Below are 101,600 nucleotides of genomic sequence, written 5' to 3' on the forward strand. Positions count from 1 at the left end.
ACTGTGAGCCTGAGCTTAAGCTTGTAATAAAGGCCCTTTGCTTTTGCAGGCGTGACTCGGTCTCCCTAGCAGTCTCTGGTGTTTGTTTTGGGGCGATTTTACAAACTTGGGTACAACACATGATTTCAATTAGATTCATCCAAATGTTTAATACACTGTAGTTCTAATATTACATATAATATTAATTATATTAATAATATAAAATTTTATTTCAGAAGTAGACACATAGAAAATATAGAATAGTGGAAAAATAAAATTAATTCACCAGTAATCCTACTGGTTAAGAGAGAATTTGGTTTCATTTCTCTGATAGGGTCTTCCATTCATTTAAGTTTTGAAAACACTTGCATGCAAAATCTTTTGTGCAGGACAATTTTTTGAAGAATAGTTTTGATAATTTGTTTTTTCAAAAGAGGCCGTCTATTTTAGCCAATTTTATATTTTTTGGCATTAAAAAAATTTAAATATGAACTTATGTGTTTATCACACTTTCCTTGTTAGTGTTGAATGTTTGTGTTTTTTTTTTTTTTTTTTGCTTGATTCTTTCACTCAGATGGGAATTTTTTTATTAGTTGACTTTTTTAAAGAACAATTCTTAGATTTATATTTGAGATTTTAAAATGCAAAGTAAAGATATATTCCTACAGAAGGAATTACCGGGTCGATGGTTTTGATTGTTTTTACTGCTCTTGAAATAAATGTACTGCCAAATTGCTTTCTAGAAAGTTCATAAGACTCATATGCAGTGTTTATCTTTAGTTCTGTTTCATGATCTGGGTCGTAATTGTCAATCATACCTCAATAAAATTGGAACAAATTTTTTAAAATGTAGAGGCTGATTTTAGGTGACCAACTTCAGCAATGGAAACCTGAGTGAGGTAGAAGAAACCACAGTGACCCCCGCTGCTGACTGAATACAAACAGGCCCATTAGGACCCACCTCAAAATGCTCATAAGCCCTAGCTGACTAATGTGTTACTTACACCCAAACATAGATGCCAAGAAAGGGAAAATTCTATTCCTTCCCCTTCACTCTAGCCCCCCAACACTGCCTTGTGACAGTCTCTCCTTTGCAGTCCTGCCAGCTACTCCCTTGTGGTATATTCAAATAAATTTCTGTCTCCTTTGTTCCGTCTTAGGTATTACCGCCCATGCTATCCACCTCTCCCTGATCAAGCTGCCTCACAAAAACCACAAAGTGTCACATTATGTATTGTTTCTAAAACTATGCCATCTCTTACTTTCTAGTGGCTGTCTAGTGTTTCCTTCAATGGATGTATACTATTTTACTTAACCAATGCCTTATTATTCTGGTTAGCAGTGCTGCATAAAAACCCCTCTACAACCTACTCAGATGAAATACCATGTTGTTGTGCTCACTCTGTGGATTAGGAGTTCAGACAGAGTACAGTGGAGATGACTTATCTCTGATACATGATGTCCATGGCCTCAACTGGGGTCACACAACAGCCAGACAGACTCAACAACTGAGGAATGCGATCACTGGTAGGTATTTTCACTCACATGCCTGGTGGTTGCTGCTGGCTCTTGTCCAGAGCACTTCCCTCTCCATGTGGTCTGAGCTTCCTCACAGTATGGCAGCTTGAGTGCAGTCAGACTGTTTTCATGGTGGCTGAGAGTCCTAAAGGTGAATGCCTGCAGAGACCCAGGCAGAAGCTGCATGGCCTTTTTTGGCCTAGTGCCACTTTTGTTGCACTCATTGGTCATGGTAGTCACATGCCTACCCAGATTTCAGGAGAGGAGACAAGGATAGAATCTCTTGATGGATAAAACCACCACACCTTTTATGAACAGTTAGGCTGCTTATGATTTTGTTCATTGCCATATAGCAATGAACATTCACATACATATGTCTGCATGCACACAGTAAAGATTCCTACAGGGCATAATTCCCATGAATAGAATTGCTGCTCCATGGGGGTGCATATTTAGAATTTTGATAAACCTACCTAATATCTTTCCAATAAGGCTTTGCTAAATTCATGCACCCTCTAGCATATGAAAGAAATTATTTCCTTACTACTTTACTAACCCTAACCTTTTTTAAAAAAATTTAACCCCTTTATTGAGAGTGATTGGCATGCAAAAAGCTGTAGATATTCAATCTATACAACTTGATGTTAAAACTTAGGTAGACATTCTATATTGCTTTCCCAAACCATTGTTCTAATTAGACTTCTACCAACAATATAGGAGCATCTATATTCTAATGTTCTAATAAGCATCATCAGTTCTGCAGATCATTCCCTTGCTAATCTGATGAAAAAATTTTACTTGTTTTTTAGGGAAGCTGAGTATCTATTCCTAAGTTTTGTTCCTTTTTCCACATTTATTGTGGTTTTTTTTGTTGTTGATTTTCAGTTATTTATATATTATGTATTAATCCATTTTCTATTTTATTTTATTTAAATTTATTTATTTTTTAATTTACATCCAAGTTAGTTAATGTATAATGCAACAATGATTTCAGGAGGAGATTCCTCAATGCCCTATAACCATTTAGCCCATTCTTCCTCCCATAATCCCTCCAGCAACACCCCTCTGTTTGTTTTCTATATTTAAGTCTTTTATGTTTTGTTCCCTTCCCTGTTTTTGTATTATTTTTGCTTCCCTCCTCTTATGTTCATCTGTTTTGTATCTAAAATTCCTCATATGAATGAAGTCATATGATATTTGTTTTTCTCTGATTTTGCTTAGCAGAATACCCTCTAGTTCCATCCACTAGTTGCAAATAGCAAGATTTCATTTTTTTGATTGCTGAGTAATACTCCATTGTGTATATATATCACATCTTCTTTATCCATTGATCTGTTGATGGACATTTGAACTCTTTCCATAATTTGGCTATTATTGATAGTGCTACTATAAACATTGGGGTGCATGTCCCCCTTTGAAACATCATACCTGTATCCCTTGGATAAATGCCTAGTAGTGCAATTGCTGGGTCATAGGGTAGTTCTATTTTTAATTTCTTGAGGAGCCTCCATACACTTTTTCAGAGTGGCTGCACAGTTTGCATTCCCAGCAGCAGTGCAAAAGAGATCCTCTTTTTCAACATCCTCACCAACATCTGTTGTTGCCTGAGTTGTTAATGTTAGCCACTCTGACAGGTGTGAGGTATCTCATTGTGGTTTTGATTTCTATTTCCCTGATGATGAGTGATGTTGAGCATTTTTTCATGTGTGGGTTGGCCATCTGGATGTCTTTTTTGGAGTAGTGTCTATTCACGTCTTTTGCCCATTTCTTCACTGGATTATTGGTTTCTTGGGTGTTGAATTTTTGATAACTTCTTTACAGATTTTGGATCCTAATCCTTTATCTGATATGTCATTTGTAAGTATCTTCTCCCACTCTGTTGGTTGCCTTTTCGTTTTGGTGATTGTTTCCTTTGCTGTACAGAAGATTTTAATTTTGATGAAGTCCCAGTAGTTCACTTTTGCTTTGGTTTCCCTTGCCTCCAGAGACATGTTGAGTAAGAAGTTGCTTCAGCAGAGGTCCCCTAGGATTTTGATGGCTTCCTGTCTTACGTTTAGGTCTTTCATCGATTTTGAGTTTATTTTTGTGTATGGTGTAAGGAAGTGGTCCAGGTTCGTTTTTCTGCATGTCCCTGTCCAGTTTTCCCAGCACCATTTGCTGAAGAGGCTGTCTTTATTCCACTGGATACTCTTTCCTGCTTTGTCAAAGATTAGATGGCCATATGTTGTAGGTTCATTTCTGGGTTCTTTATTCTGTTCCATTGATCTGAGTGTCTGTTTTGTGCCAGCACCAGACTGTCTTGATGATTACAGCTTTGTAGTACAGATTGCTTTGGCTATTCAGAGTTTTTCCTGGTTCCATACAAATTTTAGGATTATTTGTTCTAGCTCTGTGAAGAATGCTGGTGTTATTTTGATAGGGATTGCAACACTAACCTGTATTTGAATATATTTCCAGGATAACAATTTTTCTGTCAAGGAATTTTTAATGGATAGATAATTTTCACTCTTGTATTGTTTGGATGTTTAGATTTTTCCTAGTTTTTCACTGCTATAAGGAATTTGATGATGGATATATCCTTATAAGTAAACCTTTGCCCCCTTTCTTAATTACATCCTAAGGATACAGTCCTAGAATAGAATTGTGAAGTCAAAATTTATCTTCTTTTTTAAGACTCCTGATACATATTGCCAAAATACCGGAACATTTGTGACATTTTACATCCTATCAACATGTCTTTTCATTAAACAGGTTTCTTCAACAGTGGGGCACTTTACATTTTGTGATATACAACATGAAGCACAGAATACTACAAATTCCCAGTGATAACTCAGAAATCACATAGAATAACTCTCTCATTGTAATTCTTTAGGGATAGGATGTTTTGATAAATGTTTTGTTTCTTTTTCATGTGCACCATGTGCTAAAGAAAATAGAAAATTCAATCTCTGTGCTGCACCACCTGTCTGTATTTCCCTGCCCCCATTGTAGCTACAGAACCATGCTTTGGCATTATTTTCTTATATAGATGGCTGAAATGAAAACTTGTAACATTTGGAAGACCTCCATATAATATTTTTAAAGCAGCTCTATGCCCTCTTACAAAATCTCCCATGAGTATTTCTCTTAGCACTCAGGGTTTAAATAAAAGTATATTTTTTCGAGTAAACTAGTGTACTTCTGGGTATTGGTGAGGGCTGTGTACTGTCCTTCCTTCTTTGTCCTAGTTTTTAGGATGATCAGAACAAAAATCTATGCAATTACTATAGCATTATTCACTTTAAGGAAGATTTTTAAAAAATATAAATGTTCTTTTCTCCTTTTTTTTTCTCATTTCTCTTTTTTTGTGGAAAATCAGCTCTTACTACAATTAATGTACCTTCAATACTTTTCAGAAGATGGAGAGAGAAGGTCTCTTATAAATCAGTTGATAAAAATTATATCTTGGGGTGACTGGGTGGCTCAGTGAGTTGAGCTCTGAGTCTTGAGTTCGGCTCAGGTTATGATCCCACGGTTGAGGGAAAGAGTCCTGTGTGGGGCTTTACACTGGGCATGGAGACTGCTTACGATTCTCTCTCTCTCTCTCTCTCTCTCTCTCTCTCTCTCTCTCTCTCTCTCTCTCTCTGCTCCTTCCCCCTGTCTCTTAAAAATATTATATCTTTATATAGTAATACAGATGATTTTGGGGTTGGGCTAAATATGTATTAATTTTTATGTATGACTTAGAAGCAGTTTAAAAATTAGGGCTTGAGTTATTTTGCTGTTCACCTTTCTGTGCCTGGCAAAAGAAATAGGACTTTGGGAGTAATCAAAGGCCTTATTTTAAGTTTAATCTGATTTTGTTTTTATAAACTATATTTAATAAAACACCTAATGGATTCCTTTATAACACAGAACTAGCTATAGAAGAGAGGTTTGCATGTTTTAACATTTTATATTTATACAGATAACAGATCTAGCAACTGTAGGTTGACATCCCAAAATAATTTATGTTTCTGGTTCTGTATTTTTTTAAACATTATCATGTTTGGTATGTTAGTTTTCTGTTATTATATGTTAGCTTGCAAATATGATGTGGGAGCCTGGTTAGGTTTCCAAATATCATGGGAAAATAGGAATTACATCTCACAGTTATGCATACATTTTTTTTGTCTCCTGAGTTAATTCTGTGTCCCTTCCACAAATGTTCTATGAACCATGTAAAATCAATTCTGATTGTAGCTAAACAGCAATTTCCTCCTAAAAATGCTATTTCAGGAGATGAGACAACTGGAATAAAAGTTACCCATGACTTTAGTAATGAGTCATTTCAAAGAATTCAAGGTTGATTCATTTACTTATGGATTCATCAGTGTATACTTATTTACCCTTTATGTATCAGGTACTATTACTGGGATAAAATGGTGAACTAGGCAGTCAAGGTTCTTGATCTTATAAAACTTACATTCTAGGGGGTCCTGGGTGGCTCAGTCAGTTAAGTGTCTGGCTCTTGATTTAGGCTCAGGTCATGATCTCATGGTTCGTGAGTTCAAGCCCTATATTGGGCTCTGTGCTGAGAGTGTGGAGGCTGCTTGGGATTTTCTCTTTTCCCCTCTCTCTCTGCCCATCCCCCAATCTCTCTCTATCTCTCAAAATAAATAAATAACTTAAAAAATAAATAAAACTTATATTCCAGAAGGAGGATCCAGAAAATAAAATAAAAATAAGTAAATAAACAGAAAATTTTAGTTAGTTGCAAGTACTATTCAGAGAATTAAGTAGGGATATAGTAGTAAGCCTCTACTTTAGAAACATTGGTCATAAAAGGACTTCTGAGGAGACTAAATTTTAGCTGAGATCAGAATGAGAATAGTTTCCTTCTGTAAAGATCAGTGGAAGACCATTCTAAGTAGAGAGTATAGGTGATGCAAAGGCCCTGAGGTGGGACTTGGTGTTCTTCCATAAAGGAAAGAAGCCTACCAGGCAGATACTAAAGATCCTCCACTTTTTTTTTTAACTCTTAACAGAGACCCTCTGTCTTTTGGTACCTGAAGATCAAAATGAGAGGTGCCTGGGTAGCTCAGTTGGTTAAGTGTCTGACTCTTGATCTCAACTCAGGTCATGATCTCATGGTTTTGAGATCAAGCTCCACATTGGACTCCACACTGGGCATGAAGCTTACATTTAAAAAAAAGATCAAAATGAAAGGCAGCTTTTGCCATTTCTAACAGTTCTGCGTTTTTCTGATTCTGAGGTAGGAGGGCACAGTGCTATTACTAATAATACTAGACGCTTACATGGTGCTTCCTATAGACAGGTACTGTTATAAGTTCTTTACATGTATTAACCTATGAGGTTATGAGATAGATATGTTTATGTTTATGTTTTTGTAGATTAAAAAACTGAAACAGATAAGTTACTTAACATGGAAACAAAGAGCTAGTAAGTGGCAGAACTGAGATTTGTTTCCCTTAGTCAGAATCCAGAATTTGTGTGTTTAACCATTATTCCATACTGCTTCTTGGTAATAATAATGAGGAAGATAGTGGTATACACCTTGGTTTTTGCAATCAAAGCGTTGTAGATTGAACAAATCAATGTTATCCTTGAGTTACATCTTATGAAAAGAATAAGGAATTGGTATATAAAATATAAGATACTTGGTACAAGGACATGGGTTTATTTTGCATCACTGGGCAAAGTAAACTCATTTGTCATATCTTCTGGATCTGTACCTTCTGGATCTCCACTTACACCATCATCCATTCATCCATTCTCTTACCCACCAATAATTACTGTTTGCTTATCATATACCAGGTACTTTTTTAGGTATATAATACAATACAGAAATGGCCAAATTACTCTCTGCTTTTATGGAGTTGACTTTTTCTAAAAGTGTGACAAAAATTCTATATTAGTACAGCAAATATTTAAAATTAACTCAGTTAACAGAATCAAATATCTTCAGATACAGTTAATTTGGTCTTTACAGATTATAGACTGACTCACAAGGGAATAAATGACTTGAGTCAAGGGATTTGCACAGCTGGAAATCCAGTTTAAGGATAGACTGCCATGAACCCAAGTGATTTGGCTCCAGCCCAAACACTGAATGAATCCAATTCCTTGGAGCAGACCAAGGTTTGCAAGAGCGAAACATCTGTCCCATAGAATAGAACCTGATGTGTTTGTAAATGACCAGTGCCTTCAGCTCTGTGAGGCTCAGATGAACTTGAGAAGACATAGCCAGTATCTCCTGATTCTTAGTAAATTCTGGTCTTTTCCAGTCTACCTGCTGCTAAATTAAACCATAGAAACTGGAAGTCAGCAATGTTATATAAACACTCTAGAGACATTATGTTGGGAGTAGGAGACAGCGGTAATGAGCCATATCTAAAACTGTTTTTATTGGAATCTATAAAGGAAGGAGAGAGCAGAGATTTTAAAAAGTATGAGTAAGATGAGTTAGTGGAAAATGAGGCTAAGGTGAGAATAAATGTGTGAATATTAGAGATTTTTATAGAATGGAACTTGACTTGAAATGGAAGAATGGAAAAATGCTGAGACCATTTTAGACTTATTAGAAATGGTAAGGAAAATAGTGATAAATTTTATTATCATATTTGAGTTGCCTGGTACTATAAAAGACCATTCTTGTAAAACTGCCAGATTTCTGGAATTTTCATGAACTAATTATATAAAACCATAGGCTAGGTTGTTTCAGGAATACACTTGGGTGAAGTCAGAGCTCACATAAGAATTTATATCTTACTTTAATTTTATCATCACTTGGCAAACTTGTTTAATAAATGGATTTTCTTTATAAATCTGGTGCCACATTTCTCAAAGTGACATTGAGAAACTCCCACTTCCTTAGGAAATTATTTAGATTCATATTTCTATGATTAAATGTGGAAGTGGTAGGTTAAGCAAAGGACTTCACTGATTCTTCAAAGTGCTAGGGAACATTATAAATCTCCCCTTGGGAGATATAGTACTATTTTTGTCTTGGAGCATTCTGATAGATTTGGGTCATCTGAAACACAATTTGGGCAATACCCGTCTAGTTTACTGGTGGTCATGTTCCCATTGGATCAGACTCCATAATAATCTTTTTCTAAGTCCTTAACTGTTTACATTCCAATGACTTGATGTCTCTTTGTTCTTAGTATTATAATATCACCAATTTCTCAAACAAGAAACTCCAAGCAATTATATATTTGATTGCTTTTTCTTCTACTTTCCCAGGCAATTGTCTACTCCTACTTCATTTCTCTTCCCAGGATTTCACAAATATTTTATTTTTCTGGAATTACCTCCTCATGAGGGAGCTTTCTTTCTTTTTTTTTCTTAAGATTATTTATTTATTTTGAGAGAGAGTAGGAGAGGACACATGCATGCACAAGCAGGGGAGGGGCAGAGAGGAGGGAGAGAGAATCTCAAGCAGTCTCCATGCTGTCAGGGTGGAGCTGGGGGTGGGGCTTGATGTAGGGTTCTACTCACGAACTGTGAGATCATGACCTGGGCGGAAACCAAGAGTCCAACACTTTCTTTTTTTAAATGGTTTATTTAGTTTTTAATTTACATCCAAGTTAGTTAGCATATAGTGCAACAATGATTTCAGGAGTAGATTCCTTAATGCCCCTTCCCCATTTAGCCCATCCTCCATCCCTCAATCCCTCTTTCTGTTTGTTCTCTATATTTAAGAATCTCTTATGTTTTGTCCCCCTCCCTGTTTTTGTATTATTTTTGCTTCCCTTCCCTTATGTTCATCTGTTTTGTATCTTAAAGTCCTCATAGGAGAAGTCATATGATATTTGACTTTCTGTGACTAATTTAGCTTAGCATAATACCATCTAGTTCCATCGATGTGGTTGAAATGGTAAGATTTCATTCTTTTTGATTGCTCATTAATACTCCATTGTGTGTGTGTGTGTGTGTGTGTGTGTGTGTGTGTGTGTGTGTGTGTACGTACCACATCTTCTTTATCCACTCATCCATCGATGGACCTATGGGCTCTTTCTATACTTTGGCTATTGTTGATAGTGCTGCTATAAACATTGGGGTGCACGTGCCTCTTTGAAACAGCACACTTGTATCCCAGGAATCCAACACTTAACTGACCAACTGAGCCACCCCAGCAGAGGCTTTGATCAACATGTGCCTCAGTTGTTTCAGCCCCTTCAACAGGCTTGATTTCTCTCCGAGGGAATTTTCTACTACTGATAAAGATGTCACTCCTCCATTTTCTTTTGACCATGTTGCCTTTTTGGTTCCCTCAGAGGAAACACTTGTTACCTGGTAGTCTTGCTAAATATAATTTTTAAAAAGTCATGTGCATGATTCTCATACAAAGTACACATGAATCAAAGGCTTTACTCAATTTATTAATTAAGGGAGAAGGTAGTAAGATGTAAAATTGCTTCAGAGTTTTATAGTCAGAGATTTATATTCTCTACCAGATAAAATTAATCTGCATTACTACAAATTAGTAATTTGCATTGCTACTAACTGGAATCATTTGCATTGCTACACACTTTCTGTTACATCACCTCTACTCCGGAAGGGTTGTCCAATAGCCTCCTCAATAGAAAGTCAATCATGGATACACACTCCCTTAGAATCAGTAATGCCCAGGGTGTCCATTAGACAATGCCCAATCTCCACCCAGGGCACTCCGAGTAATCTTTTTGCCTATTTTAAAGTATTGGGTAATTTTTATCAGCAGTCAATAATTCTTCACTGACAGTATTTATTTAATCAGTGTTTGTGGTACTTTGTTTCTACAGTGGTGCCACGGGCCTGGGCTTAGTAACTTCTAGAGAAGGATTTGTGTGGGTTTAGCTTGCTGGGTGAAGGCCTTGCTTAGTTCCAGTGGAGACAGGCATTTTAAGGCTTTCCATGAGACCATGTGAGAAAAACTTCTCCTAATTAAATAAAACTAAAAATAAGTTTCCACATAGATGTAACTAGTCAATGATTTTAACCTCCTAAATGTGCTCCACTTCATATTCCCCAGACCTCCAAATGCTGAGCTAAGTATACAGTTCCCTCAGAATTACTGCACACACTGCAGATATGAGAAGGCTTTGGAAGTGTGCGTTCTTGAGCAAGGCTGTGGTCTTGAACGATTCTCTGTAAGGATAGCTGGTCCTTGCAGAGATGAAACCCGCATTTTTGGGCTCTTCCATTACCAAAGCGGTTTTAAGTGGCAGCATAGTTCAGTTATGGTGGGAATACATGTGCGACTAAGTACATAATCCAAAACCAAACCAACATCCTACCAATCCACTGGATGCTTTATTCTCCTAGTGAAAGAGATCGGGTCCTTCCAGTAAGCAAATACCCCTGGGAGGCTATAGTCAGAGATTTATATTTCCTACTAGATAAAATCAATCTGCATTACTATAAATGAGTAATTTGCATTGCTGCTAACTGGAGTCATTTGCATTCCTACAGCTTTCTGTTACTTAACCTGAATTATTTATGTACAAATAATTCCTTTAACTGGGGGCTTCTAAACTGTCTGTGGTGAATAACTGCACATATAATACCCAATGCCATGGACCAAGATAATAAAAATTAATTTCTAGAAAAACAAAAAAAAACCCAAAAGGCAAAAACACAAATAAGTCCCAATTTTTAATTTGTAGATTTAACAGATAAAAAGTGCATTTCGATAAATATAATTAGCATAACATAGGAAGTAAAAATGTAATTACAAAAAATGTTTATTGAAGATGTTCATGGGAATAGATGATAATCACTAATCACTTTTTAAGTTCCACATTCATAGGTAAACTAAAAGTTGAATCAAATAGTCATTCCCACATATAAAATGCCTATATGCATACCGTGAATGAGCATAGTGCATATCAATATTAAAAGTTTCAACATAAGGGGCCCCTCGGTGCCTTGGTTGGTGAAGCATCTGACTCTTGATTTTGGCTCAGGTCATGATCTCATGGTTTGTGAGATTGAGCCCTGTGCCAGGCTCTGCAGACCGTGTGGAGCCTGCTTGGGATTCTCTCTCACCCCCTTTCTGTTCCTACCCCACTTGCTCCCACTTTCTAAATAAATAAATAAATAAACTTAAAAGTTTCTGTCTTATTTTTCTTTCCCTTTCTCTATGTTCATCTGTTGAGTTTTTCAGATTCTACATATGAGTGAAATCATATGATATCTGTATTTCTCTGACTGACTTCACTTAGCATAATACCTTCCAGTTCCATCCACGTTGTGGCAAATGGCAAGATTTCATTCATCGCCGAGTAGTATTTCATTATATATAAACCACATCTTCTTTATCCTTTCATCAGTTGGTGGACATTCGGGCTCTTTTCATCATTTGGCTGTTGTTGATAGTGTGCTATAAACATTGGGGTACCTGTGCCCCTTCTAATCAGCACTCCTGTATCCTTTGGATAAATCCCTAGTAGCGAAATTGCTGGATCATAGGGTAGCTCTCTTTTTTAACTTTTTGAAGAACCTCCACACTGTTTTCCAGAGTGGTTGCCCCAGTTTGCATTCCCACCAACAGTGCAAGAGGCTTCCCCTTTATCCACATCCTCACCAACATCTGTTGTTTCCTGACTTGTTAATTTTAGCCACTCTGACAGGTGTGAGGTGATATCTCAATGTAGTTTTGATTTGTGTTTCCCTGATGATGAGTGATGTTGAGCATTTTTATGTGTCTATTGGGTATCTGGATGTCTTTTTTGGAAAAGTGTCTATTCATGTCTTTTGCCCATATCTTCATTGGATTATTTGTTTTTGGTGTTTAGTTCGGTAAGTTCTTTATAGATTTTGGATACTAACCCTTTATCCAATATGCCATTTGCAAATATCTTCTCCCATTCTGTTGGTTGCCTTTTAGATGTTTTGATTGTTTCCTTTGCTGAACAGAAGCTTTTTGTCTTGATGAGGACCCAAGAGCACTGGGTGTCATATGTATGAGATAAATCACTGGGTTCCACTCCTGAAGTCAAGACTACACTGTATATGTTAACTAACTTGAAAATAAATAAATAAAAGAAAATACATAAAGCACATGAAAAAAAGTTTTAATTTGACAAATGAGATTGCCTTTTCTGTGTTACTTTATCTAAAGTAGGGTGAATTGATAACTATGTTGTCCGTAGAGGACAATGGACATCTAACTGTTTTTATGTTTTGTTTTAATACCACCAGAGTGGAGAAACCAGTCTCATGGAGGTATATTACAAGAGTGGTAAAAAAATTTTTAGATGAATTTCAGCATGCTTGGGATATGCATTTTTGGGTAACATTTTATCAAGATATAATTTATAGGTTACAAAATAATTGCAAAAATAACATATGGAATTCTTGTACATCCTTTACCACTTTTGCTCTATCAAAGACACTTTAAATTTTGAAATAATCTAGTGCCTTTACTGAAATCAGGAAATTAACATTGTGTAACACTATTACCTAATCCGCAGTTCATATCTGAATTTTGTCAGGTTTCCCTTTGACGATTCAAAGTGTGTGTGTGTGTGTGTGTGTGTGCGTGCACGTGTGTGCGTGCATGGGTGTGCATGTACACACACGTGCATCTGTGTGTGCGTATTTTACCCCTCACAGTCCAGAGTCATGCATTCAGATGACATATCTCTCTAGTCTCCATTAATTAGAACAGTTCCTCCAGGTTTTTTTGGTCTTTTTTGAAGAATACGGGCCAGTTAATTTTAGAATATTCTCTTTCTTATCAAGTTTTTATGTGCTTGTTTTAGCACTCATTAATGCTTTTCTAATTCTCTTGTTTCTTCTGTTTTTATTAGCAGGCATTCTAATCTGAGGAAGATCTTTTCCTTCTCTGTTTGTTTATTCATTCACTTATTTATATCAAAATGTACTCATGCATTTCTTATCTTTCAATGGACTATGTAGTCCATTCCTAAGATGGTTTATTTTGATGCTTGAATTGTCTCAGATTTTGCCAGGAGCTCTCATATCTTTTTGACATGTTTCCATCATTTTTTGAGCAATTTCTTACTTTCTGGATGGCACTGTAGGCTTATCACTGCCTCAGAGCCAGCTTTTCTCCAAGGAGGTCTGTTTTTATAAATTAAGATCTAGGAGCTAAGTGCGCTAATTGCTTCTGACATGTAATTGCTTCTGGGCCCTTTCAAGAGGCCAGACTAGAATGGGCACACCTATTCCTGGAGGTATACATTCCTGTATTTATTTTCAACGTGTTCACTATGATATCCCCAATTCCTATCCAATGCCAAGGCCTAGTCTTCCTTGGTTTCCATACTTGTAGTTCTCCTTTCCATCTTCTAGCTGTCTGTTGTCATTGATTGCTAATTTAATTTCCTTGCTGTCAGAGAACATACTGTGAAAGATTTCAAACTTTTGAAATGTATTGAGACATTCCCGTGACCCAGTGTAATGTCTGTTGTAGTGAATGTTCCATGTGCACTTGGGTATAATATCTATGATGTGGTGTTGAGTATACTGTTTATAAATATTGTTGAGGTCCAGTTGGTCAATAATGTTGTTCAGATATTCTGTATCTTTACTATTTTTTGTGTAGGTAGTTTTAAAGGTGTTCCATTAATTTTTCACAGGATGGTATTTAAATGTACAACCATGATTATAGATTTGTCTTTTCTCCTTAATTCTGTCAGTTTTCCTTCATGTATTTTGAAGTCTGGTAAACAGTTTTTACTGTTATACTTTCCTTATAAATTGACCCTTTTTCATTTTGAAATGTCTTTGTCTTTTTAAAATTAAAAAAATTTATTTTGTGTGTGTGTGTGTGTGTGTGTGTGTGTGTGTGTGTGTGAGAGAGAGAGAGAGAGAGAGAGAGAGAGAGAGAGAGAGTGAGAGAGAGAGAGAGAGAGTGAGTGAGCAGGGGAGGGGCAGAGAGAGAGGGAGACACAGAATCTGAAGCAGGCTCCAGGCTCTTAGCTGTCAGCACAAGCCAAGTGCCAAGTGCAGGGCTTGAACCCACAAATCATGAGGACATGACCTGAGCTAAAGTTGGACGCCCAACCAACTGGGCCACCCAGGCACCCCTGAAGTATCTTTGTCTTTTAATTGGAATGTTCAGTTTATTTACATTTAATGTAAATTTTTATTGGACTTAGATCTATACGTTAGCTATTCATTTTCAATTTGTCCCCTCTGGTTTTTATTTTTCTGATCTTTTTTCCTAGCTTTCTTTTGGGTTCATTGAATATTTGTCCGTATTCCATTTTCAGTATTCAGTATTCTTCTATTGCCTTTTAATCTAACCTCTATATATTTTTTAAAGTTTATTTATTTTGAAAGAGAGAGAGCGCAAGCAAGTGGGGGAAGAGCAGAGGGAGGGAAGGAGAGAGAGAATCCCAAGCAGCTGTCAGCACAGTGCTGCCAACTTATAACCCGAGTTGAAATCAGCACCTGAGCTGAAACCAAGAAACCATACGCTTAACTGACTGAGACGCCCAGACACCCCAACCTCTGTATTTTTAAGTTGATTTCTTTAAAAATTATAGTATACATTCTTATTTCATCATTGTCTACCTTAATTTAATGTACGCCCCTTTATGAAATGAGAGTTTTGTAACAGTGTGGTTCCTTTTAGCCCTTGTAATCATTAATACAACAACTACATATATTATAAACCACATGATATAACTGCAAATATGTTTTACATATTTGGATGTTATACATCAAGACTATTCATGGCAGTATTGTTTATAATAGTAAACCAAGGAAAACAACCCAGGTCTCCATCGGCAAGAGGCTGGTTAAATAAATGGTGCACATCACAAAATGAGATTCTATGTGGCCTTACACGAGAAGAGGAGGTTCTTTGTATACAAATGGGCATGATCTCTAGTTCATGGAAAAAGAAAGGTGTAGATTAATGCATGTCGTATGGTACCTTTTATATATAAAAGTAGAAAAATATAAATAAGTGTTTGTATTTGTTTTAAGAAATACTGGGAGGATACACAAATCTAATAAAGTATGTAAGTGCTATCCATAAGTAAATTTTTGGGCTGCCCATAAGGAAACAGGAAGCCATGAGATTCCTAATTATTTTGGTTTGATTTTTTGGAAACATTTGAATCTGTTAATTATAAAATTAACTTTAAAGCAAAATGAAAATATGTATATTCTATCGTTAGCTGCAAAATAAATACATCATTTTATTTAGAAGTTCTTCTCATTCAGAGTTGAATTAAAAGATGATGACTCCAAGGGAGGATGGCCCTGTGCTGTGGACGGTATGTGCCACACAGCTTTCCCCTTTCTTTTCACTTAATCACGCCCACCACCTTTTATATTTTCTATTAATAACTAACATGTATACCCTGGCCTTTTATTCTCTCAGAAGAGTATTTATTCAGGAAATGAATGCTACCAACTATTGATGAAGGATGTATATTACGTTGGACAATAAATTGTTAATTGCTAGGCCTTTTATTCCCTTAACTTTTTTTAAAAGTTTATTTATTTTGAGAAGGGAGTGTGTGTGAGAAAGGGAGGGGAGAGAGAGACAGGGAGAGAGAGAATCCCAAGCAGGCTCTGTGCTGTCAGTGTGGAGCCCAGTGTGGGGCTTAATCCCAAGAACCATGAGATAATGACCTGATCCAAAATCAAGAGTCAAGTGCTCAACTGACTGAGCCACTCAGGTGTCCCTGTTTCCTAATTCTTAAATGTGATTTGAATAAATTGTTCTTCCAAATGTTAGCAAAGGAGTATATAAGTAATGAGAAACAAGTCATATGAATATATTTTTTTAAATTTTTAATGTTTTATTTATTTTTGGTACAGAGAGAGACAGAGCATGAGAGGGGGAGGGGCAGAGAGAGAAGGAGACGCAGAACCAGAAGCAGGCTCCAGCTCTGAGCCAGCTGTCAGCACAGAGCCTGACGCAGGGCTCGAACCCACGAATGTGAGATCTGACCTGAGCTGAAGTCGGAGGCCCAACCAACTGAGCCACCCAGGCGCCCCAATATTTTTTGAATGGGTTGTTGAGAAGACTGCTGGTTTGTGTATATAGACTACCCCATCTCGGCCCTGCCCCTGGCACTGTGAGTCCAGGAGATAATGGGTTCTTGGTCACAGAAACATACAAGATGAGCAAAGAATGGCTAAGTGTGGCCATGAAAAAAGAGATCTGGGCCACTAGTTAGAAACATAACGATAAAATACCAAAGAATAAACGTGATATAAGTTTGTGAAATCTATGCAAGGAGAAAACACAAAATATAACACATTACTATGGCAGTCTGGGTGTCTCAGTTGGTTGAGTGCCTGACACTTGATTTTGGATCAGGTCATGATCTCACAGTTCATGGGATCATCTCCCCTTCCCCCTTTCTCCCCAACCTATGAGGCTGTGTATGCTGACAACATGGAGTCTGCTTGGGATTCTCTTTCTCCTTCTCTCCAGACCCTGCCCCCTCAAGCATACCCTCTGTCTCTAAAAATAAATAAATCAACTTAAAAAAACATTACTGAAACTATTTTCCTAAGAAGAAAAATAGACAATTAAAATTGTAAATTCCTTCCAAATTGATGGACATGTTTTGTGTAATGTCCCTTGAAATTCCAAAGGTATTCTTGTGGAACTTGGCAAATGACGTGATTCACCTGGAAGAATAAGAATTAAAAAATTTAAAAAACTCCTCAGACTTTTAAAAAGTCCTAGAACCTGAGATGGATTAATAGCTAGCTGGGTACAGGGATGATTAGATAAGAATAAAGTGAACATAGCAGCAGGTGAACTGTGGAACCCACATTACGCATATGGGATCTTTATGTACAATTTTTTCAACTGCTTTTGTTTGAACATTTTCCACATAAAATGGGAAAATCTATGCTGCAGCTCCCTACTTTTATCACACTGAGTCTAAATGCCTCCGCCTGGCTTTTCAAATTCAGAATTAAAAAGCTGTGCTATACCTGTCCAAATTTATTTCCACTGTTTCCTATCAAACCCTGTGCTGTAACCACGGTCATTTCCTCCCTGTCCCTCACTTGTGCTGTGCTCATTTTCTCTTTCACACTTTTCTGCCTGCTGTTTCTCCTGCCTAAGATACCCTGATATCCCCTTTCTCCTCATCCTAATCTTGCCAGTCCTCCATTTAGGTCCTGCTGAATGCAGCCCTCACTCTGGTCCATCTGTGCATCTTCTGCCATCCTTATGATTTAGTGCAAACTCTATAGTGCCTTACCTGTTGACTTGTAAGTTCTGGTCCATCAGTCTAGTCATCCATCATTGTGAATCTTAATGCTTCTTTCTGTCACTCAGCATCTGGATAGTACTGAGTAGTAGATGATCAACCAGGATTTGCTAGATGGTTGATGGATGATCAATAACCATAGTCACAAATTCTGTCACTGAATGAATTAGCATCCTTTGTATTTTTGGGGGCACAGTGCCTCACATGGTTATGGCATCTGTCTCATTGGAGATTTTCAGTAACTTTTGGATAAGTAATTTTTTTAGGTTTCTGCCCTTTCTCTATTTGAATGTCTGTTTTTCTATACATTGTGTCTACTGAATAGGCTAGAGTTACAGTTGCTGTATATTATACAAGCATAAACAAACAAATACATAAACAAATAAAATAAACAAGCAATCCACAAATTCACTGGAAAGTTAGGGACATTTCAGAGTTGGAAGTACTCTTACTACTTGTGTCTAGAAGGGATGCTTGCCTGGGGCTACTATAAAAGAAGGGCAGATTGTATATTAGCTTCCTATTACTTATGTAACAAATTATCACAAATTTAATGGCTTAAACACCACAAACTTATTATCTTCTCCTTTCTGGAGATCAGACATCCACAATGAGTCTTCCGGGCCTAAAATCAGTGTTGGTGGAGCTGTGTTCATTCCGGAGACCCCATGTGGACCTAGGTCTGGCACATTTGAGAATAGCAGGGATGCCACTGCAGCTGGACAGAGCTAGGAGAGTTACAGAGATGAGCTCAGAGAGATAAGAACTGGGGCAGATTGTATAGAACTTTCTGGGCTCCAAAAGGACTAGGCCTTTGATTCTGTGTGAGGTGGGGAGCCACTGGAAGCTTCTGAGCAGAACACTGTTTTCAGAAGGATCCTTCTCACTGTTGTGTTATGAATATATTTTTAGGGTAGGGTAAGAATGGAATCTGAGAGACAAGGAAGGAGGCTACTGTGGTCATTCAGGTGAGGAATGATTTGAGGCACTGTCATTTGGTAAAGTATGGGGTGATGGATATGTTTTGAAGACTGAGTCAATAGGGTTTCCTGATGGAGAAGACATTAAATGTACAGAAAGAGAGAATCTAAAAAGAAAATCAATTGAATTCTCTTTGAACGACTCTTGGAGCGAAGGAATGGGTGTGCAGCATGAATGACTCACCCCGAACTATTGTCAGTGCATGAAGTAGGAGAGCCTAAGTGGCAGTGAAAGGAACCTTCCCATTTTGCTGTGTGCTGCTGTATATTTGAATCTTTTACAACAACAAGATAATCTTATGTTAATTGCATGATACTAAAAAAAATTATAATTTAAACTGACAACTTTTTCAAGGACACGTCTCCCTTCATTTGGGCAACATGTATACAATTTTAACATGAGCTTTATCAGAGATGTAGGTTAACCGAGACAAATATTTAGCATGTATGATTGGCAAGGACACTGCACAGTGCCAATGAACCATCTGATAAACAGAGTTATAAAGAAAAATGCAATTGAGAATGAACAATTAAATTTGTTATTGACTCAGGAGACTGAGATATAAATACAGTTGAGGTTAACAGACGTATAATTGTGGATCATGGTGCATTTTTTAGAAGGGAGAAAAGTTTATTGATTGAAAGTAATAGTGATCAAACTGTATGGTTAGAATGCTTAATGATAGAGGTACAGCCTGCCTTCCCCTTCCCCCCCCGCCACAGAAGTCCCATAATCCTGTACTATTTGATGAATTCAGTATGGATTTCAACATTTTCCACACTGATATGCAAGTACACTAGTTAGACTTCATGTGGCTCTATAGATTCTTTTCCCTGGATTAGTAAGCCTTTCCCTGTACACAGAGGTGTTTCTGATATTCAATGTATGTTTTGAAACATCACATATGCAAACATAAACTGAATACTTCTTTTTGAATTTGAAGTTTAGCTAAGTCTATGAGTACATTCACACAAAAATCCCTTGGGGTGGTTCAGAGGGCAAAGTGGCATAGTTATAGGACAGCACTTCGTACATTCTAAAGCACACAGCAATATAAGGAATTATTGTTTTGATTTCATTTATCTGGGTTTAAAGAGATTTGAGATATTCTAGACACATGGATTTCTAGATTGGTTAATGTACCCATTTAAACACCATTCTGAAAATGAATAATTTGTTTTTGTTTTTTATTTTAGAGAGAGAGTATGCAAGTAGGGGAGATGGGCAGAGGGAGAGAGAGAGAGAGAGAGAGAGAGAGAGAGAGAGAGAGAGAGAGAGAGAATCTCAAGTAGACTCCATGCTCTCCATGCTTGGCTTGGTCTTAGGACTCTGGAATCATGACCTGAGCCAAAATCAAGAGTCAAACATCCAACAGACTGAGCCACCCAGGTGCCCCAAAAGTGAATAATTTGAATTGATGGGTTCTTGAGCTTCTATCAAGTGTTCCTTAATCTTTGGGTTCCTTCTTCCTCATTCCGGATGGTGAGAGTCTTTATTGTCCAAGAGATTTCTTTCTTTCCATCATGTGCATGTCCAAGTCTTGATCTCCTTTTCTTTCTGATGCTGTGGCTGCTTTAAGTCAGGGAAGGCTCTTGGCTCTAGTTTCATCGGGCCACAGCCCTTTATCCAAAACTCTTGGGGCTAAATAGATGTGTTTGCGAAATCAGATTATTCTGTTTTTAGACAGGAAGTCTGGAACTTGAACCACACGTTCTGTAATATCACCAGCAGGAGCTAGAACAGCCACTAGGAATCATATCCTTTAATATTTCTTCAGCAAAACATATAAATAGTCACATCAGAGTGGGATGACTAAACATTATGCATCGTATCATATCAGCTCAGGGCTGGCTTTGTCATGAATGACTAGGTCAGGTCAGGTTTTGCTACCACATCAGTTATTCAGAATTACTTTTCAGTTTTCAGAGCTTTTTGGCTTTGGAATTGAGGATAATTAATTTGGGACTTACAGTTAAAAGACTCTGTGCCTGTTGCATAATCGTTCCAGGAGGGCTTGATGCTATAGGCCTCCCATCTCTAATTTATTCTTTATATTAGCCCATGTCAACACTTCTCCACCCTTGCTACTATTGCTTTAGATAAAGCTTGGGCCTATACAGTTGAAGCCATTGGCTCCCTTACCTTCAATACCTTCACCAGTGTGGGCTGCCTGTTGGCACCCCAAAGAATAAAGGTACAAATCTGACTACGTGTTATTTTTACACTAATTCTGTCAGTGGCTCTCTTCTGCCTACAGGAGAGTGTCCTAACATGACAAGTTTGCAATTAGGGTTGGCTTTGACCTGCCCCCTACCTGCACAGTTTTACTTCCTCTGCTGTTCCTCTCTCCCTCCTTGACTCTTAAGGTTAGACTTAACAGTTCACTCACTGTCCTCACTTTTCCAGCCTCTGAGCTCATCTATTATTTAAATGCCCTTCCCTTAGGTCATCTTGGTGAATTCATTCATACTCGTTCATAATACAATTCAAACACCTGATCAGGGATAGCTTCTCAACTCTGCTGAGGGAGAGTTAATTGTTCTCTTTGTGTCACCAGTGTGTCTGGTGTATGAATAAATATATACCAGCATAGTGTTGATGGCATTACTACAGATTTTATCTACCTGTCTGTCTTTCCACCTAGGCTGTGGGCATTTTGTGAGCAGAGGCCATGACTCTGTATTCCTAGCATCCAGCTCAGGACCTGGTACATTTTTAATAAACATTATTTGAAGGAATGAATAACTGGGGTGCAGTCATACCTTCAGTTCAGTGTTTCTAAAAAGTGGTTCAAGGACTTACTGTTACAAAAATACCCAGGGTCTTATAAAAAACTTCAGGTTCCTGGGCCCAACCCTAGATGACCCCAAAGAGAATTCCAGAGGGAGATTCTGAAATCTGCACTTTAAACCAACTCACTGGGTATTTTGAAAGCTAAAAGCTGCTATTTTGGGGGTCTTTGAGACACATGGGAATTGTAAAAGAAAGAAACTGCTAGTCTTAAGGTGATTTTCTTCTACTACCCACTTTATAGTTTTTTGCCTACCCCTCAGCCATGGCTATTCTTTAGATCTTATTTTCTCCCTATTTCCCAGTCTTCAGTTCCTAGTCTGTTTTGTAACAAGAACCCAGACAATAGCAATCAAGAACACCTCATCTTCTGATCCTCACAATAATCCTGAGGTCCATTACACCTCAAGTTGATGAAGGTGTGAGGGACATAATATTACTTATTGCCAAGACAGACTGCCTCTGCCTCGGGGTTTGAGGGCATTTTCCATGGAATAAAGAACAGACTTGTGTTGATGGCCTTGATGGAGGTTACTTTGGCTACTCAGAAGCCCTTTTCACTCATTTTTCTCTAACTCTGTTCTGGGGATCTGAGGTTGCTGGACAGCTAATGCCAAGAAAATGTCAGCCAGTGATACGAGAATTCCTCTATTGGAACAGGATTATTCTGGCCAGAGATGGCTTCACGAGAATGGAATGAGGCCTTCTCATGGGCAGTCAGGATTGATAGTCTTCACAGACTCACCATCCAAGGACAAACAGACTTATCATCAGAGGGCAGAGCTGAAAAGGGAAATGAGACTTTCCTTCATTCTTCCTTCTCATTGGTACTCTATATATGATCCTCAAGAACAACAAAATTAAAGAACAAAAAATTACTTATTTTTCTAAATAAAAATAAGTCTGGGCCTGAGTTCCCCTCCTTGCCCTCCTGCTCCATCCCCCACCCCTGCCCAAGTTTGGAGACAGTCCAATTTAGTCATTGTTGCCAGCGAGTCCATTATTTTACTTTGTTATAATCCAAAGGTCATAGTTCAGAAACTTGGAGATACTCATGGCTATGACTGTGCTGAGGAGGGAGGGTGAGAAGCTTACACCCTCTATGCCATCATCAGGCCTGGAGTGCTTTTGCAAAGACATCTGCTTTTCTGTTCTCTGCCATTCACTGGAAGCCAGACAGAAGGCTTCCTAAGTCCCAGGGTCCTGGATGGCAAATCTTTCTCACTTGTAGAAATGCTCAACCTGCACTTTTCTGAAACTCAGGGAAACTGTGGTGCAGACTATCACTTCTACCTGCAATTTAAAGCGTTAGTTCTGTCTTGTGTGTTTCTGATAGAACCCAGCCTTGGTAGGTCTTAAGCAGGCCTGTTCACCAGCCTGCTTGTGGAAAGCAACTCCCAGAGTTTTATGTTTTTAATTTTTAAAGATATTTTTCATATAGTTTATTGTCAAGTTGGTTTCCATATAACACCCAGTGCTCTTCCTCACAAGTGCCCTCCTACATGACCATCACCCCCCCTTCCTTTTTCCCCCTTCCCCTTCAGCCCTCAGTTCATTTTCAGTACCCAAGAGTCTCTCATGATTTGCCTCCCTCCCTTTCCCTAATTCTTTTTCCTCCTTCCCCTTCCCATGGTCCTCCATTAGGTTTCTCCTGTTAGACCTATGAGTGCAAACATATGGAATCTCTCCTTCTCTGCCTGACTTATTTTGCTTAGCATGACACCCTCGAGGTCCATCCACTTTGTTACAAATGGCCAGATTTCATTCTTTCTCATGGCCATGTAATATTCCATTGTGTATATATAAACCATATCTTCTTGATCCATTCATCAGTTGATGGAATTTAGGCTCTTTCCATGATTTAGCTATTGTTGACATTGCTGCTATGAACATTGGGGTACATGTGCCCCTATGCATCAGCACTTCTGTATCCCATGGGTAAATCCCCAGCATTGCTATTACTGGGTCATAGGGGAGTTCAATTTTTTTGAGGAACCTCCACACTGTTTTCCAGAGGGGCTGCACCAGTTTACATTCCCACCAACAGTGTAGGAAGGTGCCCATTTTTCCACATCCTCACCAGCCTCTATAGTCTCTTGATTTGTTCATTTTAGCTACTCTGACTGGCGTGAGGTGGTATCTCAGTGTGGTTTTGATTTGTATTTCCCTAATGATGAGTGATGCTGAGCATCATTTCGTGTGTCTGTTGGCCAACCTGATGTCCTCCCTGGAGAAGTGTCTATTCATGTCTTCTGCCCATTTCTTCAGTGGATTATTCATTTTTCAGGTGTGGAGTTTGGCGAGTTCCTTGTAGATTTTGGATACTAGCCCTTTATCCGATATGTCATTTGCCACTATCTTTTCCCATTCCTTCGGTTGCCTATTAATTTTTTTGATTGTTTCATTTGCAGGTGCAGAAGCCTTTTATCTTGATGAGGTCCTAATAGTTTATATTGGTTCTTGATTCCCTTGCCTTTGGGGATGTGTCGAGTAGGAATTTGCTGCGATTGAGGTCAAGGAGGCTGCTTCCTGCTTTCTCCTCTAGGCTTTTGATGGTTTCCTATCTCCCATTCAGGTCTTTCAACCATTTTGAGTTTATTTTTGTATATGGTGTAAGAGAATGGTCTAGTTTCATTCTTCTGTGTGTTGCTGTCCAGTTCTTCCAGCACCACCTATTAAAGAGGCTGTCTTCTTTCCATTGGATACTCTTTCCTGTTTTGTCAAAGATTAATTGGCCATACATTTGTGGGTCCATTTCTGGGTTGTCTATTCTATTCCAATGGTCTATGTGTCTGTTTCTGTGCCAATACCGTACTGTCTTGATGATGACAACTTTGTAGCAGAGGCTAAAGTCTGGGATTGTGATGCCTCCCGTTTTGGTTTTCTTCTTCAATATTACTTTCAGTATTTGGGTTTTTGTGTGTGTGTTTGTGTGGTTCCATATGAATTTTAGGGTAGTTTGTTCTAGCTTTGAGAAGAATGCTGGTGCAATTTTGGTTGAGATGGCATTGAATGTGTAGATTGCTTTGGGTAATAATGACATTTTAATGATGCTTATTCTTGTGATCCTTCAGCATGGAATGTTTTTCCATTTCTTTGTGTCTTCTTCAATTTCTTTAATAAGTTTTCTATGTTCATCGTACAGGTCTTTTCCAACTTTGTTAGGTTTATTCCTAGGTATATTATGGTTTATCCTGTAATTGTGAATGGGATCAGTTTCTTGATTTCTCTTTCTGTTGCTTCATTATTGGTGTATAAAAATGCAACTGATTTCTGTACGTTGATTTTGCACCCTGTGACTTTGCTGAATTCATGGATCAGTTCTAGTAGGCTTCTGGGGGCGTTGGTCGGGTTTTCCATGTAGAGTAACATGTCTTCTGTGAAAAGTGACAGTTTGACTTCATCTATGCCAATTCTGATGCGTTTTATTTCCTTTTGTTTGTCTGATTGCTGATGCTAGGACTTTCAGCAGTAGGTTAAACAACAGTGGTGAGAGTGGACATCCTTGTTGTGTTCCTGATCTCAGGGGGAAAGCTCTCAGTTTTACCCCACTGAGGATGATATTAGCTGTGATCTTTTCTGACCCGGCCCACAGGTCAGTCAGTGCAGGTCCTGAGGGAGGGAGTGAGAATTGGGGGGCAGAGAGCACAGAAAATGGAGGCAAGACAAGTCTCTGATCAAGCCTCGTTTATTGAGAGAAGACACAGTCTTTTAAAGGCAGAACACGGGCAGCTTGACGTAAGTCAGTTGCTAAGAAACAAGGGCAAGGATAAGGGAGAAACTAAAACTGCAGATTCAGCATAGCACAGTGCCTGGGAAACTGATAGGAAGGCCCAGCCTACAGGCCCTGAGCCTGGGAAACCGATAATGCAGCTCCGCTGAGCTGGGAGTGATGATGCAGTTCTGCTGAGCTGGGAGTGATAACACAGCTTTGCAGGGCTGGGAGTAACAATGCAGCTCTGCTCTGTGCATTGTTACTCCCAGCCCTGTGGGCTGCTGATCTTGCAAGGTCGAGGCACATCTCTTTTCTTCTCCAGTAGCTCCCGACACTTTTCATAAATGGCTTTTATAATGTTTAAGTAAGTTCCTTCTATTCCGACTTTTTTTTTTATTAAGAAAGGATGCTTCTTTTTTTTTTTTTATTAAGAAAAATGCTTTTTCTGCATCTATCAACAGGCTCATATGATTTTTATCTTTTCTTTTGTTAATGTGATGTATCACATTGGTAGATTTGCGAATACTGAATCAGCCCTATAACCCAGAAATGAATCCCACTTGATCATGGTGGATAATTCTTTTTATGTGCTGTTGAATTCGATTTGCTAGTATCTTGTTGAGTGTTTTTGCATCTGTATTCACTAAGGATACTGGCCTGTAGTTCTCTTTTTTTTATTGGATCTCTGTCTGGTTTGGGAATCAAAGTGATGCTGGCTTTGTAGAATGAATTTGGAAGTTTTCCTTCTATTTCTATTTTTTGGAGTAGCTTAAGAAGAATGGGTATTAACTTCGTTTTAAATGTCTGGTAGAATTCCCCTGGGAAGCCATCTGGCCCTGGGCTCTTATTCATTGGGAGATTCTTGATAACTGATTTGATTTCTTCACTGGTTATGGGTCTGTTCATATTTTCTATCTCTTCCCATTTGAATTTTGGCAGTGCATATGTGTTTAGGAATTTGTCCATTTCTTTTAGATTATCCAGTTTGTTGGCTTACGATTTTTCATAGTAATCTTTGATTATTGCTTGTATTTCTGAGGGATTGGTTGTAATAGATCCATTTTCATTCATGATTTTGTCTATTTGGGTGTTCTCTCTTTTTTTACTGAGGAGCCTGGCTAGAGGTTTATCAATTTTGTTTATTTTTTCAAAAAACCAACTCTTGGTTTCATTAATCTGTTCAACTGTCATTTTAGATTCTATATTGTTTATTTCTGCACTGATCTTTGTTATTTCTCTTCTTCTTCTGGGTTTGGGGTGCTCTTTCTGCTCCCTTTCTAGTTCGTTCCTTAGGTGCTTTATTAGATTTTGAATTTGTGCTTTTACTATTTTGTTGAAATAGGCCTGGATTGAAATATACTTTCCTCTTAGAACTGCCTTTCCTGCATCCCAGAGAATTTGGATTGTTGTATTTTTGTATTCATTTGTTTCCATATATTTTTTTAAGTTCTTCTCTAATTGCTTGATTGGCCCAATCATTCTGTAGTAGGGTCATTTTTAACCTCTACATTTTGGGAGGTTTTCTAGACTTTCCTAGGAGTGATTTCAAGTTTCATAGCATTGTGATCTGAAAGTGTGCATGGTATGACCTCAATTCTTTTAATATTTATGGAGGGCTGCTTTATGCCCCAGTATGTGATCTGTCTTGGGGAATGTGCCATGTACACTTAAGAAGAAGGTGAATTTCCTAGCTTCACGATGCAGAGTTCTAAATATATCTATCAACTCCATCTGTTCCAATGTGTTATTCAGGCCTATTGTTTCTTTAGTGATTTTCTGTTTGGTTGATCTATCCGTTGCTATAAGTGGAGTATTAAAGTCACCTACAATTAGCACATTCTTATCGATAAGATTGTTTCTATTTGTTATTGTTTCATGCATTTGGGTGCTTCCAAATTCGGTGCATAGATGTTTATAATTGTTAGCTCTTCCTGATGGAGAGACTCTGTAATTATTATATAATGTCCTTCTTCATCTTCTATTACTGCCTTTACTTTGAAGTCCAGTTTGATATAAGTATGGCTACTCTGGCTTTCTTTTGACTACCAGTCACATGATAGATATTTCTCCATCCCCTACTTTAAATCTGAAGGTGTCCTCAGGTCTAAAATGAGTCTCTTATAGACAGAAAATAGATGGGTTTTGTTTTTTTATCCATTCTGCTACCCTGTGTCATTTGATTGGAGCATTTAGTCCATTTACATTCAGTGTTATTTTTGAAAAATGTGGGTTTGGATTCATTGTGTTCTCTGTACAGATAATGTTTGTAGTGGTGTCTCTGGTACCTTGTATTCCTTGCAACATTTACCTCGTAGAGTCCCTCTTAGGATTTCTTGTAGGGCTGGTTTGGTGGTGATGAATTCTCTCAATTTTTGTTTGGGAACACCTTTATCTGTCCTTCTGTTCTGAATGACAGACTTGCTGGATAAAGGATTCTTGTCTGCATATTTTTTCTGTTCATCACATTGAAGATTTCCTGTCATTCCTTTATGGCCTGCCAAGTTTCGTTAGGTAGGTCTGTAACCACTTTGATAGGTTTCCCTTTGTATGTTAGGGCCCTTTTATCTGTAGCTGCTTTCAGAATTCTTTCTTTATCTTTATCTTTTGCCAGTTTCACTATGATATGTTGTGCTGAAGGTCAATTCAAGTTATGTCTTAAGGGGGTTCTTTGTGCCTCTTGGATTTCAATGTCTATTTCTTTCCCCAAATTCAGGAAGTTCTTGGCTATAATTTGATCAAGCACCCCTTAAGGACTTTTTTCTTTTTCTTCTTAAGGAATTCCTATGATATGGATATTGTTGCATTTTATAGTATCACTCAGGTCTCGAATTCTCCTTTCATGCTCCTGTATCAATTTCTTTCTCTTTTCTTGGCTTCCTTTTTTTTTCTAGACCTGTGTCTTTTAATTCACCTATTCTCTCTGCCTCTTCAATCCGTGCAGTGGCACCCTCCATTTTATTATGCACCTAATTTATAGTCTTTTTTAACTCATCATATGTATTTTGAAGGTCCATAGTCTTTGTATCAATAGCTTCTCTATTTTTTTCAAGCCCAGCGATTAATTTTATGACAATTGTTCTAAATTCTTGTTCAGTTATGTTGCTTATATCTGTTTTGAGCAGTTCTGTGGCTGTGACTTCTACCTGGAATTTCTTTAAAGGGGAGTTCTTTTGTTTCATCATTTTGGCTAGCTTTCTGTCTATCAGTTTTAAAGCTTGTTATGCACTCTGCATCTGTGAGTATTGGTATATTAAAGGAGGCTCATTGACTGTCCAGGGCCTGTCCATTCAGAAAGTGTTCTTTTAATGGTGTCTCTCAGTTCCTCAGATTCTTATTGTGCCTTTGATTATTTTATTTCCCTACTCAGTGATATTTGGGACTCTCCACCATGTGTACTTTGTCTTGTTTCTTGAGATAGCCCTGAAAAGGAAAACAGACAGACAAACACACAGGGAGCAAGAGCATGCAACTGCACAGACAAATCAAACAAACAAGGAAACTAAAAGGGGAAAGAAAGAAAAGAATAGAAAAAGAAAAGAAAAGGAAAAGGAAAAGAAACAGAAAAAAGCGGGGTGGGGTTGGGGGCCAGAAACAAAAGACAATTGGCAGTCTAAGAGCATATAACCAGCTCAGGGGAGAGAGAAGAATGAGATAAGGGAAAATATATCTGGATGGACAAAAAAAAAAAAAAAAAGAGAGAGAGAGAGAGAGCAAAAGAAAGGAAGAAAGGAAGAAAGAAAGAAAAAGGCACTCTCCTGTACTGATGGCCCTGCCTTGGTGATTGTGGGGAGAATAATAGTGGTGCCCCAAGCTCTCCTTGAACCAAGAGTTGCAACTACTCTTTTTGAGTCCAATCTCCCTGTGTGGCTGGCGGGCCAAGTTGTACTTTCTAAGTTCCCCCTCGCTTCCAAATCTTAGTCCATGCACTTTAATGCTACCACTGGAGATGAGATGTACTCGCACTGGCGGCTGGCCTCCCAGCCGTGATCACGTGGGGGAAGGGGGCTGTTTCTCCTGGTGCCACTGCTGCTCGAGATGAGATGCACTCCCTCTGGTGCCAGCTGGGATCCTGTAGGGGGAAGGGGCCATACCTCCTGGTGCCACCTGGAACGGGCGCTGCTGCTGCCAAGCCCAAGGAAGAAGTCGCCAGTTAGATGGGATTGATTTCTCTCCCAGCGCCCAGGGGTTATATATGGGGTGACAATATCTCCATCCCTGGGACGAGTCTTTTATCTCTTCTCTAGAGACAGTTCTATGAGTGTTTTCAGTCTCTCTGTCTCTCCGGGGCACCACGCACCCTCCCTGTGTTGGGCTGCGGCTTCCACCCCTCCGGACCCCCGGGGCTTGGTCCCTTTTTAACTTTCCCCGTTGGTACTCACTCACTCAGGCATTTTTGAGGTTGTCTTCTTTTTGGAGTCTGTGAGTTTTCCTCCCACTCTTGCAGATCAGAGTATTGTTGCTTCAGTCCTTCTCAGTTTCATAGATCTGGAAGGGCGAAGACTACAGAGCTCCGTACTTCTCTGCCATCTTGCCCTCCTTGCCCCCGGAGTTTTAGAGACAGCTGGAGGTAGGGAAAGGAAATTATTCTTTTAAATCCCTACAGTAAAAGAGCCCCAAACAATAGTTGTTGTTGTTGTTGATGATGATGTTTTACCTTGCTAACTCACCTTATTATATAAACCCCAAAGGAAAAACAAGGTGGGCATAGATTGGTTTAAGAGACTTGCCAGACCTCAGATATAATTTTTGCCTCTGACTTGGTAGCTCTAGGGGTCCCTTTGCCTTCATTTTAGTCTTCCTTTGGGTGAGAGATAGACAGGCAGGTCCTTTTAATGAGCAGAGTTGTGTCTTTGCTCTCTAGCTGATCATGTTAATAGTCATCATCTAGAATAGGACAAATCTACCTTTAATTCTTACAACTCCACAGGATATTATCATCCCCATTTTAACAGATTAGTCTCACAGAGGTTGAATAATTTTCTTATACAGGCATTAAATAGTTGAGACAGGATCTGAACTAATGTCTATGTTCTTTCTAACATTTTCCTAAGTCTTTTACCATTATATTTAAAACACAACTTCCCATACTGGCCTTACCATGAACTTTGAATTGGTGCAATATTCACTAAAACAAAACCCCTAAACTCTGTTGTTATGAATCCAAGGAATATAGAATAACTTGAACAATTCTTGCTGCATTACAGTGGAAAATATATTATTAGTTTATTTTTATTAATATCCGTAGTTAATTCCCTGATTTCTTCTTACATTTCTGGTTTGTAGATAATTAAACACATCCTCTTCTCTACTCATGAGTATAAGCTGGGCATCCTACTGAGGTCTGCAGGCCACGTGTGTCATTCTGTGTCTTTCTTCTCCTACGTATGTCTTCATAACATTGGGGTCAGGTGATTGGAGGACTTTGTTAGTCCAGTCAATAATATAAGTGTTTTCAACTCAGCTACTAAATGATTTCCTCCTCTATTGAGGCTTGGCAGATTTTTCCTTCTGCATCGTCTGATTTTCTTTAGATTGTAACATGGCTATTTTAATCACAGTACACTGTGTTACTGGTTGAGGTAATCAAATCACAGTTCCTAGGGTGAGTGCTGGAAAAGCGTCATTGGATTTGGTTCATCTCCTGTCCATTGTATTTCTTGGTTTTCATATTTAAGCTTCTGTATTTTTTTTTTTTAGCAATGATTGTTTTGCAGATTGCCCCACAAAAGCAAATTGGCTGGCTCGCTTTTTGGTAACATTCTTTAAAATGTGACTATTCTGTTTTATAGACTAGGTAACAGATAGGAAATTGGAAGTTGTATTACAAGGGGGAAATGGAGTGCTATTTGAAAGAGATGGCTTTCCTTACCCAAATAGTAAGTCAATAGATACTTTACTTTTTCATATAAGGTGCTGATTATACACAATGCTGAAAACTTCATAACCCTTTATGTGAAAATTATTCTTCTATCCAGGGATCCAGTTGAAATTGGAGGGTACATTCTGCACAGTCCACACAGCTGATTGGATTGGGAAGGGCATCTGGCCTTACTACAGTAGTGGACCATAAGAGGGGCTCAGAACAAAATATCTGCCTAAATAGGGAGAATATGGACTAACTACCAACTTGATCACCATCTTTTAGAAATCTGAACAGGGTAGTACAGCAAAGATCAAGCAGGTGTAGAAAACCATGAAGTAGAGACAGGTCGTGGTGGAACATGAATGAGGGTATTACAAGCATGGAGAAGCTGGAAGGAATAGAGCTGCAGGAGGAGTGAAAGGCACAGAGAGGAACAGGCTGGGAGGGAGTAGCTGGGGCCCCTGGATGAGCAAACCCTCTGATCACAGTGGAAGAATCAGTGCCTGGGTAACCTCAGGTCTTGGTTTTGGTGTGAAACTGGGCTTTTCTTTCTGGGCTTCTGGGAAGTCTGTTGACATTTGTGATTCCTGCCTACTCATTTTGTGTGCCTCCTGACAATAAACTCCATGTTCTCTGAAGGAGTTTTACATTTTTCAACTAACTAGCATGTCCAGTACTCATTTTGAATACTATTTTTATCATCAGTTCAAATTCATTCTTTTATTCATTAGTGCAGGATGTAGAAAGGAAATAGCAGAAATTTATTTTTAAGCATAATTCTACTGGTATGAAAGACATAGGGTTTGTTCATTTTAGCCTTCTTTACGAGGAACTTAACGTGAGATACATTTTCTGGGCATGAAAGCAAGCCAAGAGAAGAGACAGCAATCAATACATGGTGATTATATCTTATAAGATCCAGAATGATCCTTTAGGTAAGAATTAATCAGTTAGATGATGAACTATACTCACAGGTTTAAGTTTTGTTTATTCAGCAATGTCTCATCTACTCTGCATTATAGGTTAGGGAAGTTAGGAGGAATTGTCCCTTCACAAGGTTAGAGTTCTGTTGAGCTTCCCTTTTTGGATATAACTTAGAAAGAGCAATCTTGGACATAATGCAGGCATGATGGAGATTTGCTTTTACATTTCTGGGGTAGGGAAGAAATAGAGCAAGTGGCTGAGAATATGGACTGTTGATTAAAAAATCCAGCTCCACCATGTACTATGTGTGAGCTCAGTCAAGTCCCTTAATCTTTAATTTCCTTATATGCAGAATGGAGATAATTGTGTCAAGCATTTAGTGTTGATGCTGCAAAAATTAAATGAAATGATATATTAAAGGACCAAGCACAATACTTAGCATTGAATAAGGGCTTAAATGAATAGTTGTGATGGTAGTAGAATATGTTGCAGTTATTGTGTTTGTTGTAATTATTACTGTTGCTGGATGGTGTAGTCCAGAGAGTGGCTAGCTACTGCCCAAAGGCCAAATTGGGCCTGCCACCTGTTTTTGTAAATACAGTTTTAATGGGAGACAGCCATGCCTTCTCATTTGCTTATTGTTTCTCTTTGCTTTCACACTACAGCAGAAGAACTGAATGGTTGTGACAGATCGTATGGTCCACAAAACCTAAGATATGTACTATTTGGCTCTTTGCAGATGCTGTTTTCTGATCTTTGGCATAGTAGATTGAGGAAACAGTAAAAGCTTAGCAATCATACAGCTCTGAACTTGAATTCTGAATCTAGTTGTGAGCTTAGAAAAACTGGGCCTGAGATCCAGTTTCCTCACTGGATACAATGTACAATGAGATACATAGACATACATATCACTGTGATTACGTATGTGAATGCCCTTAGTACAAAATAGTTGCTCAATAAAGAGTGATGTTAGTGTCTTCCTTTTACATTCCTCCTTCTGCTTTCCTTCCTACTATATGGAAGGCAGTTGGATTGCTCTGGGTTTAATTTCACGATTTCAAAAAGATAGCAAACCACTGTAGTTTATGTTCATATACACGTTATCATCCACCTACAAGTAGCTGGCTTTACTTTGCCTGAATTCTTAGAACCAAGTAGGACCACTCAGAGCCCTTAGCAACACAAGTTGTTACCGAATTCAAGTAAAAAAAATATTCTTCTCCAAGGGGAACGTGGTTTGTCTTTCCAAGTCATTGGCAAGTTCAAATTCATTAAGCAAATTTCTTAAACCACAAGATTATATAAATGCACCTATAGGTTCAGTGTTTTATTTATTATGCTTAACATGAATTGAGATAACATGATATTTGCATCATGATTACCATTATAACTCCAAGGATGACAAGTTGTTCTTCTCAAGTGGTGCAAGGTGGATAAGTCTATCTGGTGGACAGATGGAGGATCAAATGTGAGTCAGAACTTCCACATCCTACTCTAGACAAGTATGGGGATGGATTTATCAAGGACAATTTCTCTGGTGAACCAAAGGCTGAGAATAGCATGACATTTTCATGCAAATCACTCTCGCTCTGCAGTCTTGGAAATGTTTAGTTGAATTAAATTTGTCATACTCATAATCACTCATGAATAACTAACATTTCCTATTTCCTGCTAACTCAGAACAAAAATGCACTGTCTCATTTTTAGAAATTAGATACTTACAGATATTTCTCATTTTCAGAGTAACAGAGAGACAAGTTATTAAATGTGTAATGTACATGCTGAGCAAATTCGTTTTGAGCTTTATCATCATTTTATTTCTTTTTAATTTTTTCTTATTAAAACAAAATTCTTCTTGGTTTGCTTGTCTGTGTTGACTCGGTTCTCAGCTTTTGGATTTTCTTCTTTATATATCATATTGTGAACCGGTGCTGTAGAAAGCAGAACATTGATAGTGGAGCCTGGAGATAGTGATGTTGAACATTATATCTGGTTTTAATGTTTTCCCCCTTTAAACTAACTTCCAACTTCAATATTTTTAATACTTTTGCCAGTGGCCCACATGAATCTGCTTTTCACTAGGGTCTATAGTCCCTAAACATCAGCATAAAAGAAGGGACATCATGCCTTGGGGACATCTATCAGATGCAGTCTTTCAAGAAGTATCATTGGGTAAGTACGTTACGTTATCCGCATATTAATTAGGTCAATTTGTGACAAAGCCAGAGGGCTCAGCAAAATAAACATAAGTTTTGTTAAAAAGAGGATAAACTGCCACCAAATCTATTATTTTTAATATTTTTAAGGAATAATTTCATTTAAAAACATTTTTTAATGTTTATTTATTTTTGAAAGCAAGAGAGAACGTGAGTGGGGAAGGGGCAGGGAAAGAGGAAGACCGAGATTCCCAAGCAGGCTCTGGCGCTGAAGCTGGGCTTGGGGCTCAAACCCATGAATTGTGAGATCATGACCTGAGCTGAAGTCTGATGCTCAACTGACTGAGCCACCCAGGTGCCCCAGGAGTAATTTCACCTTGAGGCTTTCCACAGTGGACGATGGCTGAGTATAACATAAACAGGTTGAGAGAGTGTTGGAGTACTCGTTTCTCAGCCTGATTTAAATACATCTTCGGTTATACGAACAAATAAGCCATATAAACCATAGACCAATGGATCTTTCTTAGATCCTTTTCTCATATAAAAGGAGAAAGGGAAAAATTAGCTGTGAGGCCCTGATCCCATTGCTCGCTCTGATGCTGCTTGGCCAGGTCGCCTTGCATAATTTCTCTTCTTTCCCTGGCTCTTTATCACCATTTATGCTAAATGAGAAGAAGCCTCGATCAGATGATGTCTTCGCTTCTCTAGCTTTTTAATTTATTGAGTATGTTTCTTTTTGTTTCTATATTTAAGTAGTTTAGAACCATAGGCTAACTAAGTAGAGCTCATACAGAGAATTAGTCATTTGTGTGTTAGGATGTTAGAGATGGTCCTGGAGTCTCAGTAATAACCTTGGACGTGATTGTACAATATGAATGTATGTTCATTTAAATATTGTTATTACCTTAAGACAGAATTTTTAAATTCAGGATGCATATTGATTTTTGAGACCATGGCTAAGGGTAAAGCCTTCACGCAAGCTCATCCAGTTGCTTTCGGCTCATCTTTGGATTTAGTTCCAGCTGCAGTGAGGAGTTCCAAGTCATCTGCTGCTGCTGGGGGCATCAATCCCTAACTGTCGGTGGCGTCCTTGATACCAGACCCATAAATAGACTTGACTTATTCCCGAAGTCTGTCTGCTTCTTGGGATCATGCTCCGCATAAACAACCTGCACTCCAGTTCTTGTCTTGGCTCCGTACTCGCGGTCACCTCAAATAGACAAGATCATCAGAATAATGCGTAGTATTTATTAGCTTTCAATATCTGAAATCAGTGTAGGACAGGAAGTACAGATTGTGCTGTGCTCCAGAAGCCAGAATAAACACCTTTGATGAAGTTATAATCTTAATTATAAATAAACACTTAAATGACCTTGGCTCACTTTCAATAAAAATCTAGCAGTTAAAAAAGAGATCTTTTCTGCACTGTGATATATAAATCTTTTTGAGCTTTTAAAATTTAACCCTCTAAAGAAATTGAACTTAAATAGTGAGAGCACTTGTTCTTCAGAAAGCCCGAGGGCTGTTAATAAAGAGCAATCTGGCATCTGGTAACTGCTAGAAACTGCAGAAGGGAGGCCGATGGTAAGAAAAATGCCATAGTCGTGAACATTTGTGTCGATATTGGACTCTTGGTCTCATATCTTAGAAACTCCTTGGATCATTAATAATTTGATTTTTCTCATAGATTCCCATATAAAACTTAAAGCTGCCATTTATTTGCAATTCATCTAAAAGAATGTAAGAGAATGTGAGAATTCTTCCAGAATATTCTTTGGTCATGAAGCTGTGTCTTGGCTCTTCAGAGCCTTGACTGGACTCCCAGCATGGAGATAAGCATTGACCTAGAGGAGACCTTTCGAAAGATCACTGACCCCAGTCCCGTAGTACACACTGGAGGGAAGAGGGGTTTCGCTTGTGCAGGTTCAGCCACAGCAGACGGGGCCCAGGTTCCCTGCCTCAGTCTTCTGTGACAATAGGGTTGCATCAAATCCTGAGGCTCCAGTTGGGTGTGAAAACTCCCCATCACATGTTAGCTGAGGTGAATATACTGTTGTTAAATATAAAAAATGAAGAACAGCTAAGATTGGGGTATATGCCACTAAGGGAAAATAAAGAAACCATTTGTTTTGGCAAGACCCCCCCTGCAAAAAGTAATAAAAATTTAACAAAATTTTGTCTTGCTGCATACTGACTGGGACAAATGTTCACTGGGTGTTAAACTTGAGATAACTTTAGTAGTATTGTTGGTGTTCTCAGTTTAGAATGAAATCTTAGAAATCAGATGTTTTCTTTCAAATCACTTATTATTATGGATTAAAATTTAATATTGTTATAAAACTTTATATAAATTATGGAGTTTCTGAAGGTGCTTTGTGTTTCCGTGGGTCATTTGGGTGACACCAGAAGAATATTTCTTGTCCCTAAATTTCTTTCTCACCTGTCTTCCTGGTGTTAACATTTTTACTTTTCGGGTTATCATCATGGTGGACAGCTAGAGGGACCTCAATGATAGACAATAGTTTATCAGCTTGAATCACTTGTTGGTGCTCTAGCAAAGAGGAGAAGCCTGATGGAATGGGTCATAGGATGGGTAAGTTTTGATGTGAGCAGGAAAAAAGAGTACCAGCGAAGGGGATTCTGCATCAGGATAAGGACAAAGCAGAAGTAAAAAAATTTTTTAAAATGAGAATGTTCACAGAATGTAGAAGTTGTTGAATAATAATATTGACGATCCCACAATTTTGTGTGATAATTGCTAATGATATATACTTTGTTATATCATTTGTATATATATATATACTTTGTTTTTTTCCTTTTTAATAACAACATAGTTATTACATTTACTTAGTGCTTTACAGGCCATCGAGCACAGCGGTGTCACATCGAGCACTTAGGTGATGCTGTCAGTCAGGACAGGAGCTAGTAGCTCCATTTTGTAGAGAAATTGAGGCACAGGGTTATTACGTGATTTGTCCAAGCCAAGATGGGATCTTGCATCTTTTGGTTCTGAACTCAGTTCTCTTTCTTCCATGCCAGATTGGGTAGAGACAAGAATTTATTTTTCAGAGTCAGAAGAGCCAGGCTTGAACTTGTCACTTTTTTAAAAATTTGGCAGCTGTGTGACCTTGGGCATGTTACTAATTGTTATGAATCTCAGTTTCTTTCGCTATGAAAAATAAAGAATAATAATACCTTTTTATAGGACTGTTGTGAAGATTCCATTAGGTAAAGAGCAAAGTGAACAGCTTAGTGCCTGGCACATGGTAAGTACTCACTACGTGGAGGTATAAACACCTGGGAGAGATGCCTACTGTTTCTATTTCAAACTTTTTCCTTCATTTTAGAGGTGAAATGACGAATCAGGTCAGCTTTCCAGTTTATTCAATGATGCTGTGTCTTCTTGGTTTCCTTTAATTCCTGAAATTATCTCCTGTGAAAATGTGTGACTGTTTGTGTGATTGTACCCATGCATGTCTTGGCATCCACCTGTACAACGTACCCATCAGTACCTGTGTGCACGTATTGGGGTTACAGCAGCAGGTCTCTATGTTTCTAGACTGTGTGGAACGAGACAGAGTGACCAAACGTGGAGCGTCTGTCTGCTGCAATAACTGGAAGCGGAATTGTAGTCAGGTAAGTCCTAGTTGAGTCACCGAACTTGAGAAGAACAGGCTTTGTACTCTCAAAATATCTAAATGCTACAGAGTTCCTGGTGTGATGATCTGAAAGGTTTGGGTCAGTCCCTTTAGCAGACAAAACTACAGACTCACATAATTGTATTGATTTCCGAGTAGACTTTATTTATAATTATTCATTCTTTCTTGAAATCTTTTAGAATTATCTTGATGAAAATCATTACACAAAATAATCTTCACTGTATTTGTTATATATGGCACAGAATAATTTAACACTTTATGGATATGTTTCATTGACGCACAAATGGGAAAAGCACCCTTTGCCAAAAGCAGTACAGTAACTTAGTTCAATTTGGCTACGGTAGCACTTTAAAAAATGACCATGAGGTGGCGCTGTGGCCAAGTAGATCAAGTATGTCTAAACTGAGTGTGTCCTCTAATTATGTATGACATTTAATTCCTTTCTTTAAATATAGAAGAACTACCATTCAACTTAAAGTAGAGTAAGGTTGGTCACTGTATTTTAATAGTATTGATTAGGAGTGAGTCTTTTAATCACAGATCCATAAATCATTCAAGCACTGTGTTTCGCTGGGGCCGAGGGTGTATTTTTAAAAGCCTTAGTAGTCAGAATGTCTCCAGACTAAACAAAGGACCCGAAGGTACCATTTTATTCAAGATCACTCAAAATATACAAGGACCATTGTTTTCACCACCCCTACAGAATTGTGTTAAAGTCTTCCTATAAAATCAGGTGAACTTCTAGTTTATTTAAAGAGCTGATCCTTCTGTTACATTTTAATCTGCTTTGACCACCATGGAAGGTCATAGAAACATTAGAACATAAATTCACATTTTAAGAGACAGGATACAAACATGCACACATGTGTATATATTGAGGGTTTTCGTTAATGACTCTTGCTTTTTTTCCATATAAATATATAAATATCGAATAAAGTGCATGAGAACATGTCTGTACACATACACAGATACATGTTTGTCTATATACACTTGAATAGATACTTATGGAAAGAAAAACACACATTTGTAATATATATGTAGTCAAAAGATATCTGTCAGGCAGTATTTATGTTCATTCTGATCAAGATTGAGTATATGGGGATAGAATCTGGAATTTTTTCTCTAATATTTAATGAGATGTGCAGAGTTATAAACTAAGGCAAAATACATTAGAGCAGAGATTTTTTTAACATTTGTAGTTTTATCAGTTAGTATGGTGTAATCATTAAAGTAGTTCAGTTCAAATGCAGCCTTGATACAAGTGGCTTACTATAAATTCTAGCTTTGAAATACATATCTTTCAATGTCTCTATAAGGATATAATTGGATAGCCTTACTGCATTTCCAAATGACACAATGACATCTCCCACATTCTTTAGTTTTCAAATCTATAATATTTTTCAAATGGCTTAGAGCAAAAAACTATGTTTCATTCAATAGAAATGCTTCAGTATTCTAATCACATATCATATAATTTCTATTTTAGTAAGAATATGTAATTTTATGTAGAATAATATCAAGGAAAATTACCTGCTGTTAATCTCTTTCTCTTTTTAGCAAACTTTTCTACATAGCATTATATTATTGCTTTTTTATTTTTTAAGGAGTCCAGTGTTAGTGAGTAATAAAGAGGTTAGTTTTTATGGAAGTGAACCAAAATTTTGCTCCAAACTTTGGTAGTCATAGGTTGGGCCCCGGTTGAGATGTATATTTCTAAACTAATTACAAATCTTGAGTTCATGTAATATTTCCCCTCTCGCTCATTTGGTTGGTATTCATCGACAATCAGGAAACTTATTGAGAAAATTACCCTCAGGGTCAAAACAAACCTTTTTCTGAACCAGGTCAGAAGGAAATAGTTAGAGCCCATTCTCAAAATATCTGTTAATATTTTTGACAATGACCATTCCAATTAGTTCATTTTCTTTAAAAGCAGGGATCTGTTTTTATTATTTTTACATCCTCAGTACCCAGGAAATTTCTTCACAGACAGTGTACACTCGGTAGATGATTGTGAGACCAAAGTGGAACAGTTTTAGGAAATAATAGATTAATTGATCAGAAAGCATCAATTTACCTGATGGGCACCAATAGGAAAGTCACCTGCTTTTTTACAGAGATGTCCTAAGACTCTACTGCTGTCAGTAGCCAAAAACCTGAGTTTATTCCTCAATCTTGACACAGTTACATACATCAATACTGCTTACTGCCCAAAGGAGCGCATGCATGGTGCAGTCATTAAGGAGCGAGTTACCAAACACCTGTATGGTGCTTTTTAGGAGAAGCAATTTCTAGACATGTATTTGGTAATGTTAAATTATCCTTTTGATAGTTTACCTAGGAGACCAAACACTAAACAAGACCACATTGGAAATTCAGAATAAAGCACAAATAGCAGAAGAGAAAGAAGCAGTAGTTATTAAATAACATTTTAAAACTTTTTCACTTCTTAGAAGAATTAACTTGAAATGCAGCAAATACCAGCAACTTTGTGAATATTTCAAAATGACATCTATGAAAAAGCAGGAATGAAAGAAGTCAAGTATTTCATTTAATGATCTTAACAATACAGATTTCATAACACCGTCCTTAGTGTCTTTTTTTGTTGTTCAAAATATGTAGCATGGTAAGTTTTAAAGAGGATTTTTCTTTACGAGGTCATTATATTATCTTCAACCAACTTCTCATTATTTTTAGCTATTGTTATTTACAGCAATAGGTAACCGACTCATGCCATCAATTAACGTAGGAGCAAGGTTTCCACTTGAAATAGAAGTTAATTTAGACTTACTTATGGCCTCATAATTACACAATAAAAGCTAATTATTTTAAAGATGTATCATTTACAATGTTAAAAATAAGTACAGTAAAGCTCACAGCTGAAATGCTGTCAGAACATTTTTGAAGTGCACATTTTGTGTCCTTTTAACCCTGCTTTTTTTTTTCATAGACAGAATAAAATGAGGCATATAAATATTATTGTTGGTTCTTCTAGACCGATCTAATGTTTTCCCCCAGTCTCCCCTTTGTCTTTTTTTTTTTTCCTCCAGGTAGGTGAAAATTTGCCCAGTGTGCCCTCCACGGTTGCTATGGCAACCAGTCTATCACACGCAGCTAACCTTTTCATTCACTGTGTTAATATTGTCTGTCGGAGCATCTTCTGAATGTTGTTTTCCCAGAGCAACCATACTGTAGTTGTTATCTGTGGTCTTGGCATCTTTCTTTGAATTCTTTTCGTGTCCCATTTGGAGTTGACTAGATTTGTAGGCCAAAGCCGGTATAGTGTTCACTAAAATTAACTGCAATGGTTTTTTGTTTTCCTTGTACTGACACTGAATATACCGTGAAAAGGCTGACCTGTAGGTCTTGTTGAACAGGGTGTACACCAGCGGGTTGACCGCTGAGGAGAGGTAACCGATCCAAACAAACACGTTGAGCAGGGCTCCGATGACATCCTCGTTGCAAGACTCTTTGCAGATGACGGCCATTATGTTCGTGATGAAGAAAGGGCACCACATCACCACAAACAGAAAGAAGACGATGCCCAGCACCTTGCAGGCTTTCTGCTCATTGCTGATGGACTGCATAGTCCTCCTGCCATAGGACCCTGGTTCCCTGTGGATTGACCTCTGGAAGAGCTTTTCTGAAGACAGGGAGCTCTGAGGGAGGAAGCTGAAAGAAGCTAGTTTGGCCCGTGTGCCCGCATCACTCACACACAAGGTAGCTTCTTTCTGGAGTGACTTGATAGTTAGAAAGTAGGTGATCACCATGATGGTTAAGGGAATGAAGAATGCTACGAAAGAGCCGATCAGGACGAAGTTATCGTCAGCAAGTAAGCAGCTCCCTTCCTTAAAGACTTTGGAATCATCCCGGAGTCCAAAGACTGGTATTGGCATAGATATCCCTGGAGTTGGACAGAAAAGGAAACATGATCGTGAAGGAGCTGTCTGTGAGTACTGTGCATATGCACAGCTTCTAGTCCTCACTTGTGGTTTGCCCTAGAGAGGTAGCTCTTTACTTATAAAGGAGCACAATAATCTACCTTTACTTTTTCATGTAGTTTTCTGATTATAACATTATACTTGTTAATTGGCGAAAATACAGAGTCAAAACTAAAAATGACCAATGATGCTAGCCCACAGAGATAATCACCACTAACAATATGATGCCATTTATTTCAGATAAACACACACACCCCGTCCACACACATTTTATAATTGAATTCACATATAATTCTGTAACTCGTTTTCTCCCAACATGAGCATAGTTTCTAAAAATAACTTTATAAAATTGTGAACATATTTTCTTTTCAGAACATTTGAAAAACAGAAACAAGTAACAATGAATAAAGAAGAATCATGTATAATCTTGCCCACCAGGTAGAATACTGATAGACATTTTCTGTAGTTTTCATTCCATTTACATGCGTATGTAAATAATTATGTATATGCAGTATTTTATATGCAGTTTTAGATCTTCCTGTTCCATTTAACATTCAATCATGAAAATTGCCCATGTTTTAAAGTATTTTTGAAAAATATAATTTTCTAATGTGAATTAAAGTAAGTCACCAATTATATTTTATTTTTTTAACTCTAGCTAATTTTGGTTCTTTAAAAAAATCTTTTTACTATCAAAAAGTTCTAACACATACAGAAAAAATACCAACGAAAAACCAAAACAAACCAAGCATAATGAACCCATTACCCAGCTCCAGCAATAATTAATTCAAGGGCAATCTTGTTTCACTCATACCCCTACCTGCTACAGCCCCTCCCATGTTATTTGGAAACAAATCACAGACATCATATCATCCGGTCTGTAAATATTTTCACATGTAGATATTAAAACTATGCATTCTTTTTTATTTTAACATTTATTTATTTATTTTGAGAAAGAGCAAGGGAGGGGGAGAAAGAGAGGGGGAGAACGAGAGGATCCCAAGTGGCTCCACACTGTCAGCACAGAGCCTAAAACAGGGCTCAAACTCACAAACCGCGAGATCATGACCTGAGCTGGAATGCTTAACTGACTGAGTCACCCAAGCGCCCCAAAAGCTATGCATTTTTTTAAAAACCAAATATCACAGTATTATTCCCACCCTTAGATGGAATTTTAATATTTCCTTAATGTTGTTAGGTATAGAATCAGTGTTCAAATTTCCAATTGCTCCCTAAAACTCGTTATATGTTTTTAGTAGTAGAACAGTCGTAAAGGTGGAATACAAAACAATAAGCAGCCACAAACTTTTCTTTTACTGACAAATGCAAGAGTTAGGTACAAGATGAGAGAACACATGGGAACACTAACCCATGGTCAGCTGTCTGTCATTGAAATTCAGAGAACCCATGCAGCTCCCTTAGGCACAAGGGTTAGGCAGAGAAGAGAACAAAGTGAGTTAAAGCAACACTTGGCCTCTAATGATGCTAACTTCTCCCCCATGATGTAGGACCTTATTTAAGGGAGATTCAGCTGGCCACTAGCACCACTGAGCAGTTATGGGGGAGTAGGAGTGTCTTCCTCTACTGGCCTGGGACAGGCCAAGACAATCATGTGATTGCCATAAAGGGAGAATCAGGGAGATGAGGAAGGAGAGAAAACATAAACCAGTAACTACTTTGTATAGCTTAGGTTAAGGGTGGCTGCTTTTATGAAAGGGTTGATGCCATGGGGGCAACATCAGAACAAAGGTTCTTTCTACCCTCTACCTCAGAGCTGTGTAACAGGAAGTGTCCTGTTCACTGCTTCCGACCCCCCGCTGGAGCCTAATAAATGGTCACAGTCCAGCCAAGCACACAGGTTCGTTCCAGAGTTGGGAGCTGTTGCTTGCTGGACTCTTCTATCCATTTGGAAAAACTCCCTTTGAGGCTCTCTAATCTAATTTGTGCATACTCAGATACAGAGTTCGGCTCCATGCATCCATGAACCTGACTATCCCAATCTCACATTGGCCATCCTTGCAGGGAGGGGACATTTGCTTGAGTTAGTATAATGTCTAACACAAGTCTTTCTCAGTGACTTCTGCCATTATCTTCACAAACTTCATTGACAGTATTTGTCTCTTGTCTGTGCCGGGCCATCCAGTATTCTTGGAAGGTGGAAATAAATGACATCAGAGCTTGGTCTTAAGGACACTGAGTGTGGTTAAGGACTCTTCCTTTCCTTCATTCCTCTCTGTCCCTGGCCTGTTGTTGGGAACATTCTGTGGCCCAGGGACACACTCTGAGACTCTGGATACCAGTTTTGTTTAGCCTTCAGAAAACTCTGGATCACAAAAGTTAAGAAATGGTTTCTAAGAAGAATGTTTTGTTTTCCAGGTGTTTGAACATATGCCTAAGAGGTGTTTCCTTTGCTCTCCTAGAGGGTCTTTGTTCCACAGTATAGTTGCTGAGTGACTAGAACGGAGGCTTTGGAGTGACAGGCCTGAATTTGAGTCTTGGTCCTGGCTCTGTGCTCCTGGGCTGGTTCATCCTCATCGTTCCTCATCTATCATGTGAGCTGGGCACCAACATGCCCCCGTGGACGTGGGGGGCGAGAAAATGAATCAAACGTGCAAACACCCAGGACAGTCCTTAGTCCAGAGTTGATGTCCTGCCAATGGTAGATAAACCTGGGAGTAGGCTTCTCCACAGAATCATTTAAATTGAATACATTAACTTGATTTTGTTCTATTTTGTCTTAAACCAAAAGAAGTTAAAAAGCTTTGGCTATTGGCTATTTTGTTAATAATGATGTAATTATTAGCCTCTGCCATGGTAGACAAAGGGTCTCAATCAATTTTAATTTCCTACAGCTAGAACTGTTGATTGCTTTCCTGATATGATGAATTACAGCCATTACTATTCGTCATGATACCCATAAACAAAATACCATCTGTGTAAAAAAGGTGTGTGGTATTGTTATTAAACTTTGGGTGTGCAGCTTCCTAATGCAAAGTAAGTTGCTACCGTGGGAGTCTTTTGCCCTATTTGTTTGCAGCCTGGTGATTTATGTAAGTGGCAATTCTCAACTAATCAGAATAAAATATTACTTAAAACAGAAAACTCTTCAATCATTTGGAAGTCAGAGGAGTGTGTTTGGCAAGAACACACACACACACACACACACACACACGCACGCACGCACACACCCTCCACACTGGCTCAACTTCTGCGGCCACGGAGAGAAAGGGAGGTGGGAGCTATCTTACTGGAGATTCCCTCTTTTAGCCGCTTGGGATAAAAGCCACTTGAAAATGCATATGGCAAAGAGCGCCTGGGTGGCTCAGTCAGTTGAGCATAGGACTTCAGCTCAGGTCATGATCTCATAGTTTGTGAGTTGGAGCCCTGCATCGGGCTCTGTGCTGATAGCTCAGAGCCTGGAGCCTGCTTCGGATTCTGTGTCTCCCTCTCTGCCCCTTTCCTGCTTGTGGGCGTGCTCTCTCTCTCTCAAAAATAAATAAACATTAAAAAAACACCTCTTTATAAGTTGGTTATGGCAAGAAGCCCCAGGCAAGCTGTCTGGAGGGGAACCTTGATTTGGAGGAGGAGAATCAAATTGATTCGTTCTTTAAATGGCCCATTCCTCTTTACATATAACAGAAATGTCCTGACTACATCATTTACCATTCTTTTTCAGTGCCTCCCTCATAGTAAGGGGTCAGCAAGTGTTTATGGAAAGAAAAACTAGACAGTTAAAGCAATACTCTGTAAAAGAGGGGAAGGGATTTTATGTCAAAGACCTAGAACATTTAGGGAGGCTGTGTGGGTAGAAGAGAGTTCAAAAACACTCTCCTAGCAAGAAAGCTGAAGACTCTGGCTCATGTCCAAGGTTGCGGTCAGTGCCATCTGCAGTGCATTAATTTTCTGGCTGCTTTGTTTGATAATAGCTGCTTCTGGAGACCTGACATCACCTCTCACTTGAAATTTCTGCATATAAAGCATTTTCCTTTATGAACAAATAGACAGTAGCTTAAACTACGTGACTCTGCATTTTGCTTAATGTATTTTTCTGAGGAGTGGTAAATAGCCGTAAGATTCAATATCAGTATTGGATCTTCCATGAACAGTTTTATTTTTTTCTTCATTAAAACTCAGACAATGAGGGGCGCCTGGGTGGCTCAGTCGGTTGAGAGTCCGGCTTCAGCTCAGGTCATGATCTCGCAGTTCATGGGTTTGAGCCCCGCATCAGGCTCTGTGCTGACAGCTCAGAGCCTGGAGCCTGTCTTCAGAGTCTATGTCTCCCTCTCTCTCTGACCCTCCCCTGCTCATGCTGTCTGTCTGTCTGTCTGTCTCTCTCTCTCAAAAATAAAGAAAACATTAAAAAAAAAAACTCAGACAATGAAATGAATGGGGGATATTGACACCCAGGAGCAGGAATGTTTGGGCTGGTGTTAGTTTTTCGGGTAGCTCTACTTACTCTGCACATTAAGTTTGCACCTGTGGTTAACATCTAAACATGGTCTGGTGAGTGGTCTTAACTCCGGAGCACTGGCTATAAAAGATAAGCTTTATTCTTAATCCTAGATTTTTATGCTTTAATATATTGGGACGGAATGTGCTTCTGAGGGAGCGTTTCCTTGGGAAATAAGAAGGTTGCCTTACTAGGTAGTGACTCTCTGATAGGAGACATGACAATGGAGTCCCTCAGGGCCTCAGGTCTTGGGGGGGCGTGCAGGAAAAAGAAACAAATACTTCTGGGCTCTTGTGAAAAAGACTGAATTTTGGTTCATAGGTTTCATTTCCTCTGGAACTATGTCCTTTCCTTTGTATTTTAACTCACACTGAATTTTTTCAAGTTATAAGAATGGATTTACTATCAGTTTGACAGAAAGCACCATTAGTGAACGCTGCAGGAGAGTCGTAATACTGCAGGGAGAGGGAGATATTGAGTATGTAGAGCAACTGGGGGCGGGACTCCTCCTTCTGACAGGAAATGTAAAGTTTAAGAGTTGCTCAGTTCCTTATGATCTGTGGTCTGCTGACCAGGCAGACGTCCATAAAAGTGAGAGCTAGATAAACATGTCAGTTACCCAAGAAATTATGTTTCTTTTTAGATTAATTCTTAATATCTCTAATAATAAATCATAACTTCTCAAAACACTTTCACATATATTCATTTACTCCTGATTTTATTTATTTTAATTTATTTTTAAATTTTTAAATGTTTTTTAATTTATTTTTGAGAGACAGAGAAAGACAGCGCAAACAGGGGAGGGTCAGAGAGAGGAGACACAGAATCTGAAGCAGGCTCCAGGCTCTGAGCTAGCTGTCAGTACAGAGCTTGATGCGGAGCTCGAACCCACGAACAGTGAGGTCATGACCTGAGCTGAAGCTGGACGCCTAACCGAGTGAGCCACCCAGGCGCCTCTTGATTTTATTTTTGTACAAAGTTGTAAAAACATTACCACATTGTCCTACAGGTAGATAAAAATTTCACATCATGGAAAAGCTGGGAGCTAGCAAGATTAGGTGATTTATTTAGACTCATAGCAATTTATGGGCAAAATCCAGACTCCTACCTAAGTTTCCATTTTTTATGGATAATTTTTTTTACCTGCTTATTTACAAAAGTAGCTACAAAAGTCTATGATTATACCAGAGGCCCTTAAGATTGGGTTCAGGAAGACTGTGATGTTTCTTTAATCTGCACAATTTTCATATATGTACTTATTTTTTGAGACAGAGCTTTCATCAGATTATCAGAAAAACTTCCAAGGCCGCAGGCAGTTAATAAACACTAAATTATATCACTGCCCTGTGTCAGGAACACACACATACTCTAATGATTCTCTGTATTTTTAAACTTTCTTTTTTCATTCTTTAATCTCAAAGTCAAAATTTCCTCTGGCAAAATTTATTCTTTAAAGCCAGACAGCTATTTTAATTTTGTTTTAAAGTTTTATTTATTTTTTGAGAGAGAGAGAGAGAGAGACAGCGTGAGCAGGGGAGGGTCAGAGAGAGAGGGAGGTACAGAATCTGAAGACATGCTCCAGGCTCTGAGCTAGCTGTCAGCACAGAGCCTGACGCAGGGCTTGAACCCACAAATGCGAGATCATGACCTGAGCCGAAGCCAGACGATTAACCGACTGAGCCACCTGGGCACCCCCCAGACAGCTATTTTAAAACTAAAATCTTATCATTGACACCTAGTTTCTTTTTATATGGTAGTTATTCTTAACTTTGGCTGCATGTTAGAATTACCTAGGGAGCTTTTAAAAATTACATTGCATAGGCTCCATTCCGAGAGGTTCTGATATTAGTACTTTAAAAAATGCTAATGTCCAGGTCCCTCATGAACACTGTTATTCAAACAAAAGAACACCCGGGTGATCCTGATATAGGGTTAAAAGCATAGTAAAAATGTCTTTATTTTGAAAGAAAAGTAAATCAAGGAAAGTTTTATAGCTGCTCCCTTTGCCTTTATCAAACAACTCTATTAATTTCCAGAAGGCTCGGGCTGACTTCAAGGGGGGAAGTGATGGAGAGAGGGAAAGAAACCTGCCCCCACCCCTCCCCCAGCTTGGGAATGAGTTATCTGGGGGGAAAATTGTATTGCGTGAGGTTATGGTATAAAACCATCTATCCTCGTTTTAATAGTTTGGCTGTTACAGCTAAATCTCCAAAAAGGCTGAAAGCTTGTGTTCCGTCCCAAGCAACACAATTTACTTGGAAGAAAGCCTCAGCCTCCCTGAAGGAGGACCCGTCATGAACTGCCAAAGCCAGGGGCCCAACTGCCCTGCCTGAGGTTCCTGGAAAGATGGTCTCGTGCTCTTCAGGCCCTCATTCCTTTACCTTTCATACCCCAGAAATTGTGATTTTATATGATAATCTTGGATTGAAAGTTAAAGGGACTGAATTCTGACTTGTGGGACGTGGATTGTCAGCTGTTGCTCCAACACCTGGCAATCCATCCGTGTCTTTCATCCCAAGGCAGAGTGACTTCCATGCACCATCTCTTCCCCTGCCAATGTGTTATGCAGCCCAAAGAGAATCTGAATGGTATGTTGGCATATGGATAAATGATCAGAGCCTCATTTTGCTGTTGGGGTTACAATTCGTAGAGAAACCTCTCAGATTCTTCCATTGAACTTGTCATCCACTGACCCTGTGTTAAATAAGTGGTTATTGCACTATTCACCAACAATGGAGAACTTTCTTTTAGCAATATGCTCGTGAACAGAGGTTTATTTAGGAAAAAAATTCATCTCTGCTCCATATTACTAAACCTCATCTTAAAGTATCACATCCTTTCCTCCGTTTGTTTTAAAAGATTTTGTAGTGTTTCTTCTGAAAGCATGGGGAATGGGTCATATGTGACGTCTCATTTCAGAGACTCTGGTCTAGAACGTGTGTGTAGGAACAGTGATGTAGCTTGAAAGTTGGCTTGCGGCAGGTGCCCACATAATCCAGGCCTGTAGGATGTCAATTCTCCTTCCCTTAGCCTCTCTCACACTTTCCCAAAGCAGCATTTATCAGATTACATAATGAAGGACTACCGTTTCCCTAATGCTGAAGCCATTACCAACTACTGAGCGCATCCTACAAGGTCGTTGTGATCTGTTCTGAATGTGATCATTCAACATTATCCATTTTTGACCTAGTCATGTGGTGGTCTCTCTCTTCTTTATACTATCTCTTGAACTATTCAGAATGGAATTACATAGAGCTTGATTTCTCAGCTAATCACATAATATGATCTGAAGAGCTCTCAAAATCCACAGGCTCCCCCATCTGTCTTTTCCCAGCGGCTTGCTGGGCACACGGCAATGTTCCACTGGTGGAATGAGAGAGGTCCCATTGTTGTGTACCTGTGATACCCTAGACGATTAGCTAGTTACCCAAGCCCAAGTTGTAGTGGTGAAGAGGGGCACAGCGGGGGGGACCCCTGGGGGCTTGGCCCTTGGAAAGGAAAGCAGTCATAGAAGAGAAGGCACAGAGACTAGCTCAGGGATCAGGTCAGAGAGGATGTGGTATCTGTGTCATGTCGGGTTTCCTCTGGGGGAAGGTGTACTGTAAACAGTAATTGAAGGTACAGACTCACTTCTCCGTTCTGCCCTGGATCAGTTCTGATCCTATCCTCTTCCCTGAAATACTCTACCAACCAGTGAAGGTTCCAGAATGCCGCAGTCGCAGGGCCCTACAGGTGGCAGCTGGCTGGGCATCAGAGACTGAAGCAAACTCATTTTGTGGCTACATTTGCATAGGAAGCATGCTGTTTTTGCTCTGACTATGTGATTACTTGGGTTTTGGGGTCTGCAGATGGAGGTTATGTTCCCAAACCACATCCTACATGTACGATGTATCTCCTGACATTTTTCTTTAAGGATATCCCCTGAATGAAGCATTCCTAAAATTCTCTCTGTAATAAGAGCTCTTTTAGTCTATATTCCTTCATCACCTTCATAAATAATTTATACTGTGCTAAGTCACACTTCTAATGCCTTAGAATTTTTCTTTAGAAGTGTCATTTCACCTATGAGATGATAATCTCATTAATGGCAGGGATCGCTCTTACTTCTTGCAAACCACTCCAGCATCTTGTGTGATTGATGAGTAAGTCAATGAGAGGGAGAAACAAGACAAGGAATTATAATCAATGTGAATTATAATAAACTTTATAGATACAACTTGAATTTACTGCATTATTTTATAATGTTTTCCTTCATTTGTGCTGGGAAAACACAGTAAGTGTGGCTGCCAATTAGCCACAGAGGGCAGAAAGAAGGAAAATGGATATTAGAGTGATACTTAATTTGTGTACTTTTCTGAGAGAACTACATAGAAGATGAACTAGCTCATGCAGTGACTACTTTGACAGCTAAAATCCCAAGGAAAAAGATGCTGTAAAATACAGTGTAAAACCTGGGTTTATTCTTGTATGTTTTGACTCATAATCTGGATTTAGGGCTGTTATTTTTCTCAAAGCTCTCTTCCAGATAAACTAAAACAAGTATGTGTTGGGAAATAAGAGCACGGTGCCGTGAGGAGAGCACAGACTGAGTCACCCCGAGATGCTCGTGTGCACACTGGCTGTCGGTCATGGCCATGGCGCACAACCTCAGGTTGCTTAAAGCCTCCCTCTGTGAGGCGGAGATAATAAACAGAGGACTTTCCTAATTGACATACAGGGCTTTGGGGAGAAAATAATGGGGTCATGTGTCTGAATTATTTTGTAAACTTTTGAGGTGAAAGTGATTATAATTTACTTAGTGTTATACGAGACCCTGGGTACCTCAAAAAGCCTTTGAGAACCTTCATGGAGCCTAAGATCTTGTAGGGAAAATAAAACACACACACTTAATCTAGAAATACAGTGGTGCAGAATAGAATGAGATCAAGAGACAAAATCGGTGTTGTGGACAAAGACGCAAGGATGTGCCTGGTCAGCATGTGATGCTCATTGTGGGTTACTGTCTCCGGGAAAAAGTTGGGTAGGAGACGGGGTTGCTGATTCGGGTCTTGTGAGTGAATAGAACCCAGATGGCACTGTGATCTGGACGGGGGAGACAGGTGTACAACCACTGTGCATCCAGGGACCCGTGCACCTGGCCTTGCTGAGGTGAGTTCCGCTGTTTGGCAAGCACCTGTGAACTCAGGAGCAAGCACATGTTATTTATCAGAGGCATCAAGCAGGCCTCTCTGTGTTACCAATCAGTTTCAGTCATCTGTTCATTAATCAAATATTAATTGAATATACAGTGAACTAGGTACTTTAGGAATTTGAGAGAAAGAAGGTGCTTGAGTCCATGATCACCACTTTACATTCCAAGATTTTTTGTTGTCATGCGTGAACCCATCAGTCCAAAACAAGACTTGGGAGAAACATGGCAGAGAGATATCAGCAGGAAAACTGGGTTTAGAAGGGGTATCAGTTGGTTAAAAATAACACAATCAAGGTTAATCTGTATTTAGCCTGGATTTTTTTCTTTTAGATTTTATTGTCAAGTTGGTTCCATATAACACCCAGTGCTCATCCTAAGTGCCCTCCTTCATGCCCATCACCCCTTTTCCTCTCTCTCCCACCCCCATCAACCCTCAGTTTGTTCTCAGTATTTATGAGTCTCTTATGGTTTGCCTCCCTCCCTCTCCTTAACTATTTTTCCCCTTCCCCTCCCCCGTGGTCCTCTGTTAAGTTTCTCCTGTTCCACCTATGAGTGAAAAACATGGTATCTCTCCTCTGCCTGACTTATTTCACTTAGCATGACACCCTTGAGCTCCATCCATTTTGCTACAAATGGCCAGATTTCATTCTTTCTCATTGCCATGTAGTATTCCATTGTATATATAATAACCTGGATTTTTTTAAAGCTTGTTTGTTTGTTAGAACATGCATGAGCATGAACAGTGGAGGGGCAGAGAGGGAGAGGGAGAGAGAGAATCCCAAGCAGGCTCCGTGTTGTCAATGCAGGGCCCCACATGGGGCTCCAGCTCATGAACCATGATATCATGGCCTGAGCCAAGATCAGGAGTCAGATGCTTAATCGACTGAGCTACCCAGGTGCCCCTGGATTCTTGTTTTTTAAAGGAGCTATAATGCGAGATAGCAGTTCTCCAATGTTTTGGTCTCAAGACTCCTTTACACATATAAAAACGATTGAAGAGTCCAAAGAATCTTTGTTTCTGTGGATTATACCTATAAATATTTGTGGTATTAGAAGTGAAAACTGAGGGCCCTTAATAATGTATCGATTCATTAAAAAAGAAAACTAATAAACCCATCCCATATTAATTAACATAAATAACATTTTTGTGGAAAATAATTATATTTTCCAGAACAAATCAAATAGGAGAATGGCACTGTTTTGCAGTTTTGAAAGTCTCTGTTACGTCTGGTTTAATAGAACAGAGCTGGATTCTCATGGACGCTTCTGTTTTAGTCTGTTATATCACATACAACATATCCTCCAGAAAACTCCACTGGACCCTAGGATGCAAGGGAAAAGGGAAGATAACACCCGATTTCTTCCCAGCTTTATGGAGCTGTAGTTGACAAATAACACTGTGTAAGTGTAAGCTGTCCTGTGTGATGATCTGGCACACCTGTACACTGAGACGCGTTTGCCACAGTGAGGTGAACTAACACATCCTTCACCTCACACGAGTCCCATTTCGTTGTTGTTGTGATGGTGAGAACATTAGAGCTCTACTCTTGCAGCAACTTTCAAATACACAATACAGTTTTGTTAACTATCATCACCGTGCTGTACCTCGGATCCCCAGAATTTATTTATCTTATAACTGAAAGTTTGTACCCTATGTCCAAGGTCTACCCATTTTCCCCACTTTTCAGTCCCTGGTAACTACCATTCTTCTCTGTTCCTATGAGTTTGATGTTTTTAGATCCCACATGTAAGAGAGGCCATAGGGTATTTGTCTTTCTCTGACTTATTTTGCTTAGTATAATGGTCTCAATGTTGTCTTGGCCATTGAGTACATCTGTGTTGTCACAAATTATAGGAATTTCTTTTTTGTGGCTGAATAATGTCACATTGGTATACCTGTAAATATCTCATTCATCACTTAGGTTGTTTCCACGTTTGACTATTGTGATGCTGCCGCTATAAACATGAAAGTGCAGACATCTCTTTGAGATAGTGATTTCTTTTCCTTTGGATATTATTATTGCTGTTGTTCTTCTTGTTTCTGTTGTTATGAAAACAGTATTAACTTCTTGGACATCTTGAAAACATCTCAGGTATCCCCAGAAATCCCAAGAACACACTTTGAAAGCCACTGATGCAAGAGAAAAAGCTATCAGCTTGGAACTGGAAAACCCAGGCTTTTAAGATTCCCTATGGCTTTTAAGCCAGCCACCTAATCCCTGTAAGATTTTTCATTTTTAAAATGAGGATTATTCTATTATTTAATAGTATCCCCTTTAAAAAACTTGTCATGAGGGACAATGAGAATTGCTATTCTATTGGTAGTAAATACAGTATTGTCTAGTAGATGGAAATCATAGAGAAGAATGTTCCACAGGCTACCTTAATGTGCTGGGTTCTTCATTCTGTCTAAAAATCCCTTCTCTAGTTGAAACCTCCAATGCCCCTTGTTTGGATGTCATAGAAATCCAAGTCAGCTTGATGTCATCCTTACAGTTTAGCTTAAGTCTGTGCCTTGCTCGTGTAGAGGTCTGTTAATAAGGAACCTGTTTATCGCTTACCTAGAGGCCTCGCAGAGCAAGACCATCTCCCAGAATGGTTGAGAATGGACTCCTCAAAGCTGACATTTTCCATAACTGACTAGCAAATGATGAAAATTTAATGACCTCTTCTGTGGATGGTAACAATTAAGTCAACTGCCAAGAGTACTGAGTATTAGGTGTGTAATATGACATTGCTTTACAAAGTACGCACTAGGATTCACAGAGCAAGGATAAAGAGAGATTTCTACTGTGTACTTCCTCCATGGGAACAAGGATGGCCTTATAAAATCCGAGGTTTCTTGCACAGTGGGTAGGGTTCATAGAAATAGTGTGAATGCCTTCCTCCCAAGGCACCCCCAGTGCAAGACGGGTCTGCCATTGCTTGTTTTATGAGTCAGGGTACTTTGGTTTTAAGCAACAGGGGCTGATTTCGGATGATGTAGCAGAAAATGAGTCTGATAAAATGACACTGAGTAGTTCAAAGAATTCGTGACAGGGCTGGGCTTCAGGCTAAAATTCCAGGACTAAAATTGCATTACAAATTTGGTTTGATGAAGTATGTTCTGTTTTCCTTGTCTACTGGACACCCGGGGCAACAACATCAGGAGGTCCTGCCTCACCAATGCCACTTCTACATCAGGGACTCACTCGCACAGCTGCTGGAAGCCGGACACCTCAGCCATCTCCATGCTGGCAAAAATGGATGTGGTTTGCTCACCCTATTTGTTCACTTTGGTCTTTTCCACATCACAGTTTTGCTGGGGTACTGCTATTTGGGTGAATCTAGGCTATGAGCCAAAGTCCTCGCTATAGGGAAGGCTTGGAATTTGAGTTCTGCTTCTTGGGAATTTCCCCAAATATAGAAACGTTGGTTGAAAGAGACAGGCAGCCACAAATATGGCAGGCACCCATTTAACTTGACCTTTGTATGGCATGATTTGTAGCTGTTGTAATTGAGCTGGGCCTGGGAGAAACCTCATCCAAAGATAGTGATGCTAGAATTTCTGACCTTTTCCTATTTTCATCTTTTCCTATGATTGTCCTCTTTCTCTGCCATCTCTCTGGTCAGCATATGTTCAAGTACTTAATATTTAAAAATGAGTCAATCTGGAAATTGCCTACCAGAATCTGTGAAATGCTTGTGGGACTAGCATGGTCATAGAACTGAGCTATGTCAAGGGATATAGGGTGATAGACAGAATGCTATGTGGTAAAGTGGGCAGTGTCGAAGGACAATCAGGTTGTTAAAAAACACACATTATACAAACCAGAGAACACCTGTCTCTGGGCTAGAGAAATTTTTCATTATTCAGTTAAGCTTGGCACAGGTTTGGAACATTTTTTTTAATGTTTTATTTAATTTTGAGAGACAGAGAGAGACAGAGCACGAGAGGGGAAGGGGCAGAGAGACATGGAGACATCGAATCCAAAGCAGGCTCCAGGCTCCAAGCTGTCAGCACAGAGCCTGACATGGGGCTCAAACCCACGAACGTGAGATCATGACCTGAGCTGAAGTCAGACGCTTAACCGACTGAGCCACCCAGGTGCCCCAGGTTGGGAACTTTAAAGTTTATTTGGGGTTCTTCTTTATTCTTATCTCTTATGGGCTTCTTATCTTGGCTTCGCTCCTGGGCTCACTGGTCCTGTATTGATGGATTGACACTGTTTCTACCACAAGGCTCAATTACCTTTTTGTTTTAGTTCCCCTAAGCCCAACAATCAAGCCGGGTCTTTCTCAGCATGGGTGCCAGATGCAATCCCCCTGGACAGATCAATGCTGTTGTCACACAGGTGGATAAGCTCTTGTTCTGACAGTGTCTGTGAAGGAGGGGACACAGAGTCCCCAACGAGCAATTCATTTTTCTAGCCTGAGCTAAACTTCAGAATCTCCCTCCTGTCTTAGCCACCATCTCTTTGAGCTGCTAGAATTCTAGAAACTTCTCTACAGTTCCAGCTTTCCCATCTGGTCTGGCCCAGACCTCCAAACTTCCCATCCAGTTTAGGGAAGGCTGAGATGAAGAGCTTTGGGTTTTGATTCCTCTCATACTGTGTTTGTGGCAAGATTTCATTTACTCCATCACCTGCGTAGTTGTTTGTACCCTGACATTTTAGTGGTTTGGGGGAGGAACACTTTGGTGACATCGGAGAGACAGTTCTGTGGGTAATTTCTGCTTTTGAATGCCCTGTCTTCTTTGGTCTAAGTAGTTTTGCAGGAAGATGCTGTGATATCAGATTAAAAAGCAGCTTTCACCAAGCAGTTTATCTGGTTGTTAGCAAAACGATCATTTGTTGTTGTTTTCAAAGACCTAAAATGGAGCCTAATGATCATCTGGTGAAGCGTCTTCCTTTCATAGCTGAAGAACCAAGGTAGAGAGATATTAAGTGCTTGTGCAAGTTCACACTGATAAAAGAGTAGTGCACTGGCAAAGAGAGTGAAAAACCCTATGTACAGGTGTCCACCACATGTCGGACACTGGGTAAGCCTTCAACAAATTTCACCCCCACAAGGCAAGAATTATTATCTCCATTTTCAGGTGGAGAAATCTGTGTTTCCAAGTTAGTGAATTAATGGACCAGGATTCAAACGTGGGACTCATTGGTTTTCTTCTGTCCCTCACTTTGTGTTAGGACCTCTAGCCTAGAGGGCCTTGAACTACATCAGTGTTTAGTCAGCTTTTTCATTTGCTTTCATTTTATAACAAATACTTCATTAGGCTTTAGGGATTACGAGTGTTTATTTGCAACACTTGAGATGTTGAAATGCACTTGAACATTATGTGAGATCTTATACATGGGAGGTAGGAATAGAAGCAGGAGATAAGGAATGGAAAACAAATAAAACCTCCACCTCAGGGCTCCTGAGATCTTCAATGAAAGTCTTCTATTCAAGGTCACAAACAACTCTTTAATAAGGAATATACAAATACCTAGCTACCTACGTTGCTTCTCTGCTTGGAGGTCTCGAATAGGCACCCCTAACCTTATGCGGTCACAGTAGAACTCCAGAACGCACGCTGCCCCGCCCCTTGCCCACTTCCCACCTGTGCCTTATCGTAGCTAATGCTCCACCATCCATCCAGGTGCCCAGCTCAAAACCTCGGAGTTGTTCTTTCCATTAGTCTCCCCTTGCAAAAACCTCACACATCCTATTAATTCTACCTCCAAAATACATTTTCTGTCCAAATCTGTCTACCTCTCTCCATCTCCACTGCTGTCTCGGTACTCCAAGCCATTAAGACTCACAACTGGATTATTGCAAGAGCTTGCGTACTGCTCTCACTGCCCCCACCCCTGCCGGAAAGTCTCAGAGCCCCCCCCTCCCCCCCTCAGAACAACGTCTGAGCTCCTTACTTGGTTATAAGGACCTGCTTATCTCTCCTTCCTTGTCTCCTCTCACCTATCCCTTCTCCAAGAGTTGTTTGAGCTGCATTAGCTTCTTTCTGATCCTTCAACCTCATAAGCTGGTTTCCACGTTAGGGCCTTAGACCTTCCTGATCCCACGACCAGGAACATGCCCTCCACTGATAATCCCAGGACTGGCTTCGTATTCTTCACCTTCAGTGAGGCCCTTCCTGAGACGTTAACATATATTAACCCCTCCTCACCCTACCTGAGTCGCTCTATAGCACATTTCCCATAGCATTTGTGACGACATGAAATGTTTTGTTAGTCTATTTATTTGCTCGTTTATCTTTTGTCTCTTTTCGTGAATGTGAACTCCATAAAATCAAGGCATTTTCCTAAGACAGTGCCTGCCTGGCACATAGTATTTAAATGTTAAATGCTAAATAAGGACCTGTGGAATAAATAAATGAACAGGCAAATTCAGAGGCCTTTGGGAAATAAAAAGAGAAATTATGACTAAATAATAGACATCTTCATTATCTTGGTTATAGGGGAATAGGCAAGAGTTTGCCCAAATAGAGGTCATTTGGGCCACTAAAAATTCTGATAAATTAGTGTTTTTTAGATGAAAGGGAAAGCTATTAAATATGAAGGTTTTCTACAGATATTACACTTTCTCTAATATCCTGGAGGTAATAATGATACTTAATCTTTACAATTTAACTACTTCAGGGACACTGTGCAGTGGTGGTAGTGATAAGAATAATAAAAATAGTAACAGCAAATCTTTGTATGATGTTTCCCATGTTCCAAGTACTGTCCCAAGTACTTCATACAAATCAGCTCATTTGATCCTTAGCAGCAACCCTGTAAAGTATGTAACTACAGTCTCTTCATTTGCTAATGAAAAACTTGAGGCACAGAGAGGTTAAGTGACTTGCCTAAAGTCACACAGTAACTTTCCTACGGTCACACAATCCTAAAGTGGAACTAGGACTTCTAGAGGCAGTCCACCTGGCTCTGCAATCTGTGAGTTGCTTTGTTCTGTGGCCTCCGCCCAGCTTAGCCCTCAGGCCTGCAGGGGTGGGTGGGTGGGGGAAGGCTAGGTGGGGGGAAGGGGGTTCAAACTACCCTGCTGCTGAGAATCTGCTGCTTAACAAGTTTCATCAGCCAGGTTTGGTTCCTGCAGCCTCAGGTCTGGATCCTGACGTTCCTGCCGTGCCCTCCTGATAAAGTGAGTGCAACTAGTGTGAGTCTCTTTCTTCCTGTGTTGGGCACACATTTCACATTTACAGCCACATGGGTGCTCTCTATGGGAAGGGCAGTCATGGCCCTGAGTCATGAACGAGACACGATATGGGACGCGCTGTGGCGGGGCTCACAGTTGCCAAGTCATTATGTACTACGAGCCTTTATATACACCCCTCGGTGTTTCTTTTCCCTTATTTAGCATTTTCATATTCACGTTAAAAAATTATAATTTCTTACACTTAAAGCAATTTTTTTACATGTATTTATTTTTGAGAGAGAGAGACAGAGACAGAGAGTGAGAAGGGGAAGGGGAGAGAGGAAGACAGAATCCGAAGCAGGCTTCAGGCTCTCAGCTGTCAGCACAGAGCCCGATGCGAGCTGGAACTCACAAAGCATGAGATCATGACCTGAGCAGAAGTCAGACTCTAAACTGACTGAGCCACCCAGGTGCCCCTCCCTCACTTTTTAATTATTTATTTAATTTTTTAAAATATTTTTTTAAACTTTTATTTACTTTTGAGAGTGAGAGACAAAGAGCGTGAGCAGGGAACGGTCAGAGAGAGAGAGGGAGACACAGAATCCGAAGCAGGCTCCAGGCTCTGAGCTAGGTGTCAGTACAGAGCCTGACACGGGGCTCGAACCCACAAACTGTGAGATCATGACCTGAGCAGAAGTCGGCCCCTTAACCAACTGAGCCACCCAGGCGCCCCTCTCCCCCACTTTTTTATAGTGGACATTTAAAACTTATTGAAGTATAACATCCACAAAAAAAGTGTATAGGTCAGAGGGTCCAACTGAGTTATTGAAGGCGAGTGTATCCATGTACTTGCCACACACAGCATAACCAGCACCTCAGAGGCGCCCTGGAGACCCCTCCCTGGAGGCCACCCATCCCCTCCCCTCCCCGAAGGTCCCTGCTCTTCTCCCTCTGCAATAGATTAGCATCCTGTGCTTTTTAAACTCTATATAACGGAGTCATCAATATGCATTTTTTGTGCTTGGCTTTTCACTAACAGTATATTTGGTATATATGTTTTTAAACATCTGCAAAGTGTTTACTCTTATTATGGTTTCATGTATTTTAAAAAATAATGAGAGTTTACAGGCACTAAATGTTGGAAGAAATGGAAATGTATACCTCAAAGGCACATCTGCATTCTCTTTTTTGTTGTGGTAAAATATACATAATATAAAATTTACATTTTAACCATTATAGTCTTTCTTTTTTTTACAGAATTTTATGCTGTATCTTTGAGGCATATTGAATAAAACTCATTAGCATGATTTCCTACTATGCTTATTTTCTTTCCATGGGTTCCAGGAGATTAGCGTCCTACACCTGTTTTGATGTTGAATGTTTTCTGCCAACTTAACCTTTATATGATTTCAGGGGCTGGGGTGGGACAGAAACCCCTCGGAAATGAATGGAAAATGTATGTTGTTGTGACTGCAAATTTTTCAGAAGAGAGGTAATCCCTCAATACTCTGTAAAACAAAATGCATTCTGCGCCACTGAGCCTGGGTGTACAAAGGCGATGTTGTGTGTATCCTAATAAAAATACAGTTTCACATCTCCAGAGTTCTACTTCTCCTGGTTAGCTCATTGCTGAAAATATGGAAGCAATTTGGAGTTTTGCAAGACACGAAGAAGCAAAGTCATAGTCAAAATCTAAAGAGCCAGATAGTCTTACAGAAATGCAGGAATGTGATGAAGAGTGTGCTCCTTAATGAATTGCGTATTCAGGTTAAAACACACAAACACACACTCCACGAAACACATTAATGAATTAACTTCAGTATCCTGTGGAGAAGTTAATTCACCAGGCTAGACACATGCTAAAATTGAAGCACTTAGAATAAGTCAACCGAAAAGATGCTTTCACACAGCATATCTATCTAATGGGAACAGGAAGATCCGAAAAATTGCGTCAGCTCTCCACCTCACCTTATGAAGTTAGGACGGTTTTAGACTAACTGGGAGAGAAGTCATCCTTTTAACAGTATTTAGGCACCTGGGATGGTTGCAGATCCAGTTAAATAAGCTGTGAACTTACTCATGATGCACTCGTCACTTCTCAAATTTTGTGACAGTAACAGGGACACTGTTTAGCCAACTTCAGCCCACTTAAACATTTGACCACAATGCATTTTGTGGTAGAAATGATCCCTCCCCCGCCCCCCGGCCAAGGTTTCATCTGTCTCCTGGAAACTGAATATGATGTGTTCCACACAAAGGGGAAATAAGGCTGCTAACTAGCTGACCTTCAAAGAGGGCGAGGTTCGTGGGTTATCCAGGTGGGGCTGGTTTAATCACCAGCATTCTTTAAAGTGGAGGAGGAGCCCCGAGTCATATGTCCGTTGCTTCTGCCTTTGCAGAAAGTGGAAGGCGTCCTCTGGAAGCTGGAAGTCGCAAGTGGACCCTTTTTCCCTTAAAGCCTTCAGAAGGGATAGAGCCTTGCTGACATCTTGAATGTGTCCCAGTGAGGCCAGTTTTGGACCTTGAGCTGAGACTGTAAGTTTTGAATTCATTTTTTTTTTTTTGGTTATTTTAGCTAACAAAAGTGCTAGTGTTTTACAGCAGCAAAAGGAAATGAATGTATGTTGGCTGGCCCCATTTCTGCTCCAATACTGGGATGCTGTTTGTAGGTGGGCACACTCCTCGAGAGGGTGGGGGGTGGGGCAAGGGCCTGCGGAGTCCTGTTTGCTTGTATGGATGGCTCCCCAGCCCGCATTGTTTTTCACGGCATTGCTTTTGCATTTGGAGTGGTCCTCACCTTGAGAATCCTTCAGGCGAACCAACTTGATGAGGTGTTATGATATTCAGACTCCTGTATTTACTTTGAAATCTTGTGTGAGCAAGTTGTGAGCAACCAATGCTTTTCACACTTATGCTACTAAAATGCAACTCAGACCTGTAGACAGGTAGGGTGGGGTGAGGGCCCTGGCTTCCCCCTTGTTTCTTTCCTCTGCCTCAAGCATGCTGTGGCTGTGATGAATGGTTATTCTCTCAGAACCATTTTTACAGGAACTTCATCAAGGTCAAGTCCTTCCGACTTTTGAATTGACACTGTCAAAACTGTGGGCCAATGTGGGGGAGAACAAATATTTTAGTCCTGTAACGTACAGCACTACACTATTTAAATACAAACATGTTGTATTTAAAAGACTGTCCTTTATGTCTTATAATTTTAAGGCTTCATTGTTTTTTCTGCCAAAAAGTCGTGCAAGTTTTTATTATGTTAATTTATCTTTACAACCAGTATTGCCATGTTGTTCTTCTTGCTCATTTGGTTCCCTTTTGTGGTGCGGTGCTTCTGAATTGTGGGGTAAAGGTTGCTCTACTTGTTATATTTCTTAGAGATTTGATTTTTTTTTCCTATGGTGAAATCTGTTTTTTTCTTCTCGTGGTAATGCTGCCCTGAGGACATAAGCTCCCACAACTGATTCTATATCCCTGGAGAAGGGGTTGCAGCTGAAGCCCTAGTCTGTCCCCTTCCTGCTGATTCTGGCTGGAGTGGAAGGAGGAAATTGGGGCAGAGAATCTCCAGGATTAAATCGTGGGCTCCGAGCTCCCTCCACACTTCCCCCACTATCCCCCATTTACCTACATCCTGCCTGGATCCTTCTGTGGACACCTGTCTGGGCTGCTCTTCCGGACCCCCAATCCCAATCTCCTGGGCTGGGAGGAGCTAAGACCACACAGGAGCTGCTCCATTCCCTCTCCAATTGCCTTAATTCTGTGGTTCTCGACCCTGGAGCATGTTGGGACCACCTGGGAGCTTTAAAAATACTGACCCTGAGAATGAACCCAGGGTCTTTGATGAGCTGCAGGTGAGACCTCGGACACAAAAAGGTCTTAAAACTCCACAGGTGATTCTAATGTTCAACGAAGACTCGACTCTACCTAGGTGGCTCTATACCTATCCTGTAGTTACTCAACCAGCTGGAGGAGCTGGGCCACCACTGTTGTTTCTCTTCTTCGCTTGGTCGGCAGGCAGGCGGGCCCCTGCCGAGGACCTTGTAGAGGTCCTGACAGGGAGCCACCCACCCTGTCTGTGGCTCTCTGGCTTTCTCATCTGGGATATGTGTCTGCCATGTATGGATCTGATCACCTTCCCTAAGCTGTCAAAGCTTTAATGTTCTCAGATTCACCAACTTCCCTCTTATGTTTAGAAATGGTCGTCGGCAGTCCTGGTCAACTTGGTGACATGACAGCACCTGGAGAACTAAAGGGAAACCAGCCAGAAGAGTCCTGGTTGTCAGCGTCCTGTATATTTTGCTTCAGAACATTATCCATTGAGGCGGGTATTGGATAAGGGAGTGCCAAGTCTGGGATTAGATACTTAACTAACAAAACAAACTTACCCCTAAGTTCATGTGAGGATTAAATGGGATAAAATAGAAAAGTATGCACCAGCAATGGGCTCTTAGGAGGTAATCCTAGATATTAGCTTGAGTTTAATTCTTGTGGGGTGAATAGGATGGAAATATTAACTGGTGTGTGACCAGGGATCAGCTCTCTGAGAATAAAAGAACCATCTAGTAGGTGGTAAAACAGCACAGGCTCAGGAGTTCCTCGGTGGCTGAGAGCCACACTTCCGTGCTTCCTTCGGTTAGGATTGCTTACTAGAATTGGTTAGAGTTTAGTTGATTGGATTCCTCTGTTATGCTACAAGAGGGGCATATAATAAAGCTCATGTAATTTAACTTCAGGCTTGGACTGGCTGGAGGTAGAAGCTGCTAGAACTGACTTTGTGTCCGGACTGAAAATAATGGTTTTGAGTCTGTATTAGGGCCAGACTTTATTTCAATATATTCTATCTGACCTCAACTCTTGCCAGGCTGGAATCTACCCTGAGATGATTAGTCTACCTGAGAACCAGAACTTGGCAGACTGGTAGGTGGGGGATGTGATAACATTTTAGGCTGAAACGGATCCATGTCAGTAGACCACAGATTCCCTCCTACCCTCCTATTAGGGGTTGTATAGATGTTGAGATCCTAATCCCTAGCACCTGTGACCATGACTTCATTTGGAACTAGGATCTCTGTAGATGAATAAGTGAAAATAAGGACATTAGGGTGAGCCCTAACTCAATATGACTGGTGACTTTACAGAAGATGAAATGAAGGCAGAGACCAGCACACAGGGATGACAATATCAAAATGAAGGTGGAAATCAGATGATGTCCACCAACTGAAGGAATGCAGAAGATAGTAAACCAGCAGGAGCCGGGGGGTGGGGGGGAAAGCCTGCCATGGATTCTCCCAGCCCTCAAAAGGAACTGACCTTGCCAACATACTTTGTACTTCTTGTCTCCAGAATTGCTGTTGGTTGAGTTGCCTAGTCTGTGGTAGTTTGTTATGGCAACCCTAGGAATCCAACACTCCATTTCTCTCAGCCTTTCAGGAAAAGAGATGCCGTGGATTGGTTGAATTCAAAGACCCTCATTGAATTATTAGGGTGAAAGTGCAAAGGCTGGTATGTATTTTGACCTTCAGAAAGGTCAAAGGGATCATATCCCATGATCCACCTTAACACTTTTCTAGTCGAGGGAGCCTTTTGTGAGACCTGTAAATCTCCAGGTGGGTGGGGGCTCTCTGGATTTTCATTTCCTGTGGAGTGAAGGAAGTGCTCTGAACTGGGGGACATCCTGGCCACCTACTTTTTTTTTTTTTTTTTTTTTTTTTTTTTTTTTTTAAAGCATTCTCGTATCCCATCTAGTCAGGTAAAATCAAGTGGGTTAAGAGAGGAGGAACAGAACTCCAAAGCTTTCCCACCCTGGAAAGGCCTGAGGGGGGTGGGTGGATGGGGACCTTTTGGTGTTCTAAAGGGCCTATGAAAATCTTAAGGCATGGAAAAACTATCCAAAAGATATGTAACCTCAAACACTTGAATATTGAAAATCTAACCCTGTGAACCAGCCAGATCAGTTCAGATAATTAGAGATCAATATACCACATTGAATCCTTCTTAAGCTATGATGTGGGTAAAGTCCCTAAAAGTAACAGTTAATAAAAATCTTCAAGAGCCCTAGGCACTGGGACAAATGGTCTTTCCTCCTCTAGCGTTGTCCTATACGTTATCCTATACCTTCCCCCCCCCCCCCCCCCCCCCCCCCCCCCCCCCCCCCCCCCCCCGGTACTCGGCTTGACCTCTGAGATGAGCAACTTCCGGGATGGAGTACAGAAGGCATGGAATAAAGCAATCCTTGGCACTACTTCATCTCTGACACACTTCTCTGGGAAAACCCCCTGTTCTGACCATGGGTTATGAACAAGATTCAGGTGGGCTCTCCCTGCCTGTGCTTTCTTAATTGTTTTGTAGGTGTCCCCAATTTGAATAGCTTTTCTCTAAAAAGTTATCAGTAAACAAAAAATCCAGGGATACCCTGTGGCTTTATCCTCAAATACGCAACTTAGAAAAGATTTGAAATGAAAGCACATAGGTAGGTACAACTTCCCAAGGTGACAGTGAAGCCTCAGTAAGCAGAAGTAACCTCTATTTTTTTCCTAAGCAGACAAGTCATAAATAAAAATGGAAGGTATTAATTGACTGTGATCCAAGCTTATGAAAATCAAGAGGTTAAAAAAAATGCACACTTTTTAATGGAAGTCCCCTAAATGGATGCGGAGCTTGGTTATCCTTCTTGTTTATAGGATTGAAATCTTTTAAGTGGATAGGAGTCTTGGACCCTACAGTTTGTAACCAGGAAGATCAGCTTGTTCTTAATCGGCTGGCTTCAACTTCTAGTAACAAACTGCACGGATGAATGGACCCCTAGAATAGTATGGTGATTGTTGGTGTGTGTTTTTTTTTTTATGTTCATTTTTTGAGAGCGCGCATGTGTGCATGAGTGGCTAGGGGCACAAAGAGAGGGAGACACACAATCCTAAATGGGCTCCTGGCTCTGAGCTGTCAGCGCAGAGCCCCACATGGGCTTGAACTCATGAATCACAAGATCATGACTGGAGCTGGGGCGCCGGGGCGGCTCCGTCGGTTGAGCGTCCGGCTTCAGCTCAGGTCATGATCTCACAGTTCGTGGGTTTGAGTCCTGCGTCGGGCTCTGTGCTGACAGCTAGCTCAGAGCCTGGAGCCTGTCTTCAGATTCTGTCTCCCTCTCTCTCTCTCTCTCTGACCCTCGCCTGCTCACACTGTCTCTGTCTCTCAAAAATAAATAAAAAACATTAAATTTTAAAAAACCTGACCGAAGCTGAAGTCCGACACTTAACTGAGTCTCCCAGGTGTCCCATGGTACCTCTTATATTTACCACCTAAGTACTTTGATCCAAGATCAATTTCTTATTAAAATCCTTGTCACTTAGGATCAAGGGATTCATGATGCAGTGACTTGTTCATTCTGCAAATACTTGCTGGGTGTCAACTAAGCATCAGGCACGAAAAGGGTGGATGCCTGGCTAAAACAGCCAATACCTGGCACCATGAAGTTTATAGTTCAGTAGGAAGCATTAAGAATTCATGGTAACCGGTTCTAAGGCTGATAACAGTTTCAAGGTGCTGTGAGGAACACCTTGGAGCACAGTTGACTTGGGGACTACGCAAGAAAGCTTTCTATAAAGAGGGATTCTAAGTTAAGACCTCAAATAAGGATGTAGTCAAATGGGACAAATTGCCTAGAGGCAGAAATGCACAGTATATAATTTGATCTGAAAGTAATTTACTAGAAGGATCCTCAAGAGAGATAACCCTGGAGAGGTATGCAAGAGTCACACCTTGAAGGGCCTTGTGAGCCATTTGAAGAAGTTTTAATTTTATCCTGAGAGCAACTAGTCACCATTAAACGATCTTAGGCAGAGAATGAAAAGGATCAGAGTTGCCTGGCAGTGCAAAAAAGGGATTAGAAAGGAATTAGATTAGTAAAGGGGCTGATGCTGTAAACCAGGGGAGAAGGGACCAACAGTGGCAGTGGGGGATATAGGAGTTACTTAAAAAAAGTAGAACTGGTAGAATTGAGTGGGTATGAGTGACAAGAGGAAAGCTGAAGGCATTTTTTGGTTGCTTTTTTTCCCTCCCTTAGGCTAATAGAGTGGTACCCCACATGGAATTTGAGAACTGCAGGAGAAGGATCAGTTTTAGGGAAAAGGAAACGAGGTAGCTTGAGGCACGCTAATTTGAAGACTCAGTATATTCAAGTAGAGCTTTCTGGTAAACAGATTAGTGAGATAGGGAGAGGGAAGGTACAGAGATTCTTCCAGGATGAGTCAGAGACTGCTGTTGGGGGAGGACCCCAGAGAGCAGTACTGAGCTGAGTTGTGAAGGATGAGTAGTAGTTGTCAGGTGGTAAGAAGGGAAAGATGCTCCAGAAAGGAGCAGGTTGGTTGAAGAGACCAGAATGCAGCGAGGAACTATATGTGGTGAGAAGGGTTGAGCTGGAGTAGGAGGGCCGGGCATGATTAGGTCTTGCGTGTCCTGTTCTATAGCAAGGGGACTAGGAAGGGGCCAGGAAGGTTTTAGACAGGGGAGAGACCTTATCATATTTGTGCTTTATTTAAACAAGGGTCTAGCTGGAGTACTGGAAATGGGAGTAAGTCTACAGAACTACTCCAGTCCAAAGACGAAGTTACAAATGGAGGCAGAGGGGAGGGAGAACGTGTGACTCTGGGAAATATTGGGACAGTGGCAATGACAAATGGAGCCATGGACTGTGGGAGACCAGGCAAGAATGGCCCTCCGGGTTCTGAGTTGGCGGACGGTGGGCCACTTGGTAAGGACACCAGATGGGTGCTAACAAGAGGGAGCTTTAGGAAAAGCCGTATAGATCGGCCACAAACCTGAGTGTTTCATCTGACTAAAATCATGAGTTAGTACAGGATGAAAAGTGGTGTTTACTAAAAGAAAAAGCAATTTCTATTTCCCTCTGCAGTAAAGAATTGGCAGCGATCCCACTTGACCTGTTCATAGCAGTATTGAGGCTTAGGAATTGTTTCACTCTGCAAAATTACTTTGTTTTCTAAAGAGACATCCACATTCAATACCGGGAGAGAAAAGTACTAGGACTTAAAATTGGCAGGACAGATTTCTTTCCCAAGTCAGATACAGATATCTGTAAGAAAAGCTTTTTAATAATTTGTCCAAGGCCTCAAGATGTTAGGTGGCTAATCTATTTTTAAAGTTTCAGCTGAAATATTGTGAAAACTTCCTTGAACACCTTCTCTAAATAGTGGCATCAGAGTAAGAGTGAGAACTATGGACTGCACACGTAGAGCACATCCACCAGCTTCAAATCCTTTTTTTATGTATTTGTCCTTCTTCCTAAAAAGTCCTCAGTGCCTGTTAAACAGGTCAGCAAATACTTTGTCTCCCATGACTACTACATTCCTAATTTGAGGTCAGAATCGTCTTTGTTTATGATACATGGAAACCTTCAGAATTGGAGAATGCCAATGGTAAAATGAACAAACTGAAGAAAAACCAAAGGGTCAGATACAGTAAGTGGGTGCATCTGTGTGTGTCAGGGTTGGAGGTGGGGAGGTCTGTGGCAAGCCAGTGCAGAGCAGTCAGCCTCCGTTTTAGATGAAGGACAAGATTGCCTTGCTTTCAAAGAGAAGAGCTGTATTGCGTAGAAGTTTCTTTTAAAAGTTTTTTTTTTTTTAAAGGTTTAGTCATTGAGAGACAGCACAAGCAGGGGAGGGGTAGAGAGAGGGAGACAAGGAATTTGAAGCAGGCTCCAGGCTCTGAGCCGTCAGCATAGAGCCTGATGTGGGGTTGAACTCATGGACTGTGAGATCATGACCTGAGCTGAAGTTGGGCACTTAATGGACTGAGCCACCCAGACACCCCAGTCAAGCTGAAGTGTCTATGACTGAGAGATCCTGAATGAACCTTCTTCCAGAGGCTGGCTTAATTAGATTCCCACTGGGCAGAATGAGTTCTTAATCTAAACATTTTATTTGCCTAAAATTAATATTGAAGTTATCCCCTATTTATCAACAAAGCAGCCATTAACAGCCATCAGTGGCTGATTGACAGATTCCATTACAGAAATAATGAAATATGATGGGTTACTATTAACATTTGCTAATAGTTTGCCTTTTGCAGAGCAGAACATGAGCCTGGAATGAAATGGGTCTGATTACTCAGGTAGGTTAACCCACAGGGAGGAGGGGAGGAAGGAAGTAATGAAAAGCACAGGGAGCTTGATGAAAAATGAATGGCTTGCAGGAAGAATTTCTACAAAAAATGCAAATTCAGATCTATATCATTTAATTACCATATTGGAAAGGTTGATTTAAAATTAGACTTGCCAGATGTTTTTGTAGTAGGCAGGAATGGGCGCTGACTAGGGAGGGGGGATAGGAATTTATCCTTTTAAAAGGTCCTAGTTATTTCATAACAGCTGGTAGAAGCTGAACTGAAACCAGGTTCCGAGGGAAGTGGAGGAGAAAAGCTTAGAAGCAAGAGGGAGAATAAATCAAATCCTACAGAGTGTTAGCGCTTCTGAAACTTGGAAGCTTGAGCTGCTGCACAAGAAAGGATGCGATTTTCTTCTAAGCAGCTTCCTTCTCTGACATACTTTGAGATGGTAAAAAATTTTCCTTCTTTATCCCCCAGGCAGTTATTAAACTTGCATTCGCTCCGGGCACGTGACCGCAACAAGAAGTGGTGACATGGGTTCCCCCTCCCTTCCCCCCTCCCCAATCCCCAGCCTGCTGTGGGCAGAGCAGTGAACCTGCTTCTAGGATCTAGTTTGGGAGACACTGAAAAGGCCTCTTCTCAAATTAGCTCTCCCACCTTCCTACAGTTTTTCAGATTCATTGGTTGTATCTATCCAGCATCTTTTCCCTCTCCCTTCCTAGTACTTTCTTCTGTCTAAACACACATTTCTGGAAGAGGTGGGAACTTGGAACCTCCTAGCTTGACTAAAACCTTAATCCAAATAGAAGTCCTGTGGGGACTGAAGCAAGTAGAATGGATTATCTGGAAATCAGCATATGAAAGGGGGAAATAATACTCTCCAAAGGGGTGAAGAGCTGATTTTTTTTTTCTTGTGGTAAAGAGCACTTCTACAACCAAAACCTGTTTTATTGGTATTGTAACATATTAGGTTTTTTAATAATTAGGGCATTCTCCATATACAGTATTTCAGTGTGTATCAAAAAATTTAAATGTTGATTATGTCCTAGATAAAGGGTGTCTGCGAAAAACCCGCAGTTAACATATTCACAGACCGAAAAGCCTTCCCCTTAAGATCAGGAACAGGACAAGGATGGCTGCTTTTATTGCTGCTATTCAATATTTGTACAGAAGGTTCTAGCCAGAGCAATTAGACAAGAGAAAGAAAACATTCAAATTGGAAAGAGTTAAAACTATGTTCATGGATGACAGGATTCCATATTTAGAAAATCCCAAAGAATCCACAAGAAAGCTGCTAGAATGATACCGTTACAACAGCCCCAGAAAACTAAGTCACATTCCGAAGTTTTGGGTGGAGGTGAACTTGGGATGGGGAGAAGCACTATTCAACCCATTACAGTGGGCTTTCAGATTCCTTCACCAACAATTATTCTTGCATTTGTGTGTGTGTGTGTGTGTGTGTGTGTGTGTGTAGAACTGATTTTTACCTACTCTCCTCTTAGGAGGAGTGTCTGTCTCTGGTCAATTTCTATTGCCAACTACCCCAACCACTAAGTGCCCAACTACAGTCAATCTCAGTTTTTTTTTTTTTAAAGTTTATTCTGAGAGCAGGTGGGAGTGGAGGGGGGCAGAGAGGGGAGAGAGAATCCCAAGGAGCCTCTGCATTGTCCACTCATGGGGGCTCGAACACATAGGGGCTGTGAGGTCAGGATCTGAGCTGAAACCAAGAGTTTGGACACGTAACTGAGGCAGGCACCCCTGATTGTAGTTTTTATACCTTTACATATTATTAAAGAGCCTAAGATAATAAATACTGAATTTATTATGGAGACAACCTCCCTTATGACAAAAGATTCTGTCTTGCTGTTGCCAGTCCTTTAGTTTCTGGATCAGAGGTCTAAGATCCTTCCAGTTCTATTGCATAAGCAATTGGCTGTGGGTTTAAATGACCTCTATCCAAGCATGCTACATAGAATACCAGATGAGGATGAGTAAATTCCTTGTCAGATTGGACTCTAATAAATTACTGTAACTTGTGAAAGTATACTTAACAGTTACTACACAACATGTAGGCAATATATCTAGAGTTCCGAACCAAGCAGCTCAAAGCTCAAACATCTACACATTAGAAGAAAGACTCAAAGCAGTGAGTAGCGGGATTTTGTGTATTAAATCATTATGAGCCTACTGTGGTAGGTCTATCACAATCAAAGAGTTGACGTAAGCACTGTAAGATCAGTTCAAGCCAAATGTGATAGGGAAGATAAACTGTTTATACAGTCTAATATAAACAAAGTGAGGAAAATTAGCTGGAAAAGAGATATTGTAGAATTCACTTTGGGATGGATCAAATGCGGCCTTCAGGGACATAGAAGCCCTTCGTGAGAAACCCCAGAAATCGGAAGAAAAAGGAGAAGTTTGCTGACCATCGACGGGAAATCAAGTTGTTAGTGGCTTCTGTTAAACTCTTAAGATGACTTATGTTGGGTCCACTAATTCCATGTCCTCTAACGAGTAGTGGCTCCAGTTGTAAAACCTATCACTTTAAAAAACTTGGAGTCCAGATCTAAAGGAAGAATAGGAAGTGAAGTGAATAGTGGATGGGGGAGGAAATACTTCAACCCTGAAGCAAGAGCAAGACCGGTATGGGAAAGTCTGGGCAGACCTGAAGGGAAATACGGAACAAACTGGGTAAAAGCGGGTGGAGAAATGGGCGTGTGTCTGGGGGCAGAAGGACTTCCTTAGTATCTAAGCCTAGTGAACACCTCTCAGGTTCCTCCTAAGGGCAATGGCAAGCCATTGAAAGGTCCCTAAAAGTTCTTCTAGAACTCCTTCTCCATTCTGAATACCTAAAATAATCCAACCTCTGGGTGTTTAAACAGTCAGATATTCAACCACAAATAAACTGGGTTAACAGGTATATGTATCTAAAGAGTATATAAAAATCTTGGTACTGTTCTGACCACTTGATTATCATTAAGACCTCTAGGAGCATGAAATACGAACAGACCACAGTGGACTGCTTTGAGGTGAGTGATGGTAGGCCTCCTGACTGAACTTTATCAAGTACTGGAATCAACTATTAGAAAAGAATATGGGTTGTTTGTTTGCCTAAACAATGGCAAAGCTGGTGAGAGTGCATCATTGTTATATACAACATTTTCAATACCACAACAAATAAAGACCTATAATAAGGTCTATAATGCAATCCATCCAAGAAAAATTATGCTCTCAGTTCCTATAATAAAACTTCATTGGAATATCGCTACCTTGCATAAATACTACTTATATGCAATCTAAAAATGAGATTTTTATAACATCAAATAAGTTATTGGTGGAAATATTCAAGTTGTCTAGACTGCTTTTAGGTGTGTGGTCGTTTCTGTGTAAATTCACTAATTATACAACTCTTGAGTTCAGTGGGAGAAAATATCAAGGACTTATGTTCACTGACCTTCTCTTTGGTATAACCCTAGTTTACTATGTGCACATCAGGGTAAAAATACGCACTTTAGGTTCTTTAATTCAGATTTACTTTCCCAACAATTATATAAGGTTTCATTATAAGTGATACAAATTTGAAATAGCCTCTTGCTTAAAAGACTTGCAGGACAAATAGAATGAAAAGCAAAAGGCTTAATTCCCTTTAATATATTTTTTTAATATTTAATCTTGAGAGAGAGTGAGTGACAAAGCAGGAGTGGGGGAGGGGCAGAGAGAGAGGGAGACACAGAATCCAAAGCAGCCTCCAGCCTCTGAGCTGTCAGCACAGAATCTGATGTGGGGCTTGAATCACAAACTCTAAGATCATGACCTGAGCTGAAGTTGGACGCTTAACCAAGTAAGCCACCCAGGTGCCCCTCTTAATTCCCCTTAATAAGGGAAGAGACCTTCCTCTTCCTTTTCTTAGGGCATTTGCCTTGATCAAGTTGTAATTGGATATTCTTTCTCCGCCATAATAAATTTTAAGTCTCCATATAAGCTTATTGCAGATCTTAGAACTAGGTATATTTTTCTCAAGGACCAGGAAGCCATCCTTTTGGAATGTAATTATTTTTTTCTTAATTTTTTAATGTTTTTTATTTAGTTTTGAGAGGCAGACAATGCAAGCAGGGGAGGGTGAGAGAGAGAGCGAGAGAGAGACAGACAGACAGACACAATCCGAAGCAGGCTCCAGGCTCTGAGCTAGCTGTCAGCACAGAGCCTGATGCGGGGCTCGAACCCATGAACTGTTAGATCATGAGCTGAGCTAAAGCCAGACGTTTAACCGACTGAGCCACCCAGGTGCCCCAAAACGTAATTATTAAAGGAGCTCTTACAAGCGAGATGCTACATCTACCATCTTCTGCAGGAAGGTGGGACCTTCACTTTGGCCAATACCTACCATTGAGTTGGAATACTGCCTCCTGTCATAAAGATGAAAAACTATTTGTATACAACAAATTAGCTAATACAGATGGGTGGTCCTGTCAGTTACCAGGTAAGTCTAGGATGAACTTCGTGTGACAAGTGTTGCCCACACACTCTGCTTGAGGACCAGTTACTTCAGACCACATAGGCTGTCCCTGCCTGGCTAAATAAAGGAAAGCTCAGCCTTGTCTCGGTGGTCTTAAATTGCCTGTGATGCAGAATATGTCCTAACAAATCCTTCTTTTTTTTTAAATTTTTTAAAATGCTTGCTTATTTTTGAAAGAGGCAGAATACGAGTAGGAGAGGAGCAGAGAGAGGGGGAGACAAAGAATCTGAAGCAGGCTCCAGGCTCTCAACTGTCAGCACAGAACCTGACGTGGCTCTCAAACTCACAGAACATGAGATCATGACCTGAGCCAAAGTCAGACACTCAACTGACTGAGCTACATAGGTTCCCCAGTGCTGCTTGGTGAATAACTCTTGGCTATTTTGTGGAGAGGTTTTCTGGGTTGGGAGAATCTAGGTTTAATTTCTCAACAAGATCTTAAAATGATATAGTTCTATTTCATGCTGTTAAAAATACTCTGCCAGGCCTCCAGCAGATGTGAATACTTCTACAAATGACAACAAGAGACTTGGAGAGAGGTTAGAAGACTGGCTTACGGGTTAACCATGAGTACCAAACTCAAGTTCTCTTACCTTCATATCTGGCCTATTTCTAGAATAGATTTTGCTACCCCTCCTCATATTCTGGCATTACAGCTAACCCTGTAATTTGGACATGGAGAGTCTTCTGATCATCAAAGAATGAGAATAGCAAACTAGATTGTCCTATGCCTCACATGGCAAGGAATTGTCAGCTGGCTGACAAAAACTATGTGGGGAGCATGGAGGGAGGGAAGAGGGTTGGCTGTTGAGGACTACAGGTCAACAAGAAAAACTGATTTGTGGTGCCCCATAAGACTTGATGAAACCAACCAATGCCCCAGAGTTCATGAGGAAAGTGTTAAATGGCTATTAGGTACAAGTTCTAGCACCAGGGCTGCCCACAGGTTGAAATGCAGAGTACACCTATTCACGTGGGCTGCACCTGGAGTGGCGCTGTCCAGTGGAACTTTGTGTGATGGAGGTGTCTTACATCTGCACAGTTGTCCCTGGCCATAGCTGTCTACTGAAAATTGAAAGAGTATCAATGTGAAAATTATCTGTTAACCTTTAAAGTTTGAATAGCAATACACAGGTCTAGTGGCTCCTTAATGGATAGCTTTATGGAAACTACTTGATTCAATGGAAATTGTGGGGGCACACACACACTTGAACTATGAGGAGGAAATAAGTCTTAGTTATAGGATACTGATGATTATTGATCACTGACAGCAGGATGTGTAGGTACTGAGGTGGAAGTCCTAAAAGTTGCTAGCAGTGATGGGAACATTAAGATGCTCTTGTGGGCTTTCCAGCCATCTCATGAGGCCTATTTGCTGTCATTCTCACTTCATTATTTTCAAGTTCTGCTATCTTTATCTTGTCTACATCCTGGGAATCCTAAGAGGATTCACTTGGGAGAGTTTTAGAAATTGCTCTGTAGATTAAAATTCAGTATCAAGTGTCTATTACTCTGGGCAGTTTTGACGTGGAGAGATTAGACTTATGAAAGCTCCCCTTTAAAGAGTTCAGAGAAGTGCCTCTGTTACTAACGACCCAGGATGCCAACTCACACATACAGTTGGATCAGGTACATAGTTTGCCTGGAAAGCTGAGCTATCTTTAGGCCTCCACCTAGCCTCCTAGTCCCCCCTTTTCCTGGGGTCCTTCAGCGCCTAGGTGGAGCTAGCAAGACCATGCCTAGAGGCCTGAGGACAGGGAGAGGCTGGGGAGAGGTGGAGATAGTAACTGAGCTGGACGATCTGCATCTGGGTCCCAATCCTACCTCATTAGGAAATCCCGCGGGGGTCCTCATTGTCTTTGTGCCTTTGTCGTCTCCTTAACCTGAGCATCAACTGGGGTGGTTATACACTGTTGGGGGCTGGAGATTCATCATGTACTAGTCTTAAAACTTCTACCCTCACAGAGTATCTATTTCAGTGGGGGAAGCTTAAGATTAAACATAAATATACATAAATAGAAGGTAATAAGCTGGGTAGAGTGGGAGGGGTAGACAGGACAGAAGGTGCACATTCTGTTGGCTCATTTCCTATCTGGGGTGGAGTTTTTGAAGTAATAGAGTTCTGGGTTCAGAAACAGAAAAAAAACTAGTTTGTGGTATAAAAATGAGTTGTTATATCTTCTATATTTTTATATAGTTTAATGTATTAAACCACACTTGGACCTAATGGCATTGACAATAGTTACTTACAAAAACACTATATGTGAGGCCCAGAGTAGACGAAGTACCTGGCATAGATTATATCTGAAACACTGTAGATCTACTTTACAAGTTGGTACCAAATGACCTTCACCCTAGAAAGTGAAGGCAACTCTTATATTGTCCCCTTCCTGGATCCTGAAAATTTGTCATTTTTAATTTGAAATCTGTCTTGTTTTACCATTTTCTGCTTGTCAACTTTAATCAACTTTGTGACAGCCTGGTATGTATATGTGCAATGCAGCGTAAAAAAGAAGAGCCAATATAACCCTGTATGTTAACTACCTTGGAATTAAAATTTTAAAGGGGAAAAAATAAAACTGAGGAGACTATTCTCCACAGAATTCGGAGTTGCTGTTCCTCCAGAGCATCCCTTCAAGGATGTGTGAACAGGGAACGCCTTGGGTGACAGCATGAGCCTCTTCATCTGGAGCAAGGGGCTGGTTGCTTACTGTTTCTGAAGGATTTGCGTTTAAGCTCCAGTTTCTTTCCTGTGATGCACTACACTGTGTGTGGTTGTGAGACAGCTCTCTGGGTGGCACACTAGAGGAACTGGTGCTCAGGCAACTAGTGGAAAAATATTCTGATCCTCTAGTTATGCAAGGAGTCTCTGACCCAAGAGTCTCCTAACTTCTGCCAGCATCCATAAAATGGGCAAGCTAATCTGTTAGCTTTACACGTAGAGGTAAGCCTAAGATGCACCCTTAATTCTTGACATCTATTATGTGAATTAAATAGATTTTTGCCAGAACAGAATAAATTTAAGAAATAATAACCTTCAAGAAGTTACTGAAGAATCTAAACTTTCTTTATCCTGAGGTACAAGATAACCAGATTCCAAAGTAGATGATAAAAAAAGGATATTTCATTAATGGTCTCAGTATTCTTGCAAAGAGATGGTCCATTCCTAAGTAGCTGGTTTCCTCAGGCAATTAGAAACCTAGATGACAGAAATTGTTAATAGCGAATCAGTGGAAATCATTCCTATTTTTAAACATTTTCTTTGCATCTCTAAAGCATGGGGATGCCTTTTCCCTAGAGAGGTTAGACTTCAGGAAGCCCATAACATCTGCATCATCTGAAACCTCAGCATTCTTGGATGCACAAAGGTGCCAGAGGTGGGTCAGAGTCACGTTAAATGGAATTCCTGAAGGTTGCTGTGTGATTGGTAAGGCAATCTATAGATGAAATAGACGGCAGAGCTCTGACAGCTTGGTATTGAGACTGAAGAGTTGTGTAAGGTCTTGGAGGGTGAAGCGATGGCCAAAACCAAATAACTATTTAGAAGATCATGTATTGGGAAGAGTCAACCATATGACAAAAAGCAAACTCCAACTGAGGGAATTAGACTACCTAATGCTTGCCTAAAATACTAGATTATTTTTTTCTTTTTTGCTTTTTTGTTTTACTTCTTAGATGAAGGAATTAGCACCATCAAATATATAATTATACCTCATTCTTTTGAGAGTGTACTCAGGTGTAGAATATCTTAAACTCTCTAAATTTGACTGGGTATTTCACTGGGTATACCATATTTTCATTATGCGTCTTGAGGTACTTTACCAAAGAAGTCTAGGGCTCTTCACCCTTGAGGCATCCAAAAGTGCTCTATAAATGATATCAACATTTACTGGCTGCTGACATGCTGTCATTTCTGAAAATGAAAGGGTTCACTTCTATTAACAGTGCCACACAAAATTTGAATAAATTTAAATAAGAGGAAAAAATTACTGCATATCTATTTAAACCTTGATAATTGACTAACAATAGTATAAATTCATGGACCTTAGGGAATATGAAGGGAGGAAGGAAACTAGATGAAAGGAATAAAAAGTGATTAAACCAGGACACTAAAAGGACAAGCAACAGAAGAAAAAGGGAAATTGGGCTTAATGTCCTTCCGAGCACAAATATAATCTTGTCAAAAGAACAACTTATAAAGGAAAATATTTGCAAATACTACCTGGAAGGTTGATACCCAGAATATGTAAAGAATTCCTAGAAATCAACAAAGGAATAAGCATCCCAATTTAAAATAAAAAGGGCAGGGCTGGGGCACCTGGGTGGTTCAGTCAGTTAAGTGTCCAATTTTGGCTCATATCGTGATACCACGGTTTGTGGGTTTGAGCCCCACATTGGGCTCTGTGCTGACAGCTCAGAGGCTGGAGCCTGCTTCAGATTCTGTGTCTCCCTCTCAATCCCTCTCCTGCTCATGCTGTCTGTCTCTCAAAAATACTTAAAAAAAATTTTTTTAATGGGCAGAGGACTTGTACAGTTCATCACAGATGCACAAAAACCAATAAACACATGAAACATCGGTCCTTAGGGAAATACAGATCAAAGCCACAATGACATACTACTTCACGCCTACTAGTATGGCTACAATAAAAAACAAGGGAACTTTGGCTGGTGTGGAGAAACTGGGACCCTTACCTATTGCTGATGGAAATGTAAAATGGTATAGTTGCCATAGAAGAGAGTGTAGCAGTTCCTCAAAAAGGTAAACCTAGAATATGACCTGCACTTCAACTCGGTAAATACACAAAAGAATTGAGAATGGGACCCCAACAGATTCTTTTATGCCCAAGTCCATTACAGCAGTTTGCATGATAGGCGAAAAGTGAAAATCACCCATGTCCACCATCAGACAAATCAACAAATGTGCATACAATGGGCTATTGAGCTAGAAGAAATACAGTTCTAGACACATAGTGTAATGAACCTTGTAAACCTAAGGTAGACTCAAAAGAATACAATTCTACTTCTTTGAAATGGAGAGTGATTCATAGAAACAAAGTAGATTAGCAGTTTCTAAGGGCTGGGGTAGGAGGGAATGTGGAGTAATCCCTTAATGGTCACTTTCTGTTTGGCTTGGTAAGCTTGGAAAGCAAAAGTAGTGATGGTGGCACAAGATTGTAAAGGTAACACCACTAAATTAGGTATTTGATAGTGAAATGGCCCATGTGTTGTTAGAACTTGATTTTTAAAAGTACATGCCTTTTTGACTTTAAAAAAAAAAAAAAAAACTTGGTCAGACGTCTTTAAATAGGAAAAAAGTGAAGAAATCATTTGGACCAAATACCTGAAGGAATTATAGGCAAGCGAAACTAAAAGTACTAAACTAAAATACAGGCAACCGTAAGGACAAAAGATAATAAAGGCTATTAAATGCCAAATGAATGTTCTAAACATACTACTTCTGGCCAAAATGAGAAGCTATTGGGAGATGGCATAACAGAGTATGCTTTACCAACGTGAGGGAATAACTTGGATCTATTAAAATCCTAATAATCCTTTAATGGAAGAACAAAAAATTAATACAAGGTTATGAAAGTATTAGGATATAGAATCGCATGAAGGGTATTATCTTTGCTAAAATACATTCTACGTGGGAGACCAATGAAAATAGTTCTTGGATTAAAATTGCTAATATTTTCAACTCTTTTTTTAAGAAAGGAATGCTACTGCCTGTCTCCGTACCTTGTGCCTATTAATAATGACCTGTTAATTACCTATTGTAGTTTTGAGCTATATCTTAGAGTTATCAATTATACTCCATTTTAATCTGATGTATTCTATCAAAATTGAGTTAAAATAGACTACAGTCAAACCAGTGGCTTAGAGATGTTAAATTCCAATTAAGCTTTACTTGGGCTCTCCCTAAATATTCTCCCTTAATACCAAGACTTCAGGGTATAGGCCCTAGGACTGTAGTCCAAACTTGGCACTTCCCAAGTGAGGAGACGGACACAGCCCACATGCTGCTGAAAGCTGGCTGATCGCCCAGGTCTCTGGGTCTCAATACCTGGCGCATCTTGCCAGGGCAGCTTCCTACCCAGTGCTGAGCTTCAAACGGCAACGTACCAGGGACAGAGGGGCTTGGTATCACAGGGGCACTTGAAAATGCTCAACTTGCTATGAGCCACATCCATCATCCTTTCTCTCCTCCCTTTGAGGGGTCTTTTACATGGTGAGAATTATTTCCATTTAGAGTGATTGGACTTTAAGCTTCTAGCATGTACTAATGTGGAAAAAGCTTCCTAGAGAACTATGAAAGCAATCTGATTCAGATTATTTTATCCTTGTGAAAAATCTGTTAAAAGCCCATAAAGAGGTCAATTTTTATTTGAAAAACCAAGGGAAATCGATCATAAGACCATATCTTCTTCTATGATTGCTGTCTTAGTTCTGCTTGAAACTGGGTCTGGGCTTAAAAATCCTTTAAGTGTTTTAGTCCTCACTTGGTCTAACTCTGTTTCTATCCTGTTGTTTCAGGCTGCTGAGCCACCGATCTGGTTGCTACATAACCGATTGTCTTCTCTGCCTTGAACCGTTAAGAAAAACAAATGATTCTGAAGCTAGGCTATTTAGCATTATTCTTTCCATACGGTCTATAAATTATTCACCCAAGAACCATCCCCATTTCAAAATAACGAAGAGTTGACACATGTTCTAGGTAGGGAAATGGATAGGAGTTGCGCGTAACACTGTCCTTGGGGTCAGGCCAGTAAGCGGTTTCAGGGGTCTCCATATTTTGACATGCAACTTGTTCTGGGCATGATTCTGAAGGTTGAATGGACACGTAGAAATAGAATTCTCTGCCACTGGAACAAAAGTATCTTTGTTCAGAGGCTTGCTGACCATTCTAGGTATTGAGACCCAAGAGTATAAAGCGGAATTATAGTTAGGATTATCAAAATGTAATTGAATTCTAGACAAATCCCATGTAAGACTTAAGATTTTCTAAACTATTTCCAAAGGGCTTCAGGGAAATTAGTTGTATCTTCGTTGTATTTTACCTCTTAAATTATGGTAATATTATTGATGGGTAGGGATATCTTTCAAATATCATGGTCTTTCTTTAGATGTGAGAAGGTACCTTATTACCTTGACTAATTTGAAATGAAAACTGAAGAAATCAGGAGTGGCTTCTTATTGGTCAGTTTTGTGAGCAGTCCATGACTGTCTACTGTATTCATGATGAACACAGACAAGAACTGACCCCGTACCCCGCCCTTAAGTTAAAAGTCGAGTATGTTCTCCATGGTTGAACAGCTGTGTATTACTAGTGGAAATGCTTACATGGTTCTTTACAAACGTACAAGTCAGAAATCTTAAATAATGCAATATGATCCATGAGTGTACATTTAAAAGAAAAACCCAAATTTTAAATTGATACTTTGGGCAGTGTTTCTTAAGGTATACCAATTCCTGGGATTCTCTGTTCCTACTGGACCAGATTATGTGGGAATGGCCCCCAAACATTGAATTTTACAGTAATTTTAAAGTACTTCCACTGTTACCTTACAGAAAAGTCCTCCTTCACGAACATGAAGGAAGTTCTTATCGAAGGGTGGAAATGGTCTTGAGTTATGGGTTGTCATTTTTGTTTCACAGGGTTTCATGTCTGAGAAACTGGTCTGAGAATGGTTACTAGGGATGCTTCGAGAATACTGCACTTTCACAATTCAGTTGTTGTCTTTGAGTCTTTCCGTTTCTTTAACACTCTAAATGTTTGGCCAAACTATAAAATACCTCAAAATATGCAGATGAGCAAGTGGTGGCTATGACAGTTCATGGGGAAAAGGTCTGGGTGGGGGGTGGTTTTGAACACCATACCCAGAATCTGAAAGGTTCCCATTCCCCCAGAAGAACATGACTGATTTACACTGTTCTGTGACTGCTCTCAATTCTATGAGCAATAGAAACAGTCAAAAATGAAACCTCATTAATAAAATAACTATGTTTTGCTTGACTTAATAAGGCTTTCTCCTGCTGAGTTTAAAGCACCAAGTTATTGGAAAGACAAAGTGTGACTTTTAGCTTTTTCCTGAAGCTAGTATAATTCTCATGGTAGGTCTTTCATTCTTCTATGGCCAGTCTTGCCAAACTGGTTTCTATGGTAACAGACCTTAAATCTGAATACTTAAAAAGCTACTATAGAGATGTGTATCCAAACCTTCACTTGCTGTACTTGGCCAATGGAGGTCCTGTATGTGAAAGAGCTGGCACGTAACTTTAAAGAGGACTTGCTATCAGGGAAAAACTACAAGGGCCTATCAAACCCTATTTCTCTCCATCCCTTTGCTTCCCTATGCATTCTTCTAGGTTTTCCTCCATCCTCTGCTAGTTTATTTACTTAACTCATTCAAACATGATTGAGCTCCTCTATATGGCTAAATACACTCTGCCATTGTCTCTAGGTGTTTGATTCCTTGATAATGGCTTTAGGAGACAAATGGAAAGAAATAAGGCCTTCAGGTATATGTGGGGTGCATGTGTGTTAAGCCAGACTGATAAGGAAGGCTTGGTGAATTTTCATCGTGAGCCTCCAAAAGGTAATGACTCCATGTATATCTAAGAATGATGATGCCTGAATACAGTGGTGGGAGCCACAGTAGAATGCTGGTATGAATGTGCAGGAAGGTGCTGGGAACTTATGGTAGCTGGGAAATGTAAGAGGACCCTCTGCTTTCCCTCTGAGAAGAGAAACCACAGGTACATGGTTTATGGTACAACTTGGGCATTTATGAGGAGTTCGTTAGCCAGTGCCTAAGACAGACACAATAACTAGTGGGCCAAACAAGAAAACCAATGACCATCAGTTTTCTTCCAGCCAGTCTGGAGTATCTTTCATTGGTTGAAATTAAACTTTAATAAAAAACTGCTATTAAAAAAGAAAAAAAACAGATGGGTTAACTGCTGTATCAGAAGCATAAAGTACCTCTGATAAACAGAATTTGGGTTCCTGTATCCTCGGTAGTTTCCAAATTTCCTTTATCAAATAGATAAACTAGGTGGTGTCCTTAAATGTGATGGGAATTGGTCATGTCTTAACCATCTGAGTGTAACCTGTAAATCTGGTTCTTAAAAACTTTCACACTGGTTCTTCTGGGAGTTAGTAAAGGAACAGAGTAATGTTTTGAAGGAGAGATGAATCCATAGAATTAAATACATAAGAGTAGATAAGGAATGAGAAATCTCTGAATTCAGATAATACCCAGACATGTGTCTAGTAATTCACAAATGATGGACAGCAGATGGGATCTGGTTTAGAAAACACAGAACTGGAAGAAAGGGCCAAAACCAGAGCAACTTCAGTGAAGGTCAGCAGGGTTTGGAAGGAACAGCTTGAAGTGCAGAGTCAAGGATATACAGACAAAAGGGGACTGAGGAGCATTCTCCAAGGGCCGAAATCTTGGAGGGATCCTTGCTTTCTACTACTCACTTGCTCCTCTCCTGCTTATGTTCTGCACTGAATGTCAATGGTGAGGTTCAAGGTTACCACAGTGGGTGCTGGTTAGGAAGGCAGAAGGGATGAAGGTGACTTTGTATTCTCTGTAGTCAGAGCTGCTTGAGTCTCACATTGAGAAGGTATTCACATATTACTTGAGTGTATTATTAAAGTCTTCCAGATATGGGAAATCAGGAAGGCTTTGGTGACCTTGGGAATAGTAAAAAGCAGGGCAGCCAATGCTGGATGGTGCTTTGAGGGTGAAAAATGTGACAAGATGGAACAAGCAAGGGTAGAATCTTCAAGGAGTTAAATCAGAGGATGAAGAGTTGAAGATACTTTGGGGAAGTACAGGAAGTAGAGACAAAGTACTGAAGAACATTGATGGCCCTAGAAAACCTCTTTGGAAATTGGAAATGGGAATTAGAAGTAGGGAAAGGGGAAATATGGTTGATGGCTTTTTCATAGAGGAGAAGGGGATAAGGTCGTCTGCTTGGAGAATGTCTAATGTCTGAGGTTGAGAAAACTTAAATAGGAAGAGACCTGAAAGACCCACCAAGGATAAACCAAAGGACTGACCACAATTAGGGTCCAGGCAAAGTTGGAAAGCAGGGATCTCTGGGGCCCATGCAGTTCAGTGGGCTACTTTCTCTAACAGCTCCTGGTTACGTGAGTACAGCAACAGTAAGGGCTGGTGGTCTGAATGATCCAGGATTTGAGTTTTGTTAGGATAATGAAGAAGTTGGTAGTAGGACATGAAGGGTGCTGATGATAACCTATCAATTAGCTGATCTACCATAGTTTTTGACTTGGGGGTTTCTACCATCTAGCCCAGAAAGGATGGTCAGATGTGGAGAAAGTAGAAGCCTCTATAACCTGCAGTTTTCTGACACAGCCCATGGGCATGAAGGGACAGTATATGGATGCTGGTCTTCTGCTTTAAATGCCCAGAAGTGGGACACTTGGGTGGCTCAATCAGTGGAGTGGCTTTTGATTTCAGCTCAGATTATGATCTCACCGTTCATGGGATCAAGCCCCATGTTGACTTCCGTGTTTGAGATCCTTTTCCTTCTCTCTCTGCCTGCCCACATCTCATGCACACCTGCTCTCCCTCAAAATAAAACTTGAAAAAATGGTCAGAAGCAACAAAATGTGAGTCCTGTTCCTCATTTCCTTAACCATTTTCTTTGAGAGAATGATCAAAAAAGCAAAAAAGTCCATAAAGCAAGCCAAAGTAGCAGACTGACAAAGCATAAGCCCTTCTTCTTTACCACCAAAATCACTTGTTAATTTTTCTCACCAGCTTCCAGTAACCCTGGAGAGTATTTGCTAAGTGCTGTTTTATTGAGCATAGTGTCCCATAGCTATGGCTGAGGCTGCCATGCAGAAAGAAGTCAACTGTCAGTCTGGCAGGTTTTGAGCTCTGTGGGCCATTAAATGGCTTCTTATCCATGGGCAAGCATCCTAGAGGACAACCAAGGACATGTGCTCCAAAAGCCTAGCCTTTCTGTGATATTTCTAAAAATGAGAAGTGCTGGTCAGCAGGGAAGAGGTACCTAAATTCTGCACCTGTGGGCAGAAAAGGAAAGGACTGTGGCACTCAAGGGACAAGAAAAGGTGGGTTGAGTGAGTAGAGGCCCCGTGGAGCCTTTGTTCCAGAGTAGTGACAGCATGACTGGCCACTTGGCAGGGTGTCCAGTACTGTGCTACACTTGAGAAGGACAGCAATCTGTGCGTGGCTGTGCACATCCCTGTTCCTGGACACTGGCCCACTCACCTGCAGGCTGAGGTGGGGCCCAGAGCTCCTGAGTAAGACAGTGCAGGATGGCAGAGGCCAAAAAGAAAAGAAGAAAAAGGTGGGGGAGCATTTCACTCCACCCAGGAGATAAAATGGCTACAGAGACCAAGGGGAAGGGAGAATTCTATTAGTGTTTCAGGTTTGCCCTTGTGTCCTGGTAGATGCTAGCCTACACTGTGATCTCCCAGCAGAGGGAGGAGAACAGGTAACCAACCCATTTGCTTCTTGTCCTGGTTGCTTGATGAATCTCTGGACTCCACTTCCCAGGCTAACTCCTGGCGATAGGGAGTTGGGCATAAATCGTCAGGTCCCAGAGGAGAGAATCCCAAGTGGACTCCTCAGATACTTGGTTTCAGGCAGTGGCGCTGGGAATTGGCTCCAGCATTAAGGCCAACAGAACACTGGTGTTGAGCTCATTTTATTCAGTTATTTCAATTTGTATTTTCCAAGTATTTTTTTTTCCAGGAGATAGGATATGATAGAAAAATAAAGCATAGTCTGTTATTCCTCTAGGACCTATATGTGCATATGGCTCTTAAAAATGCCGAATGCTAAAATTTTAGGCAGTTAGATTTGTTTCTATACATTCAGTTCATTCCATATAGAATTGGAGTCTGCTTACAAAAACACAGAAAAATAGAAAAGACCAAAAAGGCACACAAGTATGCCACTCAAAAGGTCTAGAAAGTTGACTTATAAAAAATTTTATTTTCTGGAGCTAGATGTGATTTCTAAAACTCAAAGCAAGTGAAAATAGTCCTGGAAGGTCTGAAAGAATACAGGAGTTGATTTAAGATGACAAATGCTATTATGTATTCTCAACCCAGAGAATACATATATACATACATATATGGGAACTTGGATTACGATAAAGTGGCCTATCAAATCATGTGGAAAATAAATAGCATAAGTAGTGGGTATAGAGAGAATAAAATGACAGGTTAAACTCTAAAAGGCTCAAAGACTTAATATAAAATCAATAAAAGTAATGAAAGATACTTTGGTAACTTGGTACTGATAAAGGCAATTTTAGTAGCTCAAAATTCAGAACCCTTAACAACATGCATAAAAATGACATAAAAACAAAAATTCCTATGGAGAAAAACCACCAATGTCAAGTGACCAGTGGTAATGCATTGGGGATATCTAGATAAATCATGAAAAGTGACAAAAAGCTAATCCCTGTAACTTGTTAGGGGAGAAAATCCCAAGTACCTTACAGAAAGGTTTACAGGTTATAACACAAGACACAAACACCATATTTTCTCACTAAAAGTTGTGACCTAGGTACTATTACTATCATCATGTTTTGGGGACCTAAGGTTTAGGGACGTTAGTAAACTTACTCTGTCACAAAGATTAGGAGTGATAGTTAGATAGTGAGACTCCAGACTTTCACCTTATAACCCAGATCTACGGCCAATGAGCCATACAAAACAAGATAGAAAATTTTCTAAAGATACTCAAAGTCCTATATAAAAAATTAAGGCTACACCAAGATAGTATTTTCATTGTCCCTGAGGTTTCTCTATAAATCTGTACTAAGAAGGTAAATTTTTGACCTACTTGAAGGCAAGAGGTTGTACCTACTGGCTAAGGCCTTTAATTGAGGATTTATGCATGGTGTCAGTTTGTGAAAACATAGGTTCTGAGTAAATGACACAGCTTGCCTTTCTCCTATTACATAAGTAGTAATGTAAAGGATACATGGTCATAGCCTTGAGGAGGGAGGGGAAAAAAGCTTTGTATTTGAACACAGGATACTAAAAAATTACTCCATGAGCTGCAAATAGATTTCTGAAATGCAAGAAAAAATATAAACTGGTGTGTTTGCCTGTTATATGAGTGACTGTGAAAAATAGTCCTTTTTACTTTTTCTATCTAACCTTTGCCTTTACTTGATAAAGACAGGGAATAAAGTATGTTCTCTTCTTACATGACATTAGCAAGGCAATCGGTGAGGGGGAAAGGGTTTGCTTATTTTATAGATTGTAGTGAAGTCATGATTGCCTCTAAACATGGGAATTGGGTTTATAAAAGGATGATGAAATCCAAAGAACCCTAGGATCATTCTTAATCTAATGCGTCAATCTTTTCTGTCATCAATTCTTTACTCAAAGAAGCTCACAAATAGAAAGTGCAATTGATTTGTAATTACGTTCATTTTCCTCGGAGTCGGATGAAAGCCTTGGCAACAGTAAAATGACCAAGCTAGTAGCGGTAAGCAGGGGAGGCAGCAGCAAATCTCAGAAACAGCCAAGTGCAGGAAAACTGGAGCTATCTAATCTAGGCTGTGGTTCCCAAGGTTTGCCGTATGTTAGATTTGAGCAAACGTGGATGGTCAGCCACCATCTCCATGAAGCGTCTCCTGTGCCACAGATGTAAATGTTTCATTCTTGACCATCCTAACAATGTAGAGGCCAAAACTATACAGAAGAATACGAGAGAAAACATAACAATCATGCCTTTTTTTTTTTTTTTTCTAATTTCACCTTCTTGGCAAACGTAAAGTCTTCAGATTCTCCCTGCTAATAGATCTCCATGAATTCCTACTTTACCAGAATGGGCTCAGATCATCCACACCACGCTGAAATCTTTTTTCACTCACAATCACGGACACTTTTCTAGTGGAATATCCAATAACCTCGCCTCAATATTCTTAAGAGCTATAAAATGTTCAGTAATTAGGATAAAAACAACAGAGTGAACCATCATCCAACCTTCTTGTCTACTACTTCCCAAGACTTCTGCACCTTTAATATGGCAGGCATAGATTATTCTACTTGTTTTTCTGTAGAACAAATTATCGGAAGTAAGTCAAATTCTAATAACTTTGACTAGACTGTCCAAGAGCAATTCGTATTCACACAAATAGGATATGACCATCCATGAAAACACCTAGTATGGTGCCCTACTCACTTTAATTTTGCTAATGAGACAGGCGAGCAATGGCACTGCATTGTTTTTTCCACGACTGTTACAGAAGCTCAGCATTTTCCGGTCAAATTATCTCCCCCTGCCCCCGTTTTTCCAGCATTCATCATCCATTTTGTTTCTGTTCATATTTCTATTTCTCCTATTTTTATTATGGGTTGTCTTTTTGTTTATCAAAATGTACGTACTTTCTGTATGTTAAGAATGTGAACCCTTGGTCTTTTGGTACAAACAAATTTTTCTTTTGATTGTTTATACTGATTTTTAGCCATAAAAATTTTCCCGTGTAGTCACCTGTGTCTAGATCTTTCTAGTTTGTGCATTTTTTACTTAAAAAGCTATTGCAATACTAAGCCATCTTAAAATTATGGGAAAGTCTGTGATTTGGGCCTCAAGGTGAATGAGGAAATGAGACACTTAGAGGAACAGACCAAGAGGCTGAGTAGCTGAAGAGTCAGCAGCAGTCCTTATGGTGCTGAGGAGACAGGACTTCTGAGTCATGCAGAATGGAGCACACTTGAGACTTTGATTTGAGGTCATGAAGGTATACACCCTAGGTGTAAGGATAAACTAAAAACCAGTGCTTAAGAAGAGCCAGCCTAAAATAAGCTCAATCGCTAATGGGATTAAGGGGATTTATTGTAACTATGGAAGCTGAAGAACCCCTATCTGGGGAAAGAATATTCACAATTTTTTCCAGTGTCCAGTAGTCAAAAAAAGAAAAAAATACCAGATATACTAGCAGAGCCAAAGGGAAAAACCCCAGAAAACAGAAATTCTCAGATTAACTCAGCTATACAGACACATGTGATTCAATATTTAAGAAAACAGATAAAAAGAATTAGATGGAAATAAGAAAACTAAAAATACAGTGATCTACTGGGGCTACAGTACATAGGTTGAGCAGCAAATTAGAAGTAGCTGGTGAGAGAATTAACAATCCAGAAGAAAAAGCAGTAAAACTATCCAGACTAAAAAAGACTTAAAGATGACAAAAGGTAGAAAAGTTGAGTCCTAGCCATGAAAGTTCTATCATCTGTGAAACTGGAATCCAAGAAATATGTTGGAGAGAGAGAATGTGGTAGATGCAGTACTTAGGTAATTTAGCAACCTTCTGGGCCATTAATATAAGACATCGAGTGACAAGCTTCAGAATGGATACAAGCACCATGCAGGACAAAACCTAAGCTAAGCCACATGTGGGTACCTCATAATAAAATTGCTAAGATAGAAAGAAAAAATCCTAAAGCAGCAAAGGTTGGCAAGAGACGGTGGTTTCTAAGGAACACCACTGAACCTGAGAGCTGAGTTCCCACGAACGAAATCCCATGAGCCAGACCTGGAGCTTGCCACTTGGAAACTGCTGGGAAATCAAGAAACTTTGCATTCTTGACTGAGCAAAAATTCTGCTTAAAAAGAAAACAAAGGGGTTGAGAATAATATGAAAGAAAACTACATGGTTGTTCTAAGAGAAATTCCCTAGAAGTAAGGCCAGCAGAATCGTGGAAATGACCAAAGCAGTGAACGGCCACAGAAATGGTCAGTATGTGGGACATAGAACAACACTTAGATCATGGGGGTTTTAAAACGATTCTTAAAATTAGGACATAGGAAAAAAAATAGGAAATCTCAGGGTATGTGGAGTTAAAATATTCTACAGGTTTTCCACTGTTCAAGAAAGGATAGAAGTAATTTTTGTTAGACTCTATTAGGGAATACACACACACACACACACACACACACACACACATTAAATCACTAAAATGATTTAAAAGAAGTAACAAGCTTATCAAGGGGGAACAATGAATAATTCTTGATCAGGCCACAAGGAAGAAAGGACAGTGAGAAACTAGAATACAGAATAAATGGAACAAGAGAAAGAACAAAAGTAACCGGGTAAATTTAAACCCAAATACTGTATATCTGGGTTACATCAAGTAAAAATGGAGTAAATACTCCAATTAAAAGGTAAAGATTGGATTAAAAAGAAAATCTTATTTGTTGCTTGAAAGCAATACTCTTTATTAAATCAAAAAAGTGACAGTAATAAGATGGAATAAGATAAATTCAGAGTGTGATAAAAGGGAACGGGCATAGCTATACTAAGATCAAATGACGTTGATGTTAAGGCAAGAAGAATTGCATTTAATAATAAAGAATCAATATAAAAGAAAATTTGTAGCTACTAATCCAAGGCAAGGTAGAAAAGGTAAATAACTACTGAAAAAAGGTTAGAGTTGTAATTAAAGATCACATTTGAAAAGGTAGAAGGATGAGAGATTTAGAACTAAAATCTATATAACCTTTAAAGAACATTCCTACTTAAATAAAAACCATGGCAGGGGGGAGTAATGCCGCAAATTTATTTACTGTAGCTAGAAAAAGAATCTTTGTAAGAAAACTACACTACAAGGTCCTCCAAAACCAATTTCATTTAGGAATGTACTGTGGGAATGCAAGGGCAGTTCAAATTCAAATTTATCAAGAAAACAAGATTTGATCAGTTTTCCATTTAATTTATTGATCTATCAATAGATGCTGAAAAGGTTATATGTTCATTGGCACAAGAACCTGTTATATTGTATACACAGAATTCCATCTCAACTAAGAATCTAAATGTAAAACAGAAACGGAAGCACTACAAGAAAGTTGAGAATATTTATGCTCAGCTCCTTGAGGTTCTTTTAGATTTTTTTTCCCCCTTTCCCAATTGTCCTCTACTCAGCCTTGTATCTCAGACTTGGGGTATAGAACCTAGGTAACCTCTGTTTTAGTTTTCTTATCTGCCTTCTCCCACCACATTGTCAGAGGTCTCCAAATACATATCTTAGTATATTCTGTGCTAAGCACATAATAGCTTTGCTGTAAGTATGGCTTCATTGATGGGGATGCTTATTAGCACCCTCACAACCTTTCCAGCCTGCCTTCCTCCTGGGCTGATGGCTGAATGGAGCAATGTCCTCCTGTGAAACTTCTCGGCACCTTATTTCCTGTAAGGTGCTTTAAACACTGCCAGTTGGTAGTCTTTGCTCAGATAGTCTTTGCTCAGAAACAGCCGTTACTACTCCTGCTATTCAGCTCGACTCAGACGGGGGCAAGGGCTGTTAGAACAGCAGAAAGTGAGAAGGAGGGTAATGCTCCTAGCGTCTGTCTCGTCGATGGGACAGTGTACAAGGGTAAAGCTTGAACATAGCATGGCTTTCTTCCTTTGCGTTACTGCCTACTTTTTCTAATCACATCTTCCCGTTTGTTTCAATGCTCCTCAACGCTGGTTGCACCCTTAGAATCACCCTACCATGGACCAATTAAATCACAGTGCTCCCCAGGGGTGCAGCTAGGATTGGGAGCCACTAGTCTTTGTCTTCAAATACAGTGAGTCTAAGATGCATAGATCCAGAAACCACAAACTTTTTTTTTCTTAAAGCAAAGATGATTTCGTGAAGAAGGTGGTCATTCAGCAGTAAAAGCAGGGCTTGGTGCCAGATGGTGAGAGAGTCCCAGCCCTGCCACTAGTTGGAGAGCTGATCCTGCAAGCCACACAGCCTTTCATGGCTCTGGTTCCCTACTTGATCAAATAAGCTTAATGACCCCTATCTCCTTCAAACTGCAATAGGAAGTTTAAAATGGAAAACAGAGGACTCTTTGCAACTTGGAAAATCATGCAAATTGTTAGCATTTCCATAGTAAATGCTATGAGTCCCCTTTGCTAGCTGTGCAGGAATCTATTCACTTGAACCTCAGTTTTCCCATCCAGAAGATGGAGTCACCTACTCTGTAGAAAAATCTGAAGCAGCAAGGCAAACCATAGGAACTGAAAAACACAAAATACCCTCATGTATTAGCAATGATCTAGGATTTTTATTACCCGCTGTGGGTGTACTCAAGATTTTGATGTCCAGCCTGCCATCAAATCCCACAGTCTCTCATGTTAGTAGATGTGGGTACCCATGTGGCCATAAGCAGGTGCAGTATTCTTGGTTGCAAAGCTTCGCAACTTTAAAGCAAACATCAGGGACTGTTTGATGACAGACCAAGTCTGCTGCGGTGACAGGTGCAATTGACTTTACTACCTGGGACCTGCCCCTTTGGCTTCCATTACCCCGCCTTCCTGCTTGTTGGGTGTGTGACAGAAGATCAGTACTGGTGACAGATCAACGTGTGTGATCAACACAAGGGGGTTGAGATCCTCTGGGGTGTGGTGACCTAACAGGAGGAGGGTTTACAGAGCACGGGGCAGGCAGAAACGCCTTGTCCCTGAGCAAGTCCTCCCTCTGCAAGTCCTCTGTCCCCGCCATCTGCCTCTGAGTTACAGAACCTGGTACCTTTTTCTCCAGGCTCCAGAAGCTGTGTGTCATCCACATGGGGCTCTGTAGTCTTCAGCTGACCACAGGTCTAGTGGTAATAAATGCTGAGGTCTCTGGGGGAATTTAATATTTCGAGTAGTGAATATGATAGTGTGAAATAGGGAACAAGCATTTGGAAGTGGCTTTGGCACAGTGAGGTCCAATTGTGGCACTGTAGGTGTGGATGGTCTAAACTGTGCAAACGTTGTTATCAGCTGTTGACATTCATAGATGCTCCCTTCCTAAAGCAAACCGGATAATTAGTACATTCTAACTTTGCAACAACAGCAAGAACAGCAAAACACCCTCATAGAGTCAGGGTGTCAGGTTTCAGTGCCACAGAAAACAAGTCCCTTTGGAAGGGGTGAACTGTCCTTTCAAATGAGACATTTAAAATCCTGTGCTCAACTTACCCACTGATATGGTCCAAACAGCAATGATTTTCAGGAATGCCTTCGTTCTGGAGTTGAATCGGCTGTGATGGATGGGATTCTGGATGGCAACGTAGCGGTCCAGTGAGATGGCACAGAGATGCATGATGGAGGCCGTGGAGAAGAGCACATCCAGGTAAATCCAGACGGCACAGAGCTTGCTAGGTAGAGGCCACCGGTAACCTGTGATGCGGAAAGTTAGTGTCAGAAAGGAACCTCAGGCCTCTGGTGTGTGGTACCTACCCTCCCACCAGGGTTTCCATTCTAGGGAAAGGCACAGGTGGTGGCAAAGGCCAACACGATATACTGTCAATACTTTAAAAAGCCTAAAAACAATTAGTTACAATAAGATCATACTCGCTGACGAACACAAGGTTTGGACGTTTCTTGGGCCGGCATTCTGCCTGCGTGTCATGGCTAACGTGGGTTGTCTTCATGGTTTCTCTTGCTCTAGCTTCTCCGCCTGAGAAAATCGACCTTTACTGTTTTTAATGAGCTAGCAGCCTTGATGTATTTTGAGCTCCTCTATTGAAGCCCCTCTTGCAGGGTACAGCCTTTAGTTCACCTCTTACCGGGCTGTAGCTTCCCGGAGATTCGACCCACCTGTTAGCCACTCATACTGCTCAGTCTTGCACCGCGATGGCATTTGGTAGTCTCCCAATAAACGCCATTGGTGTGAATGAATAAATGATTAAAAGGTCTAGATGGAGACTATTTTTATTTGGAGATACAAAGATTATTACATAGTGTTTGGGGATGTTTCACTCTAATTTGGGATGTGGCTAGAGAAAACATGCAGAAAAGCACGGTGTTCCTGCCCTGACTATTGTTTCAGGGCGGTGGCTCTCAAACTTGAGGGAGCCTCAATCTCCTAGATGGGGTCTTAAAATGGTATTGCCAGACCCCACCTGGAGGTCCTGATTATGTGACTCTGTGAGGGGGCAGAAGTGTCCTTTCTAACACGTTTCCAGGTGGCGCTGCTGGTCTGAGGATAACACTTAGGCAACAGCTGCCTATGGCAGTGGTGGTCAGCCCTCCCTGCACTTGAGAACCAGCTGGAGAGCTTTCCTCTAGGTTCTGGTGCCCAGGAGTGTGGGCAGAGGTAGGCCCCTAGCTAGGCGCTCTGGGGTGTGGGCAGAGGGGGGCCCCAAACAAAGTGTTACAAAGCGGCCCCTGATGATTGCATTAGGAAGAGCAATGCAGGAGGGCCCATAAGGCCTCTTTGAAGTGCCCTGTCTTTGTTGGAGAGGGGATCAAACAGGTGACCCCAAATTAGTTTTGATAGCTGTATAAACAATGATGTTAGATCCGCGTGTGTGTGAAAAGGCAAATCCTAAAGATGACCTTTCCTTTGCAATATTTCAGACCGACAAAGTTGAACAAGCTACGTTCGCAAACATACTCTATGAAAATGCCACCTCCTATATTTAGGAAAGTAAAGGGTGCGGGACACCCGCCTAACTTAATGTCTTTCACTCTATTTGCAAAACAAAGGAGCGTCTTCCTTTGTAGTGCCTGGAGGGGAAGCCACACTCTGCCTGGTTGTAACTGATGGCCCTTTGAGTGGGCTCCGCAAGGAGGAGGCAGTTGAGGCGGGGCAAGTCTGGTTTCCGCCGCAAGGATAGGGAGGGGGCGTTTCCTCAGCCTGCGGTGACCAATTCTGGGAGAGGTGCTGCTCTGGCTGGAACCGCCTGCATGCGGAGTGGCTGCCGCCAGGGGGCGCAGTTGCACCCCGAGTGGGAGGCACTGGCCAGGTCCTAGCTTCTTAACCCAGCAGGCGCGTGCCTGCCTCCCACCTGCCACTGGAGTCACCCCCGCCCTCTTGCTGTGGTTTTGGTTCCCTGACGGAGCCTCTGGGTGCTGTGCGCCATTCCCGGAGTGTGCCTTCGAGGAGGGGGGGGCGGGGTTTAGGAAGCGAGAACCTTTGTAGCCTATCTGGGAAATGACATGCGAATTTAATGAAATTACCCCAGTGTGACATTGGAGTGGCCAAACGGAGGCTGGCCTTGGCATTATTGACCCTGTGCGGGCCGGCATTTGCTCTGCGTTGCCCGTCTCCTTCCTCCTCCACACTCAGCGTCAGGGTGATACATATAGGGTATTTTTGTTGTTGTTAGCTCTTAAGACGCGGCCAGAAAATCCCCTTTGACAATGACCGTAATGTATTTCTAGCTCTGGGTGACTGCTATGTGCCTGTGTCAGCAGTCTAAATATTCTTTTAAAAAGAAATCCAGCTGTATTACTCATAATTTGAAAAGAACATCACATTCTGCATCCCGCTGAAGCCGTCCCAGTGTTTGCTGACTTGCTAAGAGGTTTGACTCTCTGAAACTGTTGAAGACAGCAGGATTAATGTCTTCCGGTTTGTTTTCTACCCTCCTCCAAACCAGACGGGAGGAGTTGAGGTAGATGTGTTTTTATACAGAGTCGAGGGTATAATTCAGAGGCACACGTCCAAATTAGCTTCTCTGGGTAGGGAGCAACTGACACTGTAGTAATTCATTTATTCTAAAGGAGAAGCTGCATATTTTAACATCAAACCCACTGCACCACTAAGATTCTCTCTGCACATATTCTAAGGCAATTGGGAAGGTTTTTCCACTCCATCAAAGGTGCTGAAAAGTGTGACAAAGATAAAACTGTTTTGTCCTGGAGGCTGGAATACTTGGGAATCTATAGAAGTGAAAATCCAGTGGATTCAGAATGACAGATAAATTACTGCTTTATGATTTATATTTTGGGGGGCATTTAAAATTACTACACAAAATGTGTTTCAAAGCCCCAAATTCTCCAATGATAACAGGTTATCTGATCTTGTAAGATGTGTAAGGCTCACTGTAAATTTAACAAGTATAACAAAGTAGACCCTTGTCTATAAATAAACCCTGGTGTTGTGTTTGTCCCTTGAGCCCCGGCTCATCTGCTCCTCACATGCACATGCTGTTACCAGCGTGGGTACAGCTGGGAAACTAATGCCACTCACCATACAGGATGGTTAACATGGACACGGGCATGACAAGGAAACCCAGAAGCATATCAGCTATGGCAAGTGACATCAGGAAATAGTTGGTGGCGTTCTGCAGCTTTTTCTCTAGGGACACTGCCATGATGACGAGTATGTTTCCAGCAATGGTTAGAATGATCACGACAGCTGTCAGCAGAGCAGACCAGTGTTTTTCCTGGAGATGAAGTAAGGAGAGGCAGGGTGGCGAGAGACAGCCCTCACAGGAAAGGTTGGTTCGATTTTCCGAGTCCACTGTCCAGTTAAATGCATCTGAAGTGTTAGCTTCTCCGGAGTTAAAGTCATTATTGTAGAGCCTTGTGTCATCACTTAATGGCATTAAGGACTTTGTAGTTGAGCTCAAAGAAGCATTTTCTTCAAAAAGAACATCCATTTCTAAGCCGGAATTGGTAGCAGGAGAAGTAAAGGCAAACTAACAGGTTAGAGCCTCAGCTGGCCGTCCATCTTTCTGTCCCCACGCTCTGTCACACGGAAGCTGGTGTACGTGTTGAGCTCCTTGGGTTGCCTTTTTTCCCTCATGATCACAACGGTAGTGGAGGCACTGCTGTGGCTCTTTAGATTTCCTTCCTTCACAATGTTAGTGGAGTCTTGGTGGGTTTGTTTTTTTCCTTCAAAGCAAGGTCAAAAAAGCAGAATGAACTTTTTAACAGAGAGGGTGCAGAGTTTTGAGGCTTCAAGAAGAAAAATGTGATCCTGGCCAGAAAAGAAAAGTTTGGTGATTACCAGGAATCTCACGGAGCTCTCACTCTCTTGGTTAGGCTGATCCCACTAGTTTAGCCACAGCAGTATTAAAATAGCATGCAATCCGAAACACTGGGGCAGCGTGCATTCTACATTAAGAAAAGTCAATTAAAAACACGTCCAGTGTTAATCCCATAGTAATTGGATCTAGCTGGGGTTATAGTTCTAAGTCTCAGGCTGAATGTCGGGAATTTCCCAGCTGCTGTCGGGAATTTCCATTTGCATTATTCTTAGTTAATAAAAGAAGAAAAAAAGTCTTAAGCACAGATCAGACAACTTTCCACACTAGCAATTCTCATGGAAACGGTAACATTTTGGCCAAGCACGATTTCAAGCCAGAAAGAAAATTACACGGCAATAAAATACAGCAGCATGAGAACTTACATTTGTCTTCAGGGTCCACACGTTAGACATACTTTGCTGTTCTGTGACTTGCCGCATCTCTCATGGTAATTAAGCGAGTGTAGAGTCCCTTCTTCCTGAGCATCGACCAGGCATAATAGGATAGTAATTTGATTTCTGTTTTTGCTGACTTCAAAAACTGCATGCACGAGTAGAAGCACTTCCAGCGCTGCGCGGTCTGTCTGCTGGCTCTGCCCTCACTCAGCTGGGTCACTCCCTCCCTGTGCGGCTCGCCTGAGCCAGGCACACGTTCAGAAATCATTCATGAGCCCCTCTCAAAGTCACACAAAAGAAATCCCGCAGGAAAGTAGGGAGAGCTGCCTGTGCCAAGGGATTCGTGGTTTCCACGGAATGGACCAGCTCTCTGGCTGCCTTGTTCACTTCACCAGACCTCCCTCTATCTGCATGTCATAAACTGCAAGGTAGCAACAGCCAGGGAGGGCGGACCAAACAGGCTTGCTTTTTTTTTTTTTCTTTCTCCCCTCTTGTTTCTCCTTTTTGCTACATGTTAACACTGGGAAGTTTTCTATTGTTAGAAACTGGAGAAATCACCTTCTGCACAGATGGCTAAAGCAGGTAAGCTGCTCTGTGATGTTTTTAGGGTGAAGTGTAACAAATAAGGCTGGAAAATGGCATATCCCGGGAGCACTGTAAGCATGCACTGCTTCCGTTCAGAGCCTCTAAATGCTTAATGCCTGAAGTGCAGTCATTGACGTCAGTGACTTGGGCTCAGCGTGGCCAAGCACCTCTTGGCGATACTCAAACTATCAGTAGAATTTTTAGTTATTAAAAGCATAACACCGTTCAACTAACTTATGTTCTCCAGAAATCTACCCCGAAGTAATTCAAAACCTCAGGTGTGGAAGACAGTTAAGTTTTTTGGAGAGAATTTTGAAGACCCCCTGCTTTACTTGTTAAAAAACAAAAACAAAAACAAAAAACCCAGAAAAACAAAAAAACTCTTTTCAGGTTTCTAAAAGTGGCTATATGGCAGATACAGAAGGGTATATGTGTATACACACGCTATCTCCTTGTTTTTATAGATGAAAACAGGAATCTTGTCTGAATAGCATGGTTTTCTAGGTTTCTGTTCATTTTCACATTGTCTTTGGACACATTCTGTCACTTGGGTCTTTTTGATGTGTCTCTGGACAAAAATATACCTTGTTAGCAGATTATTACTCTCAGCTCTTGACTTAAACTTTCAGTTGCCTCCTGACCCCCTTCATCTGTGCCCTAGAAGACCTTGACTCTGCATCTTTCTCCCTACTCCATGCCAGCTTCTTGGTGCTTATCTCCACCCATTCTCTTAGTCATGGAACGAGCATCTCTTTAGACAGCTGGCTGTTAGCAAGACTCTTCCTTCATTCTTACTGCCGGATCTTCGTCTGCAGTGTCACTTGTGCGGACACAGATCTCCTAGCCTCTGGCCCACCCCTTACAGGCTTGCTGGGCTGGAACACCTCCTTAGTCGGAGTTTGCCTTTCTGCCACCCGCTTCTGCCACCCTCGTACCCATCTGCATTCCTTGAAGAAGGCGGGTGTGATTGCTGGGCACCTAGAGCAGGGACCCGAGAGCCCAGGCTCTGGGTTAGGACTCCTTGGTTCTAAATTCCAGCTCTGTAACTCCAGCAGCAGAACCCTGGACAATCTAGCTGTGCGCCTTGTGACTCCATATCCTCACTTGTAAAATGAGATAAGGGTAGTACCTCCCTCAAGGTGGCAATGAAACTAAAAGGAGGTCATACATATAAATAACCCAACATGCTTAAAGGATGTTCTTACTATCAGAGCTTTCTATTAATACTCCTATTGATTTTATTAAAACAAAATTGACCTCACTCCCGTTAATTTGTGCATGTATTCCTTCAGTTTCTCCCTTGTGAGACACAACTCCTGTCTCTCACCCACCACCCTTTCCTACTTCTCTGGCCTAGATTCCTGTTTTCTTCTCTAAGCAGCCTAAGTGTGAGTGAACTTGTAGTTTTGATCATTTTAAAGCGTTTGTACTTGAAGTTCTCTATAAGTGGAGTGCTCGGCACCCCTCTTAGTATCTATCTGGCAAATTCCTACTCCACTGTCAAGGCTCAGTTCCAGAGGGAAGTCCTCTGAATTGCACTCCTGCCACTCACTACCTGTGTGACCTTGATGAGTTGCCTCATCTTTGTGCCTTCATTTCCTCATCTGTAAATGGGGAAAAATAACACCTACCTTGGAGGATTGATTTGAGAGTTAAAATGTACCAGGCGTGGGGTAACTGGGTGGCTCAGTCCGTTGAGGCTCCGATTTTTGATTTTGGCTCAGGTCGTGATCTCTCAAGTTTGGGAGATCAACTCGACATTTGCTCTGTGCTGATTCTCTCTCCACCTCTGTTTCTTCCCCCAAATGTGTGCATGTGCATACTTTCTCTCAAACTAAAAAAAACAAAAAAAACTATCAGACACCTGTGTAAACTTTAGCAATCTGTAAAGGCTAGTTGTTGGCTTACGGTTTTCCATGGCTCTCCTTCTCCCATATGTAGGCCCCTTCACCTTTCTATTTTATGCGGTCTCACATGGCATGTAGGCAAAGACTGTGCTTGCCCTGATGGTGGTAACCGTGCTGCTTAGCTCTGTTTGTTGAATGAAATGTGTGACTGAATACCTGTTCACATGTGTGTCTTTATTAGATGGTGGACTTCCTATCTCTCTACCTTCAAGACCAAGCATGATGTCTCCCGCTGAATTTTGCAAGAATAAATGAATGGACGGCCTGTATTAAAAAGCAGAATCAGGGAGAAACACAGACTCTTTTTCATTACATCTCTTGTCCAACGGGATACTAAATCTCACTGAACCGGTTACGAGAAATGTGATGGAAAAATATTTTGTTATAAAATCAAAGCTTTTCGATGATACATTTTGTTTTTACAGATTACGGTTTTTCTTAGAGAAATCTGATCTCATGCTTCATGTCTTGATGAACTCATCGGTTTCCAGGCATCGCAAAGCCAGTCCGTGAATTTCTTGGTACATGGTTTCTATCGTGAAATCATTGTTCGTAGCCTTGGGGGTTATTTGCAGTTGTGCGAGTACTTGCCAGGCACTGTGTGCCAAACTCTGGGCCTTGGCTACTAATGCTTAGGCAGAGCTTGTCTACTAATAGTGTGGGAGCGAGATTCGGTAGGAATGGTTTCTTAAAGGGCAGACACTCTAGAGCTGGGAAGAGGGGTACATGTGGGCTGCTGTGGCGAGTCACAGAGGTGCGCCCGGCTTCTCCTTCAGGGCGGAGGCCCTCAGTTTCCCTGTTGCTGGACGTGTTGATAACTGATGGCTCTCCGCGGATTCCTGCTGTGAAAATTACCCTCAGGCAAAGAGGCCACCTTGCCCATAGTCCTGCCTCCCCTCTAGGGTCTGCTGTGAGGATGCGGAAGCCTGGCTCCCCTGCCTCAGGACTGGACGCGGCTGAGGGACCATGCTATCGGGGGCCCCCATAGCACGTGCTGAAGCCTCTGTTGGGAGGGAGGCATCGTTAATCTCCCCCTCTGCCTAGTCCTGCCCCCTCGTTGCCCTGCAGGTACGGATCCCGAGCTCAGCAATCTCTCTTACGAAGTGTGTCTAAGTTACTTCCTGGGGAGCATAAGGCCTATATTTAAAATTTTTTTTCAATGTTTATTTTTGAGAGAGACAGAGTGAGTAGGGGAGGGGGGCAGAGCAAGAGGGAGACAAAGAATCTGAAGGAGACTCCAGGCTCTGAGCTATCAGCACAGAGCCTGATGTGGGACTTGAACTCACGAACTGCAAGATAATAACTTGAGCCAAAATGGGCTGCTTAACTGGCTGAGCTACCCAGGCACTGCTCCTAAGTCCTATATATATATATATATATAGATTTCCAATTTTTATTTTTTTACTCCTCCCACTTTTTAAAAAATGTTTTTAATATAATTTATGGTCAAATTGGCTTACATACAGCACCAAATGGTCATCCTAACAGGTGCCCTCCTCAATGCCCATGGGGTGTGGGGAAGAGACAAAGGCCTATATTTTTAAGCCTGTGTTTCTAATGCTCATTCTGGATAACTTAGTGTCTTAAAGAGAAAAGTATGTTGGTGAATATGATATGCTCTGCGCACCTGGGTGGCTCAGTCAGTTAAGCCGCTGACTTTGGCTCAGGTCATGATCTCACCGTTTGTGAGTTCAGCCTCATGTTGGGCTCTGCGCTGACAGCTCAGAGCCTGGAGCCTGCTTCAGATTCTGGGTCTCCTCCTTCCCTCTCTCTCTTCTCTTCCCCCTGCTTGTGCTCTGTCTCTCTTTCAAAAGTTAACACTAAAAAAACTCTCATAAACAAGAGGTTCTTCATTGGACAATTGGCCTTACTATCTACTTCCACAAGGAATTTAAGGTCAATAACCCCAGAATGAAACTTACTTAGGGCGCAATTACTTGAGTACCTAATTGGACCTTGTTTAGGGATATGTTTTGCAATGTTTTTTTTCTGGGAGTGTTAACTGAAAGATGATTGCCTAAATCACATGTTGATTTTTTTTTTTTATGGTTGCAGTGGTATTTATTTGCAGCCCTTAATTTTTTTCCAGTCAAAACTTAGTGGCCTCTGAAACATTAGTGCCTTACAGATGTTGGTATATGTGGAGGGGAAATTGCTTGAGCAAGTAAATAGGGAATATAATGCATCCTATCACCTCCTCTTAGAGAGCTGCAGTGCACTGTAAACACTAAATGCAGTGAGGGATGGTGCAGTGAAGAGATTTGCTCACATTTACCTTAATTCCTATCTGTCCCCCCACAACACTCATTTCAGGACCCTTTCATTTAACATAAAAGTAAACTGTAAAGATAATAAGCATATAGTTCAAGTTTTGATGAGTGTCCACCTGTGTAACCATCCCACAAATCAGAAGCCTCCACGACCACCATCACTTTTGAAATTGCTCTCATGCTCTTCTCACCTTGATTTAGATGGAAGCATGTAGTATATACTCATTTTGGTTCTTCTTGTGTTACTGTGTATAAACTTGCTGGCAAGGGTGTGGAGAGACGGGCACCCTCCTACACTGTTGGTGGCAATGTAAACTGGTGCAGGTGCTCTGGAAACCAGTGTGGAGACTCCTCAAAAAACTATCGATAGAACTCCCCTGTGACCCAGAAATAGCCCTGCTAGGGATTTACCCAAGGGATACAGAAGTGCTGAGGCATAGGAGCACATGTACCCCAATGTTCATAGCGGCACTTTCTACAATAGCCAAATCATGGAAAGAGCCTAAATGTCCATCAACTGATGAATGGATCAAGAAGATGTGGTATATATATATATATATATATATATATATATA

General features: G+C 40.5%; 1 protein-coding gene across 1 annotated transcript; it reads right to left on the reverse strand.

The window, feature by feature from the left end:
• Positions 1-37,895: 37,895 nt before the first annotated feature.
• HTR2A (5-hydroxytryptamine receptor 2A) lies at positions 37,896-95,845 on the reverse strand. Its single transcript, XM_029936740.1, has 3 exons — positions 95,088-95,845; positions 92,087-92,287; positions 37,896-41,676 (listed from the first exon to the last, which is right to left on the reverse strand). Exons 1-3 carry the CDS (start codon positions 95,497-95,499, stop codon positions 40,877-40,879), a joined length of 1,413 nt encoding a protein of 470 aa, XP_029792600.1. The 5' UTR covers positions 95,500-95,845; the 3' UTR covers positions 37,896-40,876.
• Between the last annotated feature and the right edge of the window lie 5,755 nt (positions 95,846-101,600).

This window comes from Suricata suricatta, chromosome 4, assembly GCF_006229205.1.
Source record: "Suricata suricatta isolate VVHF042 chromosome 4, meerkat_22Aug2017_6uvM2_HiC, whole genome shotgun sequence".
NCBI lineage: Eukaryota > Metazoa > Chordata > Mammalia > Carnivora > Herpestidae > Suricata > Suricata suricatta.

Excerpts from the sequence above, each read along its gene's own strand:
- HTR2A (XM_029936740.1), bottom strand. The coding sequence starts at position 95,499 with ATGGATGTTCTTTTTGAAGAAAATGCTTCTTTGAGCTCAACTACAAAG. Across the intron at positions 92,288-95,087 it reads CATGTTAACCATCCTGTATG|GTTACCGGTGGCCTCTACCT; the intron begins GTGAGTGGCATT and ends TCCGCATCACAG. Across the intron at positions 41,677-92,086 it reads TGTTTGGACCATATCAGTGG|GGATATCTATGCCAATACCA; the intron begins GTAAGTTGAGCA and ends GTCCAACTCCAG.